Source organism: Oryx dammah, unplaced genomic scaffold, assembly GCF_014754425.2.
Source record: "Oryx dammah isolate SB20612 unplaced genomic scaffold, SCBI_Odam_1.1 HiC_scaffold_27, whole genome shotgun sequence".
In the NCBI taxonomy this organism is placed as follows: Eukaryota; Metazoa; Chordata; class Mammalia; order Artiodactyla; family Bovidae; genus Oryx; species Oryx dammah.
Window position 1 is genome coordinate 18787767 of NW_024070211.1, and position 144179 is coordinate 18931945.

Consider the following 144179-nt stretch of genomic DNA (forward strand, 5'->3'; position numbering starts at 1 on the left):
ATATTCATCATTCTAGATTCTGTCTGTGTGACTACCAACAATGTCATTTGAAACTACTTACATATGTCTGACTCACTTTGGTTTACAGCAGAAACTAACACAACATTGTAAAGCAGCTATATTCCAATAGATACGTAAATGTACATGGAAAAAAACCAACTACTTACAGAAAGATATGGTATAGAATGAGATGAAAGGATGAAAGGGCTAGACATTTCTCTAGCCCTGTGCTAAACTTGCATCTTATTTGAAGAAGGAATGAAACCCAAAGGAGGCTCAAATTTTGCTCCAAAAATATGCTGCCTCTTCACATACGTATCTCTGAAGAATGTCTGGTTTCATAAACAAAACAAAACAAAACAAAAACACAGTATTGGATTGATACTTTCCATACATTTAGCTGCATATTAAATGGCACCTTGGATTCTTCATCAAGGAGTAGGTTTCAGATACTGAGCTTCAGATTCTTTCAAAATAAAGTGGGAAAAGTACCTTCTTACAGAAAAATTCTAAAGGGAAATGAGATGGTCTGTAGGCGTATTTTAATTTCCTGGAAGAAAAGAATGGTCATCTGAAATCAATCTTATGGGTGTTTAAAAAAAAAAAAAACAGTGGATCCAATAAATTCTATTTGACCTGCAAAACTGGCCTTGGGCCTTCACACACTTACCTAGGTCATCTTCCTTTTTTGAGTTTCAACCACACTAGGTTGAAACACCAGTTTACAGAAAGATAGCCTAGATTCTAGGGAAATCTAAACAAAATGGAAGGTGAGAATCAATGTCTCCATGTTTTCCTCAGGATTTCCACTGAGTCCGTCTAATTTATCTCAAGACAAGAGTATCATAGAGTTATCAATATTTGATCATCTAGAATTGTAGTAAGTTCTGCAAACCACAGAAAAATTACTATGTAAGATAAATGTTGGGTGAAAGTTCTAGTTTCTAGTTTTCTAGTTTCATTCACTGTAGTGAATGAGTTAACAGGAACCTATTTTAGTTTTCTAGTTTCGTTCACCACGGTGCGTGAGTTAACAGGAATTTATCTGCCACTCCATACATATAGAAATGCTAGATAAGTTATAACAAAAATATCTGCAAATCTCATCTCAAGGAAAGAAATAGAAGTCCAGTATTTCATAGATTAGGATAGAAGCAAAGCCAGAATGATAGAGAGGAAGTATGTCTGATTGTTAAGAACACGGACTCAGGGCCAGAAAACCTGGGCCCAACACCCAATTGCCACTTACTGGCTCAATCTAATATTAAGATCAACAACAAATCAAACTTCTCAGTGCTTTATTGGTCAAAGTAGATAGCATAATGGAATGTGTAACACACTGTGCTTAGAAATAAATGCAAATGTAAACACCGCATACCAAATTGAGCAGGATGCATCCGAAGTGCTACGCAGGCAGAAATTTCTAGCCTTCAATCTATGTATTCAAAATGAAGATTGAAAGTTAATAATTTAAGAATCCAAGTCAAAAAATAACAGCAAAACTCTGGAGAAAAGAAAAAAGTAATTATAAAAAATAAGAGCAAACATTAGTGAAATAGAAACAAATAAAAAATAGAGAAAATCAGCAAAGCTCGAAGTGAGTGTTTTAAAATGTGGATAAAATGCAACAATGTATGACAAGATTGAGCTATAGACAATTAAGAATATTAGGAACATAACAAACATTACAAGAGTTAATGTAGAAATGTTTTACTATTATGAGCATATACTAGAGCATTCTTTGTCAATGCATTCAGCATCTGGAAGAAAGCAATATTTTTCTTAAAAAATATTAAAATACATTACCACCACAAGTGATTCAGGAGAGCATAGAAACTCTAATAGTATCATAACCCTTTAAAAAATCATATTAGCATTCAAAGTAACACCTATTCCTCCTCCTGTGAAATGCATGCACAAAAATACACACATTAACTAACACAACAAACAAAGGAAACAGCAGCCCCAGACAGTAAGCCAAGTTATGGCAGATGTTCAAGGAATAAGCAATTCAAGTTTGCTACAAACTCTTCAAAAAATAGTGAGTGGGAGATTTTTTTCCATCTCCTTTTATGATGCTACTGTGTCTTTGGATATTGACTGTATAAAAAGAGAAAATATAGGGCAATCTTACTATGGAATATAGATTTAAGAGCTTAAATAAAGTTAGTGAAAGTGAAAGTGAAGCGAAGTCGCTCAGTCGTGTCCGACTCTTTGCGACCCCGTGGACTGTAGCCCACCAGCCTCCTCTGTCCATGGGATTCTCCAGGAAAGAATACTGGAGTGGGTTGCCATTTCCTTCTCCAGTTAAGTCAACCTGAATTTTGGATGATATAAAATAAATAAAACACATCAGGATCAGGCAGGGTGTGTTCTGAGATGCCAAAATGGTTTAACATTCATCTTTCCCTGGTGGCTCAGCAGTTAAAGCGTCTGCCTGCAATGTGGGAGACCTGGGTTCAATCCCTGGGTCGGGAAGATCCCCTGGAGAAGGAAATGGCAACCCACTCCAGTATTCTTGCCTGGAGAATTCCATGGACGGAGAAGCCTGGTGGGCTACAGTCCACGGGGTTGCAAAGGTTTAACATTAGGAAACCTAGAAAAGTATATCAACACATGTCATGATGCGTTTGGCTTCAAGTAACAAAGAAGCCAACAAAATGTAGCAAGTATTATTTCACAGAACATGAGATCCAGAGGTTGAACAGTTTCAGAGTTAATTCTAGAGCACCATTGTAATCAGATTCCACTCATCTTTTCTCTCTGCAACATTCAGTGTGTGGATGGCTCACTGCATAGTTACAAGATGGTAGTAGAAATACTAAGAATATTCAGAAATGTAAGGTGAGTCCCTGTCATGCCCTTTTGCCAGTTCCCCAAGCGGAATATGTTTTATGTGTTATTGGCTACAGTTGCATCACTCCACCAGGTTTAAATCAACCACTGGGAGAGATAATAGATTTACTGTAGTTTTAGTAATAATCAAAATTCATGGTAGGAGGTGGTGCTAGTGGTAAAGAACCCACCTGCTAAAGCAGGAGTCATGAGAGGCACAGGTTCGACCCCGGGTTCAGGAAGATGCCCAGGAGAAGGAAATGGCAACCCACTCCAGTATTCTTGCCTGGAGAAGCCAAAGGACAGAGGAGGCTGGTGGACTATGGTCCATGGGGCTGCAAATAAGTCAGACATGACTTAGTGACTAAACAACAACAAGGTAGACCTGGAATAATGGCTTGGGTATAGCCTGCAGTGTTAACATACACAGAGGAAAATGTGAAATTTATTTAGTAGTTACAGCAAGAAGTGAATGAAATTCAACTCTAAGTCCTGAGTAAAAGTAACAACAATGAAAATCACTTTTAAAAATGGAAAAAAAAGAGGAAATTAACATGATAAACTTAATCCTGCAAAATTCTTATAGTGTCTTAAAATGTGCATTGAGGAACTAATCAAGAATGACAACCAGCTCTTTTCACTTGTATTAAATATTTTAATGAATATTCTCATCCTATATCTGAAATGAAATGGATTTGAAATGAAATAGAAGGATTGGCTAGAAAGAGACAAAAATGTTATTTTTGTGATATATGATCATTTGCATGAAAAATGTTAGAGGATATATTGCCAAATTAATATAATGCATAAACTGGCATAAAGAGCTTCTGGATACAAAATCAATATACATATGTAGGACACATATGCCCTTTTATATAGCTGAATTTAAAATGTAGCTGCTGTACAAAAAGATCTAATTTATAATACCAATAGTGAGGTATCTAGCAATAAATCCTTACAAATCTTCATTGAGAGAATTATAGAACTTTATGGCTGCAATTGAAAGTTCTATTTTCTCAAATTCATAGGTAAAAAGGAAATAAATATACTAATTTTATAGGATTTTTTAAGGATTAAGTGATGTAATATATAAAAATCATTTAAGACTTTCTTATATAACACTCAGAAATAGAAGCTTTTAAATAAATTTTATAGAAATATTTTATAATTTTAGGAACCTATAAAGTAGTCTTTTAAGAGCCCTAGAATTCTTCAGAGCAATTTGAAGACCACATGGTAACATTTATATTTTTCAGGTAATCTAAACCAAAGTTCAACATCCCTTTTCTGACCCAAGCCAAAGGTGGACTTTTCCCTTGGCTGTACATTCTCTCAACCTTTATGGATACAGTATGTCCCATGACTACTTGTCAATTTGTGCTTTTGATTTTTTGTGTGTGTATTTATAGGAATGTTTTACCCCCACAAAGAGAACAAATTCTCCAGTTTTATGGACAATCCCTTCTTTTTTTTCGGTCTCATGAAACAATGTCTTCATTCATTTATTACATAAATATTTTAAGTGACTACTCTCAGTCAGCCACAGTCTATATTCATGGGATAAATCAATAAATGGACTCAACAAAATATTTTGCCCTCTTGGATATTTCAGGTTAGTGCTGTGCTGTGCTTAGTCTCTCAGTTGTGTCCAACTCTGCAACCCTATGGACTGTAGCTAGCCAGGCTCCTCGGTCCATGGGGATTCTCTAGGCAAGAATACTGGAGTGGGTTGCCATGCCCTCCTGCAGGGGAATCTTCCCAACCCAGGGATCAAATCCAGGTGTCCAGCATTACAGGTGGGTTATTTTCCTGTCTGAGCCACCAGGGAAACCCTTGCAAGTAGTAAGGGGAACAAATATTGAACAATATACCTAAGAAATTAGCTAGCTGTGGCAGACACTGTTAGCTGCCCACCAGAATTCTATTATCCATCTTTCCTGGGCAGCAAGATGACCTTGCAAAGTGCGCTTATATGGCTAAGTTCTTGCCTACATGATACATACAAAGTGATGTGTGTAGTTTTTTGGCCAAGGTAGATACAGCCTTCCATATACTCCTATATATTATCTTCTGTTGATTGAATATATAAAAAGAGCAGGTCCCTAGCAGATAATGGAACCACAGAATAGAAGTAGCCAACCACTGAATTACAATTAAAAGAAAAAAAAACTTCCCTCTAATAAGAAATATTGCTCTGATCTGTTTCATGTGTGACATACAAAATTTATTGTGTTTGGTTCTTAGATACATTTAGCTTTAACCTGTGCTACAGTCTGGTAGAGAAGGCGATGGCACCCCACTCCAGTACTCTTGCCTGGAAAAATCCCATGGATGGAGGAGCCTGGTAGGCTGCAGTCCATGGGGTCGCTAAGAGTCAGACATGACTGAGTGACTTCACTTTCACTTTTCACTTTCATGCATTGGAGAAGGAAATGGCAACCCACTCCAGTGTTCTTGCCTGGAGAATCCCAGGGACGGGGGAGCCTGGTGTCCTGCCGTCTATGGGGTTGCACAGAGTCAGACACGACTGAAGCGACTTAGCAGCAGCAGCAGCAGCAGGATGCTTGAAATTATTCATTACAAAGAGAAAAATAAATTGGAAAACAGAGCAAGGTCAATGGACATGGATTGCCCCAAATGTGAGGTCATTGCTGTTTTAATAGTGTGGTTAGGGTAGGTCCCTTATTGAGAAGGTGTGATTTCAGTCTTGAAAGAAGGGAGGGAATTATTCAGGTTGATACCTTGAGGAAGAGCTTTGCACTAATTTTAGCATGATGGCTGTAAAGCAGGAATGTACCTGACATGTTCAAGTCATACCTGGCAGATAGCTGGTGGTAAAGTTTTTATTCTGGGTAAAGTCAAAGCCAGTGTAGGGTTATAATCAGAGGAGTGAGATTGGTTTGAAAGGATCATTCTAGCAGCTTTGATGAGAAGAGCTGTAAGGACAGACCTAGTTGGGAGGTTATCACAGTAAACTACCAGATGAGGGTTGATAAAGACTCAGTCTGTATTTTTTTTTTTTTTTTTTGTGGACATTCCCTACAGCCTGCAGGATCTTAGTTTCATGACCAGAGAACAAACCCACATCCTTGGTAGTGAAAGCACAGAGTCCTAACTACAGGACCACCAGGGAATTCTCAGTAGGAATCAGCCTGGACTAAAGTTGGACGTAGTGATAAATAACTAGATTTTGCATGCATTTTTAGAGCAGGACCAACAGTATTTGCTTTAAATTTGAAATCAGGGTATAGACAAAGAGAAGAAGTCAGGCAAGGATTTAGGCCTGATTAATCGAAGGTGTAAATGCAGCATCAGACTGAGATGAAGGAGTCACTGGAAGATAATGGGAAGAAATTCTGTTATGAAACTGTTAAAATTGAGGGCCCTGTTAGTCTTATGTTAGCATTGGATCATATGAAATTGCTGATATTCAAACTGGTGCAACTGTGAAAATGGCACAGTTGGACCTCATACAAGTCTGGAGTTTGGAAAAAAGTTCTGGAAATCATCATTATAAAGGTAGTATTTCAAGCTAGACTAGATCACTGTATAAGTCAGGGTTCAATCAGGAATCAGAAGCCACATGAATGTTCTTAACAAGAAGGTGTGTTATAAAGAGATGGTAGCCAGGTATTAGAGAGCTGAAAAGATAGCAAGAAGACACAGTATCAGGAAGCAGTTACCATTCCTTTGCTGGGGATGCAAAGGGAAGAGGTTGGGAATAATTAAATGTAAAGTCTTGAAAGAGGGGCCCAGGGCACTCAGACTCAGTCTGAGGAGGTGGCATCATTTGCTTGGTATTTCAGAAAGGACTGATCCTGATGATGTGGAGGGAACTCTAAAAACTGGGACAAATTGCTGTAGCTGGAATCAACTGTTCTTCCAGGGTCTGTCTCTTCCATGGCCATTCATGTTTCTTCTCCCTAATTTTCCAGTTTACTTCTTACATCCCCATTGTGCGTGTGTGTGAGTGTGAGTGTGTGTGTGTGTGTGTGTGTGCTCAGTCGTGTCTGAGTCTTTGCAACCCTGTGGACTGTAGCTCGCCAGGCTCCTCTATCCATGGGATTTCCAAGGCAAGCATACTGGAGTGCGTTACTATTTCTTACTCCTGGGGACCTTCCTGACCCAGGAATCAAACCATCTCCTGCATTGGCAGGCAGATTCTTTACTATGCAGATGCCTCGGAAGGCCCTTTCCCCCACTGGCAGAATCTAAGTGGGACCGACTGGCAAAGGAGAATGTGGTCTGCAGAATCCCAAGCTCTGTATCACAAAGTCCGGTATAAAAGTATAGCTTGAAGGTGAGACCCAGGAACCAAATAACCAAAGAGTTAGTGTAGAGAGTGCCCCACACCGTGGGAGATTCCATGGGAGAGATTAGGGAGGATAGAGGCAAAGGAAACAAAGAAGGAATAGTCAGCGGGGTAGAAGGAAAACTAAATGTATGTCCATCCTTGACATCCTGGTAAATAAAGTGCTTCCAAGAAGAGCTGTTTCTCAACTGTATAAAATGTAAAAGAACAAGTTGGCTTCAAACTAAGAATTTGTTGGCTTAGTGATATGTCATTGGTGGACATATCAATGTGGACATATCCTTGATTGTCTTGATTGAAGGGGTTTTAGTGGATCTATGAGGACAATAAAGAGCGATTTGGAGTAGAAAAATTAGATCTTTAAGCATATACGATAATATAGAGAGAGTCTATAGAGTATATTGTATTATGTATATGAAGTATGTACAATAATATATTAGATGCGTCTAAGTCACTTCTGTCATGTCTGACTCTGGGACCCTATGGACTATAGCCCTCCACTATCCTCTGTCCATGGGATTTTCCAGGCAAGAATACTAGGGTAGATTGCCGCTTCCTCCTCCAGAAGATCTTCCCAACTCAGGGATGGAACCTGGGTCCCTTATGTCTCCTGTATTGTCAGGCAGGTTCTTTACCACTAGCACCACCTAGGAAGCCCCAGTGTATTAGATATTTAACTATATTTTGGGGTTGCTGCAAAGGGAAGCAGAGAAATGGAATGATATTTTGGAAAAGAAGTCAAGTAGAAAGAAAGATTTCTTTTTTTAATAATGAAAAAAAACAGTAGCATGTTTGAGTACTAATGGGATGATCAAGTAGAGGGTAAAGAGAGATACCATAGAAAAGTAAGAGAACTTCTCCTAGAACAACATGCTTGGGACTGCGAGAAGGGATGGAATCAAGTGCCTGAGTTGGGAGATTTACTTTAAGTAAGCTCATGGGGAGTTCATCTGTGATAACAGAAGGAATGGTGAGTTCTTGAGGACAGATGCTGAAAAGCCTGCAGATGTGGTGGTGGAATCTGTCGACATTCTTTCCCAATTGCTTAAATGATTGCTTCAATTTTTCATGTCATCAACTGAGAGTGAAGAAGGCATAGAACATATGTAATAGTGAAGAGCAGCAGAGTCCTTGGAAGAGGACAAGGCTTTAGACACTAATTCCTGGAGCCTCAGCTTCTTCATCTGAAAAATATTAAAAAAAAAAAAAACCTTTTGCAATATAAGTGCTATTAAATCCTCTTGCAATATGAAAAGAATATGTAATACTGATGTCAAATATTATTAATGATAAAATATATACAAAACAAAGTGGAAACACTTTTTTAATAAAAATATCATGGATATATATATATATATATATATATAAAATCTTTGAATTTTCCTATAAATGCAGCAACATGAAAAATCATTTATCACTTTCCAATGAATATGCATTTCAAATTGACTTGTTTTACCTGCATTCTCCAGGAAACTTTTCTAGCAATGTTTGGGTTAAAACTTAAATCATTACATTGAAAAGTCCTTGAAGGCAGAGGTATCTTGTTAAGTTTTCAGTATTAAATGACCTCACATACAGTAGGAGTGCAGTAAATATTTTGAAGTAATTTAATATATCAATGCTGGTCTGTTAAATAGTATTTATGAGAGAGAGGGAGGAAAAAAGTAGAGGAGGAGCAAGAGAGGGGGCGGGGTAAGAGAGAGAAAAGGAGAATTTATCAGATAAAGCCACATCCTAGATAGTATAAACATTTCTTTCTGATGTGATAAAATCTCTGTGTCCCTGAAGCTATTTTCAAGTCTAGTAACAAAATGTCTGACAACTAAAGATACAAGAGTGTTCTCTCTTCTTTGAGCCATCATTGGATTTAAATTAGATTTAAATTACAGGCACCCAGGGAATCCTGAATGATTACTAGTAGGATGAATTAATATTTCAGGTTTAATTTTTTCATTTAAAACTTCTTCATGGAAGACACAGGCTTTTTGTACATGTGGTCTTAAATGAGATGTTGAAAGAAATGGCAGCTGAAATTAATGAATAAGCAATCTCTGTTCAAGAACTAATCTGGGAGGACAGCATGCCTGTTTTCATGTTTGGACCATGTTAAAGCTGTCTTTTCTACTAATTGAAAATGAGCTCTCTGTAAATTACATGCGCAAAAGTTTTAGGCAAAGATACTTTTCAAATTAATTCATAATTCTTCCTCTTTTTCTTGTTAGATGTCCCAGACCATGCCCATATCAGGTCATCCCTTGGAAAAAAATAAGTTTTTCTTCTGATCATTTTCTGAGGATTGGATAAAGGAATTGAGAAATTATTTGTAAGTCATCTGACTTATTGCATCATGCTGTATAAAAATGCCAAATACCGTTTCTTACAAACTCCATGAAGTACTATTTATATATCATAAAATTCACCCATTTTAAGAGCAGGAGCCAATGAATCTTAGTAATTTTATAGAGCTGTACAACCATTGTTGCAATCAATTTTCAAACATAACTGTCATCCCAGAAAAACCCCCAATTCCATTTGCAGTTGATCCTCATTCCCACGCTCAACCCCAGGCAACCACTAATCTACTCTCTTTCTCTACAGATCTGCCTTTTCTAGACATATCATGTAAATGAATCCTATACTACACAGGCTATTGTGTCACGCTTTTTTCACCTAGCATGTTTTTGAAGTTCGTCCATTCTTTAGAGGTCTTTCCACGTATAGTTGAGATTCTTAACAGACCTTTTCATAAAGACTTCATGTTGCTGTTGTTCAGTCACTCAGTCACATCTGACTCTTTGCTACCCTTATGGACTGCAGCATGCCAGGCTCCTCTGTCCTTCACTGTCTCCCAGAGTTTTCTCCCATTCATGTCTATTGAGTCAGTGATGCTATCTAACCATCCCAGCCTCAGCTGCCTCCTTCTCCTATTGCCTTCAATCTTTCCCAGCATCAAGATCTTTTCACAGAGTCAGCTTATTGCATCATGTGGCCGAATATTGGAGCTTCAGCTTCAGCGTCAGTCCTTCCAGTGAACATTCAGGATTGACTTCCTTTAGGATTGCCTGGGCTGATTTCAGCAGCACTTATTTTATTGTGATTCACAGTTTCCATTGTAATTCAGTCATCCTCACTGGACTGCAAAGTTGTTGGGGCAGGGACCCTTTCATTCCTTGCAAACAATTGCAATTTAATTTGCTTTATTACTGGCACTCAATTAGTGCTTGTCAAGTTACTGAATGATAGAAAAGTTGATTTTTCACTTTTGCCCTTTGCTCCCTGTTGCAGATCATTTGCTGGGAAGCAGATTAGAAGATGGAATTTAGGGTGCAGATGTTTATTAGGGAGTATCCTTGGAAGGGAGGAGGAGGAAGTGGGGTTGGGTCCAGGGAGAATTGAGCTGGGATATCTACTCTATGATAAACTTAGCCAAACCTACAGGGAGCTCTGAAGCTGAAATGGCCTGTCAGTGTTGTCCTCTGTTAGGGTGAAATGGCCCAGCCTTTTGTAATTCCTTCTCATTAGTCAGTCACTGGACCTGGGCCAGCATGTGAAGGGTGTGGCCAGGACCGAGTGGCTTTCTTCAGGACGTAACAGGATGTCCTTCATAACAGAGGACCTGAACTGTGAAACTCTGTGTTTACTGAGTTTCTGCAAGACAGGCTACAGTCCAGGGGGTCGCAAAGAGTTGGACACGACTGAGTGACTTCACTTTCACAAGTTCTTTTCCCCTAAGTGTTACTTAAGGCAATATCATGATCATATTCTGTGAAGTCGTCCAGATTTTCTATATCTGTTGCAAAAAAATCACTGCAATATATGTTAAATTCTGCTGTCCTGCTGAAAGAGTGTTTTTGTGTCTAACAAATATTTTTTAAAGCTACAATTCAGGATTGGGAGCTCGTATACACCTGTGGTGGATTCATGTCAATGTATGGCAAAACCAATACAGTATTGTAAAATAAAATAAAGTAAAAATAAAATTAAAAAAAAAACTACATCAAGTTCTTGTCAGAAATGTTCAATAATTTCAGTATAAAATTTAGAACAAATGAAGTTTAAAAGACAAACAGATTTTCTAATTATTTTTGAAATACCCTAAAATTATCCTGTTTCATCATTTTTTCTAGATCTTCCCCTGTCAACATATGTGGGAGAAGTTGTTTTAGATTATTGAAACTCTTGGGCAAATAATTTATCAAATTGTCAGCAGCTGTTTTTTTTTTCTAACAATAGATTTGAATGCATCAGTTGTCTTTCATTTTTCAAACTTTAAAAAAAATTTTAGAATGTACTAAAAACATATTCATGAAACTTTTCCACAATGTATTCTGCAATATCAAATTGGGCAGTGAAGCTTTTGGTCTCCCTAAGTACAGTATCAATGCTAAGAGAATCTTCCTCAACATTTAATATTTTATTTTCAAAAAATAAAATTTCCATTTGCTGGCACCCTACTGACCTTCTGGCTTTAAAACACATCTCTCTTTTCGGCATTCACCACTATTATCTGTAAAGTATTTGTAAGCCAAGAAGGCTTGGGCCCCTTTGTTTGGACTCACATTTGGAGTCTTCTGGGGATTACTGGTGGATCTCTTCTTGCTGGTGGTGCTCTCATTCTAATGGCTAATAGTAATGATAGGGTGCTTTCCACATCCTAGGGTTCTTTACTAGGTATTTTTCAGGATGTGTACCTAACCAACAAGGAGAGCTTTTGTTCTCTTTGGTACCACCTCAGTGGTGATGCTGGCCACTTCTTATTTATTCCAAAGACTCCATAAGTTCTACCAACTTGAGAGACTAGTATGTATAAGAAATGTTGTGTGCATTATCTTATATTAATTCTCATATCAGCTTTCTTTTTGCCAAGTACTTCAGTTGTTCTTTAGATAAGAGAAACTTGAGGTTCACAGAAAGGTCAGGTAATTTATCCAGAGTTCTATAGTAAGGAAATAACAGATCTCATACACCAAAGCTAAGGCCAACTCTCTAGTTATCATGTTCACAAAATTTGAGTTGAGCCAGTCAAGTTCTATTACATTTGCTGGGTCTTACAATGCAAACGGCTGGGCAGCTTACACAGTTGTGTGGACCTGTCATAAGACTTCTGTTACTCTGGGCCTTGTTAGAACATTCTGAGCTAGCAGCCTTACAGAGTACTTGGTAAGTGGACTTGCTTCATAGTCATTATATATGAGTGTGTGTTGCTTCCAGAATTCAGTCCTTTAGATATTATGCCTCCTTAGTGAAAAAAGATACTAGATGCAATAACTTGTCATCTAACATTCAACTTTGGAGGATGTATCTCAACTTGCCTCCGACCTCTAGAGCCCCAGAAATTTCACTGAAGCGGCAGGCTGTTTAAATGTTGTTGGGTTTATTTCCCACTCTCTGGTATGCATGTGTTTCCCCAGGATATTTTTACTTCCTCCTCGGCACATTCAGTCAGCATACCATCATCAGTATGATGAACTGACATCATCTCTTGTGCAATGCAGGATGATAAAGTGTCTCTGGACTGGATTTTAACATCGGGCTACAGATCTGATGCATCCCCAGAGCAGTACAGGGAAGGAGCATTACTGTCTTGGTCAGGTGAAAGCAAACTACTTGTCAGAGTCTGTATTAACACAGAGGATAAAAGCACTCAGACCAACAGCTGCATATTTTGTAACAGAGACTGGCTTGATTTGCCCCAGCAAAGAAACCACATCCAGAACATCATATTCAATTTAAATTGCCATCTGACTAATTTTTCAGTAATTCATTTCATTCCTCTTACACATAGACTAACTGGGGTAATTGGGAAGTGGTTGGGATCTCTGAAATTTTCCAGAAAAGCAGTTTTAATTTTGATTTACTGTTTTGACAGGCAGAGGCAGTTCTAGAGGCTTCCACATGGCTTTTCCTACAATAGCCCTCACTTTGTACGTCAGGGAAATGATATGGGGATTCTGCCAGTTGCTGAGAATGTCTTTTCCAAAGTTGCTTTCCAGGACTCGAAAAATAACCATGCGGTGGGTTTAGGAAACTACACGACTTGTTGTGAACTACATCATAGGCAAACTCCATTAATCACATGGATTTCATAAGCTCCTATCCTGGATCTTAATAGACTTTAATCTTATTTGACCTTAATCTTATTTGAGTCCCTAGGAGTCAGCATCAGTTAAGCCTTGTAATTAAGTGTAGTCTAGTCAGTTAAGTCAGTGTCTAGTAATCCCCTGTTTCTGAGTATTTTCTTTTGTTCAATTTACTGCTCTGTTAAGTTACTCTGGGTCCCATTGGAGAGGACTAAGAAGAAAATATACAGTGTAACATTTTGGCATTTTATCATATATTTCTTTAAGGGAAGCCAGGCTTCCATTCAGCGGACTCTGAGCCAGTGAACTGGGTCATGTCTAGAAATTGGCTAAGACGTCTTGATTCTTTTCTGGTGATTCAAGTCAGATTTCTGTTCACAAGGGTAAGAGTTCATCACTTGAAGTCAAGTAAAGCTTCTGTTCAGTTCAGTTCAGTCGCTCAGTCATGTCTGACTCTTTGTGACCCCATGGACTGCAGCATGCCAGGCTTCCCTGTCCATCACCAACTCCCTGAGCTTACTCAAACTCATGTCCATTGAGGCAGTGATGCCATCCAACCACCAGAGTTAAATTGAAGAAAGCTTCTGTAGACTATGTATTTCTGTCCTAGGAATACCACTAATAACTTTGCAAATCAAACCATTCTGACTCCAGCTTCAGTCCTGGTACCTATTACAGGAACCATGCCTATCCTGTCTCTATAAGTTAAGCCCCATCCCTTGCATCCTATCATTCTGGAATCCCATCACAAACCTCATTTTTATATCAATATCTCACTCTTTTTCCTAGCTTAAAGATATTATTCGCTAGAAAACTTATCATGGATTTTGGCATTCTCCTCACAAATGTATCTCAAAACTCTGGTGAAGGGAAGTAACTTCTGGAATATCCTGGTTAAAGTTTAATTGTAGTTAAAGTTTAAATAAGTAGATGATAATAATATTACTCTAACATTCTTATTTCCCTAAGCTTTTAGCTAGTTTCTTGAAGCCTTCGATCCTTTTTCTAAACCTTGAGTATATCAAGGAATTTGGGGTACTTCACCTTCATTTAGTAAAGGCCACTATTGTGTTCAAGAAAAGCATTAGATTCACTTTGCAACTCAAACTATCTCATTGCATCTAGACTCTCTGGATTGTATACCATATCAACTAATTCACCTGAATCCAATATTTTCAATTTTCTATCATAGTCTATCTTTAGGATCCATTCTCATATACATTTTTCAGTTTTTTTTCAACATAAACAGTGGAAAGCTTACATTGTTTTCATGTTCATGAGACTACCAGCTAGCTCATTCCTATTTTGTTGGAGCTTGCTGGGACTTGAGTCTGCTTTAAGTCTTGAAACAATGAATGGTGATGAGGGTGAGTCTTGAGGATCATTAAGCTCCCTGCTAGTCAGCTACATTAGGACAGCTTAATATGAATTTTTAGATAAGAGGGGCTGATATTCTCAGATAAAAACTGTTCCTCCCATCAAGCCTGGCCACGTGGATTTGGGTGTTCAAGGTATATCTTTATATAGCTCATTATAATTTTCATGTACCACATTTCAATTTTCAGAATCTCATCCCTTTCCAGCTTCAACACAAGAGGCATCACAAGATTTGAATTTAGTTTGTCCACCAGTAGGATCATATGTTAAATTTGTTTAACAGATATTGTGGCTATATAGCTACAGGAGATGAGGAATTTATTTAGGAGAGTTATAGGAGAGCTTTGGTTCTTTATCTGAGCCATGGCCTGGAAATTTTCAGTTCCAAGCTCATCTTTTTCTTATTCTCCATTCATTGGCTCACTCAGAAGCCATCAACCAATCTTACAGTTTTATACTCTAGTTACCAGTATTAATTTTAGCCCTTTTAACTTTTAGAGATGAAAGCCTTCTATAGGCTTTTCATTCCTGGGGACTAGAGGTGCTAAGTTACAATCAAATTGCCTCTGCAGAACATATGACTTCCCATTTGCTACAGGACATAAGTCACTGTTATTTTTTATTTTAGAATCTAGTTCTGTCGGATTCAGATTCTCATCCTTAAGTCTTTATTTCCCTGGAATCAACTCCATTACCAACAATCATATCAGTCAGGGTTTGGTCAGGGTAACAGCAACTTTTCTCTGAATTCTGGACCTAGAATGTTTGTATAGAATTAGGAAGTTGTGGTACTGAGGGGAGAGCTGGAGTGGATGAGAGAGAATGATCATCAGCAAAACTGCTACAAAACTTCAGAGAGCAGCTGCAGAAGGGTGGGGATATGACAGGTAAGGATATGTCTGAAGCAGTAGAGTGACATCTGACACCTTTGATACACATGTCAGGGACCACCCTAATGCTCATGTCTGGACACACATCTGACCATTCCACCTTCCCAGAATAATTGATTCTGGTGCATCTCTTATTTTTATTTTATTTATTTTTTAATTGAAATGTAGTTATTTTTCAATGTTGCATTTGTTTCAGGTGTACAGCAGAGTGATTCAGTGATGCATATGCATATATTCATTCTTTTTCAGATTATTTTCCCTTTAATGTTATTACAATTCATTGAGTATAGCTCCCTGTGCTATAGAGTAGGTCCTATTGTTTGTTATCTATTATTTATATATGATGATGTTGAAAGTCACTTCGGTTGTGATCCTGTGGACAGAAAGTAGCCTGCCAGGCTCCTCTGTCCATGGAATTTTCCAGGCAAGAATACTGGAGTGGGTAGCCGTTCTCTTCTCCAGGGGAGAGAACAGGTGGATAGCCACATTGCAGGCAGATTCTTTACCATCTGAGCCACCAGGGTGTATGTGTTAATCTTAAACTCCTAATGTATCTCCCACCCCGCCTTCCTCTTTGGTAACTCTATGTTTGTTTTTCTATGTCTGTGGCTCTGGTACATTTCCAAATCTCATGTGATGTCAAGCTCTAACCTATACCACAAAGGACAGATGACCTTGGAGAACATAACTCCTGATCTTAAATGAGAATAGTAGTGGTGCTGTGAGTTGACAGCAGAAAATCCTGTATGATAACAAATAAAAGAAATAGAAGGAATATGAAAGTATTACCTGAAAGAGATGGCAAGAGGCTGGGTACAATTTCCTTAATAGAGTGCAAAATGGGAGTAGAATGGAATCTGAAAAATATGGCTGAATCCCTTCAATGTTCACCTGAAACTATCACAGCATTGTTAATCAGCTCTATTCCTATACAAAATGTTTCAGTGTTAAAAAATAAATAAGTAAAATTTAAAAAACTAAAACTAAAAATCTTTAAAAAAGATGCTGCTATTTATCTTAAAAATTATTTATCTATTATTACCATTTGGCTTTTTAAAGACTATGAAAATATTACTTTAATTAAAAATGAAATCTAGGGAAATAGTGTTAAGGGAATATCATTATTCAGGTAAATTAGATGATTTTACTGTGCAGATTAAAAAGTTCCTATACATATTTGGGCTTCCCTGGTGGCTCAGCGGTAAAAGAATCTGCCTGCTGATGCAGAAGACTCAGGTTCACAGGTTCAATTCCTGGGTCAGGAAGCTCTGCTGGAGAAGGAAATGGCAACCCTCTCCAGTATTCTTGCCTGGAAAATCCCATGGACAGAGGAGCCTGCCAAGCTAGCGTCCATGGGGTCGCTAAGAATTGGACATGATTTAGTGACAAAACAACAACAACAATGTAGATTTAAAATAATTTTCTGACTCTTTCAAAAGAAATGGAGTATTCTGATTGGTTACACTACTATATTTAGTCAAACGTGTCCTTCTCGAACCTGGAAGAGACCTAATTTCCCTCCAATGGCCCACATACTAACATGGGACACCCTGCATATCACAGGCATTAGTTTCTTTCTGTGAAGCCAAGGCCTGAATAGGCAGCTCTTTGGGGCAAAAGCTCAGGTATCAATTTTACCAAGAACATGAACTTCGCTGGTTGCTCCCAGGGTTGGGTAGAGAAGTGTGATTTCTGCTTTCCATGGCATATTCTGGACCTGGTTGCATTGGAAGTTCCAGCAGGGCCAACGTTATTTAGATGGAGATTAAGTTCTAAATGCAGCTGTCAGCTTGAGGTTTTGTTGGAAATCAGAACAGGGAGAGCTTGGCTTTGTATGTAGAGGATATACAAAGAACTGTATGCATAGTTATTTAGACTCTTAAAGGATAACTGTCAAAGCTTGGAAAATCATTTGCTTAAACATTCTTTTGGAAGAACTGATGTTTGGAATGGAATTTATTGAGTTTTATTGTTGTTGAAGATTTGTCTCTACATATTAACCAAAAGTGGTCCATCCCAGAAATTAGAAGTTTTCCAGAGAAGCACAATTGCATAACTTATTAAACATGCATGCTTTGGAAGCAGATTCTTCTAGTTCAGGTCCTTGTTCTGCCTTTTGTTAGATAAATTTCTCCTGAATCATGCTATTTAATCATTGGTTTCTCCTGCTTAAAATGAAATTGAGATTCCCTATCTCATAGTTTAGGAAAATTCAAAGAACTGATGATGCATATAAGTTGTTTAACAAAGTTTCCAGTGCATAAAATATTAACTCTCATGCTTATGAATATATTTAGACTATTTTTTCAAAATATATCACCAAAGCATGTTTATACAACATCAGGAAGTTGTATGTGTGTACAGTTGAGAACTTAGGAAATTTCAAGTCATGGCATGACAATATTCAGACTTTTATCTCTTGGTGCTCTTTGAAGGGTAGATGATTAGAAACACTGTACAGCTGTTGAAAGGAATACATAAAATTATGTAAATAAAATATTTCTGCAGAGACTGTAACAAAATATAAATAGATATTGCAGAGTTGCAGTCTAGGAGAGCTCTAACGGACAATTGTTTTTGCATCCTTGTGTCCCAAGGCACTGAGAGAAGACTGCCATGCTCAGAGAATGCTTCAAACAAAGGTTATTCTTATTATCATCATTATTGGACAGAATAAAACAAGAGCAATAATAAATGTCAGAGTTCTCTTAGTCCAAGTTTTTAATTTTATTGATAAGCATATGAGACTTACTCAAGGTCACGAAGGTATCATTCCGTGATTCTGTAATAGATGAAGGACTCCCTTTTCCCCTCTACTCCACACTGATGATAACGTATTGTTAGTTTGTTAGGGATGCTATAACAGAGTATTACAGAGTATTACAGAGTAGGGGGCATAGACAACAGAAGTGGGTTTTCTCATACTTCTGGAGGCTGGAAATCTAAAGTCAAGGTGGTGACCAGGTTGGCTTCCTCCTGCAACTTCTCTCTTTGGCTTGCAGATGGATGCTTTTCACTGTGTCCTCACATGGGTATTCCGAAGTACATCCATGTCAGTATTATCTCTTCCCCTATCTACAAGGTCACTGGGCCCTATCAGATTCGGGCACCACCCTGATAATTTAACCTTAACTACCTATGCCAAAGCCTTTGACTGTGTGGATCACAATAAACTGTGGAAAATTCTGAAAGAGATTGGAATACCAGACCACCTGACCTACCTCTTGAGAAACCTATATGCAGGTCAGAAAGCAACAGTTAGAACTGGACATGGAACAACAGACTGGTTCCAAATAGGAAAAGGTGTACATCAAGGCTGTATATTGTCACCCTGCTTATTTAACTTATTTGCAGAGTACATCATGAGAAATGCTGGGCTGGAAGAAGCACAAGCTGGAATCAAGACTGCTGGGAGAAATATCAATAACCTCAGATATGCAGATGACACCACCCTTATGGCAGAAAGTGAAGAAGAACTAAAAGGCCTCTTGATGAAAGTGAAAGAGGAGAGAAAAAATTGGCTTAAAGCTCAACATTCAGAAAATTAAGATCATGGCATCTGGTCCCATTGCTTCATGGGAAAGAGATGGGGAGACATTGGAAACAGTGTCAGATTTTATTTTTGAGGGCTCCAAAATCACTGCAGATGGTGATTGCAGCCATGAAATTAAAAGATGTTTACTCCTTGGAAGCAAAGTTATGACCAACCTAGCTAGCATATTCAAAAGCAAAGACATTACTTTGCCAACTAAGGTCTGTCTAGTCAAGGCTATGGTTTTTCCTGTGGTCATGTATGGATGTGAGAGTTGGACTGTGAAGAAAACTGAGCACTGCAGAATTGATGCTTTTGAACTGTCGTGTTGGAGAAGACCCTTGAGAGTCCCTTGGACTGCAAGGAGATCCAACCAGTCCATTCTGAAGGAGATCAGTCCTGGGTGTTCATTGAAAAGAATGATGCTAAAGCTGAAACTCCAATACTTTGGCCACCTCATGTGAAGAGTTGACTCATTGGAAAAGACTCTGATGCTGGGAGGGATTGGGGGCAAGAGGAGAAGGGGATGACAGAGGATGAGATGGCTGGATGGCATTAACGACTTGATGGAGATGAGTTTGAGTAAACTACGGGATTTGGTGATGGAGAGGGAGGCCTGGCATGCCGTGGTTCACAGGGTCGCAGAATCGGACACGACTAAGCAACTGAATGGAGCTGAACTGAACCTCTTTAAAAGGTGGTTAAGTCTTCAACATATAAATTTGTGTGGGAGGACACAACTCAGTCCATAATGCCTATCCATGAAAATATGCTTTTCCAATATTGTTCTAATATTCTTTTAAGTTGAAACTTTGCTGGCTATGTCTGTGTCTAGCTCTATATAGACCACATATGTAAAAGATCATCCCATCTTGGCCCTCAACCTTCAGGACCAGGTCAATCAGCCAAGTAGAAGAAACAGAAACCATATTTTCATAACAAGGAAAAATGTTAGTTCAATTGTAAATCATCAGCAACTTTGTTATATCTGAATAAGAAAGACACTTCGTATTAAATGGTTGTTAATTATATTTCTTATCAAGGCTTTATTTTGAAACTAGTTTAACAGCAGTGATGAATGTTTCTGCATAAGTGTTTTCTGTGTTTTTAAAGTTTAGTTTTCCAGGAAGAGTCTTTATCAGAAAAGAACAAATCTGGATGGGTAGCATGATTGGCATGATTTAAGTAAGTATAGCTGTAGATGGAGACAAATCACAGAGATGCACATAGGGGTAAGGATAGAGACAGGGATAAAGGTAGAAAGGATATAGATATTTCTGTGTAAGGCTACGCATTTTTTTTTGATGCAACAAAACATTTTATTCTCATTCATGCACCTGTATGAAGGCAAATCCATTTCTTTTTCACAAATTTATGTCCATAGTATGGACTTCCCTAATAGCTCAGTTTGTAAAGAATCTGCCTGCAATGCAGGAAACTCTGATTCATTTCCTGGGTTGGGAAGATCCCCTGGAGAAGTGAAAGACTGATGCTGCTGCTGCTAAGTTGCGTCAGTAGTGTCTGACTCTGTGCGACCCCATAGATGGCAGCCCAACAGGCTCCCCCGTCCCTGGGATTCTCCAGGCAAGAACACTGGAGTGGGTTGCCATTTCCTTCTCCAATGCATGAAAGTGAAAAGTGAAAGTGAAGTCACTCAGTAGTGTCCGACTGTTAGTGATCCCATGGACTGTAGCCTACCAGGCTCCTCCATCCATGGGATTTTCCAGGCAAGAGTGCTGGAGTAGGGGTGCCATTGCCTTCTCCCAGGGAAAGACTACTCATACCAATATTCTTGGGCTTCCTTGTGGCTCAGCTCATAAAGAATTCACCTGCAATGCTGGAGACCTGGGTTAGATCCCTGGGTTGGGAAGATCCCCTGGAGAATGGAAAAGCTGCCCACTCTAGTATTCTGGCCTGAATAATTCCATGGACTTTATAGTCCATGGGGTCTCAAAGAGTTGGACACGACTGAGCGACTTTCACTACTCACTACTACTACTATGTCCTTAGTATAAGACAACCCATTTGCAGAGCATAGTAGGGGTGCAGAAATTTCAGGCTTACTTAAAAGGAAAACCATGTAAAGGGTTTAACTGCTAGAAAATGCTATCTTGGCTAAAAGAACACAGCAAGTATTTTCCATAAATGTTATAATTATTTTATTTTGTAATGGAAATGCAGAGCATTTTGGTGACTTGATCAGAGCTGACACTTGAGGGCAGATGTCCCCAGGAAGAAGGCTGTCTCCAAAGGTAGGCAGGGCTGCTTCTCCTACAATGCTTGGCTTCATTTTGTAGAACAGGAAACCGAAGCTCAGAGAGATGAGTGCTGTTTAAAAATTCAACTGATGAGGAAGTGGTAGAAATGAAATGAAAGCCAGCGAGCTTTATTCTCATTGAATGAGACAGAATACAGACTGCTCAATGTTTGGCATTGTTATTTTTCTTTTAACTGCTAGGGGAAAAAAACACCAAGATCTATCATGATAAACTAAACATTACTTGGACTTACACACTCCCACATCTAGAAGGCTTGCACCATCCCATGGAGAATGAGAATGTGTAAAGGTAGCTGGTGTACATGGGGGAGCCAGCAAGCAAGTGGTCACTCAGTTATGAGAGAGACCACACTTGACTGCAGCCCGTAATGCAGATCTTCAGAGTGGCTTAGAGCCCCACCTAAGCTATAAATTACTACTCATTTCTCACATCAGTTCAGTTCAGTCGCTCAGTTGTGTCTGACTCTTTGCGACCCCATGAATCGCAGCACGCCAGGCCTCCCTGTTCATCACCAACTCCCGGAGTTCACCCAAACCCATGTCCATCAAGCCAGTGATGCCATCCAACCATCTCATCCTCTGTCGTCCCCTTCTCCTCCTGCCCTCAATCTTTCCCAGCATCAGGGTCTTTTCCAATGAGTCAGCTCTTTGCATCAGGTGGCCAAAGTATTGGAGTTTCAGCTTCAACATCAGTCTTTCCAATGAACACCCAGGACTGATCTCCTTTAGAATGGACTGATTGGATCTCCTTGCAGTCCAAGGGACTCTCAAGGGTCTTCTCCAACACCACAGTTCAAAAGCATCAATTCTTCGGCACTCAGCTTTCTTTATAGTCCAACTCTCACATCCATACATGACCACTGGAAAAATCACAGCCTTGACTAGATGGAACTTTGTTGGCAAAGTAATGTCTCTGCTTTTGAATATGCTATCTAGATTGGTCATAACTTTCCTTCCAAGGAGTGTCTTTTAATTTCACCATAATCTAAATTTATTCCATTAAAAATAGGCTCTGAGAAGGTACTTCAGAACTGGAAATTATTTGTCTATGTTGAATATTCTGGACATTTTCTTGTACAGAAGTGCCAGGAGGTCAGTACAGAAGTTTGTTTCTTCCTTGTTAATCAGATACTTCTAAAATATAAGTCTTGGGACTTCTGTGTTGGTCCAGTGGTTAGGACTCCATGCTTCCACCATAGGGGGCACAGGTTTGATCCCTGCTCAGGGAACTAAGATCCCACAAACTGCACAGTGTGGCCAAAAACCCACCAACAAGTAAGTTCTTCATGTCTTTTCCTGAAATATGATACAATTTACTGTTACTGAAGGAGAAGGCAATGGCAACCCACTCCAGTACTCTTGCTTGGAAAATCCCATGGATGGAGGAACCTGGGTGGCTGCAGTCCATGGGATCGCAGAGTCGGACACGACTGAAGAGACTTAGTAGTGTTATTGATGCCTTTTTTTTTTTTAAGTCATAGAAGACAGATTTTTATTGCCTAGGTGAACAATGAGAGAAAAGGAAGAACCATGGAGAATCTGTGATCACCTAAAGACACATTTTATCCCTTGGGTTTAACCTTCTACAGTAAGACATGACTCAGAAAGGCAGTTTTTCTCAAAGAACTATAACTGGTTTTATTTTTTTCTTCAAATTTTATTTCTTATTTTTATTTTCTATTTATTTTCTTTTTTCTGAGCCATTTACCCTCTGTTGGGGATGTTGGAGGGTAATAAGATTGTCACAAGACAGTTTAGTAGTTGGAAGGAGAGTTCTAGATTGTAGATGGGGAAATATGAGCATCCATACAGTGACTAGTCAACTGAACTTGGACATGATTTTACACGCTCTGCTCTTTGCTCCTCTGCACAAGCCATGAAGTGTTCAGATGCTAACATGATGTCAGAATTCCCTTTGCCGTTGAGACAAAAGAAATCTTAAAGAGGTATTTCTAAGCCTGCACATGAGTTTCCATAGCAATCTTTGGCTCAGAATTAAATTAGGATAAACAATTCCTTAACATAACTTAAAAAATCTCAACTAACCTACAGCTACAGGTTTTGCCATAAGACAGACATTTCTATTGGGTATACCGAGTTGATTAAGTGTCCACAATAGAGAAGTTTATTTAGAGGTACCATCTGCAGCTATAATTAGTTTGAACTTGTGAAAATGAAGACTTTGACAAGAGATATGACATTCATTTCTGAGAAAGGAGAACTTTGCTATTTTGCATCAGTGAGAGCATGGAAGTGGAATGAAACTGCATTCACAGAGATTCTTATAGGAACTTGTTAGGAGCTTTTAAACATAGAGAGGGAGAAAACTGAAAAGTTACTCAGAACTGGAAGTTGACTTAGTAGGCAGCTGACATGCACTTCTAACTACAAGCACGGCTTCTTTTCTGGTTGGAGCCAACGTGGATGACTTCCATGTGAACCCAGAAGCTAGAGCTTCCCAAAGATATAGAGCTGCTAACCAATTGTCTAAGCCTCAATGGACATCTGGATCCCCAAGATGCAGACACCTGAGAAGTGCTTCAGAGAAACAGCTGATCAAGACTACCTGGATTCCCAGGTCTTCTTGATTTTAGATGTGTGGGCCCTATCCCTGGTGGCTCAGACAGTAAAGAATCCACTTGCAATGCAGCAGAGGCAGGTTCCATCCCACGGGTTGGTATGATCTCCTGGTGGAGGAAATGACAACCCACTCGAATATTCTTGCCTGGAGAATTCCCTGGACAGAGGAGCTCATGGGGTCGAAAAGAGTTGGACATGACTATAGCAACATAGCCCAGCCTATCATCTCGGAATCTTGTGAATGTGCAGATTCTGGTTGGGCTGGGATGAGACGGGGATGAAGCCTGCTTTTCTAACATGGTGATGCTGTCCTTTACTTTGAGTAACAATCTAGAAAATTGGGAATAGGAGGACTGGGGGCTTACCTGCAGCCGTCTGTTCCAGCTCTCACTCTAATCACAAAGTAGGCAAAAGAACTTTTCTCTTTTATCAAATTTCTTACTTTCTTTGTGGCTTTCCTGCCCTGCCTCATTTGACATCTATGTCATCTTGAGGTTTATGAATGGATCATAAGTGGTGATTTGCCAAGACCCAAGGAATCCTCCATAAGGATACTCACAGCCCATTTCTTATCCCTTACATATATCTGGGGACATTAATTTTTGCCCTTGGCTCTAATCCCATGTGCCACAATCCACCAGGATAATACTCCTGATCAATCCCAGTGGAAAAAAATTCTGGTTTTTCTTTTAATATTAGACACTAAATTGAATATATTGTATGCATTAAATCTGGGTTTCCCAGGTGGCTCAGTGGGTAAAAAATCTGCCTGCAATGCAGAAGATGCAAAAGATGAGGGTTTGATCCCCTGGGGGAGGGCATGGCAGCCCACTCCAGTATTCTTGCCTGGAGAATCCCACAGACAGAGGAGCCTGGTTGGCTTCAGTCCATAGTGTCATGAAAAGTCAAGCATTGTTGAAGCCACTGACCGTGCATGCATGCATAGATTAAATCTAGCCTTTGTCTTTAACATAAATCACTATTTTAAGAAAGATGTATTTCCTTTTTCCTTTTAAAATAATAGCTGAATCTGTTATCTAAGATCCTTATGCTCTAAATATATTATCTAATTGAGTTTCTACTGAATTGGAATTCAGAAGGTCTAACTTTTTTTCCTTGCTCTATCTCTTATTCTATGCCTAATGGCCAAAGATTTAACTTTTCTGACCTCTGCTTCCTTAATTTACAAAGTGAAAGTTTAATGAGGTGAATACTTGTGTCCTCTGAAGCTGTAATTCTAGAATTCTAGTAAACAGTAATTGTGTTCATATACTGAAAGAGTAATTTCACTGTTGCCACCATTGTATTGTTTGGAAATACATTGTGTAGCTCAATGACAAATCATTTTATTCTGGTCTAAGTACTTGACCATTTCTATCTTAGTATGTTAGAAGTCTTTCATTGTGGGAAAAAATATGCAGAGATAGGAATCTTATAGTGCAATAATCTCTGTTAAGTACCTTTACTTGAAAAATAAGTTGTGGTTCTGGGACTTCCCTGGAGGTCCAGAGGTTAAGACTCCCCGTTTGCAAAGCAGAGGGTGCAGGTTCGATCCCTGGTCAGGAAAGTAAGATCCTACACACTCTGCAGTGTGGCAAATAAATAAATAAATAAATAAATAAATAAAATTTCTCCCTATAGTCTGATAAAATAGGTAGTTTTTTACAAAGTAAAAATAATGTGGAGCAAATAGCTTTTTTTGAGATATAATTTAATGCCATATATAATCATATAAGTCACCCTTGTAAAGTCTACAAGTGAATGGTTTAAAGTATATTCACAGAGGTTTGTCTCCATTACCACACTCAGTTTTAGAACATACCATCATCTCAAAAAGAAACTGCATACCCATTTAGTCATCACTCTCATTTCTCCTCATATCGCTCCATCCCCATCCCTAGGCAACCACTAATCTTCTTTTGTGCCCCTGGATTTGCCTACATTTCCTATAAAAAACATCATGCAGTATGTGATCCCTGTGACTGACTGCTTTCATTTAGCATGATATCTCCAAGGTTTACCCATATTATGGCATGAATCAGTATTTTATTTCTTTTTATTACCAAATATTGTTGAATCATATGGATATACCATATGGATACATGATATATCCATTTATCTATTTATCTGCTGATGCTCATTAGGACTGTTTTCATTTCTGGCTATTATGAATAGTACTGCTGCTGCTGCTGCTAAGTCGCTTCAGTCATGTCCGACTCTGTGCGACCCCATAGATGGCAGCTCAACAGGCTCCCCCGTCCCTGAGATTCTCCAGGCAAGAACACTGGGAGTGGGTTGCTATTTCCTTCTCCAACACATGAAAGAGAAAAGTGAAAGTGAAGTCACTCAGTCATGTCCGACTCTTTTTGACCCCATGGATTACAGCCTACCAAGCTCCTCTGCCCATGTGATTTTCCAGGCAAGAGTACTGGAGTGGGGTGCCATTGCAAATAATACTTTTCCAAATAATACTGCTATGAACATACAAATGTGTTTCTGTGTAGACGTGTTTTATTTTTTTCAGATACCTAGAAGTGAAACTGTTAGGTCACATTATAACTAGATGATTAAGATATTATTTTGGCCATGCCACGGAATATGTGGGATCTTGGTTCCCTGACCAGGGATCAAACCCCAAACTCATGTACTGGAAACATGGAGTCTTAACCACTGGACCGCCAGGGAAGTCCCCTCTATGTCTAACATTTTGAGGAATTACTAGACTATTTCCAAAGAAGCTGCCTCGTTTTACATTCCTACCAGAAGTGTGTGAGGGTTCTGATACTCCACTTCCTCGACAACACTTGCTATTATCCATCTTTTTGATAATAACCACTCCCCCAGTGGAAAGTGGCATCTCATTATGGTTTTGATTTGTGGTTTTAGAAAAGGCAGAGGAACCAGAGATCAAATTGACAACATCTGCTGGATCATGGAAAAAGCAAGAGAGTTCCAGAAAAACATCTATTTCTGCTTTATTGACTATGCAAAAGCCTTTGATTGTGTGGATCACAATAAACTGTGGAAAATTCTGAGAGAGATGGGAATATCAGACCACCTGACCTGCCTCTTGAGAAATCTGTATGCAGGTCAGGAAGCAACAGTTAGAACTGGACATGGAACAACAGACTGGTTCCAAATAGGAAAAGGAGTATGTCAAGGCTGTATATTGTCAACCTGCTTATTTAATTTCTATGCAGAGTATATCATGAGAAATGCTGGACTGGAAGAAACACAAGCTGGAATCAAGATTGCTGGGAGAAATATCAATAACCTCAGATATGCAGATGACATCACTCTTATGGCAGAAAATGAAGAGGAACTAAAAAGCCTCTTGATGAAAGTGAAAGAGGAGAGTGAAAAGTTGGCTTAAAGCTCAACATTCAGAAAACGAAGATCATGGCATCCAGTCCCATCACTTTATGGGAAATATATGGGGAAACAGTGTCAGACTTTATTGTTTTGGGCTCCAAAATCACTGCAGATGGTGATTGCAGCTATGAAATTAAAAGACGCTTGCTCCTTGGAAGAAAAGTTATGACCAACCTAGGTAGCATATTCAAAAGTAGAGATATTACTTTGCCAACTAAGGTCTGTCTAGTCAAGGCTATGGTTTTTCCAGTAGTCATGTATGGATGTGAGAGTTGGACTGTGAAGAAGGCTGAGTGCTGAAGAATTGATGCTTTTGAACTGTGATGTTGGAGAAGACTCTTGAGAGTCCCTTGGACTGCAAGGATATCCACCCAGTCCATTCTGAAGGAGATCAGTCCTGGGATTTCTTTGGAAGAAATGATGCTAAAGCTGAAACTCCAATACTTTCGCCAACTGATGCAAAGAGTTGACTCATTGGAAAAGACTCTGATGCTGGGAGGGATTGGGGGCAGGAGGAGAAGGGGATGACAGAGGATGAGATGGCTGGATGGCATCACTGACTCGATGGACGTGAGTCTGAGTGAACTCCGGGAGTTGGTGATGGACAGGGAGGCCTGGCATGCTGCGATTCATGGGGTTGCAAAGAGTCTGACACGACTGAGTGACTGAGCTGAATTGAATGTGAATAATATTGAGACTATTTCCATGCGGTTTTTGGCTATTTGTAAATCTCCTTTAGAGAAATATCTATTCAGATTCTTTATTCATTTTCAAATGGGTTATCTTTTTATTATTGGGTTGTGAGAGTTCTTTATATATTCAACATACAAGTCCCTTATCAGATGTATAATTTGAAAATATTTTAGAATAAAGACTATCTCATCATTTTGGTAATGATATACTTGCAATAACAAAAAGTTTAATTTTGATGATGTTTTCATCTGTCTTTCCATTTGTTGCTTGTCCTTTGATATCATATCTAAGAGACCATTGTTCAAAGATTTATACCTAGGGAAAACTCCTACCCTTGATAGAAACATTTAAAAACATTTCTAGAATAATTCGGGGCTTCCCTGGGGGCTCAGCGGGTAAAACGTCTACCTCCAATGTGGGAGACCCGGGTTCAGTCCCTAGGTTGGGAAGATCCCCTGGAGAAGGAAATGACAACCCACTCCAGTACTCTTGCCTGGAAAATCCCATGGACTGAGAAGCCTGGGAGGCTACAGTCCGTGGGGTTGCAAAGAGTCGGACACGACTGAGCGACTTCACTTCACTTCTAGAATAATTCAGAGTTACAGAAACTGACAAACTAAACACACAAGTTGATAAACAATTTAAAGTAGTTTTGACAGAAGGACAGCTGACCCCTTGGGAAATTTCTGTATCCGTAGGCCGTATGACACTTTGACCATTCCTCTGTCACATCATTAGGCCAGATTGCAAAAACACATTAAAGATGTAAGTGCCTAATTATTTGGGGAACAACTTATCTCCTAAGGAATATAAGCCAGTTGGAAATCATGCTGAGCTCAAAATTCATAAAGCGGGTGGGTGTCTTGCTATTTCTCTGTGATTGGTTCATACTGAGAGTCTTTATAACAGTTTCTAACACTTACTGAATATTTAAAAAAGAAAAAACTCAATTAACTGATGAACAGCTGGATGCTCATTTAATCCTGTCTGCTCTCCTGAAATCTCTTAGACTTCTGTAAAGTGATAACCTATTAATTCAAATTGCCGACGTTATATCTCGTGGTGCTTTATTTTGAATAAAAATCAAAGTTGCTTTCTATTTTACAAGTATTGAGGCATTTCTTCCTAGTTGCAAATATATGCTTTGATACCCTAAAAGCCCCAGATGGATTTTCTTTACTCTAAAAATGTTATTATAACATTGAAGAGACAACCAAGTATTTCCTTATGGTATCATCTGAACGAAATATTTCATTTGGCACGTCTCTTCCACTCTTTGCTTTATAGATGTATAGTTTACTCATTATAACCACAATGAACATATTATTTTCAAATAGTATTTTAGGATAGTCTTTCCAGTACACCTGAGCAAGGAGAAGGTGATATCTACATGGGTTCAGAAAGTTCAGATTTGCTAAGTGACTTTGCTCAAGGCAGTAACCTCCTATTTTTCGAGAGAGCTGTTTCTGATGACCTCATTTACCCTCTGCATTGCTGACGGTGAACTTCACACACCGTCAGGCTACAGTCTCCATTCCTGCTAAATTTTCTGCCCGCCTACCCTTTCACAAACAGGGAAAGTGATGGCCCTGTTCTTCCCTTGGGCTGTGCTATTCAGCCCCTGGCCACTTCTCAGATTTCTTCTCACACAGCTCCCACGAAGCTGGCTCTGCTCCAGACACCATGGCCAAGAGCTTTCTTTTCTCAGAGCTTGTTATTGCTGTCCCTTCCACTGGGAACACTCTGTGCCTGGATCTTGCACATTTGGCTCCTTCTTAAGCTTCGTCTCAGCTGGACATTATCTCAGGGAGAGCTGACCATCCTAATCAAGAGTTCCTCTCCTTTCCCTTTGCCCCCACATCACATCACTAGGTCTTATTTCCTTCGTGGTGCTTATTATTGTCTATGAGAATCAATCATCTAAAATCTGATATTTACTTGGACTTGTTTATTGTCCCATCCCCTTCTGCTGACAAATTAATATTTCATGAAGTGGAATCAGGTCTGCCTTCTTCTCCATTATAAACCAGTACTTCTTAGCACACTTGGCGCAGTAAGCCCTCCATAAATATTTACTGAACGAATAAATGAGTAAAAGGGTATATTTAAGCAAAGCTTCCCCCCAGACCGCTTTTCCCTACTTTCCCTTCTGAACTGCCTGAGAGCAGCTTACTTCGGTTTCTGCATTCTGTTATAGATGTGAAAAAACAACCAAAAAGAGAAAACAGTGGAAATACATGGATGGTGGGAAGGGAGGTTAACTAGTATTGTAATGTCTTTGAGGGGAAGTTCTCGTGTTACAAATGACCAAAAAGCATTTCCTTGAGATACATTTAATATATCTTTAATCAGGCAAAATGACAGTGTAATGGCAACTTTCTTGATAGATGGGTGATTTGCTCCAATACTGCTTGTGGTATAATACTCTGTTTTGATATCATTTGGTGCATTTTCTGCCCGTGTTTGAGCCTAGAAACATTATCTGGTGATAAAAAGAAAGAAGAAAGAATTTTAGTACTTTGATTGTGAATCTGATGCAGAAATAAACAAAGGCCAGTTGTGACTGAGTTTGAATGGAACTAAGGCACTGAGAGAAAGTAGGTGCTTTGTGTATCGAAACACTTTAGGTAAAGAGCTATTTTATTCTGAGATTGAGTCTCATGAACAACTGAATTGTCACTTCTGTACCAATCTGAACCTCAGACTGTATAGTTGACTGTGTTGTAATCCTAGATCAATCAGATCTCTCAGAAAACAAATTAAATAAATTAAAAAATGGAAGAAAGTTGGCCTGGCCAAATAAACTAAAAAGAGACTCCAAAGTAAAATCTTTTTTTCTTAGAAAAACCATTGTTCTCTTTCCTTTCCCCCAGGGGACACGACTGACTGCCCTTTAAACAAAACAATCATCTTGGCATTCACCTCAGGAGTTCCTCCTAGCACTGAATATTATCCCCATCATCCTGTAAGCCTTTTCTGCTGTCTTATTCAGGCTCTTCGCCAGGATGAGGAACGAGTTGTCAGAGAATTCTGCAGGTGTCTATTTCATCTTTCATTTCAAGGTGGGAAATCCTTGGCAACAGGGAGCTCCCTGCTGTGATCGAAAAAATAAAATGACAAATTATAGGTCTACATGTGAGGCTCTGAGGCTCAGTTTTTGTCAAGGTGGCAGCTGGAGATCAGGGAATGATTTAGCTGGAGGTGGGGTTGGGGGTGGAGGCAGGGAGAGGGTGGAGAGGAAAGGATGTACTAGCAAGAAGCAGCATGCAAGAGTTTCCAACCCAACACTTTTCTTATGTTCTTGATCACATAGGATTTTAATTCTGCACTAGTATGTGGGGTAGAAATATAAGAGAGAAAATGGAAGAAGAATAGGAGAAAGAAAGAATAAAAGAATAAGCTAGTATGGGGTTATTGGTTGACTGAAATATTCATGAAAAGGAAGACCTTCTATCTTACTGCTTAATTCAGAGAGTGCATTTTCTGATACATTGTCCAAAATGCATGAAAGAATGGAAAAAATTCAATGTTTATTTTTAAAGTAAGTTTCTTCAGTTCTTAGAGGAATTTTCCAATGTTTACGAGAATCACTTATTTACACACCTGTTTTTCCAATAGTCATGTACGGATGTGAGAGTTGGGCCATAAAGAAAGCCGAGCATGGAAGAATTGATGCTTTTGAACTGTGGTTTTGAAGAAGACTCTTGAGAGTCCCTTGGACTGCAAGGAGATCCAACCAGTCCATCCTCAAGGAAATCAGTCCTGAATATTCATTGGAAGGACTGATGTTGAAGCTGAAACTCCAATACTTTGGCCACCTGATGCGAAGAACTGACTCACTGGAAAAGACTCTGATGCTGCAAAAGATTGAAGGCAGGAGGAGAAGGGGATCACAGAGGAGGAGACAGTTTGATGGCATGACCGACCTAATGGACATGAGTTTGAGCAAGCTCTGGGAGTTGGTGATGGACAGGGAAGCCTGGCGTGCTGCAGTCCATGGGGTCACAAAGAGTTGGACATGACTGTGTGACTGAACTGAAACTAATGTAAAATATTTTAATATAATCATATTTAGATTTTGTTTATTGTTCATTGGGCTGTTTTGAATGCCTCACTTTTATCACTGTCTTCTTCCTCAGACCTTCCCTGTTAAGACTTCTAATAGGCTCTATTAGTGTTTTCATTTTATATTAGAACACTGAGCCATGGTGTTCATGAGGAACTTAACTCAAAAATGATAAAGAAGTCTCTAGGAATAGACTTACAGACATAAATATATTAGAAGATGTGTATCATTATTAGATTCTAGAAATTTGACAGTGCTACAATAGCATTGGGAGAAGGCAATGGCACCCCACTCCAGTACTCCTGCCTGGAAAATCCCATGGACCAAGAAGCCTGGTGGGCTGCAGTCCATGGGGTCGCTGAGGGTCGGACAAGACTGAGTGACTTCACTTTCACTTTTCACTTTCATGCATTGGAGAAGGAAACAGCAACCCATTCCAGTGTTCTTGCCTGGAGAATCCCAGGGACGGGGGAGCCTGGTGGGCTGCCGTCTATGGGGTTGCACAGAGTCGGACACGACTGAAGTGACTTAGCAGGCAGGCAGGACAATAGCGTTATATAATACACAGCTGAACTGTGGCAACTTAGTAGAGTTTGTCCTTGAAGCTGGCGCTAGATTTCTTTTTCTGCTTTGATTGAACAAATTTTAAGGGTGTATTAGAAAGTGTTTCTTAGAATATATGGTCACATCTAGGTGAAAAAAGTGACCATCCAGTTTTGTTTTGTTTTTTTCTCACGAAGGAGGTATGCTTGTTGGAAAAAAATCATGCTTAGAATACCTGATGCTTGGTCACACCCACTCAAGAACAGATTGGATAGCTTTTTACTTTAGGAAGAATGATATCAGCAGAATTTTTTCCAGGGGTCCTAATCTAGGTAGGCTGAGCAGTGAGTGAATGATTGATTTATTCATCAAGTAATTTTTGGATACCTATTATATACTGGACACTCTTCTAAGTACTAGGAATAAAAAGATGAATAACATTAAAACATATATAATTGCCATAGCATGTTTCATTAAAGAGCTCAGTTCACTGAGAAGATTAACCTGGAAACAGAAAATTGCGATACAAATTGATGTGTGGTCACAAGATGCTATGGGAGGATGAACGGAGACTGAAGGCCATCTAATCTTACCAAGGGAGCTGGGGTGATGATAAGTGGTAAGCATTGCAGGAAGTCAGGATAGTATAGTCCATAAGCAGTTAACTCCTTTCTTTAACTTTGGCCAGAATGGAATGAGTTGCTTGTTGTTGTTGTTCAGTAGCTAAGTCATGTCTGATTTTCTGTGACCCCAAGTTTGTGAACCAAGGCAGCATAGCAGGTTTCCCCATCCTCCACTATCTACCAGAGTTTCCTCAAGTTCATCTAAATTGAGTCAGGGATGCTATCTAACCATCTTATCCTCTGCCCTCTCCTTTTGCTCTCAATTTTTCCCAGCATCAGGGTTGCGGAAGTCTAGTAAATCTGAAAGATTGAGCAACAAGACTGGTAAGTTTTAATAGGTATGGAATGATCTAGATGATCCAAGCCTGAATTCGTCCTGGAATAAGCTTCCTGGTGATTAGGAAGTAGAAGGAAGTCAAGGGGAACTGACAAACTCTGCATACGTTGACTCTGTCCTGGGTTGGTCCCAAAGCTTCCCACTTGGTTGGTGAAAGGACAGAGCTGCCCTGAGCAGCCTGACAGGCAACAGCTGGATGCATAAGATTTATGTGCTTGCAGAGATATTAAGCAAACTCATCCACAGAGAATGAAAGGAAAATTCAATTTAGTCGAATGGCAACTCCCTTTTAATGAAAAGGGAGGAAAGCAGACATCCTTCGGTCTCTCTGTCATATTCTGAGGGGAAGGATATTTATAATTAGTCAAGACAGAATTTGCTATGCTTAGGCTTTGGGAAAAGTGCAATGTAAATGAAGGATGAGCTTCCCTTCTGTCATGGAGATATATGCTACAATTAGCAGAAGTTGATGGAGCAGTTTGCAAGAAGTTATAATTGACTTGAGCCAATAGCACAGAAGGAGAAGGGGGAGAAGGGGCGACAGAGGATGAGATGGTTGGATGGCATCATTGACTCAATGGACATGAGTTTGAGCAAACTTAGGGAGATAGTGAAGGACAGGAAAGCCTGGCATGCTGCAATCGGTGAGGTTGCCAAGAGTAGGACACCACTGAACAGCAAAATAACACAGAAAGCACACTCCAGCTTCTACTGCTACCATGTAATTATTTGATAACATTTCAGGCTTGGTGAACAGTCTCAGGGACCATGATCAAGTATTGTGTTCAGTCTCCTTCACAGCAGAGCTCACAAACAGGGTTTATCTCCCTTATGTAAAAAAAATGTTAGGTGAGCTTTCTTACAGTGTACAAAGATATAATTCAGCAGCCTGAGAATGCATGAAACTCAGGCTGGCGACAGAGGCTTAAACAATTCATAATAGTACCACGAAGCCTTCGTTATATTTCAGCCTTTGCCTTAAGGCAGAATCTTGTTATCGTGTGGTGGTTTTAGAAAGTGATGATCATTTCCCAGGTAAGCTTTAAGGAGCACACTGGTTGATCATTTAGAGCTCACGTTCAGAGAGATGAATTGATTTACTATTTCACAAACCCTGGAAACAAACAAAACGCTTTGGTAAAAATAGCAAACTACAGACTATTATAGATGAATGATTTCACCAAGTTGAATGGACAGCTTGAGTATTGATGCCTGGGAAGAACAATGAATTTTCATGTTCCGTCTTATGGAAACACTTTGGTAAGTGAACATTTAAAACTGTGTGTTTGTAAAAGAGTCAGACATGACTTAGTGACTAAACAACAACAACAACCTGCATTAACATATGCTAACTATGAAGAGTCTATCATTTACTCCAAAATGGTTTTAAGTTTGTTACTGTTATTGTTCAGTTGCTAGGTTGTGTCTGACTATTTGAGACCCCATGGGCTACAGCATGCCAGGCTCTCCAGTCCTCTCCATCTCCTGGAGATTGCTCCAATTCATGTCCATTGATTCCGTGATGTTATTAACCATCTCGTTCTCTGCTGCCCCGTTCTCCTTTTGCCCTCAACCTTCCCCGGCATCAAGGGCTTTTCCAGTGAATAAACTCTTTGCCAATTTGTAGTTTACAGCATAGGAAATAGCATTGAAATAAATATAATAGAAAGTGAGAACCAAGGGAAGAGGCAAAACCCGAAGGAGTCAACTTAAGGGTTAAGGGAGTAGTATGACCAACTTCAAGCGGGGCACTGCGATTTCTAGCACCTGAGCAGCGTTTTCTCACTGTCTGCTCTAGAGTCTGCTCTGTGTTGGCTGTGTTCTACTGGGGAAAGCTGAAATGCTGCTAACAGCCATTAGTGTCAAGCCTTCTCTCTCTGCCTATGTGTGAACAGTTGGCCATTTCACTCTTTACAAGCACTTTCACTAGAAAGAATGTGATGGCAATAAGTCATGCACTGTACAGAACTATAAATATAAATTTTATTGCAGAGTGATATAGTAAATCAGTGTTGGTTAGATGGCTAACCAATTGCCTCATAACCATTTACTAAATAATTCCTATTACACGTACTGGTAGAAATATCCTAAAACAAAATCGCTCATGTCCTTGGGTCTATTTATATATTCTTTCTTTGATCCATCTATGTATTCACAATAAGACAATATAGTAATCAATTACACTTTCTAATGCAATTCATTAAACTCACTCAAATATTATGTGGATATATTTTCTTGTTGATTTTCTATGTCAGCTTTAGAACTGGCTTGCCTATTTTTTAAGGCCTAGTCATTTTTTGGGGAACGTTACAAATTCACAGGTTAAATTAGAAAGTGGGTAGTTTAATGACATTTGAGTTTTCTTGTCTAAGATTATGATATGTATTTTCTTTAAGTCTTTTGGGTACCTAGATAGTATTTTAAGTTTTCTTAATATGGATTTTGCATGAAATAGTTGGTCTTTGATAATTTACTTCCTTCTTTGTAATTGTTTCTTTCATTATACCAACTTGTTTTAATACCTGATATAGATATAGCTACAGACACATAGATTTTACTGATTTCTTTTATTCTAATGGCTTTCTGAGTTTCTTGAGTGTTCTGAGTAAATGATCATATTATCTGCAAAAATTCTCTGTCTTTTCCAGTTTACATACCTCAATTCTTTTTTCATTCATAACAGTCATCTCAGTTTTTAAGAGGAAAATTTCCACTGCTTCTTATTTTGTATAATTTGGGCCTTTAGTTTGATAAAGACATATTAAAGTCTTATGCTTATGTTACCATGGTTTAAATTTTTTTTTCTCATAAATAATGGTTGTTGCAATTTTTTTACTTTTGAACAATTATTATAGTGAATTACATTCATATATATTTATCAGTGATCCATTCTTATAATACTACAATGAAGATCACTAGATTATTTATTATTATCATATTCTTAATGTACTGCTGAATTTCACTTGCTAATAGTCTATTGAGATTTAATTTTTTTAAGATTGTTTTTATGTGGCATTTTAAAGTCTCTACTGAAATTGTTACAATATTGCTTCTGTTTTATATTTCTGGCTGTGAGGCATGTGGGATCTTAGTGCCCTGACCAGGGATTGAACCTGTGCTCCCAGCTTTGGAAGGAGAAGTCTTAACCCCTGGACCACCAAGGAAGTCCCAAGAGTTATTCTGAATACACTTTTAAGAGGGTAGATTTTCATGGCACATATTTGTAAAATGTTAAATTCCTCTTAGGAGGCTTGGTGGAAACCATGGATTGTATTTTAGGCTAGCAGAAATTATTTTACAATGTACAATTTTATGTGAGAATGAACTTATCTTCGTGCTATTCTTCCCAACTACTCAAATTGGTAGCAGCCACCTTGTCCGTCACGCGGAGTGTGTCTCTTCTCACTTCTCCATTGGCAGATCACTTCCTACAAGCAGGGTATATCCACATGATGTCTCTTAATGTCCACTTGTTTTTTCAGTCCTCTTCATATCAGCACTGATTCAGCCTCTGCCACAAGTCTGATCACCTCCTTCCATTCCTCACTTGTTAGCCTTGCTTTGCAAGCTTGCTCAAGAGTTGCATCTGGTCTTCTCTGCTTCTTCAGGCACCTTGCGTGACCTTCCCTCCCTTTGGCTGCCCTTTCCTTGTAGTTTGCTCTCATGAAAGATGTCTCTTGGTTTCTTTAGACATGAATATATGCACTGTATTTGTCCTCCTGGATGTCTGGTTAACATCATCTTCACCACCGTGGTCAAATCCCAAGAGTAGTATTTTTGTTCTTCTTAATTCCTAATTGTGGCAACCAGTTTTGGTGTGGGCATGTGACCCCGTGAAAGCAATATTTCCTTTTCCTTGTCAGTGTGAGCCACCAAGGCTCATCATTTCCCCTTTTCTCAGTCATACCGTACATTAAATAAAAGGATTGCCACATTCATCATTGAACAGTCAGCTCTAGCTCCATCTTCTATTCCTTTCCTGCCATGGGAGAAATCACCTCCTCTTGTTCTTCTTCCCCACTGATCTGGCTATTTATATACTGCATGCAATATTTATAAGATAAAATGTCAGTGGACTTTGATCTAACTCATGCTGTAAGGAATGTCACCAAAGACTGGACAAATACCTTCTCGGGTTCTTTCATGCCTGACAGCATCAACTTTGTCTGAGATACACTTTTACTCTTCTTCTTTTTTTTTTTTTTTCAAAATTTCCCTACCTCTCAAAGCTCAGCAAACATCCAGTCTTTTTAAAAAGACTTCCCTGACTGCTAAGCACACAGAAAAGCCTCTTTTGTGGATTCTTTAATTTCTTCTTTTGTTTCTTTTATGGTGGTATCTTATAGGGGTTAAAGACATGCATCTGGAGACAGACTGCATGTGTGGAAGTCTGAGTTCTGCAATTTACCGACTGGATAACCTTGAAGACTAGGCTCTCGGTGTCCTAACCTAACATAGAAGACAGTTGCACAATATTTTTTAAATTGTTGTAATAATAAAATTTGCTTTATAGAATTTATATTAATTAAATTAACAAATGTTACTGATAGTAAGCATTATGTAAGTGCTAACAGTTATTTGCAGATGTGTATTTTTCAACAATGATGTATTTAGCACCAATATGTACCAAACACTGCTAGGTGCTTCCGCCAGTGCTTTTTCTTGGGGGGAGGTATGGTTTTAAAATTCTTTTTTTTTTTTTTATAATTTTTGGATGGCATGTATATTTTAAAAATAGCATTATTGAGGTATAACTTTTGTACAAGAAAATGTACATATTTAAAGGGCATAATTTGATGAATATTAGTAGGTGAATACTCTCATAAAAGAGCACCACAATGAGGATAACAAATATTTCTATTACTCTTAAAAGGTTCCTTGATCCCTTTCACAATCCTTATTTTCCTTTATTCGTGTTTTCAGGCAATAACTGATCTGCTTTCTGTTCCTATGGATTCATTTGCACTTTCTAGAATTTATATAAATGGAATTACATCATTCTCTTTGTATCTTTTTCCCCATTTAGCATGACACTTCTGAGATCCACCCAAATTGTTGCATACATCAATAGTTTGCTCTTTGTATTACTCATTATTATTTCATTGTGTGGATATACCACAATTGGTTTACTCATTGAACTGCTGAGGGACACTGGATTATTTTCAGTGTTTGGATATTACTAATTTAGCTGTTCTGAATATTCAGGTACTAGTCTTTCTATGATTGCTGTTCATTTCTACTGGAGTGAAGCTTGTAGGTTATATTTGTAAGTATATATTTAACTTTTCATGAAATAGGGGTCTGCCTTTCACTGCCCTTGTACCCATATTCTGCTTCCTCATATAACCCACAATATTTGACAAGTAGACTTTGAAGATACTCCAGTTATAAAGGGAAGTGTGCTTCTGTGATGAACAAGAACAAGGAAAAATTTTCAGTTTTCCCTCATCAGTTAGTTGGGTCAAAGCCCAAGTAAACCATGATAGGCTCTGTAAGTGCAAAGTTCCTGGCCCTTCTCATCCATAATCAGAGCCTATGTCTTTGGAGCTCTGTCTTGTACATGAAAGGCTCACCGAATCTATTTCTCGAATAAATATTTGAATAAATGAAATTTAATTAAATATTTATTTTGTCATCATCTTGTATGTTGACATGTGAATTTGTTTCTGACAAATGAATAGAGTTGGGACTTGCTTTCAAAAAATAGAGTTTAGAATGATATATTTACGTCTTGTTTCAAAAGATAGCAGTGATATATAAACAATTGTGATTCTTATATGCTATTGGTCTGTGTTATGTTGGGTTACTTGTGTTCTATAAAGATGTGTCTAAAATCCCACAATGGAGTATGACTTTTAAAAAAAATTATTTATTTATTTAATTTCTTTGGCTGTGCTGTGTCTTCCCTGCCACCTGTGGGCTTTCTCTAGTTGCAGCAAGAGGGGGCTACTCTCTAGTTGCTGTGTGTGGGTTTCTTTCTTTCCTTTTTCCCCCTATTTTAATTGGAGGCTAGTTACAATATTGTGGTGGTTTTTGCCATACATTGACATGAATCAGCCATGGGTGTACATGTGTCCCCATTCTGACCCTCCCTCCCACCTCCCTCCCCATCCCATCCCTCAGGTTCAGCTCAGTGCACCAGCCCTGAGCACCCTGCCTCATGCATCGAACCTGGACTGGCAATCTATTTCTCATATGATAATATACATATTTCAATGCTATTCTTTCAAATCATCCCACCCTCACCTTTTCCCACAGAGTCCAATAGTCTGTTCTTTACATCTGTGTCTCTTTTGCTATCTCACATATAGGGTCATCATTACCGTCTTTCTAAATTCCATATATATATGCGTTAATATACTGTATTGGTGTTTTTCTTCCTGACTTACTTCATTCTGTATGATAGGCTCCAGTTTCATCCACCTCATTAGAACTGATTTAAATGCATCCTTTTTAATAGCTGAGTAATATTCCATTGTGTATAGGTACCACAGCTTTCTTATCCACTTGTCTGCCGATGGACATCTAGGTTGCTTCCATGTCTTGGCTATTGTAAACCGTGCTGCAATGAACATTGGGGTGTGGGTTTCTTAATGCAGTGGCTTCTCTTGTTGGGGAGCATGGGCTTTAGGAGCATGGACTTCAGTAGCTGCAGCATGTGGGCTCAGTAGTTAATGGTGCATGGGCTGCATTGCTCTGCAGCAGCGTGTGGGATCTTCCCTAACCAGGGATTGAACTTGTGTCCCCTGCATAGGCAGGTGGGTTCTTAACCAAAGGACCACCAGGGAACCCAGGAATATAACTTCTTAAAATTCTTTTGAAGGCAGATATCCTTTACTTTTGTCCACTGTAGCACTGAACACACAACTATGAATGCTGTAGGTTGTCATTTTATGTTTGCCATCAGATAGATCATATCTTTGATTTCAAGACTATCTGAAATTCATTCACTCAATGCTTATTTACTGAGTAAGCACTGTATTGCCAGTCATTATTTTAGGGGACAAGGAGAAATCAGTGAACAACAAAGGTAAACAATTCCTGCACTTGTAGAGTTTAAATTTTTTTGTATGAGGGTGGTGAAAAGTGAAAGTGTTAGTCACTCAGTCATTTCCAACTATTTGCTACCTATGAACTGTAACCCATCAGGATCCTCTGTCCATGGGATTCTCCAGGCAAGGAGACTGGAGTGGATTGCCATTCCCTTCTCCAGAGGATCGTCCCAACACAGGGATTGAGCCCGGGTCTCTTGCATTGCAGGCAGATTCTTCATCACCTGAGCCACCAAGGGCTGGTGACAGGCAATAAATAAAATAAGTAAATAAAACATCTGAGCATTTTAAACACCACATGGCAGCAAGTGTGATAAAGAGGAATGAACTAGGATGGAATGGTGATGAGTAGGCAGCCCACATAGATGTTGGCAGAGAAACATTTCAGGCAGAGAAAGAAGCATGTGCAAAAGACTTGAAGTGGGAGAGTCCCTGGAAAGGAGCATCTGGATAACATCATGTGACTGAGGTCAAGTGAGGGGTGAGAGGGTAGGAGCTCAGGTCAACAAAAACCTAATGAATGAGGTCAGGCCTCCATGGTCAATGTAAACACATTGGGCTTCACTCTGAGTGAGTTGGGAAGATATTGAGCTGTTGAGTGACTTGATTTATCTTTTTTTTTTAAAAATCAGGATCACTTTGGTCATGGTGTCAAGAATAGACTGTAGGACAGAAATGGATCCTCAAGGAGACGGCTTTAATTGTCCAAGGGAGAGATAGTCATAGCTGGAACTTCAGTGGCACCAGTGGAGGAGTGAGAAGTGCTAGCAGTCAGGTGATATCTAATGCATGCTATTGCAACACCTCTAGACACCGGAGTGGCAGTGTGGAGAGGCCAATGGGATATAAAAGTCTGGAGTTGAAGAGAGAAAAACAGAGTGAAGATTTACATTTTGGAATCAGCATGGCATACAGGCTTGGGTGATGGTACCAAAGGAATGCAGTCGTTAGGGTAGATGTCCAAGGCCTGAAACCTGGGGAACTCTAATAATAAGAGGTCAGAGAGATGAAGACAAATCAGCAAAGGAGACAGAGATGGAGCAGCCAGTGAACTAGGAAGGACAGCAGAGTTTAGAATTCTGGAAAGCAGTGTTTAAGGAGGACATATACAAGATCAAAGCTGAGGTTTTTAATGATGACAAAGAATGGGCTTCCTTGGTGGTTCAGACTATAAAGAATCTGTCTGCAATGCAGGAGACCTGGGTTTGATCCCTGGGTCAGGAAGATTTCCTGGAGAAGGGACTAGCTACCCACTCCAGTATTCTTGCCTGAAAAATCCCATGGACAGAGGAGCCTGGCAGACGACAATCCATTAGGTCGCGAAGAGTTGGACATGACTGAGCAATTAACACACGCAAGGAATAATGGTACAGAAGGCCAACGATGAGCAAAGAGAGTGTCCACACTATCTCTATGGATGCTAGCACAACAGACATAAAATAAAAGGTCTGGGGGTTCTTGAGACAGTGAGGACTTGATTTTTAGTTGCAGACAACTACTACCAGAACTAGCTTAGTGAAATCAAGGGCGAGTTATCAACTCCTACTTGCCATAGTGCTGGGGGAGCCAGCAGTGTTGCTGGGGCTCTCCATACATTTTGATTTAAACATATGGTATAAATAAAAATAAAAATTATGCTTCAACATATGAATAACACACACAGGTTATGAGTGCCTGGACAACATGTTGAAAGGTGGAAGTACTGCATTGTTCCCCAGGTTCAAGTCTTACACGTGGTCATGGACTTCAGATGACCTCCTTTGTCTGATCAGTTAATTTAAGAATCAAAACCAGCAAGGAAAGAAGACACAGAATAAGCCTTCTGAAGATGTAAAAAAGATTTCCAAAACTTTTATTGAGTGTTCCTGGGATGTTTGCTAGTTTAAGGATCTCATGTCTGTTTTAAGAGATTATTTTTGGAATCATAATGAATTTAACTGTGGTTGTTAAAAAAATATTTTTGTGCCCTGGAAGATGTATTCATCTGATGAGTATAAGAAGCTCTTTCTATTTTGCTTTAATATGTTTCATTTTATAGAATTATATTTGTGGCAGAAATGAACTATTTAATTCTTTATATTTTAACATACACATTTCAAATAACAAAGAATCTGGACTTCTCTGTGTAAGATACTCCCTTGCTCTGATATGGCATCTTTATTCTATTTAAGTTTTCAATTAAATTAATTTAATGAGTATGAGCAAACTCTGGGAGATAGTGAAGGACTGGGAAGCCTGGCATGCTGCAGTCTATGGAATGACCAAGAGTCGGACACGACTCTGCCACTGAACAACAGCAATTACATTTTCAAAAAGTTTATACACATCAAATGTGATATGCTACCTACATTTATAAGATATATTTCCTAATTTCAATTCTTTCTTCTTTAACTTTAAAATTTAACTGTGAAAACTCCCCATCTCCATCAACATTCCCAGTAAACAGAAGTAATTCTATACTTACAGTAATATGGCTTTCAAGTGTATCTTCCAAAATTTGCTACTTAAAGTGAAAAAAAAAAAGTAAGGAAAGAATTTGAAGAATTCCCAGAAATTGCAACAGGGTCTACTTCTGGGCTGATGAATAGCTCCTTGAGGAAAGTCAGCTCTCTTATTAATATAACATCTGGCTTGCATCTTGCATAAATAAAAACACAAGAGCAGGATAGAAATATCAGAAAAGGGAAAGAGGAAGGAATGTGTGTTTTCTAGCATAATAATCTCTAACAGCCAAGAAATCTAATTAGAAGAAATGTCATCTCATGGGATTCTAGTCAAGAAAATTCCACAGGAGAAGGCAAAGCCTCGGGGGACCACAACAAAAACAGTGAATCAGGTAATTAAAAAAATAAAAAGGAAAAACGAAAACAGCATGCATTGACTGAAGGACTCCATTCAGGCCAAATGGTGATTATCAATGGCTTCTCCAGGGACTATTTATGACTTTAACCACAGAAATTCCATGGCTTGGCTAATGTTTTAAAAAGCACTCTACTGTTCTCATCTGCATGATTGGATTTCTGTTTTTTCCCTTTGTGTATTTGTCAGTCTGGAAGAAGAGAACACACCTCATTAAAGAGATGAACAGAAGCTAACTCTCATTCTATTACATGAATGAATGGAATGGTTCCTGTTCTATAGGAAACACCATTTCTGACAATTTTGTTAGAGGTCAGCTTATTATTAAAGCTGAACATCAGTGATTTCCAAACTTAATTTCGTTCGCTGTTTCCAGATCTGGAAACTGAAGCCATGAATTGAAATTAAGTAGTAACACTGACAAGTGTTGAGTAGTAAAAAATCAAATGATAAGAGAGTGCAAATATAAATATATAAAAATGAGACTGAGGGCTTTTGGTGGTGTTTTTTTTGTGTGTGTTAGAAATCTGTCAGCTACTTTGAATTTATCAAGGTATCCCTGGTGTTACCTTTTATCTACACTGCTCCATTGTATCTAGCAAGAAAGAATGAAAAAGAAAAAAACCCAGTTTCTGGTTTCTATGCTGCTTAGTGAAATTTCCGTGACTCTGGAGACATAAACTGGCCACTTAGTAGAGTACACAAATAAGTCTATGTAACAAAATAGATATATAAAAGGAAATATTGGAAAAGTGGAAATCATTAAAAATGAAAAGTAGAATCAATGACACAAAATATTTATTTCTCTAGGTTTCCTGAAATCAGACATCAGTGTTTATGCTGTTGAAGTTTTTTCTCTGCCCTCTTGCTAATCAGTTTTATTTTATTTATGACTTCATAAGAACTTTCATAAAATAGAAAGTCAATTAGCATTTTCAGTGATATATTGGCAATAAGTATTCAGTTAGTTGAGTTCAGTTGCTCAGTCGTCTGTGACTCTTTGCAACCCCATGGGCTGCAGCACACCAGGCTTCCCTGTCCATCACCAACTCCTGGAGTTTTCTCAAACTCATGTCCATCCAGTTGGTAATGTCATCCAGTCATCTCATCCTCTATTGTCCCCTTCTCCTCTTGCCTTTAATTTTTCCCAGTATCGTAGTCTTTTCTAATGAGTCATTTCTTTGCATCAGGTGGCCAAAGTTTTGGAGCTTTGGCTTCAGCAGCAGTCCTTCCAATGGATGTTCAGGACTGATTTCCTTTAGGATTGACTGGTTTGATCTCTGCAGTCCATGGGACTCTCAAGAGTCTTCTCCAACACACAGCTCAAAAGCATCAATTCTTTGGCGCTCAGCTTTCTTTATGGTCCAACTCTCACATCCATGCATGACTACTGGAAAAACTATTGCTTTGACTAGACAGACTTTGTCAGAAAAGTAATGTCTCTGCTTTTTAAATATGCTGTCTATATTGGTCATAGCTTTTTTTCCAAGGGGCAAGTGTCTTTTAATTTCATGGCTGCAGTAATATCTGAAGTGATTTCAGAGCCCAAGAAAATCAATTCTGTCACTGTTTCCATTGTTTCCCCATCTATTTGCCATGATGTATAGGGCTGGATGCCATGATCTTAGGTTTTTGAATGTTGAGTTTTAAGCCATCTTTTTCACTTCTTCTACACTACAGAAAAGTGATTGAGTTATACATATACATATATTCATTCTTTTTAAGGTTCTTTTCTCTTATAGGTTATCACAGAATATTGGGTAGAGGCCCCTGTGCTATATTATTCATCCATCTAGTCCCAATTATGCATCTATCTAGTATGTAGTAGTGTCTGTGTTTTTATCCCAAGTTCCTGATTTATCCCTTCCCCCAGTGTTTCCCCTTCAGTAGCCATAAGGTTGCTTTTATTATCTGTAAGTCTGATTCTGTTTTGTAATTAAGTTCATTTGTATCTTTTTAAAAAATTAGATTCCACATGTGAATATTTGTCTTTTTCTGACATATCTAGCTTAGTGTGATAATCTCTAGATTCATCCACTTTGATGCAAATAGCATTATTCCATTCTTGTTTGTGACTGACTAGCATTCCACCTGCAAGCACTATGTCTTCTTTATCCATTACTCTGTCAATGGACATTTAGGTTGCTTTCATGTCTTGGTTATTATAAACAGTGCTGCAATGAATATTGGGGTGTACACATTCTTTCAAATTATGCTTTTCTCCAGATTTATACCCAAGAGTGGTATTGCTAGGTCATATGGTAGTTCTATTTTTAGTTTTTAAAGGAATTTCCATATTGTTTTCTGTGGTGGTAATTATGTTAATGCTCTTAGGAACCTTGAGTTTCAGTATAAAGGAGAAAGAAATATTACAAGATCAAAATGAAGTAAAAAAACTAGTTAAACCTGAATCTGGATTGAAAGTAACAGTAAAGGAGGCAAGAATATACAATGGAGTAAAGACAATCTCTTTAACAAGTGGTGCTGGGAAAACTGGTCAACCACTTGTAAAAGAATGAAGCTAGATCACTTTCTAACACCGCACACAAAGATAAACTCAAAATGGATTAAAGATCTAAATGTAAGACCAGAAACTATAAAACTGTTAGAGGAGAACATAGGCAAAACACTCTCTGACATAAACCACAGCAGGATCTTCTACGATCCACCTCCCAGAATTCTGGAAATAAAAGCAAAAATAAACAAATGGGATCTAATTAAAATTAAAAGCTTCTGCACAACAAAGGAAAACATAAGCAAACTGAAAAGACAGCCTTCCGAATGGGAGAAAATAATAGCAAATGAAGCAACTGACAAACAACTAATCTCAAAAATATACAAGCAACTCCTGCAGCTCAATTCCAGAAAAATAAACGACCCAATAAAAAAATGGGCCAAAGAACTAAATAGACATTTCTCCAAAGAAGACATACGGATGGCTAACAAACACATGAAAAGATGCTCAACATCACTCATTATTAGAGAAATGCAAATCAAAACCACAATGAGGTACCACTTCACACCAGTCAGAATGTCTGCGATCCAAAAATCTGCAAGCAATAAATGCTGGAGAGGGTGTGGAGAGAAGGGAACCCTCCTACACTGTTGGTGGGAATGCAAACTAGTACAGCCACTATGGAGAACAGTGTGGAGATTCCTTAAAAAATTGCAAATAGAACTGCCTTATGACCCAGCAATCCCACTGTTGGGCATACACACAGAGGAAACCAGAATTGAAAGAAACACATGTACCCCAATGTTCATCGCAGCACTGTTTATAATAGCCAGGACATGGAAACAACCTAGATGTCCATCAGTAGATGAATGGATAAGAAAGTTGTGGTACATATACACAATGGAGTATTACTCAGCCATTAAAAAGAATACATTTGAATCAGTTCTGATGAGATGGATGAAACTGGAGCCAATTATACAGAGTGAAGTGAGCCAGAAAGAAAAACACCAATACAGTATACTAACACATATATATGGAATTTAGGAAGATGGCAATGATGACCCTGTATGCAGGACAGCAAAAAAGACACAGATGTGTATAGCGGACTTTTGGACTCAGAGGGAGAGGGAGAGGGTGTGATGATTTGAGAGAATGGCATTGAAACATGTATAATAACATGTAAGAATCGAAATGCCAGTCTATGTCTGATGCAGGATATGACACGCTTGGGGCTGACGCGCGGGGATGACCCAGAGAGATGTTGTGGGGAGGGGGGTGGGAGGGGGGTTCATATTTGGGAACGCATGTACACCTGTGGTGGATTCATGTCAATCTATGCCAAAACCAATACAGAATTGTAAAGTAAAAATTAAAAATAAATAAATAAATTAAAAAAAAAGAAAGTAACAGTATAAATTCAGGATATATGTTTATGATTTTTTTCCTATCTCTGTCCACTAAAAGCACATGGAAATAAGGGTCAATCTGTGGCTAGGAATACCCTGTTGAATCCAGACTGTGATGTCGAAATGTCATTTGTCACTTCAAGAAATAGAAACACCATGGAGAACAGCTGATTCCAGGTCCAGGACATGAAATGGCCAAGGTAAACCAGGAATTGTTCTTCATATCAGATTAAAGGGATGCTGTTAAAGACTCTGGGTTGTGTCAGGAGTGGTTGGGAACCAACCTGAAAGAGTCCCCCTTCCCTAACCTCCCAGCAAAATGGTGGAAAATTCGAGGCCAATAGGTAAAGACAACTGAATTAACTTGAAAAAGAAAACCTATGTTTAAATGTACATGAATTTTCAAAATGAAACAAAACAAAACAATTCCTAGACAACCTTTGGAGGAAGTGAGGAATCACACTCAGCCTGAAAACTGGTAAATAAATAGAAAGAATCAAGCGTTTATCCTCTTTTCTGTGTGAACTGTCCTCAGAGCCATCATTATGACAAACAGTTTTGGTTATCAGAGTTACTCTAGATGATTATTGTCAAAGTAATAATGAAATTAGAGAATAACCCTTTTGCTTCTCCTAATGTAATAATCGGAGAAGACAGTGGCACCCCACTCCACTACTCTTGCCTAGAGAATCCCATGGACGGAGGAGCCTGGAGGGCTCCAGTCCATGGGGTCGCTAAGAGTTGGACACGACTGAGCGACTTCACTTTCACTTTTCACTTTCATGCATTGAAGAAGGAAATGGCAACCCACTCCAGTGTCCTTGCCTGGAGAATCCCAGGGACGGGGGAGCCTGGTGGGCTGCCGTCTATGAGGTCTCACAGAGTCGGACACGACTGAAGTGACTTAGCAGCAGCAGCAGTAGCAGCAATGTAATAATGGATGAAGATATGATCATGAGTGGCTATCCAAACCATTAGGTGAATGCATTTGAGTCATTTCTAGTGAGGTGGATGAAACTGGAGCCTATTATACAGAATGAAGTAAGTCAGAAAGAAAAATACCAATACAGTATATTAATGCATATATATGGAATTTAGAAAGATGATAATGAAGACCTTATATGCGAGACAGCAAAAGAGACACAGATGTAAAGAACAGACTTTTGGACTCTGTGGGAGAAGGCAAGGGTGGGATGATTTGAGAGAATAGCATTGAAATATGTAAAATAGATGACCAGTCCAAGTTTGATGCATGAAACAGGGCACTCAAAGTTTGTGCACTGGGATGACCCAGAGGGATGGGATGGGGAGGGAGGTGGGAGGGGAGTTTGGGACGGGGGACACATGTACACCTGTGGCTGCTTCATGCTGATGCATAGCAAAAACCACCACAATATTGTAAAGGAATTAGCCTCCAATTAAAATAATTTATTTTTTAAAAATGGATGGAAATCTTGTTTTTGTTTTTTTTTACTGTGCATTTTAAATTGAAGTAATTTACATGTTGTGTTAGTCTTAAGTGTACAGCAAAGTGATTCAGTTATACACATACATATATTCACTCTTTTAAAAATTATTTTCTCATATAGATTATCACAGAATATTGAGTAGAATTCCCTATGCTATACAGTAGGTACATATTAGGTAAACAGTACAGAGGTTCCCTAAAAAACTAAAAATAGAGTTACCATACAGCCCAAAAATCCCATTCCTGGGCATATTTTCAGGAAAAAAACATAATTTGAAAGGATGCATACATCACAATGTTCATTGCAACACTATTTACAATAACCAAGACATGGAAACAATGTAAATGTTCATTGACAGATGAATGGATAAAGATGTGGTGTATATACAATGGAATATTAATCATCCATAAAAAGAATAAATTAATGCCATTTGCAGTAACATGGATGTACCTAGAAATTATCATAGTAAGAGGTGTAAGTCAAAGAAAAACAAATACTCACATGATATCATATGATACCACTCATTCATGAAATATAATTTTTTAAAAAAAGATACTTCTGACCTTATTTACAAAACAGAAACAGACTTACAGATATCAAACACAAACTTATAGTTACTAAAAGGGAAACATCAGGGGGAGAGATAAATCAGGAGCTTTGGATGAACGCACGTAGACTACTATGTATAAGATAGATGACCAACCAGGACTGTTTTCCATAGCAGCTACACCATTTTACATTCCCACCAACAATGTAAAGGGTTTCCTTTTCTCCACACCATCTCCAGCATTTATTAGATGGAAATTTTTATAATGGATGAATAAAACTTACCATACCTGAACCCACTGATTACTTTTAATCTTTAAAAATGTCTTGGAAAAGTGTGTGATGACAATATTTAAACAAAACACGGATTCAAACAGTAAAATCCAGAGCCTGGGAATTCTATAAGACAAAAACTTGGTGTCCTCAAATAATAAATTACAAGCAGGGCAAAGAAAGAGGGAGAAACTGACAGAACTGAGAGAGACTTATAAGGCATATCGACCAAATGCCATGTGTGAAAGTTGTTTTTTTTAAATCTGAATTCAAAAGTATGAACTGTAAAAACATTTATGTGATAATATTTATAAGATATTTGAGGGAAATTTGAACACTGACTCAGTATTTGAAGATGTTACAAGTTTATTGACAGTAATTTTATGTTTGAAAATGATATGTTCATGATTAAAAAAGAATTGCTCTTATCTTTCTACAGGTGCTTTCCTAAATGCTTACAGAAGAAATGATACGGTGTCTTGTATTTGCTTCTAAATATTTTGGGGATGTAGGGGACATGGCTGGGGGTTATAAATAAAACAGCCTTGACAAGGTGTTGAAAGTTATTGAAACTGATGATTTAAATTAATGTTTGGGATTTTCCCCTTAAAGTATATTTATGACACTCAGGGCAGATTTTAAAATTGTGACTTTAGGTTTGACTTATGTGCCTCTATGGTACAAAGCCTTTTAGGGATTATTTGATTTATGATTATGTTGCTGGGTGTCTCTGTTTCCGGTATAATTTATCAACTGTGCTAATGACCTCCAAGAATCAGAATCTGTAATTAAAAGAAACCATTAACGTTAGCCACAGAGGTAGATGGATATTTTTAGAAGCAAGCTTGAATTTGAGATCAACCAAAAGTGCCACATACAAGAAATTTTTAAATGTATCCATCTTTCATAAGTCAAAAATGATTGACATCTGAAACGATGCTTTTAAAGTGTGTACTTCACTTCCATGAGCTTCCCTCGTAGTTCAGTTGGCAAAGAATCTACCTGCAATGCAGGAGACTTGTGTCCTGGATCACTAGTGATAAACATGTGCCAACTTATTTTAAGCAGTGATCTAAATATTGTGGAATAGCTATAATCATATTTCTCTTAACAAAGTAAAACAATTGAAATGGATTCTGTTTCAATTTCCACACAGATTAATCTCTACTTATTCAATTCAGTTCAGTTCAGTTCAGTCGCTCAGTCATGTCCAACTCTTTGCAACCCCATGAATGGAAGCACACCAGGCCTCCCTGTCCATCACCAGTTCCTGAAGTTCACTCAAACTCATGTGCATCGAGTCAATGATGTCATCCAGTCATCTCATCCTCTGTCATCCCCTTTTCCTCCTGCCCCAATCCCTCCCAGCATCAGAGTCTTTTCCAATGAGTCAACTCTTCGCATGAGATGGCAAAAGTATTGGAGTTTCAGCTTTAGCATCATCCCTTCCAATGAACACCCAGGACAGGTCTCTTTTAGGATGGACTGATTGGATCTCCTTACAGTCCAAGGGACTCACAAGAGTCTTCTCCAACACCACAGTTCAAAAGCATCAATTCTTCACTGCTCAGCTTTCTTCACAGTCCAACTCTCACATCCATACCTGACTACTGGAAAAACCATAGCTTGACTAGATGAACCTTTGTTGGCAAAGTACTATCTCTGCTTTTGAATATGCTATCTAGGTTGGTCATAACTTTCCTTCCAAGGAGTAAGCGTCTTTTAATTTCATGGCTGCCATCACCATCTGCAGTGATTTTGGAGCCCCCCAAAATAAAGTCTGACACTGTTTCCACTGTTTCCCCATCTATTTCCCATGAAGTGATGGGACCGGATGCCATGATCTTCATTTTCTGAATGTTGAGCTTTAAGCCAACTTTTTCACTCTCCTCTTTCACTTTCACCAAGAGGCTTTTTAGTTCCTCTTCACTTTCTGCCATAAGGGTGGTGTCATCTGCATATCTGAAGTTATTGATATTTCTCCCAGCAATCTTGATTCCAGCTTGTGCTTCTTCCAGCCCAGCGTTTCTCATGATGTACTCTGCATAGAAGTTAAAGAAGCAGGGTGACAATATACAGCCTTTATGTACTGCTTTTCCTATTTGGAACCAGTCTGTTGTTCCATGTCCAGTTCTAACTGTTGCTTCCTGACCTGCATATAGGTTTCTCAAGAGGCAGGTCAGGTGGTCTGATATGCCCATCTCTTTCAGAATTTTCCACAGTTTATTGTGATCCACACAGTCAAAGGCTTTGGTGTAGTCAATAAAGCAGAAATAGATGTTTTTCTGGAACTTTCTTGCTTTTTCCATGATCCAGCAGATGTTGGAAAACCCAGACTCTAAAATGGTTGCCCTTATGCACCAGGGAGGATTGTCATCATCCCAGTTATTTTCAGCATCGCTGGAAATTTTGGACCTTCTGCTTAAGATGAAAGTGAAAATCATTCAGTCATGTCCAACTCTTTGTGATCTCGTGGACTATACAGTCCATGGAATTCTCCAGGCCAGAATACTGGAATGAGTAGCCTTTCCCTTCTCCACTGGGTCTTCCTGACCAAGGAATTGCACTGGGATCTCCTACACTGCAGGCAGATTCTTTACCAAATGAGCTATCAGGGAAGCCCTCTGCTTAAGAAGATATCTCTTAAAACAATCACAGCCTCCCTGCCTCCAATCAGTCAGCATATGCACATGCTTTCCCACCTTGGGAAGTAATGTGTGACAAGCTTTTAAAAATTAACTTGTATTTTATCAAGTGGCATGTACATGCATTTTAACATGTCCAAAAGGACTAAAAAATCTTAGCAAAACCCAGTAGTTTTCCTCCCTGTACTTCCTATGAATAAGTGCTTGCCCAACAATGACCACCAGGAACACATTCATGGTTGATAGAGTTGGCTTATTATCTATTGTGTTGATGGAGACCCCACACCGCGGGGTCCCAGTAAGAAGGTGTTAGTTAAACTTATAGGATTTGAGCTTGTATTAGATAATTTGAGGTAAGGTTTAAGGAAGTGGGTCTTGGTTCTGGATTGGATGCTGTCTGCAAGCATGGGTGAGTCTATGGCTATCACCATAAATTTTATCTTGAAGAGTGAAACTGAAGTTGATTGATAAAGAGACATCAATGACTCAAATTAAGCAGGAAGCAGGAAGACGGTCATTTTGTGGCTTGAACAATGCTCATGTCTTCTCGGTGTTCAATTGTGATAATGAAGAGTTCTTCCTTTCGTTTGGAAAAGCCTGGCTGGACACTGATGCTCTGTAAGTTTATGTTCAAGGGGAGGATATCATGCCTGCCAGCTCCAAGTTCTCCTTTGTTTCTCTCTCCTTACTACTTCAAGTCCCTCTCTTTTACTCTCTGTTGGAATATAGACATGTCCATCTAAATCATATGTACATGGAATCTCATATTGATTTCCTTTTATGCTAGCGCTTTTACATTGCCACTACACCCCTGTATCTCTTTACCCTTTTCCTAATAGATTGATTGCAGAGTTCCAAAGAATATCATGGAGAGATAAGAAAGCTTTCCTCAGTGATCAATTCAAAGATATAGAAGAAAACAATAGAATGGGAAAGACTAGATATCTCCTCATGAAAATTAGTGATACCAGGGGAACATTTCATGCAAAGATGGACACAATAAAGGACAGAAATGGTATGGACCGAACAGAAGCAGAAGATATTAAGAAGAAGTGGCAAGAATACACAGAAGAACTATATAAAACAGCTCTTCATGACCCAGATAACCACGATGGTGTGATCACCCACCTAGAGCCAGACATCCTGGAATGTGAAGTCAAGTGGGCCTTAGGAAGCATCACTACAAACAAAGCTAGTGGAGGTGATGGAATTCTAGTTGAGCTATTTCAAATCTTGAAAGATGATGCTGTGAAAGTGCTTCACTCAATATGCCAGCAAATTTGGAAAACTCAGCAGTGGCCACAGGACTGGTGAAGGTCAGTTTTCATTCCAATCCCAAAGAAAGGCAATGCCAAAGAATGTTAACTACTGCACAATTGCACTCATCTCACATGCTAGCAAAGTAATGCTTAAAATTCTCCAAGCCAGGCTTCAACAGTACACGAACCGTGAACTTCTAAATGTTCAAGCTGGTTTTAGAAAGGGCAGAGGAACCAGAGATCAAGTTGCCAACATCCGTTGGATCAGCAAAAAAAGCAAGAGAGTTCCAGAAAAAATCTACTTCTGTCTTATTGACTATGTCAAACCTTTGACTGTGTAAGTCAAAACAAACTTTGGAAAATTCTTAAAGAGGTGGGAAGAGCAGACCACCTGACCTGCCTCCTGAGAAATCTGTATGCAGGTTAGAGCTGGACATAGAATAACAGACTGATTCCAAATCAGGAGAGCAGTACATCAAGGTTGTATATTGTCACTCTATTTATTTAACTTATATGCAGAAGACATCATGCAAAATACTGAGCTGGATGAAGCACAAGCTGGAATCAAGATTGCCAGGAGAAATGTCAATAACTTCACGTATGCAGATGGCACTATCCTTATGGAAAAAATTAAGAACCAAAGAGCCTCTTGATGAAAGTGAAAGAGGAGAGTGAACAAGTTGGCTTAAAACTCAACATTCAGAAAGCTAAAATCATGGCATATGGCCCCATAACTTCATGGCAAATAGATGGGGAAGCAATGGAAACAGTGACAGACTTTATTTTCTTGGGCTCCAAAATCACAGCAGATGGTGACTTCAGCCATGAAATTAAAAGATGCTTGTCCCTTGGAAAAAAAAATATGACCAACCTAGACAGCATATTAAAAAACAGAGACATTACTTTTCCAACAAGGGTCTGTCTAGTCAAAGCTATGGTTTTTCCAGTAGTCATGTATGTATGTGATAGTTAGACTATAAAGAAAGCTGAGCACTGAAGAATTGATGCTTTTGAACTGTGGTGTTGGAGAAGACTCTTGAGAGTCCCTAGGACTGCAAGGAGAACAAACCAGTTCATCCTAAAGGAAATGAGTCCTGAATATTCATTGGAAGGACTGATGCTGAACCTGAAACTCCAATACTTTGGCCACCTTATGTGAAGAACTGACTCGCTGGAAGAGACCTGATGCTGGGAAAGATTGAAGGCAGGAGGATAAGGGGACGACAGAGGAGATGAGATGGTTGGATGTCCATCAGTTGATGGACATGAATTTAAGCAAGCTCTGGAGTTGTTGATGGACAGGAAACCCTGGTGTGCTGCAGTCCATTTGGTCACAAAGAGTTGAACGTGACTAAGCAACTGAACTGACTGAATAGATTGATAGTTTTTAGTTACATGAATATCCAGCACTTCTTTGATACCTTTGCAAATATTATTCACAGTTGAACATCCAGTAGTCTATGATGTTTCCTTTTTTTGTTTCTGTCTTTGTTGAGACTGACGTAATTGCTTTGATTTTGGCTATCTTTGTGCTTCTTGCTAATTCTTCAGACCTTCTAACAGCTCCACAGGACAATTTTCCAAGAGGTCAATAAGATCAACTGATCAGGCTTTTTCTCTCCCAAAGATTTCTTTGTTCTCTCTGGGCCAGTTTTGCTCCAAGTTTTCTGTGTGCTATCTTTGTGTTCCTTTTTCTCTGAATTATTGTCCTTGGCATTTGCTAATCTGGAGTTTGATGCTCTGTTTTCTGGAGGGTAGGCCTTCCACATTCTTGGTTTACTCACTTGGTCTGGAGCATATGCTCCAGTAATTTGATCAGACTAAAGATGGCATCATCACAGAGGGCATGGGGTGGACAGTCCTCCACATGTCTGTTTCCTGTGTCACATTGGTCCAGGGATATCTACATCTGGAGTACAGTCATCTCCCTGAGATCTCCCTCCCCCACTATTTTGAAGACTTTTCTCACTTTTCTCCTGTGTAGTATCTTTTCTATTATGAATCTCTCATCATCTCCTTTTCTTGATCTGCTCCCTCTTAAGGCAGAAATCATCTTCCAGTAGCCCCTTTAGCAAGAATGCAATGGAAGTAAATGTGTTGGGAGCTTGCATTAAGAAAATACCCTTTAAACTTCCCTGGCAGGTGATAGATAGCTTGAGTAGAGAATACACAGTTGGAATTTTATTTGGCATTGTAGAGTCATGATTTCATTGTTTTGTTGTTCCTTTTGTTGTTATTGAGGAGTCTAAAGTGATTCAAATTTCTGATTCTTTGTACAAATTTACTTTCCTATCTAGAAAATCATAGAATATAATAATAATGTAAAAGCTTGAAATAAGCAAGAATTACCAGTGTGACACAGAAATACAAGATGAGCAAATGCTGTTGAATAAAATGCACTGATAGACTTGCTCCATGCAGGGTTGCCACAAAACTTCAATTTGTCTAAAAAAGAAAATGCACCATCTGCAAACTGCAGTAAAGTGAAGTACAAAAAAAGAGGTTTGCCTGTACTTTGAGGTGCAGATCTAAGTAAGGAAGTGTGTGTGTAACATAGTTCTCAAAGATCCATCAGAATTGTCCAAGCCAGGATTCAACAGTATGTGAACCAAGAAATTCCAGATGTTCAAGCTGAATTTAGAAAAGGCAGAGGAACCAAAGATCAAATTGACAACATCTGTTGGATCATAGAAAAAGCAAGAAAATTCCAGAAAAACATCTACTTCTGCTTCATTGACTGCACTTTTAAAGCTTTTGACTGTGTGGGTCACAACAAACTGTGGAAAATTCTTACAGATGGGAATACCCTGTCACCTTACCTGCCTCTTGAGAAACCGGTATGCAGGTCAAGAAGCAACAGTTAGAACTGGACATGGAACAATGGACTGGTTCCAAATTGGGAAAGGAGTACGTCAAGGCTGTATATTGTCATCCTGCTTATTTAACTTTTATGCAGTGTGTCATGTGAAATGCCAGACTGGATGAAGCACAAGTTAGAATCAAGACTGCCAGGAGAAATATCAATAATCTCAGATATGCAGATGACACCACCCTAATGGAAGAAAGTGAAGAGAACTAAAGAGCCTCTTGTTGAAGGTGAAAAAGGAGAGTTAAAAAGCTGGCTTAAAATTCAACATTCAAAAAATGAAGATCATGGCATCCAGTCACATCACTTCATGGCAAATAGATAGGGAAACAAGGAAAATAGTGACAGACTTTCTTTTCTTAGGCTCCAAAATCACTGTGGACTGGGACAGCAGCCCTGAAATTAAAACATCCTTGCCTCTTGGAAGAAAACCTATGACAAACCTAGACAGTGTATTGAAAAGCAAAGACATTACTTTGCCAACAAACATCCATCTAGTCAAAGCTATAGTGCTTCCAGAAGTCATGTACGGATGTGAGAATTGGAACATAAAGAAGGCTGAGTGCTGAAGAATTGCTGCTTTTGAACTGTGGTGTTGGGGAAGACTCTTGAGAGTCCCTTTGACTGCAAGGAGACCAAACCAGTCAATCCTAAAGGATTCAATCCTGAATATTCATTGGAGGGATTGATGCTGAGGCTGAAGCTCCAATAGTTTGACCTCCTGATGTGAAGAACTGACAAAAAGACTCTGATGCTGGGAAAGATTAAAGGCAGGAGGAAAAGGGGACAACAGAGGATGAGATGGTTGGATGACATCACTGACTCAATGGACATGAGTTTGAGCAAGCTCCAGGAGATGTTGAAGGACAGGGAAGCCTGGCATGCTGCAGTCCATGGGGTTGCAAAGAGTCAGACATTACTGAGCAACTAAACAGCAACAAAAGGCACTGATAGACTTGCTCCATGCAGGCTTGCCACAAACCTTCAATTTGTGTTGAAAAATGCACCATTTGAAAAGTGTAATAAAGCAAAGTCCAATAAAGTTAGGTCTGCCTGTATTTTGAGGTGCAGACCTAAGTTGGCAAGCGTGTGTTTGACATAGTTTTCAAAAATCCATTGGAATTTTTTCAGTCTAAGAAATGTAAGAATAATTAAGAATGGTAATAGCATTTTAAACTAAAGATCCCCTGGAGAAGGGAAAGGCTACCCATTCCAGTATTCTGGCCTGGAGAATTCCACGGACAATATAATCCATGGGGTCACAAAGAGTTGGACATGACTGAGTGACTTTTCACTTCACTTCATTTCACTTCAGATCATTAATACAGATGTACCCTCCTGTGTGGTTCTTAACACAAACTTGACAAGGAATTTGTCTATCACACACAGTGTTGCACTCTACTTCTCAGGACAGAAAGTGTTAGTTGCTCAGTTGTGTCTGACTCTTTGCGATCCCATGAACTGTAGCTTGACAGGCTCCTCTCCAGACAGGAATACTGGAGTGGGTTGGAGATGGAACCCACGTCTCCTGCATTGCAGGCAGCTTTTTACCATCTGAGTCAGGACAGAATATCAGACCAAAAGGGACATCGCCATCTTTGTCAAATGACTTCACTACATCTGATTGCAAGGCCAGAGAGTCAGCCTCTATAAGTTGCTGAAAATGCCTCCCTTGCTTAACCAGTTCACCCAGGCCTTGGACTCTCAAGGACTTCCCTGGTAGCTCAGATGGTAAAGCGTCTACCTACAATGCAGGAGACCCAGGTTTGATCCTTGGGTTGGTAAGATCCCCTGGAGAAGGAAATGGCAACCCACTCCGGTACTATTGCCTGGAAAATCCCATGGACGGAGGAGCCTGGTAGGCTACAGCCCATGGGGTTGCAAAGAGCTGGACATGACTGAGTGACTTCACTTGGACTCCCAAACAGTCACTCAACTGATTAATGTCTCACAAGTAAAGACAAGACATGAAGTAAGACAAGAAGCAATGGTGTCAGGGTGAGACAAAAGCTCACAGGCAAAGGGGGTATCCCCACAAAAAGGCCACTTACCCTTCCAGCAGGGGGTAATGCTGTCATCACATTGGCAGAGACCAAAAGTTTCCACTGGAGGTGATTGCAAGTGATGTGGATCCCACTGAGTTGGGGGCCTCCCTGCCTGCCCTGTATCATAAGATGCGAGTTCCTTATCTCATTAGCAAGGGGAAGGCCAGGCTGGATCGTCCAGTCCACATGAAAGAATTACACCATCGTCAACTTCACATGAGTTAACTTGGCAGACAAAGAACCTCAGGATAAGCTGATGGAAGCTATTAGGACCAATTACAATTACAGATATGATGAAATCTGCCATCACTGGGGAAGCAACATCCTGGGTCCAAAGTTGGTGGCTTGCATTGCCAAGCTGGAAGAGGCAAAGGCCAAAGAACTGGTCATCAAACTGAGAAGTGTCCACTACTGAGTTTTCTGTACCAAAAAAGTTTAAACAAAACATCCTTCAAAAAAAAAAACGAAGAATGAATTAAGATCATATGAAAGGCAAAACACACAGGGAATGTTTTGAATGCGTGAACCCCAGAATGTGAGGAACCGGGAAGAAAATACATTTATTGGGCAAGACTCATGAGTTCATCACTATGCATAATGTCAAAATGACCTTGTAAATATTATTATCTCCATATTAAAAGTGGGGAAACAGGCCCAGAGGAATTATCTAACTTATTCAAGGTTTCTAAGAGTGAAGAGGAATTAAAAAGCCTCTTGATGAAAGTGAAAGAGGAGAGTGAAAAAGTTGGCTTAAAGCTCAACATTCAGAAAACGAAGATCATGGCATCTGGTCCCATCACTTCATGGGAAATAGATGGGGAAACCATGGAAACAGTGTCAGACTTTATTCTTTGGGGCTCCAAAATCACTGCAGATGGTGACTGCAGCCATGAAATTAAAAGACGCTTACTCCTTGGAAGAAAAGTTATGACCAACCTAGACAGCATATTCAAAAGCAGAGACATTAGTTTGCCGACTAAGGTCCGTCTAGTCAAGGCTATGGTTTTCCCTGTGGTCATGTATGGATGTGAGACTTGGACTGTGAAGAAGGCTGAGCACCGAAGAATTGATGCTTTTGAACTGTGATGTTGGAGAAGACTCTTGAGAGTCCCTTGGACTGTAAGCAGATCCAACCAGTCCATTCTGAAGGAGATCAGTCCTGGGATTTCTTTGGAAGGAATGATGCTAAAGCTGAAACTCCAGTACTTTGGCCATCTCATGGGAAGAGTTGACTCATTGGAAAAGACTCTGATGCTGGGAGGGATTGGGGGCAGGAGGAGAAGGGGACGATGGAGGATGAGATGGCTGAATGGCATCACTGACTCGATCGATATGATTCTCTGGAAGTTGGTGATGGACAGGGAGGCCTGGCGTGCTGCGATTCATGGGGTCGCAAAGAGTCGGACACGACTGAGCAACTAAACTGAACTGAACTGAACTGAAGCTGGTAAAACGAAAAGAGATGATTCAAGCCCAGGTTTGTTGAGTTTCCGGTTCATTATTTCCACTATATCTCGAAACTGTCCTAGACAAAAGAAGATGGAATTTTACTATGTGGTATAAATTCCACTAAGACCTAGTAGTGGGAAATGAAATCCTTGATATATAACTGAATCCATACCCCATACAACTGAAAACAGTAGAATTAACCAATTTAAAAAGTATTAATTTAATTGAATATATTAATTAATATCCATGGAGAATTTGATATGGGTGACAGATAATGTAGTGGAGATTATTGTTCCTACTTTTTAATATGCATTCAAAATGCAAGATACAAATACAAAAGACAGATGTATATCTCATTTATACTGATAATAACCACATATTGAACTTTATAAGTTATATTAATATATACTAAAAATATAGACACAAAAAGGATATGCAACTTCCCATATGAAAGGAAATCCTTTATATGTAAACCAAAATTAAATTTCAAAGTTATTTTTAGGTTACAAAAATTTTTTAATGTATTTTTTGAATTCTTGGTTTACTTAAGATAAATGATACAATTATGGTGGTGGGGTATGGTTTATCTAAATACCTTTCTTTTCCTTCAGCCTTTGAAAGTAGTTTCTAAAATAGATAAAATGAAAACTTTAAAAAGAAATCATGGTTATAGCTGATATGATGAAATAGGACTGGTCACATATTAGATAATGTATAATTTTACTTGAATGTGTTGATCATATGTTGTGGGACAGTTTTCACTTGTCTGAACAAACATGTTTTGTCTTTAGTTTGTGCATACAATGGTAGAAAGCATAAAGCCACATTTGATCCTACTTGGCTTGTAACTACTATTTTCATTTGCAAGAAGGCTATGTTTTTACATTCTTGGTTCTGAAGCCAGCACAAATTATGCCCCCTGTGATTAAAAGATGATATTGGCTATCCTTCTCTCAGCCTTGGGGCCACCTTGTCTGGGCCAGATAAGTGTGAGACAAAGCTGACACTCACTCTCTTTTTCTTTTCACCATTAGCAGCAGACTTCATGTTCTCAGGAAAAAAGTGGCAATTCGTCTCCCTACGAAGTTAAAGGATAATTAGAGATTTCACCATTTCTTTATTTAAATATCCTTGAAATTTTCATTAGGGAGTTCCTACAGTTTCAGATTAAATGAGCTATGATGGTTTTTACTCTTTTTTTGGTGTATTAATTATCTAGGACTGCCATTACAAATACCACAGGCTGGGTGGCTAGAACAATAGAAATATATTTTCTAACAGTTTCTGAAGGGTGGAAGTTCATGAGCAAGGTGTTTTCAGTTCAGTCACTCAGTCGTGTCCAACTCTTTGCAACCCCATGGACTTCAGCATGCTAGGCTTTCCTGTCCATCACCAACTCCCAGAGCTTACTGAACACATGTCTAAAGAGCTGGTGATGCCATCCAACCAATGGTTGGATGAGATGATGCCATCTCATCCTCTATTGTCCCCTTCTCCTACTGCCTTCAATCTTTGCCAGCATCAGCATCTTTTCAAATGAGTCAGTTCTACGCATCAGGCGGCCAAAGTATTGGAGTTTCTGCTTCAGCATCAGTCCTTCCAATGAATATTCAGGACTGATTTCCTTTAGGATGGACTGGTTGGATCTCCTTGCCGTCCAAGGGACTCTCAAGAGTCTTTTCCAGCATCACAGTTCAAACGCGAAGAACTAAAGAGCCTCTTGATGAAAATGAAAGAGGAGAATAAAAAAGTTGGCTTAAAACCCAACATTCAGAAAACTAAGATCATGGCCTCTGGTCCCATCACTTCATGGCAAATAGATGGGGAAACAATGGAAACAGAGACAGACTTTATTTTGGGGGGCTCCAAAATCACTGCAGATGGTGACTGCAGCCATGAAATTAAAAGATGCTTGCTCCTTGGAAGAAAAGTTATGACCAACCTAGACAGCATATTAAAAAGCAGAGACATTACTTTGCCGACAAAGATCCATCTAATCAAAGCTATGGTTTTTCCAGTGTTCATGTGTGGCTGTGAGAGTTGAACTGTGAAGAAAGCTGAGCGAGGTGTAAGCAGGTTTATGTTCTTCGGAGGTCTCCCTGTTGGCTAGCAGGTGGCCCCTTCTCACAGCGCCCTCACATGCTCTTCCTTCTGTGTGTGTGCATTCCTGGTGTCTCTCTAAATGCCCTCTTCTTATAAAGACACCAGTCAGATTGAGGAAGGCCCACTCTAAATCCCTCATTTCAACTTATTCATCTCCCTAAAGACTATCTTCAAATACAGTCACCATCTGTAGTATCAGAGGTTGAGATATCAGAATATGAATTTTGGAGAACATAATTTAGCCTGTAACTGTTGGAATGCTCATTTTTCAAGACAAACAAAAGACAATGGAGCAAGCTAATTTTGAAACTTTGGGACAAAACATTGGCAACTCCTCAAAGTTTAGTTGGTGAAAATATTTCTGAAGATTCTCTATGCTTCCCTATTAATTATCAGGTATCTATTCTCTTACCCATTCTTTTATAGTGAAAATACTCTCCTAACAAATTTGTCAGTTTTTCACAGACAGCATAAGCTTATGCTGAAATTTTTTCCCTAATCCATTCCATTATTTTGTTAACACTGATGATTTTTCATTGCACTCATACAGACACTCCTTAAAGATAACATGCATATTTCTCTCTCTGTTCCCTCATTGGCAGCCTCATCCCCTTTATGTTTTATAGCTCCTTCACAGAAGTTATGTCTTCCAATAAGTAGATATTATCTCTTTCAATAACAAAAACAACAGTGGATTCCACTTCCATTTAGGATGGAATGAATATCACTTCCATTACAATAGTAAGAAAACAACAGATAAACGAAAAATTAGTTTTAAAAAGCCACCAAGGTACAATGGATAACTAGAAGTCTAAGTGAACTAAATTCCAGGTAAAGAAAAGCCTTTCTGAAAAGAGTAAAGAATGGTAGCCACCTTCGTACATGGCACTGTTGCCTAGTCTTGGTGCTGGCAGAAGCTAGGAAGATACCTAAACAGAGAGACTTTTCTGGGCAAAGAGAAATGAGTTAAAGTTTGATTGACAACATGACCTGGTGCAATAGAAGCCTGGAGAAGCTCAAGTGCCAAAATAAATTCTTAAAGTTCTCATGCTCTGAGAATCTTGTTGATTTCCCAGTGGAAAATTATCAGGAGAGCAAAAGAAGATACTGTATCACACATGAGACTGAAATTTAATCTAGAGGTGAACTGAAACTAACCTATTTCCTCCTAGCTCAAGTTCTAATAAGATTAAAGAAATGAGCCCTTCAGAAAGCAATAAGGAAAATCCAGGAGTTGGGCTAAAAGGCAAAGAGAGATTTATATACAGTTTGCCGTCCTATTGTGAATGTGGAACCTGTGGATACAGAGGGCTTAACGTGCTATGTGATTTTTTATAAAGGGTCTGAACATTCCTGGATTTTGGTAGACACAGGGATGGTGGAAGCAATCTCCTCGCATATGCTGAGGGATAACTGTAATCTCATTTGAAACCAGATATAAATTGAAAATAATTAAAGTTCTGGCCCCAATTATACCTAAATGATCAGCCTTTACCCTTTTCTCATCAGAGAAAAGTATTAATTCCTCTCAGAAAAAAACAAAACAAAACAAAAACATACTTTATACTGTTTCTTTATACAAAATATGTGACATATATGAGAAAAGTTAGGAGTTTTACAAATAAACAGGGAAATGTGTCCCATATCAAGAGCCTGACTCATGGATTACATTGATTTTGTAATAAACAGATAAGGAATTTAAAGTAATTATTGCAAAGCGGTTAAAACATGTAGACGAAAGATGGAGAAGATGGATGAAAAGGAGGAGAATTTCAGCAGAGAAGCAAATATCTAGTATTAAACCAAGCAGAAATTCTAGAACTGAAAATTAAAGCATATGAAATGAAGAAATCATGGATAGATTTTATATGATTTTGCAGAGCAGAGGAACGGACCAGGAAGTCAAGGTAGGTCAATAAAAAGTCAGGATAAATATAAAGAGACATATTAAAGCAAAATTGCTAAAAGCCAAGGAAAAAAAGAAAAAAATCTAAAATCTTCGAGAATAAGTAACACCATGTTCAGATGAACAACAATAAGAATGGCAGCTGGTTTCTCAACAGAAATAACAGAAAGCAAAAGATAGTACAAAATTAAAAACAAAATCATGAATTGTTAATTTCACAAATAAAAAAGGGTTCATAGTGAAGGCAAAAGAGAAACATTTCAGGCTAACAATCTAAAAGAATTTATTGCCAACATGTCAGTATTATAGGAAACACTAAGGGAAGACAGTGGCACCCCACTCCAGTACTCTTGCCTGGAAAATCCCATGGACAGAGGAGCCTGGTGGGCTGTAGTCCATGGGGTCCCTAAGAGTCGGATGCAAATGAGCAACTTCACTTTTACACATTGGAGAAGGAAATGGCAACCCACACCAGTTCTTGCCTGGAGAATCCCAGGAGCGGGGGAGCCTGGTGGGCTGCCATCTATGGGGTCGCACAGAGTGAGACACGACTGAAGCGACTTAGCAGCAGCAGTAGCAGCAAGGGAAGATAATCAGGGTGAAGGTAAATGGTACCAGAGGAAAACCTGAATCTCCAGGAAGAAACAAAGAGCACCAGAGATGGTGGACGTTGGTAGTTAAACTGTAAAGTAGACCATTGATGGTTTAAAGGCAAAATAATAAAATGCTGTGGAGTTTAGAAAGATACAGAAGTAAAATATATGACAGTGACCGCAGAATGTTCTGAGTTCTTAAATATAAACAGTTGTTATAATTTCAAGGGAAAATGTGATAACCTAAAATGTGCATTGCAATCTGCAGAGGAATCATTAGAATTATCACAGAATGGTAAAGCTAAAAGGCCAATACTGAAGAAATACAGAATTAATTAAAATACAGAGGAAAGAAGGAAGAAAAGAACAGAGAATAAACGTCAAAGGTAATGACCAAATTCAGTTCAGTTCAGTTGCTCAGTCATGTCCAACTCTTTGTGACCCCATGGACTGCAGCTCGCCAGGCCTCCCTGTCCATCACCAACTCCCAGAGTTCACCAAACTCATGTCCATTGAGTTGGTGATGCCATCCAGTCATCTCATCCTCTGTCGTCCCCTTCTCCTCCTGCCCTCAATCTTTCCCAGCATCAGGGTCTTTGCAAATGAGTCAGCTCTTCACATCAGGTGGCCAAAGTATTGGAGTTGCAGCTTCAGCATCAGTCCTTCCAATGAGTCTTCAGGACTGATTTCCATTGGGATGGACTGGTTTGATCTCCTTGCAGTCCAAGGGATTGTCAAGTGTCTTCTCCAATACCACACTTCAAAAGCAGCAATTCTTTGGCACTCAGCTTTCTTTATGGTCCAACTGTCATATCCATACATGACCACTGGAAAAACCATAGCCTCGACTAGATGGACCTTTGTTGGCAAAGTGATAACTCTGCTTTTCAATATACTGTCTAGGTTAGTCATAACTTTTCTTCCAAGGAGCAAGCATCTTTTAATTTCATGGCTGCAGTCACCATCTGCAGTGATTTTGGAGCCCCCCAAAATAAAGTCTGTCACTGTTTCCATTGTTTCCCCATCTAGTTGCCATGAAATGATGGGACCAGATGCCATGATCTTAGTTTTCTGAATGTTGAGTTTAAGCCAACATTTTCACTCTATCCTCTTTAACTTTCATCAAGAGGCTCTTTAGTAGTTCTCACTTTCTGTCATAAGGGTGGTGTCATCTGCATATTGGGGTTATTGATATTTTTCCTAGCAATCTTGATTTCAGCTTGTGCTTCATCCAGCCTAGTCTTTCCCATGATGTACTCTGTGTATAAGTTAAATAAGCAGGGTGACAATATACAGCCTTGAAGTAATCCTTGCCCAATTTGGAACCAGTCTGTTGTTCCATGTTCAGTTCTAATAGTTGCTTCCTGACCTGCATACAGATTTCTCAAGAGGCAGGTCAGGTGGTCTGGTATTTCCATTTCTTTAAGAATTTTCTAGAGTTTATTGTGGTCCACACAGTCAAATGCTTTGGCATAGTCAATAAAGCAGAAATAGATGTTTTTCTGGAACTCTCTTGTTTTTTTTTGATGACCCAGCAGATGTTGGCAATTTGATCTCTGGTTCCTCTGCCTTTTCTAAAACCAGCTTGAACATCTGGAAGTTCACGGTTCATACACTGTTGAAGATTTGGAGAATTTTGAGCATTACTTTGCTAGCGTGTGATGAGTGCAATTGTGCAGTAGTTTGAACATTCTTTGGAGAAGGCAATGGCACCCCACTCCAGTACTCTTGCCTGGAAAACCCCATGGGCAGAGGAGCCTGGTAGGCAGTCATGGGGTGGCTAAGAGTCGAACACGACTGAGCGACTTCATTTTCACTTTTCACTTTCATGCATTGGAGAAGGAAATGGCAACCCACTCAAGTGTTCTTGCCTGGAGAATCCCAGGGATAGGGGACCCTGGTGGGCTTGCATCTATGGAGTTTCACAGAGTCAGACACGACTGAATTGACTTAGCAGTAGTTGAACATTCTTTGGCATTGCCTTTCTTTGGGATTGGAATGAAAACTGACCTTTTCCAGTCCTGTGGCCACTGCTGAGTTTTCTAAATTTGCTGGCATATTGAGTGAAGCACTTTCACAGCATCATCTGTTAGGATTTGAAATACCTCGACTGGAATTCTATCATCTCCACTAGCTTTGTCCGTAGTGATGCTTCCTAAGGCCTTCCTTGACTTAAGATCCCAGGATGTCTGGGTCCTGGTTGGTGATCACACCATCATGATTATCTGGTTCATGAAGATCTTTTTTGTATAATTCTTCTGTGTATTCTCACCACCTCTTCTTAATATCTTCTGCTTCTGTTAGGTCTATATCATTTCTGTCCTTTATTATGCCCATCATTGTATGAAATGTTCCCTTGGTATCTCCAATTTTCTTGAAGATATCTCTAGACTTTCCCATTCTATCATTTTCCTCTATTTCTTTGCATTGATTGCTGAGGAAGCCTTTCTCAGCAATCATTGATCAAATTAGTAAGGTCGTAAATTGTAACTCAGCTCTTCTAGTAAACACGTTAAATGTAAATAAAATAAGCACTCCAGTTTGAAGGCATAGATTTAAGAGATAGATTAGAAAATACCCAAACATATGCTCTTTAAAGCAGAGACATTTTCAATGTAAAGACATATACACTGAATGTAAAATTATGAAAGAAGGCTATACATCGTGGAAACACAAATTATAAGAAAGCTGGCGAAACTACTTTAATATCAGGCAAATAGACTTAAAGATAAGCAACACTATCATAAAAAGGTTACTCATAGTGATGAAAGGGAACTTCAACAAGAAAATATGAGAAAATATAAAAATTCTAAGTATATATGTATTGAATAACACATTTATTAAAAATGAATCAGTAATTGACAGAACTAAAGGAGATACGTGAAAATTCTGCTTGAAAAACTCATATCTCTGTAATTGATAGGTAAATGTCCTTAAGAATCGAAACAAAATTTTTAACTGAATTGATCTAACTGACATGAAGAGAATGCTTTATATCCAGTATACATTCTTTTCCCTTGCTCATGGAACAGTCACCAAAGTCAACTTAAGCTGGCTCATAAAGCAGGCTTCAAATTTCAAAGAACTGAAAAAATGTTGATATATATTCTAAGACTGAACAGTCACCAAAGTCAGCTTAAGCTGGCTCATAAAGCAGGCTTCAAATTTCAAAGAATTGAAAAAGTATTGATATATATTCTAAGACCAATGAAACTAGAATCTAAAAGATAACTAGAAAATTTCCAAGTATTTGGAAATTTAAAAACACACTTCTAAATAGTACACAGGTCAAAGAAGAAATTCCAAGAGAAACTTAAAAAAACAATTAATGAATGATAATGAAAACACATGTCAAACTTTGCTGGATACAGTTAGATCAATATTTAGTGGGAAGTTTATGGTTTTTAGTGCATATTTGGTAAAGTGTATAAATCTAAAATCAGTGATCTGATTTTCTAAATACACCATGGAGCTATAAAAAGAGACACTTAAGTGCCGTAAGTAGAAAGGGAATAATAATAAGAACAAAAAGCAACTAAATTAAAATAAATATGACAGTTGATAAAATTAAAAACAACTATGTAAACAAAAGTTGATTCTTTGGAAATACTAATGATACAGCATGAGTAATCAAGGAAGGGGGAGTGACAATGTAAATATTTATTTGTCTATATTGAAAGATGGACCTCACTATCAGTTCAGTTCAGTTCAGTCACTCAGTCGTGTCCGACTCTTTGCGACCCCATGAATCGCAGCACGCCACGGCCTCCCTGTCCATCACCAAGTCCCGGAGTTCACCCAAACTCATGTCCATCGAGTCGGTGATGCCATCCAGCCATCCCATCCTCTGTCATCCCCTTCTCCTCCTGCCCCCAGTCCCTCCCAGCATCAGAGTCTTTTCCAATGAGTCAACTCTTCTCATGAGGTGGCCAAAGTACTGGAGTTTCAGCTTTAGCATTATTCCTTCCAAAAAATCCCAGGACTGATTTCCTTTAGAATGGACTGGTTGTATCTCCTTGGACCTCACTATAGATTGTATGTATTTAAAAGGAAACTGCTGCTGCTGCTAAGTCGCTTCAGTCGTGTCCAACTCTGTGCGACCCCATAGATGGCAGCCCACCAGGCTCCCCCGTCCCTGGGATTCTCCAAGCAAGAACACTGGAGTGGGGTGCCATTTCCTTCTCCATGAAAGGAAACTAGGAGCTATTATTAACAACTTTTTCCTAATAATCTCAACAATTAGATGAAATGAGCAAATTCATTGTATTCACTTTATAAAACTAATAGAAAATGAAATGGAAAAATTATATTCTGGTGGCTCAGTGGTAATATGCCTGTAATACAGGAGACTCAGTTTAATTCCTGGGTAGGGAAGATACCCTGGAGAAGAGAATAGCTACCTATTCCAGTATTCTTTGCCTGGAGAATCCCATGGACATAGGAGCCTGGTAGGCTATAGTCCATGGGGATTACAAAAAGTCAGACACCACGAGCGACTAACACTTCCACTTTTTTTCACATGTTGTAGGTAATACATGAAGAAACAAAATATTGGTTTGAAAAAAAACAAATAATTCATTAAAGAAAGCTCTAGGCCCAAGTGACTTTGTTAAAGAAACAAATGTATCACTAGTAAACATTTTCAGAGACAGAAGGGAAAATCTTTTCAGCTATGAGGCTGACATAACTCTGATACTAAAAACTGAGTAAAATATTATAAGAAAAAAACATTGCAGGCTAACAACCTTATGATTTTAGATATAAAAATCCCTTTAAAATATTGCTAAATTAGACATATGACCTGGAGAAGGGATAGGCTACCCTCTCCAGTATTCTTGGACTTCCCAAGGGGCTCAGATGGTAAAGAATCTGCCTGCAATACAGGAGATCTGTGTTCAATCCCTAGGTTGGGAAGATCCCCTGGAGTGGGTTGCCAGTTGCTTCTCCAGGGTATCTTCCTTATATAACATACTGTACATATTAGTACATGTATATAATATACATATATTATGACCAAGTGAAGTTTATTCCATTTATATGTTCCTAGAAGGAAATGGCAACCCACTCCAGTGTTCTTGCCTGGAAAATCCCAGGAACGGGGGAGCCTGGTGGGTTGCCATCTATGGGGTCGCACAAAGTCGGACATGACTGAAGTGACTTAGTAGCAGCAGCAGCAGCAGATTCAATTTAACAGTATTTTAAGGGATATATATATATGTGTGTTAATAACAAATATATATAATATTAATATTATATTATGAATTAATATAATTAATTATATAATAATATATAATATTACTTTTCTATACCCTAGAAAATAACATAACATTATAAACCAACTATACTTCAATAAAAAAGAAAGTAAAAGAAATAATAAATACAGAAATGAATAAAAGATGAAGTTAACTGTATTTATTTGCAGACCACATAATTATATATGTAAAAAATACAAAATACTCTTCAAACAAGCTACTATCAAAAGTAAATTTCACTCATTATCAGAGAAATGCAAATCAAGACCACAATGAGGTACCATTTCACACCAGTCAGAATGGCTGCTATTCAAAAGTCTGCAAGCAATAAATGCTGGAGAGGGTGTGGAGAAAAGGGAACCCTCTTACACTGTTGGTGGAAATGCAAACTAATACAGCCACTATGGAGAACAATGTGGAGATTTCTTAAAAAAATTGCAAATAGAACTGCCATATGACCCAGCAATCCCACTGCTGGGCATACACACTGAGGAAACTAGAAATGAAAGAGACACGTGTACCCCAACGTTCACTGCAGCACTGTTTATAAAGGCCAGGACATGGAAACAACCTAGATGTCCATCAGCAGATGAATGGATAAGCAAACTGTGGTACATATACACAATGGAGTATTACTCAGCCATTAAAAAGAATACATTTGAATCAGTTCTAATGAGATGGATGAAACTGGAGGCGATTATACAGAGTGAAGTAAGCCAGAAAGAAAAACACCAATACAGTATGCTGCTGCTGCTGTTAAGTCGCTTCAGTCGTGTCTGACTCTGTGCGACCCCATAGATGGCAGCCCACCAGGCTCCACCATCCCTGGGATTCTCCAGGCAAGAACACTGGAGTAGGTTGCCATTTCCTTCTCCAATGCATGAAAGTGAAAAGTGAAAGTGAATTCGCTCAGTCATGTCCGACTCTTAGCGACCCCATGGACTGCAGCCCACCAGGCTCCTCCGTCCATGGGATTTTTCAGGCAAGAGTACTGGAGTGGGGTGCCATTGCCTTCTCCGCCAATACAGTATACTAACACATATATATGGAATTTAGAAAGATGGTAATGATAACCCTGTATGCGAGACAGCAAAAGAGACACAGATGTATAGAACAGACTTGAGGACTCTGTTGGAGAGGGAGAGGGTGGGATGATTTGGGAGAATGGCACTGAAACATGTATACTATCATGTAAGGAATGAATCTCCAGTCTATGTATAATACAGGATACAGGATGCTTGGGGCTGGTGCACAGGGATGATCCAGAGAGATGATATGGGGTGGGAGGTTGGAGGGGGTTCAGGATTGGGAACTCATGTACACCCGTGGCAGATTCATGTCAATGTATGGCAAAACCAATACAATATTGTAATGTAAAATAAAGTAAAAATAAAAATTAAAAAAATAAAAAGAGCAGTAAAAAAAAAAAAAGTAAATTTCATAAGGTTGTAGGCTACAAGACCAATAGAAAACATGCATTTTTATATACTATCAATATACACATGGGGAAAGAATGTTTAAAAATAAAACCACTTACTGTAACATGAAAAAATATCAAATCCTCAGGAAAATATAGAGAAAATTGTTACATCTTTACCCTGGAAACTGCAAAATATTACTGACAGAAATTTAAAGAAGACCTAAAGAAATGATTTGGAAGAATCAGTATTGTTACAGGATCAATTTGATTCAACATAATGCTGATAATTCCCAGCATTCTCTGTAGAAACTGATGTATTGGTTTGCATACTTGCTAAGTCTCTTCAGAAGAACTAAGTCTCTTCTATAGCCTGCTGGGCTCCTCTGTCCATGGGATTCTCTAGGCAAGAATACTGGCTTAGTTTGCCATTTCCTCCTCCAGGGACTCTCCCAACCCAGGGATTGAACTTGTGTCTCCTGCATTTCAGGCAGATTCTTTACCACTGAGCCATCAGGGAAGCCCATAGTGCTTTGAAGATATATGTAATTCCAAAGGATCTAGATAGATAAAGAAATCTTGAAGACAAAGAATAAAGTTAGATTTACTCCACTACTTTACTATATGATTCATTTATACATGGAAAAAAGGAGAAGTCAGAAGCGTGGTTAGTTAGGGGAGGGATTTTCTGAAAAGGGAAAAGAAAGAATATTGTGAGATGAACCATATCAATTTTTGATCTTGTCCAACTAAATTAACCTTTTATTCCTGACCTGGACTGACCCAATGATTTTAAATGAAGTAAGGAAATAATGAAGAACAACTATAAAACATTAATCAATAGACAAGTTTTGAGTTAAATCCTAATTGTCTTTAAACATATTCCAAGATTACTTTCTCTCTGCACTCCATTGGCCCTTTTAAATCTTCTTCTGCTTCAATATAAGAGAGAAGAGGAGTTTCTCTAATTTTTGAACCACTTCCTCATCTGACAACTTCTAAAGCTAAGTATGCTTTTGTGAATTTTCATGATGAAAACCCAGCCAAAGATTAGTTTCATTTATAACAGAGTTCTGCTAGTGACTGGTGGGTGGCTGAATGCAGTATTTACAATAGTTATAATTCAATGTTTCCTCAAAGAGTAAATTAACTTACTACATGGGCTTCCTCAATAGATAATGGAGCCAAAGACGGAGACTTCCTGAAAGAGAAGGCACAGGCTTTTGAGAGGTTCATGACATATCGAACTATTAGACTTAAAACAGGAATGAGGGCAAAGAGGAAGATAGCTATTTTGAGCAAAAAAAAAAAAAATAAAATTGAAATTAACAACTAATCCAAACTTATGGAGTTTGTTGAAGGATTGTTTTTAATGTTTTGTTTTCAGAAGAGAGTTTAGCGGAGTTAAAAATTTATATTGACCTGCAGCTGTGGAAAACTTCCTGGGTAACTTTTCATTTTTTAATGCATCTCATTTGTGTTGGTCAGATACTATACATCACCGCCAACACTTTTATGCCTAGTCTGTGCCTATTTGTAACAATATCCTTAAATCATCGTAATTGGGTCCTTTGTATTTTCCATCACAAATCTTGTATAAGAGCACAATTCCTTCACTACTACCCATATCTTCCTTTTGGCCATTCCCATCTCAGCTTAGACTAGATAACTGTCTCAGGGCCATTGTTTGAAAATTTTACATTTTATTTTTGGTCAGGAAATATTTACTCTTTTATTGCTTCCATGTTACTCTAATTTAAGCTATCCGAGTGTATGTTTTAAATTAAGGATCCTGTCTAACCATCATGATAAGTTCTGTATTTTGGTTTTTCGTATAGGATTAACATCGCTGATATGAATTCTACTGATCAAGTTAAAGAAAATGACTAAATGAAGCCTCAAAGACTCCTTGTCTTGAATCCTGAATAATAGAATCATCTGACAATTCCCATCTAATAAATTCATATGCTCAGTGTCCTCCCAAAAGAGCAATCTATTACAATAGATGCCAAGTGAGTGTTAGAGACAGTATGTGCTGTAGTGTGAGTTCAATTTTGCATGTTCAGTACTTCCTAATTTATTTTTCCTGGTGGTATGTTGTTTTCTCTCTCTGCACTTTGTCAGGAATTAAGACTGTAGAAAACTCCTTTCAGACAACAGGAAAATTTCACCCTTTCTCTTGTGGATCATATAAGAAGAGGGACAGAGATAAGGCAGAAAAGTCAGATCATAACAGAATAAAGTAATGTTCTCTAGAATATTCCTTCCCTTGGTGGCCACGTGCAGCCTGACATGGGAAACCTTAATTCGGTGTTGGTGGCAGGAAGTGGCTGCCTATGAGCCTGAGATAAGGCTTCTGGAAAATCATGGAATTTAACATTTACTGACTGCCTGGCGAGAAGGTACAGAGAGTTAAGGGAGATGGCAGACCCATAGGAGTCTGAGTTGAGGACAAAGAAAGTTCCAGGCTTGAGAACTTGCAAGTGGACAGTCAGTTGGCCAGGAGCACAGAATCCACCTCCCTCCAAAATCTAAAACTCCAGGCCTGACCAGTTCCCTTCCATTACTCATCACTCCAGAGAGCAAACTAGATTAATTGCAGCATAGCACTCACCACAGAGGATCCAGAGAAGACCATTGGGAGCAGGGTTTGTTTCTACCCTTCACTCACTGCCACAAGGACTCTTAACCCGACTTCCCACACACTGCCAGACATCATCTGGAAGGGGAAGGTGGGGTGGGGAAGGTAGAGTTACAAAAGACTGCTTTAGACTAATTAAACAGAAGACATTGAGATTGAATTCCCTGGTGGCTCAGACATAAAGCATTTGCCTGAAATGCAGGAGACCAGGTTTGATCCCTGGGTCAAGAATATCCTCTGGAGAAGGAATGGCAACCCACTCCAGTACTCTTGCCTGGAGAATCCCATGGATGGAGGAGCCTGGTAGGCTACAGTCCATGGGGTTGCAAAGAGTCGAACACGACTGAGTGACTTCACTTTCAACTTTTTTATTGTTCAGTGAGGTGCGTGCGTGCTAAGTTGCTTCAGTCACATCCTACTCTTTGCAACCCCAGGGTTTCTTGGTGCCTCAGTGGTAAAAAATATGCCTGCCCATGCAAGAGACACTGGTTCAATCTCTGATCCAGGAAGATCCCACATGCCACAGAGTAGCTAAGCTCATGTGCCACAACTACTGAGCCTATACTCCACACCAAGAGAAGCCACAGCAATGAGAGGCCCACTCACCGCAACTACAGAGTAGACCCCGCATGCCACAACCATACAAAAGCCGGTGCAGCAACGAAGACCCAGCACAGATGAAGCTAAAAATAAAGAAATAAACTTTTTTAAAAAGTCTAGGAAATAAACTACTTGAAAGTGAAAGTCACTCAGTCGTGTCTGACTCTTTGCAACCCCCTGGACTGCAAGGCTCCTTTGTCCATGGAATTCTCCAAGCCAAATACTGGAGTGGGTAGCCTTTCCCTTCTCCAGGGGATCTTCCCCACCCAGGGATCAAACCCAGGTCTCCCACATTGCAGGTGGATTCTCTACCATCTGAGCCACCAGGGAAGCCCAAGAATACTGAATCCCTAAGCCAGTATAAAACTACTTAGGGACACACTAACTTCTGGAAGAATACTCTGCATGCAATTTCCCCCAACTTGTTTGTCCCCAGAAAGCTTGGCAATTCTTGAGATATTTCACCAGATCAATAGGGGCCCCAGGAAGCTACACCTCTGAAATGGTAAGGCTTAGGCTGGATTTATCCTAGGATCCTATCCCTTGGGAGAAGCTTTCCCATCCCTAGATTTTGTGGTTCTCACGTACCCCACAAGCTGGATCCTATCTCTCTACATAAGTCAGAGGACATGCCCACAAGCAACCACAAGATCATCTTTTCTGACAATTTAAGGCATGCATGAAAAGGTTAGGAACAAAAATGGAATAAATGCCTTAAAAATAAGGTTAGGAAGAAAGAGATCTCTGTTGCCTCGTGTTTCTTTTTCATCATTTTCAGTCCTTCAAATGATATGCTGGCATATCATAATGAATATTTATTGAATGAGTTATTGAAGGAAGAGGAAAATAGGAAACAGAGTTTAGAAGCCATAGTTCTCCTGAATCCAGTATGTTAAACAGTTCTTAGGGTCAGTTCCATTCACTTTCATAAGTACATATTATGGATATGGTGAATAAAATACACAGAATTCTAACCTTCAAAGATCTTTCCGTTTGCTCTGCTTTGGTATTGGCACTTTAAGTGGAGGTCATTCACACTTGCGATGAGCTCTTTTTCTCTAGGATTCACCCAGGTGACCTTCTCATAAATCCTCCTGTCCTGTTGCTTCTTGAGTTCATCATTCTGTCTGTGTTGTCAGCTTTGGGGGTTTACTCTGACTCCTGATTTCAACACCAGTTTCATAATCTTTTTGGACATATACATCTGAATTCTTGATCTTGTTTCCTCTGTACGCAGCTGCTGTCATGAAATGAACACCTCTATTAAACTGATGAGGACGGAGTGGAGGGAAGTCAAGAAAAACAATTTCACAGAACTTAGATATTGATTGGATATGAAGTGAGCTTAATGATATTAACACAGTGGTTTGGATCCTTATTGACAATAGGATTTTGGTAAAAAATAGGGAAAAGTGCTTAGAGATGGGAAGAAATGATGAGTTGGAGTGAGTGGGGAGGGAGAGAGGGAGAATAACTAATACTTTGATGCAAGGAATGAATTATGTCTTCTCATGTGTCAATCCTAAGTCAATCTCTTCATATACATTGACTCATTCACAATATCTGTGTGAATTAAGAATTGTCATAACTACTTTATGAAGAAAGATGACTGATGTTCAGTGAGCTTAAATGACTAAGATTCTAGAACTAGCAAATAGTAAATACAGGTTTTGTTTCGCCATGATTGAGTTGACCAGTTGACTCTAAGCTTCTATCCCTGTTTCAATGTTAAGTTGTGTATACCCTCCGCTAATTCAAAAAGGTATAAAGCTATATTGAAAAGAATTAGGACATCTGGTTTCCTCTTTAGCTCTCTGACTCTAGAATATTTAGTTTTATCAGCTTGCTTCTTGTTTTGAGTATGAGAATTCTAAACGATCTATGACGTATTTGTCCTGAACTCCCTTGCCTCCAAACCTCTTCCTTTTCTAAGAGTCCAAGATTCATTAAACATGATGTCCAATAAAATTTGTATATGAAAGAGCCAACTTATAAGACAGGAGAAGGGCTCATCTCCAGGACTGTGGAAGACTTCCTTGCAGTTCTAACATTGTCAAAATACTAGTAAACATGAGAAATTCTTAAATAATAAGGAAACTCATGAGAGGTGAATAACTTGTCCCAGATGACACTCCAGGTCACAGAAAAGACCTGGGATAGAACCCAAGTCAGATATTAGAATTTAGAATCCTGCTGTCACTGCCGGAACTTACTATCCCTGATATATTAGCCATCAACATGAAAGCAGCTGGAATCTATTGATATTTGGACTTTGTTTGGAATTCCTTTGTTTCTAATGTATTCTAAAAGTATTTTTTGAAAGCTTTCTTAGTAATGCAGGACACTGGAAGTGTTTTCTGCGGGCTGTTTGTAAATGTGGGTTGGGTGATACACATCTGCAAGCTACACGATGAAGTATTTTGTATTCTATGCTTCATATTTATCATTTTCTCAATCTGATATTTTGGAAAAAAGAACTGTGTAGTGAGGTCTCATGTGTTTGCTGGTGGTGCTCAGCTTGTTTAAATTATCAGATGTTTTTACTAAATTATAATTATTTCTTATTGAGACCAAAACACTATTTGGCTTGCAGCAAGTCTCATCTGACTGGTGAATCATGAGGAAATGTTTTTGTTTCAACAGATTACAGAGAAAGCATTCATTTATACACATCATAACTAGCTAACCCTTTTGGTATTTCCTAAAATTAAAATTTGCAGCAACCAACAAGGTGTAGATTTAACCAAATTCTGACTAGCTCTAAATTCAAATTATACTTGTTTAAAAAATCTAATGATTTTTAGAGGTCCTAGCGGGGGAATAAATTTATTCATATCCTCCACTGAAGAACAATTCTTCACTTGAGAAGAAAAAAAGTTTTTTGGTTTCTATAAGGAGCAGATTTCTGAGTATATAAATAGTGTACTGAGGAAGAAAGACAAAATCTTCTCTAGTCAGCTCAGCTGGCAAAGTCAGTCCTGTCAGTGAATGGAGACATAAGACTCAGCTTTTGAACCAGCTTTTGTACAAACTTGTACTTGGAGAAGACTTTCTTTTCTTGTTACCTGGTCTTCTTTTTTTTACTAAAATTGGGATATAGGTGCTTCACAGTGTTGTGTTAGTTTCTGGCTATACAACAAATTGAGTTAGCTGTATGTACACATACCCCCACCCCTACCCCGAATTCCACCCCATCCCCATCCCATCCATCTAGGTCATCACAAAGCCCCGAACTGAGCTACCTGCACTATATAACAGATTTCCACTAGCTGTTTTACACATGGCAGATGAATGGATAAAGAAGATATGTACACATATGGCACATATGTACAATGGGATATTGCTGCTAAGTCGCTTCAGTCGTGTCTGACTCTGTGTGACCCCATAGACGGCAGCCCATGAGGCTCCCCGACCCTGGGCTTCTCCAGGCAAGAACACTGGAGTGGGTTGCCATTTCCTCCTCCAATGCATGAAAGTGAAAAGTGAAAGTGAAGTCGCTCAGTCGTGTCCGACTCTTGGCGACCCCATGGACTGCGACCCACCAGGCTCCTCTGTCCATGGGATTTTCCAGGCAAGAGTGCTGGAGTGGGGTGCCATTGCCTTCTCCACAATGGGATATTACTCAGCCATAAAAAGGAAAGATATTGGGTCATTTGTGGAGACGTGAATGCACCTAGACTCTGTTCTATTGTCTTTTTCACATGCATTTAGTAGATGTCTTGAGAACAAACTCTAGGTAAGCATTGCAGTAAGGACAAGAGGTGAAAAAGATGTAAAGTATCGCCCTATTTTCAGGAGGTGAGCTAATGACTCCAGTTAGAAGGAATAATGCAAAGGGCCAAATGGGAAGGGAGAAAAAGTCACAGGACACAACCCTCTTACAGGGCTGAAGTGCAACATAGTAAATGTTCGATTTTGCTCACAGATCTCAGTTCCTTTAGAAGCACCTATTTGAGCTCAGCAATGGTGAAGTATCAGACCATAGCCTCGGATAAAACTTCCACCTCAAGTACATATGTTTTTGAGTCTACTTCCTTCCACTGTTCAGTTCCCAGCTCTCTGAGACCTGGGCTTGTTATCCAGATGCCTGCACCCACTGTAGTCTCTCTTGCATGGCCCAGAAAACATCTGACTTTACATGATGGGTCACTCAGCCAGACACCTGTCAGCTTCCTGGGTGGATGCTACCACAGACGAAGAGCTGCTTCTGTTTCTTGTCACCAGCAGGATACTTCCCATGGCTTCCTGAAGCGCTGTGGGCTAGTTCAGGATTTTAGCCTACTTCAGAGGCACCCCCTTCACCTGTGCAAAGATCTGAAAGCCATAGGAAAATTGACAGACCTAGCTTCATGGAAAGTGGAGCCTGACTTGGCCGTCTCCCGCTTGGCCATGCTACACTTCCGCTGCTCTGCTATTCTCCCCTAGACCCAAACAACACTGATGAGATCGTCTCTGCGTGTCTCACTACTCTGCAAACCCTAGATGTGAAGCAATGTGAACGTCATGTTGAGCATCCTCCCCAAAAGTTAAGGGAGAGCCTCCCAGTTCCTCCCTAGACCTCCATCATCACTAAGGGCAGGCACATGGCTTTCCCTCTCCTTCACACAGACTCTTCTTTGAACAACTTTTCTGGAGATGAGAGGCAATTCATTTTTGCTGATTTCACATTGCTAAGTATGTCTCCATTAAACAGTAGTCTTTTATTCTTAGATTTGAGCTGTCTCCATAGCAATCTATGCCCATATAGCTTTTATACCAGAATTAGGGTGGAGGTGGGAAGGGAGACAGGAGTGGTGGAGAGAAGGGACCAACCTATAACACAGGGAGCCTGAAAAGGATATTGATATTTCACAAGATTGTGCTACAGTATTAATTTACTGGTGCTCAGTGGTTAGGTGACTTTACAGTTTGATTTACCCAGTTTATACCTTGCAGTTTATAACTTTCATTCTAGTATTTTTCTTCCTTCCTTTCTTTTTAGCTTCATTTTATCCTGGTGAGAACACTTAATGTGACATCTAACTTCCTAACAAAATGTTAGGTGTACAGTGTAATATTGTTAACCACAGGGTCAATGTTGTAGAGTAGATCTCTAGATCTAATTTGTCTTTCACAATTAAGAATTTATGTCTATTAACTAGTAACTATGCATTTTCCCTACCCCCAGTTCAGTTCAGTTCATTTCAGTCACTCAGTTGTGTCCGACTCTTCATGACCCCGTGAATCACAGCACGCCAGGCCTCCCTGTCCATCACCAAATCCCGGAGTTCACTTAAACACATCCATCAAGTCAGTGATGCCATCCAGCCATCTCATCCTCTGTCGTCCCCTTCTCCTGCTGCCTCCAATCCCTCCCAGCATCAGAGTCTTTTCCAATGAGTCAACTCTTCACATGATGTGGCCAAAGTACTGGACTTTCAGCTTTAGCATCATTCCTTCCAAAGAAATCCCAGGACTGATCTCCTTCAGAATGGACTGGTTGGATCTGCTTGCAGTCCAAGGGACTTTCAAGAGTCTTCTCCAACACCACAGTTCAAACGCATCAATACTTCGGCACTTAGCTTTCTTCACAGTCCAACTCTCACATCCATACATGACCACTGGAAAAACCATAGCCTTTACTAGACAGACCTTTGTTGGCAAAGTAATGTCTCTGATTTTGAATATGCTATCTAGGTTGGTCATAACTTTTCTTCCAAGGAGTAAACATCTTTTAATTTCATGGCTGCAATCACCATCTGCAGTGATTTTGGAGCCCCCAGAAATAAAGTCTGACACTGTTTCCACTGTTTCCCCATCTATTTCCCATGAAGTGATGGGACCAGATGCCATGATCTTCGTTTTCTGAATGTTGAGCTTTAAGCCAACTTTTTCACTCTCCTCTTTCACTTTCATCAAGAGGCTCTTTAGTTCCTCTTCACTTTCTGCCATAAGGGTGGTATCATCTGCATATCTGAGGTTATTGCTATTTCTCCCAGCAATCTTGATTCCAGCTTGTGCTTCTTCCAGCCCAGCATTTCTCATGATGTACTCTGCACAGAAGTTAAATAAGCAGGGTGACAATATACAGCCTTGACATACTCCTTTTCCTATTTGGAACCAGTCTGTTGTTCCATGTCCAGTTCTAACTGTTGTTTCCTGACCTGCATACAGATTTCTCAAGAGGCAGGTCAGGTGGTCTGGTATTCCCATCTCTTTCAGAATTTTCCACAGTTTATTGTGATCCACACAGTCAAAGGCTTTGGCATAGTCAATAAAGCAGAAATAGATGTTTTTCTGGAACTCTCTTGCTTTTTCGATGATCCAGCGGATGTTGGCAATTTGATCTCTGGTTCCTCTGCCTTTTCTAAAACCAGCTTGAACATCTGGAAGTTCACAGTACACCTATTGCTGAAGTCTGGCTTAGAGAATTTTGAGCATTACTTTACCAATGCCCCAGCCCCCATTTATTGAGCACCCACAGTTAATACTTTATAACTCTTTGATCTTTTGACAAAGTGACTTAAAAGGTATCATACACAAATGGGAATTAATCTACGGGTACCCTAAGCTCAAATGCTAAAAATATATAGGGCCAAAATTCCAGTATTCCTTCCTATCACATCTAACTATATCTTTCTATTCATCAGTTGTATCTATTACATATGTATGCATGTATGTATTCAGGAAATGAAGATCATGGCATCTGGTCCCATCACTTCATGGGAAATAGATGGGGAGACAGTGGAAACAGTGTCAGACTTTATTTTTTGGGGCCCCAGAATCTCTGCAGATGGTGACTGCAGCCATGAAATTAAAAGACGCTTACTCCTTGGAAGAAAAGTTATGACCAACCTAGATAGTATATTCAAAAGCAGAGACATTACTTTGCCAACAAAGGTCCATCTAGTCAAGGCTATGGTTTTTCCAGTGGTCATGTATGGATGTGAGAGTTGGACTGTGAAGAAGGCTGAGCACCGAAGAATTGATACTTTTGAACTGTGGTGTTGGAGAAGACTCTTGAGAGTCCCTTGGACTGCAAGGAGATCCAACCAGTCCATTCTAAAGGAGATCAGTCCTGGGATTTCTTTGGAAGGAATGATGCTAAAGCTGAAAGTCCAGTACTTTGGCCACCTCATGCAAAGAGTTGACTCATTGGAAAAGACTCTGATGCTGGGAGGGATTAGGGGCAGGAGGAGAAGGGGATGACAGAGGATGAGATGGCTGGATGGCATCACTGACTCGATGGGCGTGAGTCTGAATGAACTCCAGGAGTTGGTGATGGACAGGGAGGCTTGGCGGGCTGCGATTCATGGGGTTGCAAAGTATTGAACACGACTGAGCGACTGAACTGAATTGATGTATGCTGCTGCTGCTAAGTCACTTCAGTCGTGTCCGACTCTGTGTGACCCCATAGATGGCAGCCCACCAGGCTCCCCCATCCCTGGGATTCTCCAGGCAAGAACACTGGAGTGGGTTGCCATTTCCTTCTGCGATGCATGAAATTGAAAATTGAAAGTGAAGTCACTCTGTCATGTCAGACTCCTAATGATCCCATGGACTGCAGCCTACAAGGCTCCACCATCCATGGGATTTTCCAGGCATACATGTACTCAATATCTATCTATCTATATCATCTGTTGCTTTGTATCTTCTGATTAAGGGCAACAGAAATCACCCAGTTATGGAAGCCTAGAAATCTGTAGTTATTTTCTTCTGTGTCCTTTCTCTCCTTCCCATGCCAAGTTTATCATCATGTCATGGTTTGTGTATCTTTATTCACTCCTATATGTATCAAAAATTTATCCTCTATTATATACCCCTCAGGAACAGATCAAGTTCAGATCCTAATCATCTCTCATTCAAACCAATTGACACAGGACTCCAAATTAATCTCTCTGCTTAATACCTTTAGAACATCCTTTTTACAATCTGACAGTAGAGAAATCTTTCAGAAATAAATGTTTTCTTACCTTATCCTCCTGTTTAAATTTTGAGCATTGAAAATGTATAGAGCAGTGGCTCTCAAAATATGGACCTGGAACCTCAGCATCAGTATTTCTTTGGAAATGTAATTTCTTGGGCCCTAACCCAGACCTACTCTAAATCTGTATATAAGGACCCAACAATCTGTGTTTCAACAAATTCTCCAGATGATTCTGTGTACACTGGTTTAGAAGCTAAAATAGCCTCCTAGACAACAAATTGCTTTTTCCAGTCTCCTTTGATGCCATGCCAATTTTCTCTTACTCCATTCATCTCCTAACCTCAAGTCACATCTAGCTGCTTTTTCTCCAGTGATATTTCTCTGTTTTGTACATGCTGTTTCCTTGCTTGGGATGGGTTTTCTCTCTTGGTCATCTGCTACTATCCTTTCAGATCAAATATAATTAGCATCTTCTCTAACTGTGCTGGCCTGGAAGGGGGTGATGAGATCAGTGAAACCTCCACTCTTTCCCTTATAATGTGGTCTTTCACTGTCCCTGTGGCCCAGCAGCGTGCTCCAGATTCACCCCCAGGTTTGAGGATTTTCACAAGGGTGCCTTGTCTATGGAGTTGTAAGTTGGTCCTCTTATGAGAGGGACCTCAGAACGACCTCTGTTGCTATCTTGGTAACATCACCTTAATTTAGGTTTATTCAATTTGAGCTTCTTGCCCAGACTTTGTATCAGAAGCCTGTGATAACGTATCAGAAGCCAGACACATAAATCTGGAAAAGTAGCTGCTGTGGCAGTGCTTGTAGCTCACAGTCATTGTGGCAATAGTGCTCATGGGAGAAGGCACACCATGTGCCGGTAGCCCAGTGATGCTCAAGGCGGTGGCAGTGGAGAGCTCACAGGTAGACCTCTGTAGAGTGAGCAAGCCTTTGCTTTGTCTGTCTGCTCTTTCTCTGGTCTTGCTCCTCTGGCCCACTCGATTCTAAGTTTTCATACACTCTTTAATAACTTCAGCCAACCACTTATTTCCTATTACTTGCAGATAAGAACACTGGCTACATTGCTCCAGCTAATCTTCTAAGAAGCACAGTTATTCTATTCTATTATTATTATTATGGTTTGTTTACTTTTTAAATGTTTAAAAGTTCATTTGGAAATCAGAAATGAAGTAGGAAATCCAGTTATTGTTTTTTTTAATTTTAATAGCTAGGCATTGTCCTGACTCCCCTTACTAAACTCTATTTTCCCTGCACTAATTTTAAGTGCAAATTTAATCATATATAAAATCTTAGGTGTATTTCTATAATCAATTTGGTTTCATAGATTGCTCACTGTATTCTTATAAAAATATCTAAGTTACTCTCTCTCTCTCATACACACACATACACACACATTTTAGAATTATTCAGGTTGTCCTTATCAGCTTATTTTTCAAGATAGAACTCAATACCTTGTTGCCAAATCCCTTATGAATTCACATAGCTATGTGTATTAAATTGCACTTTCTTCATAGATTGGAATCATGAGGATTTGAAGAACTGGAGTTTTTATAAACGTATTCCTATTTAAGAGCAAAATAAGCCTTTTATATTCTATTTAAAAAGAAGGTAAATCTTTTCACATTCTTCTGTAAAGAACATTCTTTGCCATTTCTCTTTCTACTTTCCCTCTTTCTGATGATAACAATGGACTCATGGTTTTGTTTTTTTTTTTTTTTTTTCACAAAACTATGTGCATTGTAATTCATCACTGTCATTCTGTTTGATGCTCATATATTCCTGCATTTGGCCAATGGGAGGCCCCAGCAAGCCCGTTCCTGTGTCCTTTTGACATAGTTCCATTAACCTTTAAACACTGATCCCATTAATCCTTCAGGCTGCATTCCTACTATGGGTGGGAAGTTGAATAATATATGATTAAATTATAGGATAGGATACATGAAATTGGCTTCTCATGCCATTTTACCTTACATAATACTGCATCTACTCCCTGTGTATGTTCCCCAAAATTGTTCTATTTTATTCTGTTCTAACAGCTTCAGCATATTGCAGACTGAAGATTATGAGATTACTTCTGTTTTTACTATGATTCATAAGATCTAAGCATTCAACAATGACACTAACTGTTCATTTTAAAGATATTTGTGACTTTAGAGTCTCACTTGTCCGAGATTTCCCCTTACTTGGGGGCAAATTGTATCACATACTTTGGAGTTTCTGAGAGGTTTCAGGTTCGATAAACTGAAAGATATAACTTCTATTTGTACATAGAGTAGAGATCTTATTTACAACGATGGACACTTGGTTACATCGAATTTGATCTTAAATGTTGACTCTCCCAAAAAAACTGAAGTGACTAAAATTCATTTAAAAACTAGTTAAATGAATATATACCATGATTTAAAATGTATTCTTACAGAAAAAGGTTTAATGAAAAGCAACTAACTATTCTCTGCCGCAGCTTTTCCTACCCCCATCCCATCTCCAGTGGAAATTAATTGAGCTCGTTTCTAGTAACAGAGAAAGCTATTCCCATCTCTCTAAACGTGAGCTTAAAGCTGCTTTTTTTTTTTTCCTCATCAATTTTAGATATTCTCACTTGGCTTTTTGCTTTGATAGAAAAAGATGAAGTGAATACAAAGCACATTCTCCTTTTCCTTCCTTTCTCCACTATGGGACTCTACATAGTTTTCAGGTTCTCTATTGAATGGTGCTCAATAGCTCAGTCGTCTTTGCAGCCCTGTGGACTGTAGCCCGCCAGGCTCCTCTGCCCACGGGATTTTCCAGGCAAGAATACTGGAGTGGAGTGCCATTTCCTACTCTGGAGGATCTTCCTGACCCAGGAATTGAACCCACGACTCGTCTGTCTCCTACATTTGAAGGCAAATTCTTTGCCACTAACGCCACCTGGAAATGTATAATTTTAACCTATATGGTTCTATTAGTTTGCTGTGGCTGCCACAATAATGTACAACAAAATGGATGACAAAAGCAACAAAATTTTATTTTCTCAGCATTCTGGAGGCTAAATATCTGATAGCAAGGTGTCAGCAGGTTGATTCCTTCTGGTGGTTCTGAGCGGAGAAAGTGTTCCAGGCATATCCCTGTGGCTTATAAATGAGCCTCTTTTCCTGTGTCTTTTCACATCATCTTGCTTCTGTGCATATTGAGTCTGTGTCCAAATTTCTCCTTTTCATAAGGGCACTGGTCATTTTGAATTGGAACCCACCCTAATGGTATCATTTAATTTATCATTATCTCAATAAAGACCTCATCTCCAAATATTCACAGGTATGGAGGGTTAGGACCCTAACACATCTTTTTGGGGGGACACAATTCACTCCATGAAAGTGTTAGTTGCTCAGTCAAGTCCAACTCTTTGTGACCCCATAGACCGTAGCCCTGGAAGCTCAGCTGGTGAAGAATCCACCAGAAGTGCAGCAGACCCTGGTTCCATTCCTGGGTCAGGAAGTTCCCATGGAGAAAGGATAGGTTACCATTCTGGTATTCTTGGCTTCCCTGGTGGCTCAGATGGTAAAGAATCTGCCTGAAATGTGGGAGACCTGGGTTTGATTTCTGGGTTGGGAAAATCCCCTGAAAGAAGGCATAGCAACCCACTCTAGTATTCTTGCCTGGAAAATCCCGATGGACAGAGGATCCTGGTGGGCTACAGTCCATGAGATCAAAAAGAGTTGAATATGACTGAGTGACAAGCACAGCAGAGACGGTAGCCCACCAGGCTCCTCTGTCCATGGGGATTCTTCAGGCAAGAATACTGGAGTGAGTAGCCGTTTCCTTCTCAGGGGGATCTTCCTGACTCAGGGATCTAATGCAGGTCTCCCATCTAACAAAGATTATATCTTCAATTCTCTCTGAACTCTCCACTTAATAAGATAACACTATTAATATCCTAGCCTTCTTCTTAAGTTCTTCTAAGCATTCATCTCTCAATCTGTCTTCCGTACTCTACTTTTAAATCAACAAGATTGACCACATTTATATCTTGTTTTATAAAATTTAAGCCTTTCAGGTAATGTTTATAGCTTCACTTCAAAATTTCAAATTCCATAAACAGTATTTTTATTGTTATTCACTGTAGAATTAGTGTAGTACAGTTACATTTCCTTTTTGTTCTTCTTGACTTTCATAATTGATTTTGTATTAACTGCCCTTATTGCATTTTGGTGTGTTCTAGATAGCATATTAAAAAGCAGAGACATTACTTTGCCAACAAAGGTCAGTCTAGTCAAGGCTATGGTTTTTCCCGTGGTCATGTATGGATGTGAGAGTTGGACTGTGAAGAAAGCTGAGCAGCGAAGAATTGATGCTTTTGAACTGTGGTGTTGGCGAAGACTCTTGAGAGTCCTTTGAACTGCAAGGAGATCCAACCAGTCAAACCTAAAGAAGATCAGTCCTGGGTGTTCATTGGAAGGACTGAAGCTGAAGCTGAAAGTCCGATACTTTGGCCACCTCATGCAAAGAGTTCACTCATTGGAAAAGACTCTGATGCTGGTAGGGATTGAGGGCAGAAGGAGAAGGGGACGACAGAGGATGAGATGGCTGGATGGCATCACTGACTCAATGGGCATGTGTTTGGGTGAACTCCGGGAGTTGGTGATGGACAGGGAGGCCTGGTGTGCTGCGATTCATGGGGTCACAAAGAATCAGACATGACTGAGCGACTGAACTGAACTGAACTGAGCTGAGAGGTCTTTCAGTTATAACACTGTTATGAGTATATGGGGATCAAGGTGCCTGGGGTAAAATCCCAGCTTAACACTGGCTATATGATCTTGGTGGTAGTGGTGGTTTAGTTGCTGGGTTGTGTCTGACTCTTGCAACTCTATGGATTATAGCCTACCATGCTTCTCTGTCCGTGGGATTTCCTAGGCAGGAATACTGGAGTGGGTTGCGATTTCCTTTTCTAGGGGATCTCCCCAACCCAAGGATGGAAGTTGGGTATCTGCCTTACAGGCAGATTCTTTACTGACTGAGCCACCGGGGAAGCTCATATGTGACCTCAGGCTACTTATTTAAATCTTTCATTTCACAATTTACTCATAAATTTACTCACAATTTGCTCATTTGTAAAGTGAGTATAATGATGATAGTACTCACTGGCTTTATAGGATTAAATATGTTAATACATAGCTGTTAGAGTGGTACTTGAAACACACTACACTCTTAACATGCATTAGCTGGTATTACTAGCATCACTCTTCAAAGAAAACAACAAATTTCTAAAATCCCCCTACTCTGAACTAAACTGTGCCCTGAAAAATTCATATGTTGAAGCTCTAATCCCAGGGTGACTATGTTTGGAGATGGAGCCTATAAGGAAGAAATAGAGATTAAATGAGGTCATAAGGATGAGGCTGCTACCCTATTAGACTTTTTCTTCTTATAACAGGGAGAGGCACCAGAGACCTCTCTCTCTACACACACACACACACACACACGCAGCAGGATGGAGGGAGAGGGGAAGAGAGAGACAGAGGAAAGGCCATGTGAGGACTCAGTAAGAAGATGCTTTCTTCCAGACAGGAGAATTGGGACTTCCTTGGTGGCCCAATGGTGAAGTGGTTAAGACTTCGCCTTCCAACACAGAGAGTGTGGGGTTCGTTCCGTGGTTGACAAACCAAAGACCCACATGCCTCACAGAAAAACCCCCAAACGTAAGCAGAAGAAATATTGTAACAAATTCAATAAAGATTTAATTTGTTAAAAAAATCTTAAACACACACACATGCACACACACACACACACACACACACACATACAAGGAAAGTCCTTACCGGCAACCAAGATTACTCCTGGCTTGATCATGGACACTTGGCCATCAAAGGTGTGGGAACATGAATTTCTGTTTAAGCAACAGAGTTTGTGGGATTTTGCTACGTGAGCCCTAGCTGAGGAAATTACTGCCTTTCCCTAGATTTCTGCCCTTGGGAAGCCTCCTATCCCTAGCGCCACACGGAGCACAGTGCTCCTCCCACCTGTAGCACAAACGACAAGGTGAGATTTCCTGTCTCTGCTCTCCTGCATTGCAACCGTCGCTTCCCAGACCCTGTCTTCCTTATGTTTGCTTTCTTCCCTAATTTCCTGGACATACATCCTAACAGAGCTTCCTGAAAAAGCATGCCCTCAGGATAAATTTTCTGTCTTTGCATGCTGGATATATCTCTATTTTTCCTTCATGCTTTATTCATACATTGGATAAATAAAGTATTCAAGACTGAAATTATTATTCCTTTAGAAAATACTTTCATATATTGTTGGTAAAATATGTTTTCCTTTGCATGATGAGAAACCTTTTTGTTCATGGGATATCATTGTTTTATAATCTGGGCACTTTCAAACTTTTTGTTGTTCTTATCTCCCAACAATGTATCTAGTGTTTCTGTATTTTTAGTGTTTTTTTTTTTTTTAGCCATTTAACATGATCTATTAATCTTAAAATGCATAGCTCATAGGAGCCAACTAGAGGTCAAATTTAGGACAAGGTGAGTCTCTAAAGTAAAAATAGTAATTATGAATGATAATGAGTTGACTAAAAATGAATAAAGATCCATGAGTCCTTATTGAAAAGAAAGAGGCAGAGCCAGAAAATAAATGTAAAAGTAATGTAAATTTTAAGACTTCATGTTGCTATTTTCAATAGAATGATTTATTCAGATAAGGATTGCTAATGGGGGCTAAAACCATTGATTAGATAGATATAAACTGGTCGCGAAACAAGATATTCACAATCTCAAAATACCACCCCATGGATTATTTCTTAATTACATCAGGAAACATGTATCTTTCCAGTGCATATATCCAGTGTTCCCCACCTTAATTAATCAAACAGCATCAGCAATATTGCAAGCAGTATTTTGTTATTTCCAAAACCTCTTTATGATTGTCTGATTTTTTTTTCTTTGACAATGTTTTATTTTTTATTTTTCTAAATGTGGTCTCTTCTCCAACCTCTCTGAGAATACTAATTGCTGTTATTTTAGACTTTTAAATTCTTCAAGAATTGTCTTTCTTTCCTCCAAGGATATGCTTTATCCATGATCATATTGGTCTTTTCCTTGCATCTCTCACAGGTTTTACTTAAATGACTAATGGCTGTTTTTATCTAGGAATGGGGCAGTAGCTAACCATGAGCGTTGTCTCCTAAATGGGGCTCCTTAACCCAGTGCTTAGGTTGTCTAAGTACTGGAAACTGAGATGAGTGGCTTCATAGGCTTTGAGCTTGCTCATATCTCTGGGTCCAAGCTATTCCAGGGTTCTGCAAGTCAGGTTGCTTTCCAACCTGGCAGCGGTAGCATGTGTTGGAAACTGTGGTGGTGGTGGTTTAGTCGTTAAGTCGTGTCCGACTCTTGCTATCCCATGGACTGTAGCCTGCCAGGCTCCTCTGTCCAGGGATTCTCCAGACGAGAATACTGGAGAGGGTTGCCATTTCCTTCTCCGTTGTAAAGTGTAGTTTCACCTAAACTGTTCAGGTCAACCATCCTCCAGCAACTTTCCACCTTCCAGACATTTTTGAGTCTTTTTATCCTCAGATATCTTCTCTCTAGAGCTTTTTATTGTTGTAGTTTTTTGCTTTCTTTCCTCTTCTACTGTTATTTTTTTCAATCAGGTTTTGCTGCTATAATCACCAACCACATTAACTCAGTTGCTTGCAATGTAGTTTTATTTCCCACTTGTGCTGTATGAGGATTCTGGGTCAGCCACTGTTCTTCCTGAAGATGCTGGTTTGGCTGGGCTGCCCGTGTCCTCTCATGGTAATGCCCAGGGTGAAGGAACAACACATATCTGGAGCAAGTTGCTCTTATAATCAGAGCACAGGAACACAAGAGAGGCATTGTCAAACCACATAGGTGCACTTAAAAGTCCCTGCTTGGACTGCAATATTAAAATTTCCAGTTTTGTTCTATTGGCCAGAAAAAATCACACGGACAAGCCCAGAATTAACAGGACTGTTACACATATGCCATCTAGAGGGAAGCAAGGCCACAATGGGGAAAGGATAAATAATATGAACAAATGATCAGCCTTTTACCACCAATTTAGTGGACTGTGGAAGTGAAGGAGGTAAGAAGCACACTCAATCCATGACTCATATCAAATTACTCTTGATCAAGACGGTGTTTTGGAGAGCTTTAAAATTCTCTCTGAAAGAGATATTCCTTCAAAACAACACGAAGAAATTTCAATAGTGGGAAACTATACCACTTGAAATATATATAAAGCATGTACTCATACCCACATTTATAAAACCACTTCACTTTTCATCACCACTGGAATTACAGCAAGAAACACTCAAAAGATCTAGGGCATATGGAGATGGGTGTCTATTTTCAGAACACACAGTGATCAGCTAAAAATGATTCAAATTCAGAACCCTCCACACTAACAATAATTTCGCATCTTTTGTTTATGTTGCATGAAACTTAAATATTAAACAAAGTTGACAGTTTGGCAGGGAAGCAAAGCTCATTCTGCATCTGGTTTCTCTGAACAAAAGTATGTAAAGGAAAAGGAATGTGATTATTTCTGCTCCATTATTCTTGGAAACATAGTATCAAATAAATGTTTGAAAGTTTAAAATGATTTTTCCCAGCTTGAGGATATATTTGTTCCCTTTCAATTCTTGCTTGCTTTTATTACATGAAATTTATTTATTGTACTTTAATGAGTTTTCCATTTTTGAAATATTTTTATGTTATATATATAGCCAGATTATCTGACTTTGTGATAAGTCTCTCAGAAAAGATACCTTCTTACCAATGCCTACTGCAAAATGCAAAGGAATCATGAAGTTCACAAACCTAAATTCTACACCTTCTCTGATTCCTGCTCCTAAATAAAGTGTATTTTTAAAACTTTTTATTAACCTTTTGCATATTTTGGATGCAAAAATACCTCTATGTAATAAGAGTAAAAATTTTTAATGTGGAGTCACCCCAGATTTGCTTATTCCTGATACTATTTTTCTCTTGCAAAAGTGTGGCAAATTAGTTGTAAATATCCTAAGATAATACTGAAATCAAATATCATTAGCCAGTTAGCTTTGAAAGTCTTTGTAGATGTGGCTAAAATTGACATTCCAAGTATTTAAAACACAGTAAAATTTTCAGTGAGGTTTCCTTGGTGGCTCAGTGCTAAAGAATCTGCCTGCAATGTTGGAGATGCCCCTGGAGAAGGAAATGGCAACCCACTCCAGTATTCTTGCCTGGAGAATTCCATGGAAAGAAGAGCCTGGCGAGCTGTAGTACATGGGGTTGCAAAGAGTTGGACACGACTTAGCGAACTGAACAACAACAAGATTTTTTAGTAGGTTTGGAAAAAAGTGAGCTAAATAAACATATTTACCATGGGAGAGAGAGAATATGAAATTTGAAAGATGCAAAAACCAAGTTCTAATTTAGAAATTCTGAAGTCCAAGGATCATTTCATTCACTAAATCCACTGGGGAAGTAGCTATGGGATACTTGATAACAGCAGAAATGAAGCACAATTTGCAAATCATTAGATAAAATCACCCGTTCTGTAAACTTTGAATTTTCCCGAAGTGTCCACCAGAGCTTTCTGTTTGTTCATAAACACATAAGTGGGGAAAAAGTTAGGAATTATGTTTGCACAGGACCACCAGGTCCTGGTCTTCATCCTAAACTGTCCAGCCAAGTGACTCACAATTCACCTTCAATTCTTCTGTCAAATATGAACATTACTGATGCTTGAAATCATCATAATAGTATTAATATTTTAAAATATCCTACATACCATGAGACTTAATTTTTCATTGCAAATTTGAGTTTTATTTTACAAGATAATCACAATCATGTGCACTCCTAGTTTTACCTAGCAGGAGTATAGGAGTACCAGCCAGTGTATGTCATGCTGTTGATAGCCCTAATATGTATTTCTTGACATAGAATGTGCATGTGGTTGCAAGCTTAGTCCGTCACAGGTATCTAAGCCAAGCTGAGTTACAATGGGGCTATCATCACATTTCTCACACATCCATTCACCATTCGCCTCAAATGAGAAGACACATACTTGATGCGACCACCATCAAGAAGTTAACTCTCTGCCCCTTGGTTTTTATGTTTTCTCCAGCTTATAAGGACAGGGAAACACATTTGAGCTGATTGTCGACATCTGGTAATTTGTAGGGTCTTGAAACAATCACATTAACCTCGCAGCAGAGTAATTAAATGCAGACAGCAGCCTCTCACTGCACAGCTATGCATCCCTCGGTAAAGTCTGCTTTGCAGAAGGGAATTCTGGCAGCTTCTGTCAAGATGAAGTGCCTCAGCTGTGCTCATCTGGGTGCTTTGGTGACGGTGACCTCAAAGACAGGATGGTGGTTTTGGAGACTAAGGATGGCGGCAGTGAGGGCAGAGTTACTGTACTTAAGAAGCAGGGAACACAAAGTATTTCTCAGAAATGGAAGACAACAGAAGAAGCTCCTGGGTTTGTTTAACATCTGAGACCTAACTTGTTCATCCATTTTATGGATCACGTAAGATCAGGAAAGCGCTGGCGTGCCTGTGCGTTTAACATGTGTTCACATCCAAATTTCCAAGCCTCAGGCTAGAGCTGCCTCAGGTCACAAGTATTTGCTGAAGTCACACTGTGTCCTAAAACAGGGCTCCTAGGAGAAGCACAATAAAACATAACTAAAATCTGACAACATAGAGTACGAGGCAAATGACATTCTTATACACTGGTGGTAGAAATATAAATAAAATTTAAAAAGAAGAACCTTGATAAAAAGTAATAAAAGTACTTCCAGGAAAAAAAAAACACAGATGTATACTATTTGGGATGATTATATCTAGGCTACCCACTCCAGTATTCCTGCCTGGAGAAAACCATGCACAGAGGAGTCTGGCGGGCTATAGTCCATGGGGTTGCAAAGAGTCAGACACGACTGAGTGACTAACAAGATAGAAAGTACACAGGTACAAAGGACCAGTAACTTCATCATTTTTAAGAGTTTAAGCAATTATTGTAAAATAGCTGAGAAAACGTGAACAAGGATATTCATTTTAGCATTATTTATACACACATGCTACGTATGACCATTTAAGAACAATTTTAATGTCTACAACCAGTAAATGAAAAAATAATATGTGGTCTTAGGTCTTATGAAATTTGTATGTAGCAATGTGGGGATATCTCAAAAATAGGATTCTGAGCTATAAAGAAGATAAAGTGAAAGTGAAAGTGAAGTTGCTCAGTCCGACTCTTTGTGACCCCATAAAAGGAAGATGTATAAAAAAATATTTAAATAAGGAAAACTCAAGCAATTCAATACTGAATGTTACATGTGATATATTTGTGTAAAAGTATGAAAACTTACTGTAAAGATGACTACTTCATTCATTATTCTGGTTGTCTCTGGGGTTAAGAAGTTGAATGAGAAAAGATTTAAAAGTTTAGACTATTTTTAATAGTATATTTATTTTTAAAATAATGGAACTTTAGTCCTTGCTAATCCTGGTCATAATTCTGTGATTGTATTACAGCAGGCTTTGCACTTTTCTGTATTTGGTAAGCATTCATTATCCCTGCCTTCATAGTATTTACAATTTAGGTTGGGAACAAGTCTTATATGCAGAAGACAGTTGGAGAGTAATCAAGTGGTAAACTCTGCCACTGGGTTTCTTAATACAAAAGCATTTCAGAGAAGAAAGTGAAAGACCACCAAGAGTCCCCAAGAGCCTTTCAGGGGTGCACAAATTCAAACCAATTTCCATAATCACACTAAGATTTCATTTTCCATTTTTACTCTCTTACCCTCACAAGTATACAGTGAAAATCTTCAGAAGATATATGATGTGGGATATTGAGCAAATTGAATGCAGAATCAGATAAGAGAATACAGCTGTCTTCTCTTAAGCCAGACATTAAAGAGATTTGCAAAAATGTAAAACAAAGCCACTCTCAGTAAAAATGTTTTCATTTGGAAAATGTAGGTTCTGTTTTCATAAAATGTGTTGTTTACATTCACATGTAATAGGTTTATTATTCCTATTTTAAGGAAAAACATAAATATATATTTTTAAATCTTCTCAGTTTTAATTTCTTAAATAATAAATGTAAATAACTATCTTCCATGTAAACAAAAGTTCTTTGGACTCTTAGGAGTGTTAAGTGATCCTGAGACCACAAGGTTTGAGAACCGCTTGAGTTGGATTACATTTGGAAGTGATTCTGGAGGAGGTGGAATGAAAGTCATCAGAGGGATCTAAGGAGCATATTTCAAATGAGGAGAATATTATAGACAAAACATACTAGGCTGAGGAACCCAAGAATCACATCAAATAAAATTTGAAAGTTGAGGCAAGGGTCATATCAGCTGATGGAATTTTGCACCTGTAGAAGTATTTTTAGAACAAGTATTTTTAGTAGGAATTATCCAGTAAACGTTTGTTGTCTTGAAAGTTCTATGGTAGGCACTAGAATACCTGGGAAGAAGTATAAGTCTGAGTTTCTGTCCTACTGAAACTCATAATTAGTGCACATTTAATTACAAAGAGCTGTAATAGAGATAGCTATATTATGAAATGAATGATCCAAACACACTACAAATGTGTCTTTGATTTTTTTCATTAGTATCTTGCTACATTTATAAAAGTTTCTAGAAAAATAAAAACCTGTGGAATAGCTTTGGAGAAAGAAATGAGTACAAAGTGGCTGTTTGTTATAACCACTTTAATTAGATCTGTTTTACTCATACCCATGGCTATGAGCACTGAATCTGTCAGGATAGGCCAGGCCAGCTGTGAACAAACAAACCCCAGATTCTAGTGACTTGAAACACAAATGTTTATTTCTCCCTAATGTGTATGTCTGTCCACTGCAGGTCTGTGGGAAGTTCTGCTCTATTTATTTATTCCACATCATTTTATGAGACCATAGACTCACATGCATCATCATAGTGCCACGTAACAGGGCAAAGAGGTTGAAAACTCAAGCTCTAGCAATTATTATGAAGTTTTCCCGGAAGAGAGATATATAGCTTCTGCTCCTGTTTTATTTGCCCAAAGCTAGTTTCGTGGTCTTGCCTGACTCCTGAAAACAGAGATACTGGTGGGGCAAGTGATGTTTCATTTAGCTAGAACTACACCAGATATCAGAGAAATCTAGAATTGCCTACCACAAGCATTGCTTAAGAAAAATAAATTACAGTAAAAGTCTAACTCTATACCGGAAAATTTCTTCAATTGAATCAAATTCAAGAAAGATATTTCTCCAGTTGAACTAAATGTTTTAAAGTTGAATCAAACTTCCTTGGGTGTCAGTTTCCCCTCTTCTTCAACCTGTATAGCTTCATTTTGGGGGCAGAAATCTCAAGGTTTATGGTAAATATTGGTTAACACCCATTTGCTGAACTAAGATGACAGGCTGAGAAATTGTATTTCCACTACTGAATCAGTCTTTCATTACACAAATATATCTAGAAAGTTGTGTGGAGTAGGGTTCTGAAGTCAGATAGACCTGGGTTTGGCACTTGGATCTTCTTTTCAGAAGTGAAAGAGCCACATAAAACTGTCAATCCTGATGAATCTATCCAGGTTGGCAGGAGACTAGAGTCACGTTCTTTTGGACAGTCAGTATTTATTGACTGAGCATGTCAGAAGGGTCTGCTCATGGCCTTTTCGAGGGCATTTGGACAAAGAGTACAGGTTGCTGTTGTTTTTATGTTTTATTCATTCTGGGAAAAAATAAAATAAAAACTTCACCCAGGGAAAAGCTATGAATCATGAACAAGCCAGCATAATAGAGTTAGAGAAGGGGAATCTTGAAAGTCAATTAGTCGAACCACCCATCTGATGCTTGGATCTCCTCTGCAGCCTTCTGTCCAAGGGATCATAGCTTAAAACTTCCCAGTTGCAGCAATCGTGACTGCCCAGTGCCTTTCCTTCTCTCTTGGAAACCTCTGATGGCTAGAATTATATTTCATTTTGTGCCAATATCTGTGATTTAGTAATGGAGATATGCTTCCACAGTTGGAAAGAACTATGCTATTTGATTCCTGAAAAGACATACTTTATTATTCCATTTGCTTCTCATATCAACTCCAGGAAGTAAGTATTATCACTAGATGATGAGTAAGCCAAGGCTTGGTGAGGCTAAGTAGCTTGGTAAAGGTGACAATACTGAGTTATAAACTGGGAATGAATGAATGATTGTGTTTTCAAATATCACTGTGACACTGAAAAAAATTCAACTTTGCTTGAATACAAACACACTTATGTGTGCTTGTGACAGCAATTTTGTTGGCAAGAATGTGTGACACTATTTCATCAAGAATGTGTGATAATGATCTCCAGTAGACCACCATTGCTTTATCTCCTTTCATGCTAGCTTTTAGAATTTCTGGGGATAATTTCTGTGTTTCCAATTTTTTGGTAAAGCTCAGCACTGGCCACTTAAGCATGCAAAACAGAGTTGAAAAATGACTATACACATGAAATATTCTTCCTATAAACCTTAACAAATGGGTTATGATTTTTGCAGAAGAATTTTTCAGTTTAATAAAATTAGAGCCTGCACTTTGTTTGGGGACAATGTGTCCAAGATAGCAACCATTTTCAATGAAATATGCATGAAACCAGCTTTCCTAATGGCTCAGATGGTAAAGAATCTGCCTGCCTGCAATGCAGGAGGCCCAGGTTCAGTCCCTGGGTAGGGAATATTCCCTGGAGAAGGGAATGGCTACCCACTGTAGTATTCTTGCCTGGAGAATTCCATGAACAGAGAAGCCTGGCAGGCGACAGTCCATGGGGTCACAAAGAGAGCGGTTAACACTACCCAACTATGTATGAAATCCTCAAGAGACAGAGCCTACTCACCTCTTAGGGGTTATTTCTCTAATGTCCACATGACATGTCCACATAACATGTCCACAAAACCAAGCAACCTATAATCAATCAAACAACCAAAAACAAACAAAAGAGCTCCGAGTCACAGTGATGCTAAAATTCCATCTATTTACCGACTTTCCTACGCTGCTTGCATCTGATAGTGTTTTGCTTTTCCTAAAAGCAAAATCAATATTCCTAAATCAATATTCCACTGCACTAAGTCAATATTCCTATATCAAAGATTATTTTTTAAAAAGGAGTAAAAGGTGGAAAATGTGAACCTTGGCTTCCTGTTGCTGGGACAGAATCATTTCTCTCCATTAGGGCTTAGAAATAGGATCACTTTGGCCAGTTCCCCAGGAAAGCAACAACAGGTGTGGAAGGGACCCACAGGAAAGAGTGCAGCACATGTCTACTTTATTCTGGCGTGCGAGGAAGGCTCTGGGATTCTCACTTCATTTCTTCTTGTTTTTATTACTTCTAACATTCATCTTTTCCAAATTCGAGTTTCTGCCATGAATTACACATTCGTAGCTGCTTATATTCAGAGGTTTAGTTTTACATTTAGTTGTGACCCAGAGTTCCAATTTCATTCAGCACAACATGAGCCTGGTGAAAGCCTAGAACCTTTTGAGTGAACTATTAAGCAGAAACAGTCAAGTAACTCCTTTGTCCTGGAATAGAAACATTGTATCCAGTAAGTACATAAGACCACAGCTAACCTTTACAATACTTTGTTTTGCCCCATTATGTGTGCTTGTGACAGCAATTTTGTTGGCAAGAATGTGTGACACTGTTTTATCAAGAATGTGTGATAATGATCTCAAGTAGACCACCATTGCAAATTATATATCCTTCAAGGGTTAGAGCTGTGGAGGTGAATTTAAAGGTACACAGAATTTTAGTTATCAGACTAACACTTCTTTAAAAAAGAAAGTGGGTTAGCTTGCAGAAAGCTATAATCAATAGCAATAGAGAAATTTCATTTAAATACTCATTCAAGCAGAATTAGAAAACAAAATGGATTCTAGCATGCTTTTGATCTACATGTAAATTACTGTTTTTCTTTTTCTCTCATCATTTTAAAGATGGTTTTATAGTTGTAAGAGTGATATAATCAGTTATTTTCTTAAGATGAGCATCTTTAGATAGCAACTATATATATCAAGGGGCATCCCTGGTGGCTCAGTGGTAAAGAATTTGCCTGTCAGTGCAGGAGATATGGGTTCAATCCCTGAGTCAGGAGGATCCCCTGGAGAAGGAAATGCAACTCACTCCAGTATCCTTGCCTGGGAAATCCCATGAACAGAGGAGCCTGGTGGGCTACAGTCCTTGGGGTCACAGAAGAGTCAGACACGACCTAGTGACTAAACAACAAATAAATACATTTACTATCAATACCTGTACATTCTTCCTTTTCTTTAATTCTTATTGTCAGATCACTGTAGAATCAAATTTTGATTCCTTCTTTGAATATGTATGCAATTCATTTGCCTGCACTTTTATTCTTTGGAAAATTTTCTCATTTTCCTTCCATTTTCTAGCATCGCATGCTGAAAAAAAAAAAAAAGTATAAGACCTCCAGGATTTACTGATAGGCTCATTAGAGAAAAGAAAATAGTTGAAATAAACAGATTTGTTTTTGCATAGGCAAATTACTTTTCTTCTTTGTGGCTTTGATTCCTGGTCTGTAATTAGACTAATAATAGTATTTATCTCTAAGGATGTGATGCTTTAATGATTCCTATCAAGTGCTTCATACAATGCCAGGCACACAGTAAATTCAATAAATATCAAACTTATTACTAACACTATTTTTGTCTTTGTTATTCAGTAAATGCTGTACAAAGTACTGAGCTAAGTGTCATTAAGGATACAAAAGATTAATAAGACTTGGTTCTTGCCTTTGAAGAAAATACCATCTAGGGGTAAAGAGGAGATCTGTGCATAGATAGCAAAGGTGAATAGTAGAAAATGCTACAAGAGTGTCATCATTGAAGGCATGGGAGAGAAGACTGGAAGAAGAGCTAGGATTCCTTCCCTTTAGAAGAATCACTGCAAGTTTTAATCAAGTAAGAGCATTATTTAGCTGAATCTTCACAAGGCATCAAAAAAATAAATAAATAAAACAAACAAACCCTGAGTAGCAGTATTCTGTATTATCTATAATTTTAAAGGTTAAAAATGGTACTTTAATTGACATGATCTTTGTTTATCAAATGAGGATGCATGTTTATCCATTGGTTATTTGTATTTGTGTGTCTATGTGACTTACCAATTTATGTCTGTAGCCTGTTTCCTATGAGATTCTATGTTTTTTTCTATTGTTTTGTAAAAGTACTCTGTATTTTATGGGTGATGAATATTATGTTAATAGATTTCTAAATACTGACCCATCCTTACATTTCTAAAATTAACTCCACTAAATTTAACTGTGCTCCTTTTATGTGCTGCCAGACTCCACTTTCTAATTAATGAGATGTTTATATGAGACTCTGTTTCCATTTCAGCAATGTCTCCAAAGAGACTTGCATCCTCTTCCAGTTTCCTAATTCAAGTGCCAGACTACTTGTACAGGATTTGCAAGGGTTGTGAAGACCTGTTTTGCCTCCTTAGCCCAACAGCCACCTTGAAAGTAAAAAATGGTTAATTTGGAAGCTGAAAAGAGATTTTCTTTGGAGAGTGTTGCTGGCATTTGTGGCATTTTTTTCTCCACAGGGAGGAGTGAATGGAGGTGCTTTTCCTGATCCCATCAGTTTGGAAAAGAAGAACTTTTAAGCACACTGTCTTTCCTTAGAAAGGCTAGAGGAATATGTTCTTCTACAATCTTTCATCAGGAAAGGCACGAGTCTCTTTGCCCTCCCACTAAAACTGGGTGGAAAGAGCCTGCTTACTAGAGAACAGAGTGATGTGGTGTGACTTCTAGTTTATGATCTAGTCTCCATTTGAGTCCTTCTAAGGACACTTGTTCTGGGGGAAGCCAGCCCATAAACTATGAAGAAGTCTAATTTAACCCCCATAGACAGGTGATCTGTAGAGGAACTGAGACCCCAGCCAACAGCCCTCAGGAATGACCAGTCATACCAGTGAACCGCCTTTAGGTCCTAACCCCTAACCTTTGAGTCTTGCTGCTGATCACCAGACATCATGAAATAATAGATGCCATTTGAACTCTGACTCATAGAATCCTCGAGCATCATAAGTGGTCACTTGGCATGTGTAAGTTTTAGATCATGTTTTACAGTCTTAGTAAGTGGAAGAGAAACATACTTGATTCCTATTTCTGGAGGCTGAAGATGAAAACCTGAAGCTGGAGTTACATGCTTGTGGCAAAGAAAAGTTGTAAAAGGCAATAAGTGAGTGGGCTACATGGGCACTGGCAGCTGGCCAAAGTGGTGGGCTCTTTACAATGGGAAGAGGCAAAAAAAAAAAAAAAAAAACAGCCAACCTGAAAAAGATTCCACCCACAAGGGACACACAGAGAGAGGCAAAGTGACCAAGTAGAGGGGTGACTGACATTGCATGAAGGTGGAGGGAAACGGCCAGTGTAAGCAGAGATATTAGATCACCTGAGGTAGACTAGCTATAAAGCTCTAAGCTCTGTGACACAGGAGTCTTTCTATTTCTCTTCAAAGTCTGGAGCCATTGGTGTCAGGTTCCAAGTGCTTTCATTTTCTTTTACTGTATTGTTCCTCTCTGCATCAAGGCTAAGCTGAAATTATACCTAGTGAACAGGGGAAAGAAATTAAAGAGCAAGAGAAACAGAGACACAGTTGATTGTGTGCCCCTGGCCCACGGCAGCCTTTCCAATAAGAGGTGGTATCCAAATGAAGAAACAGAAAAGCTTTAAGGAAAGTTCAGAATGATTATTGTTACCATGGAATAGCTGTTTTGATTGTTGGAATGAGGCTGTTCTCGTGACTAAAAGGAGCAGTAAAGCTATGAGCTGTAGCTACATCCAGAGTGCGGTTTGAACAAAGAGTGGGAAGAAAGATGCTGTCGTGTACTTTCACCCTATGAAGTCTGTCTCATTTAGCTTTCATGGTTCTCATTTTGTTCTACTCAGAGATATTCCAGGAATGTGTATTCTGGGGCCACCAAATGCAAGTAAGTTTGCTATGGTATAAGGAGGGATATCTGTCTGGTCAACAAATGAATGTTGTCTGGTTAATTAAATGAATGTTGACAAGCTAGTTGAGCATCTAAACTAAGCCTCTAAAATGTTGTGAAGGAGATTAGAAATGACAGCACAAATACAGCTTTCCTTCTCGGCCCTCCTTCCCCTGAATTGATGCTGGCCAGCATCACTCTCTTCAGTACTGCATCCCAACTCCCTTCCTTGGTGTAGAGGATCCTGGGTTTGAAATAATTTGAAGTTGGACCAAGATATACTTCATTGACAATCCCCTAGATATTTTAAACAGGAAAAAATGTAGTACCAAGAAATAGATGGGGTTTTTGTTTGTTTCTTAGGCATTAAACATTTTATTTTTAAAAGTTCTTATTGTGGCAAAAATCATATAATATAAAACATACTTTTTAACCGTATTTAACTGTGCAGTTTGGTGACACTAAGCACATTCACATTGTTGTGCAAATTTCTCCCTCATTTATCTCCCAAGTTTTTCACTTTTCTAAATTGCAACTCTGTCCTCTTTAAACATGAACCCCCCCCCATTCCTTCTGCCCCCCTTCCCACCCCTCATCTCTTGGAATCTACTAATGTATTTTGTGACTATGAACTTTACTATTCTAGGTATCTTGTATAAGTGAAATCAAGCAGTATTTGTCTGCACCTAATATATATTGGAATGTATTTTAAAGGTTATATTAATACATATATCCCAGGTGGCACTAGCAGTAAAGCATCTGCCTGCCAATGCAGGAGACGCAGGGACAAGGTTCAATTCTTGGGTTAAGAAGGACGCCTGGAGAAGAAAATGGTAGCCCACTCCAGTGTTCTTGCCTGGAAAATCCCATGGACAGTGGAACCTCACAGGCTACAGTCCATGGGGTCATAAAGAGTCAGACATAACTGAGCACACAAATACACACACACATGTGGAATCTAGAAAAATAGTACAGATGAACCTATTTGCAAAGCAGAAATATGGACACAGAAGTAGAGAACAAATGTGAGGACACCAAACAGGGAAAAGGTGAGTGGAATAAATTAGGAGACTGGGACTGACATATATACACTACTCTGTATAAAACAGATAACTAATGAGAAACTACTGTATAGCAGGGGGGCGGCGGGGAAAGAAGGTACAATCTGTTTGTAGGATATATGTTAAGAAATAGATGCTTGCAGAACTATTTGGAAGGGTTGGGAAAGTGAAGGTCAAGAAAAACTACGGCTAACATTTAGGAAATCAGGAATTACAGGAATCATAGGTTGTTGCCTCCAATTATGTCTGCTCTCCGCTGCTGTGAGTAATTTATGGAACCCCTGGAAGCCACTGAGCTCCTTGGGACTGCAGTCCCTCCACAAGTCTGCCAGCTGCTGCCAAAAGAGAATAATTGCTTCTACTTGTCTTCTGCCTTCCACTTTTCACAGAATGTTTTGCTTTGGAAGAATTTGTACCAGTATCCAATGAGTGAGGGCTTCTGGGAAATGAATGAGGGCTTCTTCAGCCATTGAAATGTAAAGGATAGTTGGAGAGACAAGGATGGTGCTGAGTTGTCAAGAGATTTTAAGTTCAATGGCCTACCTGTCATCATTTCTCATTTCCTTCTTTAAAACAGATCCCTGCTTGTGTTCAAGCATTGACTTCATTTCTAGCCTTAGAAAGAGGTTGTATTTAGTTGACATGGCATGCCCCAGTGACTGTTTTTAACTTTATTGTTTAGGGGCATGTTTTTATGTCTCAGTCTTCTATTGAAAATGACAAAGTAATACATAACTTTTCACATGCAGCGTTCCGAAGCCATGAAGAAAGCAGAGTGAGGTTCATATGAAGGGAAACCTAGAGAGGAGACAAAAAAATAAGGCTTTGAAATGAAATGGTTTTACAGCTCTTCATATTATGCCCAATCACTGCACTACTCCTTAATATTATATGTTTAATACTTGTTTCATTATTGTTTAGGTTAGTTTCTGTCCCAGTTTCTGTTGCTTGCTGTTTAGGGCATCATCATGAATGAACATGAAATGTGAGGCTTGTGGAGCCCCTATATGCTGTATAGACTACGTTTCAAAGGCAGGTACAGCTCTGAGTGGACACAAGGTCACGTCCTTCCTTACTTTTCCTTTGAAGGAGTCTGTGCCATAAAATCTCTTATGTTTCCACTGAATGGACTGAGCTGGATGACGTGGAAGAGACCTCAAGGCAAGATCTGATCATCAATGTCACCAAGAGTGGAAGAGGACCCACCCATTTATGGAGTGTCTTTGTGGATACTGTATGTCACCAGAGTGTTGTGACACAGAAAACATATTTCTGGGGTACATAGCAGTGGCTCAAGGAGTTGGAAATGAGCTGACCTAGTCCTCAGGTGTACAGTGCATCCCAGTTTGCCTGCAAATTTCTTGGTGCTAGCCCCTGGAAATCCTGTGTTCTGGGAAATTCCTTTATGCCTGGAAATCTGAGATGGTTCATCATCCCACCTGGGACATTGTCCTACTTGTCACTTGTCAGTCATGAATCCTTGCAAACATAGATTTGCCTCTCTGGGCTTCTTTTGCTCATCTGTTAATTCAGCAGGACTGAAAAGCTGGTCCACAAACCCATGCTCAGTTCTTTGATCATGTACTAACTTCAAGTCTGGCTTATCTGTTAAAAGAGAGAATTAGACTCATTGAAATCACTTAGTTTTAACATATTTTACAGACCAGGTGGCCATGGTGCTGAAGTTAAGGGATTTTCTCAAAGTCATTCAATGTAGGGTTTTGAGGGTGAGAAAACCAAGTCTCAGCTGACTACAAGCTGTTCCATCTCCATATCAGGAAAAGATTCAGAGTTGAAAGATTATTCTTACGACAAATACTCCTGGGCCTGAAGGTTATTCAGCTGAACTAACCACCTCCACATTTATTTTTAACTCGCCAGACACACCTCCTCTCCAGGCTCTTCTCTTTGCGGTCACTAGTCATATCTAGCTTCCATATGATGTTTTCTTGACTCTGCATGTGAGCACAGACCAAACAGAGTCAATTCTGTGTCTGTGGGAAGAACTATTTCCCTCTCTCTCCAGGCTTCTTGTAGCAGTCATTCTGGGAAAATAGCAGCAAAAACCTCGTGCATAATATTATGTTTCTTATCTTCTCTGAATCCCTAAGGGCAACACATTCTGAAAGATCTGAGGCAGTGTGGCTTATTACACTTCATGGTTTCCAATTTTCTTTGATAAACATCAAAAATACGATGTGATGTATTAGTGCATTTTACTTAAAAATACTTTATTAGTCATGATTTACTTCAGGAATGGAAAAAGAAATCTCTCAGTCTTAGCTTTTCCCATATTAACTTCAGAGGAGGAGAGATGCTTTTATTTGCTCGTAAGTACTCTTACTCTGAACCTGGCCCTTAATTAGACCAGATTTGTAATCTATATCTCATGTTCTATTGTTTCTCTGCTTTGTCCCTCAACACGTCCCATAGCTAGCTGTTTCAATGGGCAGTGAATTCTGGTGATGCAAAATTCTGATTTTGTCTGTTGTGTGAATACTCCAGTCTCCCTTCATATAAAAGCTCTTTTATACTGAATCTGAACTCCAAGAAGGATTTTTGCAGAACTAAAACAAGCCACATGAAACTTTAGTTTCCAAGTATTCTCGTGCTTTATAATATAATCTATCACATTTTAGATTATTTTCTTCTCTTATTTATCATGTAGAGATTTGGTAATGGCCTGTGAATATTATTCTGTGGAATATTAACAAAACAAGTTGGTGATAGACAGGGGAGCCTGGCGTGCTGCAGTCCAGGGGGTCGCAAAGTGTTGGACGCAACTGAGCGACTGACTGAACCGAACTGAACAGAGTCCCTGAGTCTTGTGGCTTGAATGGTAGATTTCTTAATCTCATGTAACATGTTGTTTATAGGGTGGTCCATTTCATGGTTGGGGTGCAGGCATCTATGGACCAGGCTCCTTCCATCATTCTTTCCTTCATCAATGATTTATAACCTTTATGGTTTCAGGATGGCAAATATTTACATTCTCTTGGACAGTGTCCCAAGCAGAAAGGAAGGTGGGAATGACAAGAGGTGCCTTCTCTTCTTGTTTTCTTTTGTAACAGGAGGAAAACATTTCCCAGAAACTCCAAGCAAACTTCCTCTTACGTCTTTGCCAGAACTTGGTCCCTTGTCCAAGCCTACGTCAAAAGGAAACTGACTCACCATGATTGGGCTTGGGCTACACGCAATCATGGTCGATGTTGCTACCCAGACAAAATCGAGGATCTGTGGCCAGGGGAGGGGAGCAATTGACAGCTATGCCCCTTGGGTTTCTAATTATTCTACCAGGGATAGGATTTCTGATTTTAAACCTTCTGGTCTAACCTAAGGAGATGAGGAGTGATTTTTTTTTTAAACGTGTGTGATTTTTTTAAAAATTTCATGAATGAGTCAATGCAAGTATTTTATGTGCAAAATGTTTTTTGATTCAGGAGTGAAGATTTTAAGTAAAGAATTGCTATTACTGTGCTGTGCTCAGTTGTGTCCAACTCTTTGCAACCCTATGACTATGGCCCGCCAGGCTTCTCTGTCCATGGGATTCTCCTGGCAGGAATACTGAATTGGGTTAGTGGGTTGCTGTTTCCTCCTTCGGGGGATCTTCCTCACCCAGGGATCAAATCACGTGGCTCCTGCATTGGCAGGTGGATTCTTTACCACTGAGCCACCCAGGAAGCCCAGGGAAAAAATTAACAGTCCCCAAATCAATGTGTTGGCCACTGCAATGGCTTCAAAAATACATCACATATTTGAACTGGTTAATGCACCAGATTCTTTAACAGGAAAAAAGGATTTCAGTTCTTTTCGATTGTCACACTAAACATGGGTAAGGGATGACTAAGCTTTGAAGTGCTATGTAAATGCTAGTTGAATGAGGAAAAGGAAAGTAACTCAAGAATCCAGACATTGGCAAACTCAATTAAGAAAACATAAGTGATGGACCCAATGCTTTACATGATCCATGACGTGGAGCTGGTGGCTTCATGCGACAGCTTTCTTCTCTGCTCAACCTCTTCAAGTCTAACTCTCATCTGACTTGTTTGCATTTTGACCCCAAGGGCTAGATGGACTTCTCAACCTGTGTTTGGAGTAATCCTTAGCTTTTGGGGGCTATAACTCATAAATGATCAATAACAACAATAATGAAACACACAACAGGATATTCTTTTTGGCAGTCATTCCTTACAGTTTGGGGATCATGCTCAACTGTTTATGATACAAGGCTGTTCAATTTTGGGAAAAAACAACACAGGTAAAGTGATCTTCTTGACCTCTTTAGATTCACAAGTGCCAGTTTCTTCTCAGCCTTATTTTAGAATCTAGGAAAATCAGATATATTTTAAATGCACTGAACAGGAATTATAACTGTATTAAGAACATTTTACTCTCATATCCCTGCTTCTGGCAGGACATCACCCCCTGAGATGTTTATGGAGTTAACAAATCTTAATACTTAATTGTAAAGTGTTCCTCTTTCTCAGCTATACATATTTATTAATTCCCAAATACCCAGAATAAAGGTAAATCAGCCTGCCACCTCCTTATTTCCTTGGAGACAGCATATTTTCTTGACAGTCTGCTGTATCTAGCAGAGAAACACACCAGTTTTGTACTTGCAAGGCCTCCTTGTTTTCAGCATTTTGGTGTGTATCACCTGGAGATCTTGTTTCCTGGTTCCGTCCCCAGAGATTGTGCTTAAGGAGGACTAGGTGGAGGCCTGAGCCTCTGAATGTTCCTTATGATGCAAGGCTAACTGTTCATGAACCACAGCCATGGAGAACAGAAAGCTGACTTTTTATCTTGAAGTAACAGTGGTATGAAACCAGTGAATCCTCATCCTAAGGCTAGTGAAGGCCTATTTTGTGCATATGATAGTATATGAATATATAGTTGCATATATGCAGTGCAGTGCTAAGTCGCTATAGTCATGTCCAACTCTTCGTGACCCTATGGACTGTAGCCTGACAGGCTCCTCTCTCCATAGGATTCTCCAGGCAAGAACACTGGAGTGGGTTGCCATTTCCTTCTCTAGGGGATCATGGAGAATTAGATATATGTTAATATAGCTGGCTCATACCTCCTGCAATACAGTTAAGTTACAGAAGAAAAATAATGTGACAGTGTTGGTCTCTTGACCAATCATATATATATATATGTATATATGTATGTATGTATATAAACATGGGCTTCCCTGGTGGCTCAGTGGTAAAGAATCTGCCTGTGATGCAGAAGATGCAGGAAACCAGGGTTTGGTCCCTGGGTCCAAAAGGTCCCCTGGAGGAGGAAATGGAAACCCACTTCAGCATTCTTGCCTGGAGAATCCCATGGACAGAGGAGCCTGGCAGGCAGGCTACAGTCCATAGGGTTGCAAAGTCAGACATGACTGAAGTGACTGAGCATGCCCTCATATATAAACATATATAAAATATTTATGCACATGTACATTATATAATCATATATATGTGCCATAATCTAAGTATACATTACAAATTCAATCACATGTAAAATATATATTATATTAAATATATGTAATTATATAAGCATATATATCCCTGGAGAAGGAAATGGCAACCCACTCCAGTATTCTTGCCTTGAAAATTCCATGCACAGAAGAGCCTGGCAGGTTACAGTCCAAGAAGTTGCAAAGAAATGGGCACAACTGAGTGACTGAACACACACTATTGTATATGTACTCGCACAATTTATGTGTATGTACACATGTAAAATCATGTGTTCTGTGGCATGAAAGTTTACCAATGGGCTATTTTATATATATGTATGTGTACACATGGACATAACACATACACAATCAACCCACTAGTACACTTTAAGTGGAACTTTTTTCTCTGTATCTTCTTGCCTTTCTCAGAATATTCATTGCCATTGTTTGCTAATTTCCTCCTCAAAGTTGCCTTGAGGAGGGGTTGTCAGGACCTAAAACTCCAGACTCATCGCTTCCCAATGCCTAGTTCAGGGAATCTTATTAGAGGAGAACCTTCTGGAGTATATGCTTTTGTCTTTTTCTCTAGACTCTTTAAATTCTATCTTTGACTCAGTAACACTAACTGGGAGCTGCTATTAGATCAAGAAGCTAGTAAAACTCTTTTTAGTCAAACACGCTTTTTCAAGTATGAAGATGCTGTGGAGTTGGGGGTCAGAATTGTCCTATAAGTGATGTTGCTGGCTGAGCTGTCACTATTAGGGCACCTCACACTAACAGAAGGTGGCTGCTGTAATCTCTATCCAATGAGAGAGGAAGCTGAAAAGTCTTCCCTGGTAGCTCAGCTGGTAAATAATCCACCTGCAATACAGTTGTCCCCGGTTTGATTTCTGGTTCCGGAAGATCTGCTGGAGAAGAGATAGACTACCCACTCCAGTATTCTTGGGCTTCCCTGGTGGCTCAGCTGGTAAAGAATCTGCCTGCAATGCAAGACCTGAGTTCGATCCCTGGGTTGGGAAGATCCCATGGAGGAGGGCATGGGAACTCACTCCAAGTACTCTTGCCTGGAGAATTCCATTGACTGTACAGGCCACGAGGTCACAAAGAGTCAGAGACAACTGAGCGATTCAAAGGTAGGTAAAGGCAGATTCTTTGAATGCTGAATGTTGCCCCCTGTTCAGGCCCACAGGGAATATCTCCACTAAAGGTATAATTCTGATAGAAAAGGGATGTTTTCTCTCTAGTACTTCATCAAAGGCAGAACTAGAGGCTCCTTACTTATCCTTGTTCAGAACATGTACATAGAAACATTTTCCCTTAGGATCCTATGTTAGAGATATGACTGTTCGCAACAATGCTGTTTTCAAGCATTTTGTTGGAGTTAACAAAGGGACACTTTTACTGGTTTTCAATGTACACCAGTGCCATGAGGCCAAAGTACCATTTAGTGACAATAGTTCTCTAGGGGAATGAATTAAATAGAGGATTTCTGAGATTCATAATATTGTTCTGTGTCCCTCTCCAATGTGCAAAATCTCATTTCCCCAATGGTGAAAACTTGGGTGGGATAGCTCTTAGTTTTTCCTTGGCATTTGTAAGGTTGTGCTGGTTTGTGTGAAGGTAAGTCAGCCTTCTATTCAAGTGCATAAGATTGCTCTGGACTTAGGATAGGGTTATATCCTGATAAACCCATTGTAAGCTGAAAATATCATTACAAATGCACCTAACTTATCAAATATTATAGCTTAGCCTCACCTACCAAAAACCTGCTCAGACCACTTACCCTAGCCTACAGTTGGGAAAAATCATCTAACATGAAGCCTATATTATCACAAAATATTGAATATCTTGTGGTATGAAATTAAAAGACGCTAACTCCTGGGAAGAAAAGTTATGACCAACCTAGATGGCATATTCAAAAGCAGAGACATTACTTTGCCGACTAAGGTCCGTCTAGTCAAGGCTATGGTTTTTCCTGTGGTCATGTATGGATGTGAGAGTTGGATTGTAAAGAAGGCTGAGCGCCGAAGAATTGATGCGTTTAAAGTGTGGTGTTGGAGAAGACTCTTGAGAGTCCCTTGGACTGCAAGGAGATCCAACCAGTCCATTCTGAAGGAGATCAACCCTGGGATTTCTTTGGAAGGAATGATGCTAAAGCTGAATCTCCAGTACTTTGGCCACACTGACCTGATGGACGTGAGTCTGAGTGAACTCCGGGAGATGGTGATGGACAGGGAGGCCTGGCGTGCAGCTATTCATGGGGTCGCAAAGAGTCGGACACGACTGAGCGACTGAACTGAACTGAACTGATGTACTGAAAATTGTATTGAAAGTGAAATAGAGAATGGCCATCTGGGTCCAGAATGATTGTAAAAGTATCAGCTAGTTACCCTTTTTTAAAAATACATATTTTTTTAATGTGAACTAGTTTTAAAGTTTTTTATTGAATTTTTACAGTATTTCTTCTGTTTTATGATTTAGTTTTTGGCTATAAGGTATATGAGATCTTAGCTCTCTGATCAGGGATCAAACTTGCACCCCCTGCATTGGAAGGTGAAGTCTTAACCACCAGGGAAGTTCAAGTTTTTCAGCCTTCTGATGGTGTGTGTCACTGAAGAGAACATCATGGTACTGCAGTTCACTTGCCTGGGAAAAACGCAAAATGCAGAGTAAAGTTTCCACTGAAAGCATAAGGCTTTCACGCCATCGTAGAACCTGTATATTCTTGTCCAGCTTTTCAGATTTCATAAGAGGCTGTCTATCTAATACTTCAGTCTGCTCCCTTCCAAGGGGTTGTCAGGACCTAAGACTCCAGACTCATTCCTTCCCAATACCTAGTTCAGGGAATCTTATTAGAGGAGAGCCTTCTGGAGTATATGCTTTCGTCTTTTTCTCTAGACTCTTTAAATTCTATCTTTGACTCAGTAACACCAACTGGGAGCTGATATTAGATCAAGAAGCTAGTAAAACTTTTAACTCAATAACAGTTTTTATTTGCTAGATATTGTTTTGTTGTCTAATTGGGGATATATCAATAAGAGCAGAGGGGTCTATTTATCCCACCAGTTGAATCAGCTTTGAGAAGAATAAAGTTGTGAATAGCATCTTGGGAGCTCTGCAATCAATATGTTCTCAGGATTCTCTCTTTCAAGTGAATCTTTGACTTAATAAGATTTAATTTGTGACTTGCATTAACAAATCCATCAAGTGAAATTCTCTTAAGGCAGATAGACTTATGGTATTGAATTAGGAATTTACTAATAATGTCTTTATTATGTAACGCATGTGAAATCCAGGGCTCTACATGACCTTTTGTTATTGTTATGGAATCGTATTCATTGAAACTGTAAAGTAGTATAATACCTTTAATCACAGAAATGCAAATGCTAGAATGGAAGTTTATCCTTTATGTCTAGTAAACTCTCTCTAAACCTTCCTTTCTGTCTCGACTTCCCCATAATCTTGAAGGAAACAGCAATGGCAATAACAAACTCTCTCCAATCTCATTCTCTTTCTGTTTCCCCAACACCCACTCTTCCCAGCTGTGAGACTAGAGGGAGACTCTTTCCCCATATAGACCTCTCCCATCACACTGCTCCCTACTCTTCTCAATAAAGGGCTCCTGGCTATAGGGAGTTCTGACATCTGACATTTCCCATTGGGTACAATAGTCTGGACACTGTAGTTCTTCCTTGTAGTTCCAATTACTTTTCCAAAAAGAAAACCACTCTGGGAATTCTGGAATAGCATTTTCCCTGTCGAATACTTTGCATGTCCAGCCTATAGGGCTGGCTTCAGGAACATATGATTACACCATGGCACAGGGTCTGGTCCTCAGAAGGGACTGTCACTTGATTTAAGGCTCTATGGTTGCCATCTTGAAATTCTCCTTAATTGTGAACAAAAAATCCTGGGTTTTTGTGTTTCAGTGTGACTAGAAGCGACTTAGCAGCAGCAGCAGCAGCAATTCTATAACTTGCCATGTGGGCACAGAATCCTTGGATCCTGATGTGTTTGAGTAGGGTGTTATCAACCAGGTGTTTAGACAGAGGAAAGGGAGCTGGGCTGAAAATGTCATTAGCTCTGGACTCAAAGGATGGGAAGAAGGGCAGGATTTCTCTGCATCTTTTCATCGCCCTTCCCAACAGGCCACCTGTACTTGCTTTTTGGTGCTAAAGTGCTAGAAGACAGAGTTTCTTTCTCTTCATTTTGTATCAGAGGCTGAGCATTCAGACTTTTATCAAGAATTATTAGGATGTGATTTTGTCTTGGGGGACTTTGAAGCTCTGATGAAAGACCGGAAGAAAGTTTGGTTTGGATGTACACTGAAAAGGTCACAGAGATCTAGGCTCCTTCAGTACTTATCCTTCTAACTCACATTTCAAAGCACTTAAACATTGTAACAAATTCTCTGTAAGTTTCCTCTGCTAGGAAAAAAGGGAAAAAAACAAAAACAAAAAAACGCAAGCATTTTCTTCCCCCCAAACAGACTTAAAGAGTTGAAATTTTTGCTCCTCTTTCTTCTTTTAAGAGGATACACAGAAGCACACATCAAAATCAAAGATACCTTTTGTCTTTGATTTTGTAGAAATGATTGGAAACATTATTCAGAACTGCATGGCTTATGTAAATTTCATAGTTATTATTTCTGGATCATCACATTGGATCAGTATGGATGGGGAGTTTGTCACCTGAACCCATCATCTCGACATTTCTTGGGAACAGGACCTTGTTCATTTCCTCCTTATGTCCCCATTGTAACACAAGATTTGGCATACACATAATTTATTGAAATATTAATTATATTCATATAATAATTTTTGGAAAATATTTTTCATAATAATTTATTGAAAAGATATTTAAAAAATTTGAATTCCATAACAATACATTGAAGTTTTATATTCTGCTTTATAGTAATTGTACTATTTATTGGTATCAGTCAGTTCAGTTCAGTTCAGTTCAGTCCCTCAGTCGTGTCCGACTCTTTGCGACCCCATGAATCACAGCACGCCAGGTCTCCCTGTCCATCACCAACTCCTGGAGTTCACTCAGACTCACATCCATCGAGTCAGTGATGCCATCCAGCCATCTCATCCTCTGTTGTCCCCTTCTCCTCCTGCCCCCAATCCCTCCCAGCATCAGAGTCTTTTCCAATGAGTCAACTCTTCTCATGAGGTGGCCAAAGTACTGGAGTTTCAACTTCAGCATCATTCCTTCCAAAGAATTCCCAGGGTTGATCTCCTTCAGAATGGACTGGTTGGATCCCCTTGCAGTCCAAGGGACTCTCAAGAGTCTTCTCCAACACCACAGTTCAAAAGCATCAATTCTTCGGCGCTCACCCTTCTTCACAGTCCAACTCTCACATCCATACATGACCACAGGAAAAACCATAGCCTTGACTAGATGGACCTTGAATGTTGAGCTTTAAGCCAACTTTTTTGTTCTTCTCTTTCACTTTCATCAAGAGGCTTTTTAGTTCCTCTTCACTTTCTGCCATAAGGGTGGTATCATCTGCATATCTGAGGTTATTGATATTTCTCCCAGCAATCTTGATTCCAGCTTGTGTTTCTTCCAGTCCAGCATTTCTCATGATGTACTCTGCATAGAAGTTAAATAAACAGGGTGACAATATACAGCCTTGACGTACTCCTTTTCCTATTTGGAACCAGTCTGTTGTTCCATGTCCAGTTCTAACTGTTGCTTCCTGAGCTGCATACAGATTTCTCAAGAGGCAAGTCAGGTGGTCTGGTATTCCCATCTCTTTCAGAATTTTCCACAGTTTATTGTGATCCACACAGTCAAAGGCTTTGGCATAGTCAATAAAGCAAAAGTAGAGGTTTTTCTGGAACTCTCTTGCTTTTTCCATGATCCAGCATAATGCCAATTATTTATATAAATTACCTATACTATTATATTCATATAAAAGTACATATATAATGTACTGTATTATATTACTAGTAGTTGTTCTATTTCATAGATACAGACACTGAGGTCAATAAAATTCAAGAGTCTTTTCCAGGTTTACCTAAAATGTTTATTAAAAATTTCTTAATAGACTGTGTGTGTGTGTGTGTGTGTGTGTGTTAGTCACTCAGCTGTGTATGACTTTTTGCGACCCCACAGACTGTAGCTCGCTGGGCTCCTGTGTCCATACGATTTTCTAGGCAAGAATACTAGAGTGGGGTGTCATTCCATTCTTCATGGGATCTTCCTGACCCAGGAACTGAACCCGGGACTCCTGCATTGCAGGCATATTCTTTTGGTTTATTAAATATTTAAGCTAAGTATGAATATGTGTGCTTTATAACCTGAATCAGGCTGTGGGTTAATAAAACATTTTACACTTAACTGTATAAAATGAAAAGCCAGTAAAGAGAAATAAAACTACATAAATTCACTGAAAAGAACTTATGACTAATTTTATTTGTGTCCTTGAATGAATGGAAGCAGTTAAAAAAATATGAAAAAAAAAACCCCTATAACTTCCAAAAGAAAACCTTTTCACTGACTCACCATCAAAGGAAGAAGAAATGGGAAGGGAATAAAACAGAGAGTTCAATGAGTCCAAAGTCAGCCTAGACCCACAAGGACCTGGTGTAGCCTCAGTCTTCCAGGGATGTAGGAAATTAAGTTGAGTAGCAAATGAAAACAAATGGTGGTTTAAGGTTTGTAATGACTCCGGTTTGAAGTCATGACCAACTTCCATTTTAAATACTAATTGATAGATGCAGATTAAAACTAGTAAGCCCTCATCATCTTTATCCATTCATCTATTGATGGACATAGGCTAATTCTGTACCATAAAAGTTGTAAATAATGCTGCTACGAACACCAGAGTGAATATATCTTTGCTAACTATAGTTTTTATGTTCTTTAGATAAATGAACAAGAGTGAAATTTCTGGGTCATACAATAATTCTATTTTTAGCCTTTTTGAGACTTCCATACTCTTCCTTGGTGGCTTAGTTGGGAAAGAATCTGACTGCACTGCAGGAGATCTGCCTGAGTGCCAGAGATCTAAGTTCAGTCTCAGGTTGGGACGATCCCCTGGAGAAGGAAATGGCAGCTCATTCTGGTATTCTTGCCTGGGAAATCCCACGGACAGAGGAGCCTGGGGGACCAAGGTCCATGGGGTTGCAAGAGTCAACATGATTTAGCAATTAAACCACCATCACAATCTTTTCCACATTGGCTGTACCAATTTACATTCTTACCAATGGTGCAAAAATGTTCCCTTTTCTCCACATCCTGGCCAACATTTGTTACTTGCTGTCTTTTTGATATTAGCCCTTCTGACAAATGTGGATTTGGTTTGCATTGCCCTGATGATTAGTGATGTTGAATATCTTTTCATGTGACTGTTGAAAGTGAAAGTGAAAGTCACTCAGTCATGTCCAACTATTTGCGATTCAATGGACTATACAGTCAGTGGAATTTTCCAGGCCAGAATACTGGAGAGGGTAGCCATTCCCATCTCCAGAGGATCTTTCCAATTCAGGGGTCGAACCCAGGTCTCCCACATTTCAAGTGGATTCTTAACCACCTGAGCTACCAGGGAAGTCCCATGTGACTGTTGGCCATCTGCATTTCCTCTTTGGAAAAATGTCAATTTAGTTACTCAGCCCTTTTAATCAGATCATTTATTTCTTTGATGATGAGTTGTATGTGGTAATACTGTATTTTGAATATTAATCCCTTATTGGTCATACCATTTGCAAATATTTTCTCCCATTCTGTTCATTTTCTTTTCATTTTGTCAATGGTTTCCTTTGCTAAAACAAAAGTGGTTACATTTGGTTAGGTGCCATTTGTTTATTTTTGCTCTTATTTCCTTTGTTTTAGGAAAGAGATCCAAAAAATATTGCTGTTATTTATGTCAAAGAGGATTTTGCCTATGTTTTATCCTAGGAGTTTTATAGTATCTGGTCTTATATTTAGGTTTTTAATCCATTTTGACTTTATTTTACATATGGTGTTAGAGAATGTTCTAATTTCATTCTTTACATGTAGCTGTCCTGTTTCCTCAGCACGACTTATTGAAGAAGCTGTCTTTTCTACATGGTACATTCTTGCCTCTTTGTTGTAGGTTAATTGAACGTAAGTATGTGAGTTTTATTTCTGGGTTTTCTATTCTCTTCTATTGATTTATGTGCCTCTTTTTTATGTCAGTACCATACTGCTTTTTTTTTTTGCTGTCACTTTGTAGTATAATTTGAAGTTAGGGAATATGATTCCTCCAGCTGTTTTTCTCAAGATTGGTTTGGTAATTCAAAGTCATTAATTCTGAAAGAGATGGGAATACCAGACCACCTGACCTGCCTCTTGAGAAATCTGTATGCAGGTCAGGAAGCAACAGTTAGAACTGGACATGGAACAACAGACTGGTTCCAAATAGGAAAAGGAGTATGTCAAGGCTGTATATTGTCACCCTGCTTATTTAACTTATATGCAGAGTACATCATGAGAAACACTGGACTGGAAGAAACACAAGCTGGAATCAAGATTGCCAGGAGAAATATCAATAACCTCAGATATGCAGATGATACCACCCTTATGGCAGAAAGTGAAGAGGAGCTAAAAAGCCTCTTGATGAAAGTGAAAGAGGAGAACAAAAAAGTTGGCCTAAAGCTCAACATTCAGAAAACGAAGATCATGGCATCCGGTCCCATCACTTCATGGGAAATAGATGGGGAAACAGTAGAAACAGTGTCAGATTTTATTTTTTTGGGCTCCAGAATCACTGCAGATGGTGACTGCAGCCATGAAATTAAAAGACGCTTACTCCTTGGAAGGAAAGTTATGAGCAACCTAGATAGCATATTCAAAAGCAGAGACATTACTTTGCTGACTAAGGTCCGTCTAGTCAAGGCTATGGTTTTTCCTGTGGTCATGTATGGATGTGAGAGTTGGACTGTGAAGAAGGCTGAGCGCCGAAGAATTGATGCTTTTGAACTGTGGTGTTGGAGAAGACTCTTGAGAGTCCCTTGGACTGCAAGCAGATCCAACCAGTCCATTCTGAAGGAGATCAACCCTGGGAATTCTTTGGAAGGAATGATGCTGAAGCTGAAGCTCCAGTACTTTGGCCACCTCATGTGAAGAGTTGACTCATTGGAAAAGACTCTGATGCTGGGAGGGATTGGGGGCAGGAGGAGAATGGGACAACAGAGGATGAGATGGCTGGATGGCATCACGGACTCGATGGAAGCGAGTCTGAGTGAACTCCAGGAGTTGGTGATGGACAGGGAGACCTGGCGTGCTGCAATTCATGGGGTCGCAAAGATTCGGACATGACTGAGCGACTGAACTGAACTGAACTGTGTTTCCATAGAAATTTAAAGTTTTTTGGTTTAGTTTTTTAAAAGATGGAAAGCTATTCAGCCATTAAAAAAAGAAGACAATTATGCCATTTGCAGCAACATGGATGGACTTGGAGGATATTATGCTAAGTGAAATAATTCAGACAAAGCAATAAAAGTGTTGTATATTAATTATAAGTGGAATCTAAAAAAATACAATAAGCAAGTGAATATAACAAAAAAGCAGTAGACTTACAGATATAGAGAATAAACTAGTGGTTATGGGGATGGGGCAATATATGGAGTGGGCAGTGGGAGGTACAAACTATTAGGTATAAAATAGGCTATAAGGATTTTTGTACAACACCTTGAATATAGTTCATATAACTATAAATGGAATATAACCTTTAAAAATTGTATAAAAACAACAAAAAACCAACCAAAACCAAACAAAAACAAGTAAACCTCTCTAGGGGAGATAAGTCTCAAATAATTTATGTAGATACCTAGTTTTTGGAAAGTTGAATCTGAACTCCCCATTGAAGCACGGGCTTTGTGGCTGTAGTGACTTCCTTCCAAAGAGGACAATGTGAAAAGGGTGGGGAAAGAGAATAGCTTTACAGTGAAGATATCAAGGCTAATGTCAGTTGTGATGCCATGTTGATCGTATGTACCCTTGATATGCTGTGATGAGAACAGCACTTTACCTCTGTGGTCCTCCTCCCCAACACCCACAGTCTGCATCTAACCATGAGAAAAACATCAGACAATTCCTACTTGTGGGACATTTTATGAAACACCTGACCAGTACTCTTCAAAATAGTCAAAGAAAGGAAACTGTTATCAAAAACGGGCCATGAGATGCTGTCACAGTCAACAGGAACCTAAAGAGACATTAAATGTAACATGATATTCTGGACTGGCATCTGGGAGAGGCCATGAGGTAAAAACTAAGGAATCTGAAAAATTAGTAATACTGTCTCAATACTGTTTCCCTAAGTATAATAAGTGTAGGGGACAGCGTGTGCCTAGTGTCAAGGCATCTCTGGACTATCTCCACAACTTTTCTATGGACCTAAAATTATTCTAAAATTTTTATTTTAAAAAGTAAAAGTAAGTTTTGCCATATGCTTAGTCATAATAAATTGCTGGAAAGCTCTCAGGATTGAATTGTTTTTGCTGAGAAAAAGAAAGACATGCTTGGTGACTGTTTCATAACTGATTTAATGATGATTACCATCCATAAAATGAGAGAAACCATGCTGTCTCATAATAAACCTGCTTCCTCCAGCATATACTCAGCCCAGAGGCAGGGAGCCAGAGATAGTTGGGTAAACCAGATGGTGTCTGATGGCCAGACTGTGGCTTTGAGTCCCTGGAGCACCCAGTTCCCTCCTAAGTCACTGCCCTTCCAGAAGCATGGACAGACAGAGCCAGTAGAACTTAATTCAGTGTGTTCTGAATGAGTTTATGGGTGACAGATATCAGTGAGTATATTACATCACATTAATTTTAATGTATTCTATATGTCTAATGTGAAAGACTAGAAATGACCTTTCAATGTTCCTAATTAGTGCTCTCAGTACAACTTCTTTATCGTTTCTTGGAAGTGGCTTACATTTCCAATTTTAGCAAATATTACAATTTATAATTTTTGATTTTATAATTGAAGGATAAAAGGAAGAGAGATTTATGTGAAATTATCATAAGGAAAATAGCCCATTGGGGTAATGCAGTTTTAAGATTTCATGTGACTTTCCTGAAAACATGTGAACCACTAATCTTCTGACAGATGTATATATACATATATATATGGGGCTTCCCTGGTGGCTCAGCAGTAAAGAATTCCCCTGCCGATGCAGGAGATACAGGAGATGTGGGTTCCATCCTTGGGGTGGGAGATACCCTGGAGGAGGGTATGGCAACACACTCCAGTATTCCTGCCTGGAGAATCCCATGGACAGAGGAGCCTCACAGGCTACAGTCCATGGGGTTGCAAAGAGTCACACACAACTGAGCAAACATACAAAACACAACTATATATATATGCTGATTTACACACATATATAAATATATATATATATCTATATCTTACTGTTGGAACAGCAATAGATAGCTCTCTCAACAACAATTGAAAGGATAAGAAACTTATCTATGTTAACATAAAAATGTAAAATTAACCATGGGTATAAATCAACAAAGGTCCATCTAGTCAAGGCTACGGTTCTTCCAGTGGTCATGTATGGATGTGAGAGTTGGACTGTGAAGAAGGCTGAGGGTCGAAGAATTGATGCTTTTGAACTGTGGTGTTGGAGAAGGCTTTTGAAAGTCACTTGGACTGCAATGAGATCCAGCCAGTTCATTCCAAAGGAGATCAGACCTGGGTGTTCATTGGAAGGACTGATGCTAAAGCTGAAACTCCAATATTTTGGCCACCTCATGCAAAGAGTTGACTCATTGGAAAAGACTCTGATGTGGGAGGTATTAGGGGCAGGAGGAGAAGGGGACGACAGAGGATGAGATGGCTGGATGGCATCACTGACTCAATGGACATGGGTTTGGGTGAACTCCGGGAGTTGGTGATGGACAGGGAGGCCTGGCGTGTTGTGATTCATGGGGTTGCAAGGAGTTGGACATGACTGACTGACTGAACTGAACTGAACTGAATAAATCAATAATCTCAATTCTGAAAACTATTCAAAGATCTGTACTTTTATTTGCTACTTAAACATTATTTTAGGAATTCACCAACGATATCTTGACTTCCATATTGTTATGCCTTGTTTTTCTTTTGTGGTCCACTGGAGAAGGGAATGGCAAACCCCTTCAGTATTCCTGCCTTGAGAACCCCATGAACACTATGAAAAGGTAAAAAGATAGGACACTGAAAGATGAACTCCCTAGGTCAGCAGGTGCCCAATAGGCTACTGGAGAAGAGTGGAGGAACAGCTCCATAAAGAGTCAAGAGGTGGAGACAAAGCAAAAGCAACACCCAGTTATGGATGTGACTGGTGATGGAAGTAAAGTCCGATGCTGTAAAGAACAATATTGTATAGGAACCTGGAATGTAAGATCCATTAGTCAAGGTAAATTGGAAGCAGTCAAGCAGGAGATGGCAAGACTGAACATTGACATTTTAGGAATCAGTGAATTAAAAAGGACCGGAATGGGCAAATTTAATTCAGATGACCATCACATCTACTACTGTGGGCAAGAATCCCTTAGAAGAAATGGAGTAGCCCTCATAGTCAGCAAAAGAGTCCAAAATGCAGCACTTGGATTCCATCTCAAAAATGACAGAATGATCTCTATTCATTTCCAAGGCAAACCATTCAATATCACAGTAATCCAAGTCTATGCCCCAACCACTCATGCTGAAGAAGCTGAAGTTGAACAGTTCTATGATGATCTACAAGACCTTTTAGAACTAACACCCAAAAAAGATGTCTTTCCATCATAGGGCACTGGAATGCAAAAGTAGGTAGTCAAGAGATACCTGGAGTAACAGGCAACTTTGGCCTTGGAGTACAAAATGAAGCGGGGCAAATGCTAAAAGAGTTTTGCCAAGAAAACAGACTGGTCATGGCAAACACCCTCTTTCAATAACACAAGAAACAACTCTACACATGGACATCACCAGATGGTCAATACTGAAATCAGATTGATTATATTTTTTTGCAGCTGAAGATGGAGAAGCTCTTTATAGTCAGCAAAAACAAGACCAGTAACTGACTGTGGCTCAGATCATGAACTCATTGACAAATTCAGACTTAAATTGAAGAAAGTAGGGAAAACTACTAGACCATTAAAGAATGACCTAAATTGAATGCCTAATGATAATACTGTGGAAGTGACAAATAGATTCAAGTGATTTGATCTGATAGATACAGTGATCGAAGAACTATGGATGGAGGTTCGTAACCTTGTTTGGAGGCTGTGATGGAAACTATCCCCAAGAAAAAGAAATGCAAAAAGGCAAAACGGTTGTCTGGTGAGGCCTTACAAACAGCTGAGGAAAGAAGAGAAGCGAAAAACAAAGGAGAAAAGGAAAGATATATCCATCTGAATGTAGAGTTCCAAAGATTAGCAAGGAGAGATAAGAAAGCCTTCCTAAGTGATCGATGCAAAGAAATAGAGGAAAACAATAGAGTGAGAAAGACTAGAGATCTCTTCAAGAAAATTAGAGATACCAAGGGAACATTACATGCAAAGATGGGCACAATGATGACAGAGACAGTATGGACTTAACAGAAGCAGAAGATATTAAGAAGAGGTGGCAAGAATACACAGAGGAACTATACAAAAAAGATCTTCACAAAACAGATAATCACGATGGTATGATCACATGCCTAGACTCAGACATCCTGGAATGCAAAGTCAAGTGGACCTTAGGAAGCATCACTACAAACAAAGTTGGCAGAGGTGATGGAATTCCAGTTGAGCTATTTCAAATCCTGAAAGATGATGCTGTGAAAGTGCTGCACTCAATATGCCAGCAAATTTAGAAAACTCAGTGGTGACCACAGGACTGGAAAAGGTCAGTTTTCATTCCAATCCTAAAGAAAGGCAATGCCAAAGAAGGCTCAAACTATCGCACAATTGCAATCATCTCACATGCTAGCAAAGGAATACTCAAAATTCTCTAATCTAGGCTTCAACAGTACATGAACCAAGAACTTCCAGATATTCAAGTTGGATTTAGAAAAGGCAGAGGAACCAGAGATTAAATTGCCATCATCTGTTGGATCATAGAAAAAGCAAGAGAATTACAGAAAAAATATCCTTCTGCCTCAATGACTACACTAAAGCCTTTGACTCTGTGGATCACAACAAACTTTGGAAAATTCTTCAAGAGGTAGGAATACCAGACCACCTTACCTGCCTCCTGAGAAATCTATATGCAGATCAAGAAGCAACAGTTAGAATCAGACACAGAACAATGGACTGTTCCAATTGAGAAAGGAGTATGTCAAGGATGTATATTGTCACCTTGCTTATTTAACTTCTATGCAGAGTACATCATGCACAATGATGGACTGGATGAAGCCCAAGCTGGAATCAATATCAATATCAAGCCTGGAGAAATATCAATAACCTCAGATATGCAGATGACACCACCCTTATGGCAAAAAGCAAGGACGAACTAAAGAGTCTCTTGATGAAGGTGAAAGAGGAGAGTGAAAAACCTGGATTAAAACTCAGCATTAAAAAAACTAAGATCATGGCATATGGTCCCACCACTTTACGGCAAATAGATGGGGAAACAATGGAAACGGTGACAGACTTTATTTTCTTGGGCTCCTAAATCACTGAAGATGGCGACCCCAGCCATGAAATTAAAAGATACTTGCTCCTTGGAAGAAAAGCTATGAGCAACCTAGACAGCATATTAAAATGCAGAGGCATTACTTTATCGACAATGTTCAGTTCAGTTCAGTCCCTCAGTCTGTCTGAATCTTTGAGACCCCATGAATTGCAGCATGCCAGGCCTCCCTGTCCATCACCAACTCCCGGAGTTCACTCAGACTCACGTCCATCGAGTCCGTGATGCCATCCAGCCATCTCATCCTCTGTCGTCCCCTTATCCTCCTGCCCCCAATCCCTCCCAGCATCAGAGTCTTTTCCAATGAGTCAACTCTTCACATGAGGTGGCCAAAGTACTGGAGTTTCAGCTTTAGCATCATTCCTTCCAAAGAACACCCAGGACTTCTCTCCTTTAGGATGGACTGGTTGGATTTCCTTGCAGTCCAAGGAACTCTCAAGAGTCTTCTCCAACACCACAGTTCAAAAGCATCAATTCTTCGGTGCTCAGCTTTCTTCACAGTCCAACTCTCACATCCATACGTGACCACTGGAAGAACCATAACCTTGACTAGACAGACCTTTTTTGGCAAAGTAATGTCTCTGCTTTTGAATATGCTATCTAGGTTGGTCATAACTTTCCTTCCAAGGAGTAAGCGTCTTTTAATTTCATGGCTATAGTCACCATCTGCAGTGATTTTGGAGCCCCCAAAATAAAGTCTGACACTGTTTTCACTATTTCCCCATCTCTTTCCCATGAAGCGATGGGACCAGATGCCATGATCTTCGTTTTCTGAATGTTCAGCTTTAAGCCAACTTTTTCACTCTCCCCTTTCACTTTCATCAAGAGGCTTTTTAGTTCCTCTTCACTTTCTGCCATAAGGGTGGTGTCATCTGCATATCTGAGGTTATCGATATTTCTCCCAGAAATCTTGATTCCAGCTTGTGCTTCTTCCAGCCCAGCATTTCTCATGATGTACAGACAATGTTGCATATAGTCAAAGCTATGGTTTTTCCAGTAGTCATGTGAGTTGGACCATAAAGAAAGCTGAGCACTGAAGAACTGATGCTTTCGAACTGTGCTGTTGGAGAAGACTCTTGAGAGAACTGACTCACTGGAAAAGACCCAGATGATGGGAAAGACAGAAAGCAAAATGAGAAAGTGACAGCCGAGGATGAAATGGTTAGATAATATCACTAATTCAATGGACATTAATTTGAGCAAACTCCTTGAGATAGTTGAGGACAGAGGAGCCTGGTGTGGTATAGTCCATGGGGTTGCAAAGTTACACATGACTCAGCAAGTGAACAATAACAGCAACGACATTTCTGCCAATATAATTACTTTAAACCTTTGCGGAGATTCTATGAATTATCTTTTGGTGTTCAAGCTGCTCAAAAAACTTAATATCCACAAATTGCTTTGAGATAGCCTTTCTTTATCCAGTGCTCCTCATGAAGCTGATGCTACCTGATGTGAAGAACTGACTCATTGGAAAAGACCCTGATGCTGGGGAAGATTGAAGGCAGGAGGAGAAGGGGACGACAGAGGATGAGATGGTTGGATGACATCACCGCTTCAATGGACATGAGTTTGAGCAAGCTCTGGGAGTTGGTGATGGGCAGTGAAGCCTGTTGTGCTGCAGTCCATGGAGTTGCAGAGTCAGACATGATGGAGCAACTTAACTGTTTTTCTTTCCAATCTAAGGAAAATTGTTTTTAACCATATTATTTTGACTAAAAGAACACATGTTCTAAGAACCTGAATTTGGTTATCAATATCAGTAGAAATGCATATTCTGGCATAATTCAACTCTTAGAGGACTGGCCTCCTGTTTTGCATTTTTTCCTGCTGTTAGTAACTGTAAAGCATACACAAGGAGAAAATTCTCAAAGGATGTATACCTCAACATCTTAATGGTGATAACACATGGGTTATATGGTTAAGAATTATTTTACTTTTTAAAATATCTCTTTTTTAATGTTATCTTAATATGCTTTTACTCTGAACATATATTACTTCAATAATTGAAAAAATGGTACTATTTTCATATATCATAAAACATATCACAACTAAAATTTTTTCTGCTAGACATTTACTATTCAGAATATTAAGAATGTTGTGCAATTGTTAAACAGAATAAAGTGCTGCTATAATAATTATCATTACTGTGATATAGAACAACCTTATTAATTCTGAATTGGAAAGTTTCCATGTCAGCAAGAAGATTATCTTTGCCTTATTTTTAATAAAAGAAGGATTTTCTAAGTAATCTGATAGTATTTCTATGCTTATCAGAGAATGTTAATATACTCAAGTGAATATTGAACTTGGTGAAATCCTGAGGAATCCTCATTTGCATATGGTTATTTTACGCACATTTATTTTGTGTACTGAAGAGTTGCCAAAACACTCTGCCAAACCTCATTTTTCTCATACACTGCTTATGACTAAGGGGATGTGACAAATTGCTTCCAATTTTGCATATATTGTAACTGAAGAACAAAGGGTCAGACAGCTCTTAGGTATAGGCCAGTGGTTGATTTTTAGATTTCCAGAAAATTCTCCTTTTCTCCAGCATTATCCTTTATCTCTACCTGATACGTAGGGTTTCTCTTCAACATAGCAATTGCCTTTCATCTAGAAATAGAACTATAATTCCACATGTAAATATCCCAGGGACAGGATCACACTGAATGAATGATATTAAAGTAGGACTTACTGATGGAAGATTTTCTGAGAATCATATTCCTTTACTGGTTTCTTGGCTTTATTTGGGCCAAGAGTGTATTGCATGTGTGGAGGATAGGGATGGGGTCCCTGAAGTAAATAAGTAGAAAGAACAGAAGGAAATGTATAATTAGGAAGAAATACAAAGGAAAATTGGCAACTAGCATAAAGAACAAACAGGTTTCTGAACATTTTTACTTGGGTTTCATTGGTCAGTTTGTTCAAGAATCCAAAGCAACTTCTAAATAAAGATGGGTGGAGTAAATGCCTATTTATTCATTCCTCCTTAAGTTCACTCCAAATAATAAATAAGAGAAATTACTGGAAAAATAATATCCTCAATGAAATAAGAAAATGGCCACCACCGTTTTTGATGGATCTTATCCTCTTTCATGAATTACCTCATCAAAGTCTTGCCTCATCAAAGTCTTACCCTCTGTGATGTCTACGTTCCAAGTAATGTGAATTCTACACTAAAACAGGTTAAGAAACTCTGAAGCAGTATTAAACTCAGCAGTCAGGATTGTCCTGCCATAGAGCCTTTGATTAGACTTGGGAAGCCTAGAACCACTGTCACCCTTTGGAAGAATTAGGAAGTGGCCTTCTAGAAATCACAGAAGTACAAGTGAAACATAGGGGAAGAATCTACACCAGTAAGATCATTTCCACTTGACTATTATCCAATCACCTAGGCTAGGGCAATGCCAAGTGAGGTGAGGATAACAGGGAACAGATAGAGCTTGTCTCCTCAAAGATACTACTGGCTTTTGGACATCAAAATTAAGGGAACATGTACTCATGGAGCAAAGGAGAAAAAATGAAGAGAGATGTACCAAGTGCGTGACTTGATGTTTTGAGCAACCAGACTCAATAAGAGTTATAGACACTTCAAACTTAATTCCCCTCTCAGTGACAAAGAAAGAATCAGCATAAACCCTGTGAGGAAAAATGCAAAGGAAAGATACATGAAGGAAAAAAAATAATAAGGCAAAAATAATATATAAAAATACATAAGCAAGTTGAATGAAAAGAAGTGAGATGTGAGTAGAATGAGCCTTATCATTAAAAAAGAAGGAAAATGAAGAAAAATGGCATCTCATAGCCTCGGAATAACAGACAGCATGATTTATTACTCTATTATTTGAAGGAATGCTCAAAGAGACTTAAGGATTCAAAGAAGAGAAAATAAGACAAAGCCAAGAGACAAAAAGCAAGCAGGCTGTGTGTAGAAAATCCAGAGAAGCATAAAGCAAAAAATATTAGAGAGGTGAAAAAGCATGCTAGCAGCAACAAAAGAAATAGAACAAGTATGACTAAAAACTTTTCTCTTGTCCTCTAAATCTACCTTAAAATAAATAAAGAACAAAGACATAAAAATCATAATGGAGAATATTATATATGGATATGTGACACAGAGACCCAACACACAAACTGAAAAATGAATCTGAAAAAGGATACTGAAAAGTAAAATAGGGGAAAAGTTTCCTGAAGTAAATTTGTTAAATTGCATATTGAAAGTGTAGTGTCTGGGAGAAAAACAATTAAAATGGAATGATCAGCAATGAGATACATCCTGAAATTCAAGAATGAAAGAAATAATTATACAGGTATACAGACTGAAAAGTAAGTCACCTATACCACATACACACACACACACACAAGAGAGAGTATCAGATTGATTTCAGAATTCTCCACTAGTACACTCACTGCTGGAAAATCATGAGTAATGTGTATTTGTTTATTTATTTTTAAAAACAGACTCTGAAAGGAGTGTGGGAGGTAGACAGTATAACCAAGAACTTTAGATCCAATCAAGCTTGCATTTGGCCTTCCCTGGTGGCTCAGTGGTAAAGAATCTGCCTGCAATGCAGGAGACAGGGCTTCTATCCCTGGGTCAGGAAGATCCCCTGGAGAAGGAAATGGCAACTCACTCCATTATTCTTGCCTGGGAAATCCCATAGACAGAGGAGCCTAGTGGGCTGTAGCCCATAGGTTGACAATAGAGTTGGACAGGACTTAGCGACTAAACAACGACAAAGCTTTCTTTCTTAAATTTTGGTGTTGCTCTCAGAAATAGTTATCTCTTATGATGAGGAAAGATGTATCTGCATTTTAACAATTACTTCACTTTAACTGCAATTAATTTTGTTTCTGTGAAATCCAAGTATAATTAAATGTAAAATCGTGTAAAGTAAAGATAGCAGGGCAAGTTTGATCAGAATTTCTGACCAGTTTCCCTATACTTATTCACGGGTTCAATGTCATAGACTCTGGAAACAGATTTCAAACCATGAATCTACCAACTATTTTTTATCTTCTTGAAAGCTGCTTCACTTTGCTGTGTTATTACAGTTTCCTCATTAGAAAAGGGAGGATAGTATTTAGTTCATAGAAGGTTTCAACAGATGAAAATATCCAGGTGCTATCATACTGCCTGGCATATTGCTAAGTGCTAAATATGTCACTTTTAGGTACCATTTTATCTTTGTTTCTTTTAGTTTAGCTAATACGTATTTGAAAAATAACATCATTATGTATTTAAAAAATAAATGTTTTTAATCCAGTGAAAGGCAAAACTAGGACACAACCCTTTCCTGGCATTCAATCTCCTGCTCTGTTTATCGAACGATGTCACCATGACCCTTCAGGAAAATCTTCTCCAAGATTTATTGGTATATATCAGTTCAGCATGGCTGAGAAGTTAAAAAATCTATCACTTCTATAAATATTTCCTTTGATACATTATGTTTTCTCCATCCATCTGTGTGGTTGAGAATTTAACAGAAAATTGGTCTGAGTTTGGAGTTTATTTACCCTTGGATTTAGTACTTTAATTTACATTCTCTTTCTTATGTCACCCACCGAATTGTGATCCTCAGTATATTTCAAATATGAGAGGTAAACTTTTAAGCAACAAAATTAATGGGAATTTTAACTACTTTTAATTTCATGGTGCCTGTTTTAAAATAAAATAATAAAAAAAATAACAGCCTGCTATTGTCTTTTATTAAATGGCACTTGAGATCAACGCTAAAGCTGAGAAATTTCTATGTTTATCTAAACAGTATGATATCAAATTATTAAACCTTTATGACTACTGGCATTTCAAGAGCAGTTTTAGAAATTAATTTGGTGGCACCATCCTATTGCTAATTAAATTTGAGACAACCCAAAAGTGCTTGGCATCTGCAGGAAATTCTGAAACTAATAATTGGTTCAGCTGGGGACTGTATACTCTTATGAGCTAATGGTCTAAGTAAGTGATATTGTGGGGATATCAGCTTGCTAGCCCAACAATGAAACAAGGAAGTTTTGAATAGCTCTGAACTTTAAATGAACATGCCAAACTGTAGAACTTAATGTTCCATTCCCTTCAAATCTGAACATTCTGAAATAGAAGGGTCTTAGCTCTATTGATAAAGTGCAATTGTACTAAAGGACAAAATCTGAAGAAGCACCGTTAATGAAAGAAGATATAGTTACAGAAAGAAGGAAGACTGGAAAAAAAATAAAAATAAACTGTACTAAAATTGTTTCTTGCTTACCTTTCCAGTTTTTCTACCCTGATTGAAATTTGGGTGGGAAAATTATAAGCCAAGCTACATGAAGACCTCTCTAGTTTAGAAGGAAAATAGAAAAATAATGGAGAATGGTGACCTGGAGAGAAACAGTGGAAGGCTCGTAGAAGAAAAGAAAACCTGAGTCATCTGAAACTTTCACAAGTGGGGTTTACATTCTGAGCTGGTTTATTATTATTCATTATTTACTAAACATTTGTAATGAATAAATTTATTTTTATTTTATGAAGCTCTTCAAATTTGAGTATCCCCAAGCAATGGACATAAAGCTAATAGCTTTGGGTATCATTTCTAAAAAGGCTGCAAGTGTTCAGAAAATAACCAGTGTTCATTTAACTTGGCATAGTTTATCAAGGAGTTGAACCAACCTCTACCTAGGTCTGGAGGTTGCAACTTCTCTAAGACTGCCTGGAAACATCTATATTTAGTTTTCCATCAGGTAGCTTCTTTGAATATCTTTCATGCCCATATGGTATATTAACAACAAAATAAACCATCCACCATCACCATGGAAACAAGCACAGATGTTTTGAAATATGCCTACACAAAGTACCCACGAATGAACAACCCTGCATTTCTCTAATTAATTCAAATATTTTGCTGTCAGCTCTTTCTCTTTGAAGTTGCAGATTGTTTTTCATTCTGAGATTCACTTTCTTTATAATAATAGAAACAGATATCTCTTTGGTCCCACCGTCTCAAGATTCAGAAATAAGATTCCTCTTGAAACTCCCAGTCTATGGAGTAGTTCATCTGTAATCACCATTTGGTTCTTTTTATTCCCTCAATAAAGGTCACTTCATAGTCATATGCATGCCATCACTCTCCTTTTGCTATATCAGGTATTTTCTTCTGGAAACATTTCTCTTGAATGGGCCAAAAAATATATTTTCATTTAATGAGTTCAAAATCTTAGACAGTTCTGTTCAGTCAATTATGCAAACACCACCTAAAATTTTTCTTACATTCATCCAACATGCATGTTTCACCCAAATATTACTGTGTGCCAGAAGACCACAGACCATTTTTTTCCTCTTCTTCATTTTATTGTTCATGTGGATATGGTGTCTGAAATCTGATACTGGAAATAGATTTTACCTGCCTGGATTCCAGATTGGAAATGAGTTGCATTTTTTTTCTCCCAAACTTTACCCTGTCCTAAAGGAATATCAATCAAGCCATAAGACAAACAGACTGAGGCTTAATGTTGAAAGAAATCACTATATGGATTTATTTGATGACATGGAATTATTTTAGAGGGAGTATAGCTTTATTACTTGCCTATTATAAATAATAATATGCTTTATCGATTATTTTACTTACTGACCAAATTCACATGATTCTGAATAAACCTGGGTCTCCTAAAAGTAATATGGATGGGGAGAGTTTGGATGAGGCTGAAAGATAACTTAATGTGATTGTGAAAATGTGATTGTAAATGTAAAAAAGACGATTTAAGATTAGTGTGACGAGTGAGGATGGAGCTTTAATAATGCTATTCTGTGGACCAAATAGTAGCTCTCTGGAGAACTCAGTGGAAGGAAAGCAAGATTCTCACACACAGATGCTAAGAGCACACCATCTCTTCTTCTGGGTCCCCAGACGAGTTGAGGCAAAAAAAAAAAAAAAAATCAGAGAAAATAAAATCCTTGTTATAATCTTCCTTGTGTGGCTTGTTTACATGTTATGGAAAGCAAAAGAAATCCAAAAAGCAGAAGATACAATTTCTGATTTCGTGGATTTTGTCATGTGGTAGGGAATTTGAGTCAGTTATAGTGAGGAGGATGGACCTAGAGTCTGTCATACAGAGTGAAGTGAGTCAGAGAGAGAAAAGCAAATATTGTATATTAATGCATATATGTGGAATCTAGGTCTTCCCAGGTGGTGCAGCTGTAAAGAGATACAGGAGATACAGCCAATGCAAGAGATACAGGGGATGAGGGCTTGATCCCTGGGTTGGGAGGATTGCCTAGAGAAGGGAAAGGCAACTCACTCCAGTATTTTTGTCTGGAAAATTCCACAGACAGAGGAGTCTGGAGGGCTACAGTCCCTGGGATCACAAAGAGCTGGACACGACTGAGTGACCGAGTGCGTGCATGCGCGCGCACACACACACATACACACACACACACACGGAATCAAGAAAAATGATACTGATGAACCTATTTGCAGGGCAGGAATAGAGACACAGAAGTAAAGAATGGACATGTGGGGATTTCCCTGGTGGTACAGCAGCTAAGACTCCACACTCCCAATGCAGAGGGCCTGGGTTCAATCTCTGATCAGGGAACTAATCTCACATGCTTGCAACTAAGAGCTGGGGCAACCAAATTAAATTTTAAAAAAAAGAAGAAGAAGAATGGACATGCAGACACAGCAGGGGAAGGAGAAGGTGGAACCAATTGAGAGAGTAGCACTGACATATACATACTACCATGTGTAAAGTAGCTGTCTATAGAGAAGTAGCTATATAGCACAGGGAATTTGTCTCAGTGCTCTGTGATAACCTCGAGGGGTGGGATGGGGGTGAGTGAGAGGAAGGATATAGAGGGAGGGGATATATGTATACTTATAAATCTGGTCCCATCACTTCATGGGAAATAGATCGGGAAACAGTGGAAACAGTGTCAGACTTCATTTTGGGGGGCTCCAAAATCACTGCAAATGGTGATTGCAGCCGTGAAATTAAAAGACGCTTACTCCTTGGAAGGAAAGTTATGACCAACCTAGATCGCGTATTAAAAAGCAGAGACATTATTTTGCCGACTAAGGTCCGTCTAGTCAAGGCTATGGTTTTTCCTGTGGTCATGTATGGATGTGAGAGTTGGACTGTGAAGAAGGCTGAGTGCTGAAGAATTGATGCTTTTGAACTGTGGAGTTGGAGAAGACTCTTGAGAGTCCCTTGGACTGCAAGGAGATCCAACCAGTCCATTCTGAAGGAGATCAGTCCTGGGTGTTCATTGGAAAAACTGATGCTAAAGCCGAAACTCCAATACTTTGGCCACCTCATGAGAAAAGTTGACTCATTGGAAAAGACTCTGATGCTGGGAGGGATTGGGGGCAGGAGGAGAAGGGGACGACATGGGATGAGATGGCTGGATGGCATTGCCGACTTAATGGACATGAGTGTGGGTGAACTCCGGGAGCTGGTGATGGACAGTGAGGCCTGGTGTGCTGCAATTCATGGGGTCGCAAAGAGTCGGACACGACTGAGCGACTGAACTGAACTGAACTGAACTGATAGAGCTGATTCACATTGCTGAACAACAGAAACCAACACAACATTTTAAGGCAATTATCATCCAGTTAAAAATAAATATAAAAAATAATCCCATGTATCACACTCATAATACTTCTAAAGCTCTGTATCAACAAATACTGACTTGATTATTAGTGATGCTAAAGTGATATTAGGGAAGCTTATCATAAATTACAACTCATTAATTATATTATCATTCTTAAAATTTTTAGAATTTAGTGTTATAATAACTAAATTCTTATTAGTAAAAGTTTATAATTCTTAGTTAAGGCAAACTTGTAACTTAAAGTATTGCTTCACTAAAAGAAATCTTATCTTCAAAGTTTATAAACAACAGTTTTGGTTTGGGTGGAGTGCAGTGCTGATGTGTATTTATGCTTTGCTAATGCATCATGTGTATAAGTTAGAAATCAGAGTTACAGTTAGTTAAGAAAATTGAGACATGATGCATTTTTTAAAGGAAACTTTACCCCAGAATTTCAACACTGTCATGGTCTAGGGATCCACAAGTTTCTGTCTTTTGGGACATCTGGAGCTACAAGTCAATGCCTCTGGATCTGATTTCTTAACAAATATCTAAAAATTGTAAAGGTTGTTGTATGACAATCTCTCAGAATCCCTAAATATCTTAGCACCCAAATTTCCATATATTAAAACTACACTGAAACAATGGAAAAGGAAAGAGACCCTAGGAATTCTATAGGATCAGACAGAGATGAGAAATTGCTGTTAGAAGTTTAATCTTTTGGAACCTTCCTATTTATAGAGAAAAGGATACAAATCATGTTTCATGACAAAAGAACCATTTTACAAGGCAGATACCATTCATAAGTAATAGTGAAGACTATGTCTTCTTCTACATAGTCACATCGTACATCAAGAAGTCAGCAATCACCATTCACTCTAAGTTTGGCAACTGAATTAAGAAGAGAAAAATAGACCATTACCAGCTAATTACGTATGAGTTGATGGAAATCAGGACAACCATGGACACCATAAAGGAAGCTGAAGGAGGCTGCCTGGGTGAAGGAATTGGAAAACTAGGTTTCTTGGGGAAGATAAAACTCATTTGGCCCGGCCAGTGTGGCCTGTTGTGGTAGTGAAAGTATAGAAAATCATAATGGGCAGAAGTCACTTACGACTGTCAGGGAGTCAGGATCTAGAGTTTTCAGGGTCCCGCAAAGAGAGCTGTGGCATGCAGTGGCACTGATCAGATGGATGTCATCCAGCAGACCAAACAGAAGTTTTTGAACACTCAGAAAAAGAGTCTGAGGACAATACTGATTCATAATGCCACCTACAAAGAATGACGACATGTCTCACACGATCTGGCTGTTGTCTTCTCTCAGACTGTGTCTTCTCCCACCTGGCTCACTCAGCTCTGCCACTTTTGCTGTTTTCTTGGGTTACTGCTGCAGACCGCTCCTCTCCCAGACATCTGCTGGCTACATCTGTCACTTTCTGTGTCTCAGGCCAATGAGTACTTTCTCAACCATGTCTAACTTACCTCCATGGTTTAAAATTACAACTTGTGTGCCCCTTCTTCCCTTTCTGCCATTCCCTACCTGGTTTTCTTTAATCCTCCAGCTTCCACCATCTTTTACAAATTATGTAATTAGGTTTTTCATTACTCCCTGTTCCCCTAGAATGTAAGCCCCACGAACACAGAGATCTCTATTTTGTTCAGTGATGTATCTCAAGTACTTAGTGCTTCATAGAGAAAGGAAGGTAAGCAAAAGGTGGGTGAATGAATGAATGAGTGAACTGGCTGCTGATTCCATGGTAAGTGAGTGGTGGATAGAGGAATTGTATTCAGGTTACTTTCCTCCATTCATACATTAGTTGCAGGCTAAGCTATATCATTGGATGCTAGGCAGAAAAGGGAATCAGTGCCTAAGCCACTTCTGCTGTCCCTGAATACAATGTTGGCTACAAAATGGCCTTGAACCCTGGACTGTTAGGTTAAGAGTGAGGTCATTTAAACAATGAGCCCTTTGTCCTTGTCAAAGAGAGGAGTTTTGGTTCCCTGACAAATCGCTTGTAGTCCTGTGTTTTTCCAGCATAGACTGCACTTGAGCTTTATCAACCCAGAGGAACTTCTCCTCTGCAATTCCATGAGCTAACGACATTGTTCAAGATGCAATAATAAAACTGTCATCGACTGAAAAATCCAAGCTGCTGTTCTGTGAATGCCTTCCTTCCAGGGTCGGCTGTGAGCTATGTCAGCGTCTGCGCTCTGCAGAGGAGAGGGTATGGGTGCGGGGGTCGGCCATGAACTTAATTAAATCATTAACCTTCACCGCCAGTCCTTTTACGCTAAGAGAAAAAAATTCCCCACTCGATATGTAATTTGGTATTAATATGAAATATGGATCTTTTAAGACTTTCTCATATTCCATTTTTAGAACACAGACGTAATTATCAGGCCTAGCTGAGCATGCTCTGGGAGGTGAACTAAGTCATGGCGCTAGAAGGCATGCATAATTGGGATTAAGCCCTCTGAGAAATGTGATGATGATTTTTATAATTCTGCCCAAATGTGAGTCTCTCTTTATTGAGCCAGCAAGCCCAGCTTTCATGGCATAGATAAACTTACTGGATCATAATAGTTCAGGCTCCCTTGCCAATAACATTTAAGCCACTTAAGTCACTTGGAGACCCTTCAACCAAGGTCATCATTGGAGCTGGACTTGCACCTAACAGGGAGGTCTAGAGCTTGGATGAGAGAGTGGAAAATAAAATGAGCAGTCACTAATTTGCATGAATACATGTGTTTGGGACACGTAACAGGCAAAGGCTCCTAACTAGGATCCTTCAACCTATTGACAAAGACAGGACTTCAGCACCAGCTTTGCTCCTTATCTTGTCGAAATCTTTATTCCTAGAATCTCTGCTGAAGATGGGTCCCTTATTAACAGTGTCCTGCAACCACCTTTCTGATCCAAATGATACAAAGAATGTGTGTTAAATGAAACAGAGGTGGCTTATCTATCTTCAAACCCTATTTACAGCATCAAGTATTATCATACCTCAAATCACTGCAGATGGTGACTGCAGCCATGAAATTAAAAGACGCTTACTCCTTGGAAGAAAAGTTATGACCAACCTAGATAGTATATTCAAAAGCAGAGACATTACTTTGCCAACTAAGGTCCGTCTAGTCAAGGCTATGGTTTTTCCTGTAGTAATGTATGGATGTGAGAGTTGGACTGTGAAGAAAGCTGAGTGCCAAAGAATTGATGCTTTTGGACTGTGGTGTTGGAGAAGACTCTTGAGAGTCCCTTGGACTGCAAGGAGATCCAACCAGTCCATTCTGAAGGAGATCAGCCCTGGGATTTCTTTGGAAGGAATGATGCTAAAGCTGAAACTCCAGTACTTTGGCCACCTCATGTGAAGAGTTGACTCATTGGAAAAGACTCTGATGCTGGGAGGGATTGGGGGCAGGAGGAGAAGGGGACGACAGAGGATGAGATGGCTGGATGGCATCACTGACTCGATGGACGTGAATCTGAGTGAACTCTGGGAGTTGGTGATGGACAGGGAGGCCTCGCGTGCTGTGATTCATGGGGTCGCAAAGAGTCAGACATGACTGAGCAACTGAACTGAACTGATAGTTCCATTTTGATGAGGGTTTTGAGTGAGAAAGTCTTTCCTTCCTTTGTCCTCTTTGTCCTTATGGGCTAGAGTTAGAAGGAAGAAAGGAAACCAACATGTTAGAACACTGAGTCCTAACAAGACCTGGCAAGGCATTTATTGGCATCTCTAAATGTGTTCAAGAGCAAAGGGTTCAGCATGGACTTAGGGAAACCAGCCCTGAGTCACACATCTTGAAAGGTCAGAACAGGAATCTGCCTTTGTCCTCATCTTCAAGCCTACCTCTCTCTCTTCCCAAATAGGACCTGAGGAACCATTCAGTTATGCTTCATGTTGCCACTTTCATCCTTGGCTTAGTATTTATGTATGCATATGCAAGGTATAAGTCAGAGAAGTGTTGCAGAGACTAGTGTTCAGAGACAGTGAGCTAATATACAGTGAGCAGATTTCTCTGCTATATGAACAACTGTGCAGAAAATTTAGGATTTATTTGAAAATTTGTGAAAGCAGAACAGAGGAAACTATGAAGAGATGAGAATAGTTGACAATAAAACTAAAGAGAGGGACTAGTCTACCTGCTTGTCTAGGTCACATATTCTTAGTGCTTCCCTGAAACTTTGCTCAAATGGATGGATTTCTCAGTTTAATTATAGCCTCTAAAGTTTCATGAAGCAGAGATTTTTTCAGTTTGGTAAGCATCCACATTGGATAATGCAGGTACCTCCAAGTCTTCTAATGGGCTGTTAGTCAGCAACTCACTGTGAATTACTTTTAGGAGATTGCATCCAATGCTCTGTGTGAGTTCACCTGCACTGGAAGAATTGGAATCAAGTTTAGGTGGGGATTGATTCAGAACATGAACTATATTGAATTTAACCAGAACTGAGTGGAATAAGTGTTCCCAACCACAGGAAGGTTCTGTCTGCACAGGAGTAGTGGAGGTACATGATGTCAGCAGGAGATTTGAAGTCAGAAGAAAGAGTCAGTGCATATTTTGTCTACTGATGATTGATGGCCTGGTAAAAGAAAAAATGTGAATAATCAAAGGAGAAAAGAATATGCATGACTTTGACATTTCATGGAGCACTCCTGTCCACACATTGGGAAGATGGCCTTAAGGTACATGGCCCCCAACAACCCTGACCTCTGACACTGGCCCAAGCTGTCCCCTTGCCTGATCATCCAGTCTTCTGTTCCTTTGCTATACAATTTTTATGTTTCTCTCCATCATGGTGGGGCTTCCCTGGTGACTCAGATGGTAAAGAATCTTCTTGCAATGTGAAGACCCAAGTTTGATGGCTGAGTTGGGAAGATTCCCTTGGAGAAGGGAATGGACATTCAATTCCATATTCTTGGGGCTTCCCTGGTAGCTCAGGTGGTAAAGAATCTGCCTGCAATGTGGAAGATCCTAGTTTGATCCCTGGGTCGGGAAGACCCCCTGGAGATGGGAAACTCTATCACTTCAGTCCTGTTCCTTCAGCATCAGACCCCTGAAGGTCACCCCCTTGTTCCAAAGCTCCCCTAAAGTTTCTCCTCTTCCTCATGGACCTTGGTCTGCTCTTCTCTGATCTTGAATATGTATATAACCCTGATTTCAACACACTCACTGTGCTGGGAGACACTTGCAAGGCAAACTTTGGGACCTTTCTTCCCCACCCTGGATACCATTAGAACTTAACATTTCTCACCACCCAACAAAGTCCCAACCTTCCCAGGTGAGGGTAGAACACTACTCTGCAAGTTTTCCTTTCTTCTTGCAGTGCTTTTCATATGACTCCTTAATCTACTTCCAAAAGTGCATTTCATGGGAACCAATGTCCATGTATAATGTTGTTTCTATGGGGAATTGTCTTCTTAGTAGAAATAATTTACTTAGGAATTATTTGTCTAACAAAACTTGATTGAATGTTGAGGTTCTTTCCATTAGTTTCCTAGGACTATTGTAACTAAGCACCACAAATTGGGTGGTTTAAACAACAGATCTGTTTTTTCACAGTTCCAGAGGTTAGAAGGTGTCAGTGGGACTGACTATGAGGGAAGAGTCGATTCCAGACCTCTCTCCTTGACTTGCTTGGAATTCTTCTTATGTGTGTCTGTGTTTCCAAATTTCCTTTTTCGTAAGGTCCTTGGTAGATCAGCGGTAAAGAATCTGCCTTCCAGTATAGGAGACGCAGGAGACATGGGTTCAATGACTGGGTCGGGAAGGTCTCCTGGAGGAGGAAATGGCAACCCACTCCAGTATTCTTGCCTAGGAAATCCCATGGGCAGAGGAGCCTGGCGATCTACAGTCCATGGTGTCCACAGAGAGTCAGAAATGACTGAAGCTACTGAACGCACATGAATGCACTAAGGATCTGTTTAACGTGACCACTCTGTAAAGACTCTATCTTCAAATAAGGTCACATTCTTTTTTTTCTCCCTCAGTATTCAGTGTTTACTTATTTAAGAATATCAGACTTTTTTTTAAAGTTTATGAACTACAATTTAATAGGATAAGGCAATGGCACTCCACTCCAGTACTCTTGCCTAGAAAATTCCATGGATGGAGGAGCCTGGTGGGCTGCAGTCCATGGGGTAGCAAAGAGTGGGACATGACTGAGCAACTTCACTTTCTTTCTTTAGGTAATATCAGCTGACATTTATCAAGTGCTTAGTGAAAGTCATTCAGTTGTGTCCGACTCTTTGTGACCCCATGGACTCTTTGCGACACCATGGAATTCTCCAGGCCAGAATACTGGAGTGGGTAACCTTTCCCTTCTCCATAGGATTTTCCCAACCCAGAGATTGAACCCAGGTCTCCCAGATTGCAGGTGGATTCTTTATCAGCTGAGCCACAAGGGAAGCCCAGTCAAGGGCTTACTCTGATATAAATAAAGCAGTCACTGAACTAAATTTGTGATCCCACATTATCCCATACATATATTTATATAATTTAATTTTCATAACAACCCTAGGAGGCAGATACTAAAAGTATCCCCCTATTTTCTTTTTTTGAGCGGGGGGGGGGCGGTTCAAGGAATAACAAATATCATATTGAATGAAAGTTGCTCAGTCATGTCTAATTCTTTGTGACCCCGTGGACTGTAGCCTGTCAGGCTCCTCTGTCCCTGGAATTCTCCAGGCAAGAATACTGGAGTGGCCAACCATTCCCTTTTCCAGGGGATCTTCCCAATGCATGTATCAGACCAGGGTCTCCTGCATTACAGGCATATTCTTTACCAGCTGAGCTACCAGGGAAAACACAGTGAATATATGTAATAACTGATTCACTCTGCTGTACAGTAGAAACTGACACAACATTGTAAATCAACTCTATTCCAAAAAAATTAAAAAAAAAAAAAAAGAAAGAAAGAAACTAGCATCCAAGTACAGGCAAGATGGTTCTTTGGAACACTACTCCAATCCTCTTGGTCTGCAGGCTTTCCAGATAAAATGCTATTTATTCCTGCTCTGTCCTCACCCAAGAATTAAATTCTGAAGTCCCATTCTAATTGTGGGTTAAAATTCCAGCATACGAATTTGAGGAAGACACAATTCAATCCATAACATGATCTGTTAATGATACAGGTGCCTTCACTAAAAATTATATATTTATTGATGAAAGAGAACAGCAATCTGTGGATGGCAGCTGTAGAATTAGCTTAACGTCAGAGTTTCTCTATTAATTATGTGTAAAGATTTATATGTCTGCATTTGTGTAGAAGCAAAGACTGTGTAAGCACAAAAAAGAATGTGCAGAAATTGAAACCATAATAATAAGATGGCTTCTTTATCATATTTTGAGATTCTCTTATTTAGGAATACTTTTAGACTATTTTCCAAAGTCTAAATGAGGGTGGAAAAATTCCTTTTAGCTTAGTATATCTTAACATGACTGAATGTTAGAGTGGCCTGAGGGAGAGTTTAATAAAACATGGGTATCCAGAGATTCTGATGTAACTGGTCTGTTGTGGGGGTTCAGGGACCAGTATATTTTAAAGGCTCCCCAGGTGATTTTATTGTGCATTCTGCATTGAGGACCACTACTGTAGCTTAAATCCCTGTAAGGCGAAGCATCAGTTAGTGAGTAGAGGATCAAAAGCAATGTTTTTCATTCACTTGCCGCATGTGAACGTAAAAAGGGAAACACTTTTCCTTTGCCAAGGGAGTATACATCACTGTCTCTGCAGCTTGGGTAGGAGGAAGGCGACGGAGCTTTCAGAATGCAAGAGGTGGCCCACAGTGCTAACAAATTATAACTGAGGGTGTGGGGGCAGATGTAATTTTGATTGGACTGCGCTTTCTAATCATCGGGTGGAAATTGTGTTCAACAGACTGTGTCTGACTATATCAGAGGATGGAGTAGTGCGTGGAATGAATATGTGAGAAGCCCAGAAAACACGAGAGTTAAATTCAACATCTGGGATAAATGTGAATAATAGGGAGACTAGAAAACAAAACAAAGCATACAGCTCCTTAGGGCTGTTCATGGACCAGACAGTGTCCTGGGCCCTGGGGATATAAAAATGATTGAGGCAGGGGCCACATTGTTGGGGAGCCCCATTTCGGATGGATAGACAACCACATGGCCATAACATAAGGCAGGAGAAAAGACATCATCTGGAGACATCCAGAGGGAGGTGAAGGAATGAGTAGAATGCTAAGGAAATGGAAGAGGTTTCAGAACCAGACATACCTTGGTTTTCATTCTGCCAGTTTCAGCCACTTAGAGTATATGTGGCTTTGGTTAAGGCAGTTAACCTCTACCTGAACCTTAGTTTTCCCATGGGTATAAGAAAACGAAGCTTGATGTGCTGTGATAAGGATTAGTAATGAAGGGTGTGACACGCCTTGTCCAGTTAACAGGCACTCTGGAAATGGTAGCTTTTTAGTGAACACAGGAAGAGGGAACTATAAAGTTAGCAAGACCACATAATTTATCACCCAAACTGGGACATTTTTTAGCAAGCAACTATTTTGAAAATCATGCTGTGACAACAGGCTCAACTTGAAAGGTCTTGGGCAACCACAATATAGTCACCCTATAAACTGTGCGGAAAAAGATTGCTTCTAAGTGTCATTTACTAGGGATTAGGGACACAGGATTCGAATCAGACTGTTGTTGTTTAGTCACTAAGTCATGTCTGACTCTTTTGCAACCTCATGGACTGTAGCCGACTAGGCTCTCTGCCCATGGGATTTCCGAGGCAAGAAATACTGAAGTGGGTTGCTCTTTCCTTCTCGAGGGAATCTTCTCAATCCAGGGATTGAACCCAGGTCTCCTGCATCACAAGTGGATTCTTTACCACTGAGCCACCAGGGAAGCCTGAATCAGATTACATGGGTTCAAATCTCGTGTCTATTACTCAGTAGCTGAATCAGTTAACCTTGAATCAGTTAACCAATCTGAATTTCAGTTGCTCAATTACAAAATGAGGATACCAGTAGTACCTATTTCATAAATAATTATGTGCACTCAATGTTTAATAATTATAATGTTCCTAAAATGAATCTATAGGATATAATAAGGATTCAGGAAATTTTAGTCTACCTTACTTCTACCAAGAATTGGTTAAAGAGTTATTATCAGAAACAGGAAAAGCAGAAGAAAATTGAAGGTAATTGTTGCAAAAGAAGTAAAGTTTCCAATTCACAAGATGCACGAACTGGAGGAGTAGTGGTAGCTTTTGAGAGAATAATATCTTGGAGGAATGGTATCTAAGGACTGGTTGTAAACCCTTGAAGGAATTGAGGCAGCCTGGGACCTGGGACCTGAGACCCTTTTGAGCAAGAAAATACAAAGAAATGGTAAGGAACCAATAATAACTCTGTGCTGGGGCAGTTGGGACATATTGTGGATAACAAGATACAAAAAGACCAAACACCCAGCTGTCACTTCTGAAGAGCCAGGAGCAAAAACAGGGTGTCAGGGGCAAAAACAGGGTATTGAACATGTCCCCTGCCCTAAACATCACCAAAAAGGTGGGCAAACCACCTAGGCCACCCCTCTGGCCTGAGCCCTGGACACACCCCTATGCTCACCCCATATAAGGAACTACTAGCTCATCCCCCGCCATGGGGAGCCAGGAAGGGAACTTGGTATTTGTTTTCATCCCCCTGTGCTGCAGCGAGGGATCCAATAAAGCCTTGCCCAAATTTCTCGTCTGGCTTCTGATCAATTTCTATTGAATGGTAAGACTAAGAACCCCATTTCATCAAAATGAACAGAAAATAAACCAAGTCTTTTCCTGTTGACCAGTCTTCCTAAAAGCTTGGCAGGGAAAAATCGAAGTTGGGTGATTGGAAACTGGAGGGGAACGTAGAATTGAGGAAAGGGAGTGTGGTTTCTTGGGTTTTCTTTGAGACCAAGAGGAAAGTAGTTTTTTTTTTTTTTAATCTATTTTTAAATTGAAGGATAATGCCTTTACAGAATTTTGTTTTCCTTCAAACCTTAACACGAATCAGCCATAGATTTACATATCTCCCCTCCCTCTTGAACCTCCCTCCCATCTCCCTCCCCATCCCACCTCTCTAGGTTGATACAGAACCCCTCTTTGAGTTTCCTGAGACATACAGAAAATTCCCATTGGCTGTCTATTTTACATATGGTAATGTAAGTTTCTATGTTACTCTCTCCATACATCTCACCCTTTCTCCCCCCTCTCCCCAGGTCCAGAGGTTATTATACAGAGTGAAGGAAGTCAGAAATAGAAAGATAAACACTGTATACTGATGTAAATATATGGAATCTAGGAAGATGGTGCCAAAGAATTTCTTTGCAGGGCAGCAATGGAGAAATAGACGTAGAGAACAGACTTATGACCAAGAGGAAAGTATTAATGGATGGGATGGGCTAGAAGTATAGAGGCTGGCAGGCATAATTAATATTAAGGTTCTTGAGGCAGGGCTATAATCAAGGTCTGATAGGTAGTATCCAACCTTAGAAAGATGGAGAGAAATTACCCTTATGCTTACTTGCTCTACTTTCTGCTATTGGACTGAGCAAGCAAAACAACAGGAGAAGTCACAGAGGCATGTTTACATGAAAGCCCATCTTCTCCATGGGCTTCATCCCTTGCTGCCCTTCTAAGGGCTGGAGGATGTTCTTCTGTGACCATCCCTAGATTGTCTTCATCCTCTCACTGTAGATTGCTAAATGAATGATATAAACAATAAACTTCCTCAATTCTACATCTTTTAGCTGTCACTTAATCACTTTCCTCTTCCTATATAAGCTTTTAGAAAAGTAATCTAAATTTGGCTTAACACTTGACACCTCCCATTTATTTCCAAGCTTGTTGCCATCTGGCTTCTGCCCTATCCACTCTTGCAAGTTTTGGGTAATTATTTTTGACGGGACCACTGATGACTTTCACATTGAGAAACACATGGAAATTTCTCAGGGCTTATCTTGCTAGACCCTCCAATAACGTGGCTCTCCCCTCCTCCTTGAATTTTCCCACCATGTACTCTTGCTTCTGCTTCTACTTTCCTGACTGTCACTTCCTTCTTATTCAGAGGGTCTCTCATTCTGATATATCTTAGGTGTTGCTATTCTTCAAGTTTCTGTCTTGAACCCACTCTAAGTCTCACTCTCCACAGTTCCCTGAATTCTGTCATCCACTCAAATATTATCTAATATGACCTGCTGTTAAGTTAATGATTCTCTCAAATCTCTAAGTTTGTCCAGAGATTCAAACTATTATAACTAAACTCTTGTTTAAGAAAAACTCTGGGATCTCAAAACTAGCATCTATAAAATGGAACTCATTGTATCACTTCTTACCTCCTCAAGTCCCCAAAACCTTGCTTTGTAAAACTGAGTATAGTTCTGAGGTCAAGAGAGTCTCAGGAATTCCCCAGCTGTGTGACCTTATGTAAGCTAGTTGACATTTCTGTACCTTTCATTTGTCTTCTGAAGATGCAATTAATAAAGGTTAGCCTGTTTAAGACATTATGAGGATGAAAGGAAAAAATAAAATTCACGTTGAAGAACGCTTGGTATGTAAGTGCTCAATTAATGATGGCTATTATTGCTATTTCAACTTTATTATGCTTTCTATTTTGGGGGCCATTAGTTCCTACTCATAACTGAAGTGAATTATGGGGAAATGTTTCTGACTCTGCCTGCCTCACTCTGTATCTAATCAGTGACTAAACCCCACTGACTTTACTGTCTAAGCATTTCCTAAATTTGTCCACCCTTTTCATTTCTGATACTATTCCCTTCATTTAAACCCTCATCAAATATTTTCTGGATTACTGACACAGTCTCCTGAAGGGCCTCCTGTATTCCAGATGTGTCTGCCTCAAGTACATTTTATTAATAAACCCAGCTTTCAGCATGACTGATTTAAAAGTGAAATGTGACACAATCACATTTAAGTATAAAATCCTTAGCTGGTTCCTATGTCTACCTAAATAAGTTAAACCCTTAGAATGGTATGTAAGCTATGAGTTTGATGTCGAATTCCTAAAATGCATCCAGGAGTGTCATGGAGTCTTGAACATAAATAATGTAAAGGCTAAACGGATACTGATTCAGTTAGAACTTCCGAAAAAAAGAGGTTGATCATTGAAGTGGAGAGTGTAATAGCCCATTTTCCCTCAGTCTCTTCCTCAAAATGCCACCTAATTCATGTAGATATGTGCATGTATACACACACACACACACACAAGCGAACA

At 39.2% G+C, this 144179-nt stretch overlaps 1 long non-coding RNA gene across 1 annotated transcript; it reads right to left on the minus strand.

Annotated features, from left to right (window-relative positions):
- Nucleotides 1–30266: 30266 nt before the first annotated feature.
- Nucleotides 30267–97516, minus strand: LOC120854284. Its single transcript, XR_005718948.1, has 5 exons — nt 97421–97516; nt 97271–97313; nt 74361–74437; nt 72269–72314; nt 30267–30431 (listed from the first exon to the last, which is right to left on the minus strand). It is a non-coding gene; the product is annotated as an uncharacterized LOC120854284 (long non-coding RNA).
- Between the last annotated feature and the right edge of the window lie 46663 nt (nt 97517–144179).